At 44.5% G+C, this 143866-nt stretch overlaps 2 protein-coding genes and 1 pseudogene across 4 annotated transcripts; 2 read left to right on the forward strand and 1 right to left on the reverse strand.

Annotated features, from left to right (window-relative positions):
• The first annotated feature begins 2730 nt into the window (after positions 1-2730).
• On the forward strand, positions 2731-14463 carry CD320 (CD320 molecule). Its single transcript, XM_043975834.1, has 5 exons — positions 2731-2927; positions 8031-8150; positions 8655-8978; positions 10816-10914; positions 12316-14463. Exons 1-5 carry the CDS (start codon positions 2816-2818, stop codon positions 12468-12470), a joined length of 810 nt encoding a protein of 269 aa, XP_043831769.1. The 5' UTR covers positions 2731-2815; the 3' UTR covers positions 12471-14463.
• Positions 14464-29220: 14757 nt separating this feature from the next.
• On the reverse strand, positions 29221-88068 carry LOC122734424 (ceramide synthase 4-like). Of its 3 annotated transcripts, XM_043975252.1 has the most exons (12): positions 87298-88068; positions 59187-59320; positions 45491-45664; positions 43222-43339; positions 42031-42149; positions 41753-41810; positions 39945-39995; positions 38352-38444; positions 37664-37792; positions 31092-31198; positions 30571-30727; positions 29221-30092 (listed from the first exon to the last, which is right to left on the reverse strand). In XM_043975252.1, exons 3-12 carry the CDS (start codon positions 45661-45663, stop codon positions 29904-29906), a joined length of 1194 nt encoding a protein of 397 aa, XP_043831187.1. In that variant the 5' UTR covers position 45664; positions 59187-59320; positions 87298-88068; the 3' UTR covers positions 29221-29903. The 3 variants fall into 3 exon arrangements, with proteins under 3 accessions (XP_043831187.1, XP_043831185.1, XP_043831188.1); XM_043975250.1 differs by lacking the exon at positions 59187-59320 and having other exon boundaries at positions 87298-88067; XM_043975253.1 differs by lacking the exons at positions 59187-59320; positions 87298-88068 and adding an exon at positions 47591-47696.
• Positions 88069-115929: 27861 nt separating this feature from the next.
• Positions 115930-123943, forward strand: LOC122744708 (annotated as a pseudogene).
• Positions 123944-143866: the final 19923 nt, after the last annotated feature.

Raw genomic sequence — 143866 nt, forward strand, 5'->3', positions numbered from 1 at the left:
CCAGGTTTTCTGACTCCTAATTTAGAGTTCCTTTCACCACATCCCATTGCCTACTTTTCCTAGGAGGCAGTGGTGGGCTTGTGAGAAAAGCCTCCTTCCCCCTCCCCTCCCTCCTCCTCATAGGGAATGCTTCTCTGGGGCTTGCAAAATGCTTTCCATCACTCACTCTCTCACTTGAGCTTCACCATACTCCAGTTAGATGGGCAGAACTGAGGGTTTTACATGAGAATAGAGATCAGCTCACAATGAGGTTAGGTGACTTGACTGAAAGCCATTATTGTAAGTGGTAAAGCTGGCCATGGGCACCCAGACTTTCCAAATGACTTTTTGATTCTTAGATTATTCCTTAAATCCCTCCTCTCCTAGTGTGTGTGTGTGTGTGTGTGTGTGTGTGTGTGTGTGTGTGTGTGTGTGTGTCTTATAGCATTATCTATGCTTGCAGCATGGGATAGTAGGTAAGGAACCTGCCTGTGGAGTCGGGAAGAACTGGGTATCTGACCATCACTCTGGGCAAATCACTTAACCTCTTTGGGCCCCAGGGAGCTCTGATTGAAGAATATTGGTAAATTTACCTTGGTGGAAGGAGTTCCTCTGCCAGTAACATGACAAATCCAGACTGAAAAGCAGTGCTAAATAAATGTTAAATTGAGTTGTAAGCTGGAACATATTCAGATGATAGCTGTGAAGAGGTTTGTGGGGATTCAAAAAATGTCACACAAAGATCAGCTGAAGATCCTGCACTATTTAACTTAAAGATCAGACTTAGGGGAATGTGCAAACAGGGGTCTCACATCCTGAAGAACTGTCATAGAAGAGAGAGGGCAGATTTACTCCTTGGTCCCAGAGGCAGAACTAGGAAAAGGGGAAAGCAGAATACAGTTCACTCCAGAGAACCATTCCGAAATGAGATGAATTGTCTTATCGAGTGAAGTCACTCCTGCCTCCCTTGCAGGTTTCCAAGTGGAGCCCCCACACCGGCTTAGCCATTTGTTGGAACTGTCCGATGTAGATGGCTGAACTGGGTAAATGGCATTCAAGCATTCTTGAATACGAGGACCCTTTTTTAATGTAAAAGTGTGGAAGACACACATGATATTAACTGCTATGCTATTATTATGTATCGACTAAATGTCTAGTATTTGTATGGCAGTATGACAGGTTCTGGGGCTGCAAAAACAAAAGGAGAATCAGTGCCTGCCTTCAAGGAACTTACTTGTTCTCCTGGGGGCTGGAGGAACAAGGTAACTTTGAGGGGAGGGGGTACAAACATCTGGGGCGATCACAAGGGCTTTTGGAGAAGGTGGCATTTGATTTGGGCTTTGATGGAAGCTTAAGATTCCAAAAAGTGGCTAAGGCCACTATATGAAAGTAGGGAGATAAGAAATAGAATGCTGATGTTTGGGGAATGACTGTCAGGCCAGCTTGGTTTGGGATACACTAACAAAGCCAAAACCAGTACCTGCCTTCGTGGAGTTTACCTGTCCTGGTGGGGGTGGGGGCAGGGAGAAAACAAGATAATTCCTAGTGTATGAAGGTGGCATGGTATAATATGTGCCTGGCACATAGTAGAAGCTTAATGTTTATTGATTGGTTGGTTGATGTGTCAGAAAAAGCAGTCTGAATGCAGATTGGCCAGGGTTTAAACACCAGGATTGGAAGTTGGTATTTTATCCAAAGGCAATAGGGAGCTCCTGAGGAGTTTTGAGTAGGAGAGAGAGACAAGTTTAGACTGGGCTCCACATTCTGGAAAGTTTTCCAGTGTGGCCGGACTTGGCAAACTTCTCCCTCCAGCAGCAGGGCCTTTAGGAATGATATAACTAGCGTTCATATAGCCCTTTAAGGATTGAGAAATGTTTTGGAAATAACTCACTTTGCCCTCCAGACAACCCTGGGAGATAGGGACTGTTACTGTTACTGTTGAAGAAACTGAAGCTTAAATGACTTGCCCAGGGCCACACAGCTAGTGACAGAAGCTGCATTTGAACTGGGGTCTTGACTCCAGGTTCATTTTTCCTCGAGCCACCTAGCATCCCCAACCCCACCTTACTCTGCTGCCTCATGGTAATAATAGCTAACGTTTATGTGACATATTAAGGTAAAGCCTTACATCCATTGTCTTGTTTGCTACTCACGAGGCAGGGACTATCATCCCCATGATGGAGAAACAGGCTGAGATTGAGTGCCCAAGGTCTCCCAGCTATTCAGCGTCCCATCAAGTGCACACTCAAATGCGCATGTGGCGGCCTCAGGGGTCTGTCCGTGGGCGCTTTCCCCCACCAAACCGCTCAGTGGGGTGGAGACTTGGCCTCCTCCTCCTGGCCTAGTTGAGGTTCCGAAGGGAATAGCCCTGGACCCCACTCCCCATCTTGTGCTCTTTCAAGGCTGAGCCCTGGTGTAGCCTGGGTGAGCCGGAGCTGGTGGACGAGGGGCTGTCTTGAATCTCAGCCTGCTAAGCATTATTAGCTTCGGGTCTCGGAATTTTCACAGGTGGAGGGAACATGCCGCCCTTCCCCAGCCGAGGAGGAGTGGGGCGTGGGAGGTTGGGGAGGGCGGTGGGAGGGGAGGGGCGTGCCCTGCTGCTCCGAGCTAGGAATGGCGAGCACGGCTTGGTTTAGTCGGGAGCGCGCTGTGCGCACGCGCACCTTGGATACGGAGCTGGGCACCAGGAGACAAGACTGCTAGGTACCTCGGCAGGCTGCGCACGCGCTCTCCCTTTCGTTCTACACATCGGGCGCGTGCGCGCGCGCGTGTTCTCGGCTGGGGGCGGAGGAAGGAGGACTCGCCGAGGTCGGCCAGTTCAGTCAGGCGCTGGGGAATGGCGCGTGCGCTGCTGCGGCTGTTGCCGCTGCTTCTAGCGGTACTGCAGCGGGCTCCGGCCCTCAGCCTGCCTTCGGCCCCGACGCAGCTTCAGAGCGTAGCCCCCCCAGGTGAGTCCAGCCCTGTCCCTTCATTCCGTTCCCCTCTCCCCTAGTCTCGCTTCTCGTTGTGGGGGGGTGTTCTTTCGATGACCGCCAGGTCCCGCCCCCGCGCCGGCCCCCGCCCCCGCCCCGAAGCTCGCCACCGCGGCCCGCTATTGGGCCTGCTGCCCGTCAGTCAGGGTCACTCCCCCAGCGCCACCACATGGCTTGGGACCTGGTGCAGATCGCCCGCTGGGCGCGGACTGGGAGGAGGCCGGGGGGTCGCAGGCCTGGGCAGCGGAGAGCCTTGTGACCACGGCCCAGCCGGGCCTGAAGCCCCGCTCTGATGAAAAGGGCCGCCCTGAATCACCCCCTGCGACCATCTGGTCCAAATCCTCCTCTGGGGCGCCGAGAGGTGAGGGGGCTGGCCGGGGGTCACCCAGCTGGGCATTAATGACCCTCCCACTTCTGGAGGGTTCGGGCGTCTCCGTGCTCCCAGCCACCAGCAGTCATCTTTCGGCTTCCCCGTCACCCCCGGAGCCCCCCACCCCCTCTTGGGGATAGTCCCGGAGGTTAGGCGTTCCCTCCCTCCTCATTGAGAGCGCCGAGGTGTCTCTGCCACCTCCACCCAGGCCACACTCGCGAAGCCTGGCTGGGGGTGCCCCTGTTTGCGCACGCTTTCCCTATCCCTTTGTTAATTCTGTGTCTTATGTCTCGCCAGCTCGCTGACGTCAGCCCAGCCTTCCTCCTCACATCCCCCCTTTCATCTTAGCAGTCATTAAGTACTTACGTGTGTAAGGCCCCAAACCAGGGGCCCGAGGGCAAAAATGGAACCTGACAGCCCCTGCCCTCAAGGAGCTTATAATGAGCACATACACAGATAAGTAAAGGCTAGATAGGTTGAGAATCATTAGAAGACTCTGGAAAGGCTTCTTTTGGGAGAAGTGACAGCTGGCTTCAGCCTTGAAGGATTCTAAAAAAGAAGGGGGACAGCTAGGTGGCACAGTGGATAAAGCACCGGTCCTGGATTCAGGAGGACCTGAGTTCAAATGCTGTGCTTGATACTTACTAGCTGTGTGACCTTGGGCAAGTCACTTAACCATCATTGCCTGGGGGGGGGGGAGAGAAGAGGTGAGCAGGTTGGGCATTCCAGATTAAACCACTCTTTCCCAGGAAACTCAGGCAGGTTGGAAAGAGAGAGAGATTCCCAAAGGTTGGCTGGTAATCAGGAGATCAAGGGCCCTAGAGCAGGCTGTCACTGACTCCCTCTGTGATCATGGAGAGTACTGACCAGAGCTCCACTGTCCTTTGTAAGATGAGGGAGTTTGGACTGGTGGGTCCCTGAGCTATGCTCTGCTCCTGATGTCTTATGCTCCTAAAAGCCTCCCTGACCCATAGGAGAATACCATTCAATTAAATTCAGTGAGCATTTATTAAGCACCTACTATATGCCAGGCACTGTGCTAAGCTCTGGGGATAGAAAAAGAGGCAAAAGACAGTCCCTACCTTCAAGGAGCTTACAGTCTAATGGAAGAGAACATCCATGAAGGATTGCAGACTCTGGGATATCTGGAATGAAGGGATTATGTCAGAACTGGAGGGGTTTTTAGAGATCATTTAGTCTCCCCCCCCCCTTTTTTTTTTTTTTTTTTGCAGGGCAGTGAGGGTTAAGTGTCTTGCTCAGGGTCACACAGCTAGTAAGTGTCAAGTGTCTGAGGCCAGATTTGAACTCAGGTACTCCTGAATCCAGGGCTGGTGCTCTACCACTGTGCCACCTAGCTGCCCCGAGACTATTTAGTCTAATGCTGCTTTTATGGAGGAGGAGAAGCCTTCCTGCACTTCTGTTGGCACCACTCCCAAAGAACTGGGAGTCTGGCTCCTCAGATGGCTAGTTTGCTTTTTAAGACTGTTCCCCCTCCCCCCATCCACCCTTTTATAAGCCTCAGAAATTGTCTTGTTTGACAACCACCTGTTCAGCTCAAAAGTTGCACCTGTTTTCTCTCCAGAAAATTTGTCGGGCTCCTGCCCCTCCGGGCTATGGTCATTATGGCCTACCTTCATTAAGTTGTTTGACATCTTCTGAGCATAGGAGAGAATGTCTGGGCCCTGCCTTCCGGTCACACGGTTAGAGAAGAGAGACGTGGTACCTGGAGTGCAGTGTCTCAATACAGTAGGAGCTAGAGAAGTCTGGGGTCCAGGTCAGGCTAGAGCTAGACCGCGATGAGGAAATAGCATTTACCTTGGTGGAACTGAAGGTGACTCAGGAAATAAGGAGCAAATACTGAAGAAATGGAAGCAACTGTTTAGATAGCCCATTGGAGATATTTTGTTAATGGAAGGGGCTCGTAGTAGGAAGACAAGACCTATACTCATGAAATGTCTGTGGAAAGAACCCTGCACTGAGAGTCAGAAAGCCTGGGTTTGGGCCCCAGCTCTGTGATTGTCAATGGGTGACCTTGAGCAAACAGAGCCTATTTGCCTTCTCTGTAAAATGAAAGGGTGGAATAGAGGTTCTCTAAAGGCCCTTTCAGTTCTAACTAATGATTCTCACTGTTCTGTGAAGCTTCCTGGCCTCCTTCTTTCTGGGGTATATGATCTCTGTCCCAGCTGTATGATGACAAAGAACATCCTGTGTGTGTGTGTGCGCGCGCGTGTGTGTTCGAACACTCGCACATGTACTTATCAACCCTTTCAGTTTAGTTCATAAAGTTTGGATAGGGAGAACCCAGAGTCCTCTATTGAAGGATCCCAGTGGGAAGGAGTCCCTGTGTGATCCATCCTTTGGCCTCCTTGATGGCTGGGAGGTAAGACTCTGCCAGGGAACAGAGAAGGTAGGGGTGGTGGCAGTGACATTAAACATTTATTGCTTGCAAAGTTCCAGGCCCTCATTTTTGAGGAATTTACTGCTCTCCCTCTGGCACTCTCAGGTGTGTGGCCACTGAGGGCCATGAGGATCTGCACAGTAATGAGATTTCAGGTGGTAAGGAGGCAGGATAGGAAATGAAGAGCCAAGGAGTAGAGGCCTCCACTCCCTGGCTTGTTCTGGTACCAAGAAAAGGGCTTTTGTTTGTGGAGGGGCCCTGGCTAGCACTGTTTAAGCTCCCTCAAGTTGGGTAGGCTCTGAGACCCGCTGGAGGGACCCTTCCCAGGCTCAGTACCAGTATTCTAAGCCTTTGAGCGTTAGCTCAGATGCAGTCAAGTATTGGCACTGAGACTCCCATTTCCCTGAGAGGTGCTGAGCTGGGGCTGGTTCCATTTCAGTGGTCATGGAAGCTCTTGGAGGTCACAACACCTTTTTAGCCATGTCCCCCAAACCAGGTAATGAGAACCCTGTCCATTCAGAAAACAAATGGACTAGTCGCTGTAGCTGGTAGCTTGGCTTAGCTTAGTCCTGCCTGCACTCTGAGTGTTGGCTCCACTAAGTCTGAAACCTTTCTTGATTTACCTTTCCCTTCACTGCACCGGGCTAGAGGATGTATTCAGGAGCCTGTTATCCCAGAAGGGGAGAGGGTTGGGCCTGAGGTAGTCCTATTCACTTAGTTGGGAACAGCACTTGGTTGGGGAGGATAAATGGCCTGGGGTGAGTACCTTCTGCTTCCCCCAAGGAAGTACAGCAGGTTCTCAGAAACTGAAAGAATTTCTGTGAAGAGCTTCTATGAGGCCAACTGAGTTCATGAGTTTATGGGATGGAAAGTGGCCTCTGAGAGCAGAGCTGAGAATAAGGGGTGAACAGCTCCCCTTCTCTGCTTGCCTCACGGAGGTCCCTCAAGCAGTTCAAGGGACAGATGTGTAAACTTGGTGTTCAGGAGGTGGTATGGGGTGGTCATGGAAGCTCTTGGAGTTAAAAGATGTGGGGTTAAGTTCAGTCCTTGAATTTAAGTCAAGAACTCAAGTCACTTCCCTGCTCTAACTCCAAATTCAGTCTGCATTAAAGTGAGTTGGTTTGATCTTCATTTCTCTGCCCTGGGGCTTGTCAGCAGCTTCAATAATAATAACAAAGATGGACGTTTGTAGAGTGCTTTATAGTTTGCAAAACACTACGAACAGTGTTTCATTTTAGATGCACAGCAATTGTGTGAGGTAGGTATTATTATCATCATGATGATCAGCTAGGTGTTTCAGTGGCTAGAACACTGGACCCAGAGTCAGGAAGGCCTGAATTCAAACACTTACTAGCTGACCTCTATCTGCTTCAATTTCCTAACCTGTGAAATGGGGATAATATTAACACCACCGTCCTCCCAGGATCAAATGAGATAATGTTTGTAAAGTGCTTTGCAGATCTAAAAGCACTATCTAAATGTTAGCTCTATTTTATTCCCTTTTTATAGCTGAAGAAACAGAGGCAAAGAGAAGTGACTTGTCTATGGTTGTTCAGCTACTGTTCAAGACAGCATTTGAAGCCAGGTTCCTTGGACCTATTTGTTGTAACCTCCCCACCCCCCTCTCTGTTCTGTGCAGCTCATCTAGTTTTGGCATGGAAAGGTGGCCCTGCAGCTTCCCTCTCCCCAGACCCTTTCACTGCAAATGGCATATAGCCCCAGGGAATCTGTTCCCCCACTTTGGGATGATGTTCAAGCGGCCTCGGCTGATCAAGCTCCCACCAAGGCTCAGTCAGGTCAAGTGGGCCTTTCCGCCCATATGTTTCCATAATAGTTGGGCCACACAGCTTAGAGGGTCCATATTGAAGGGGAAAGCCACTGAAATTTTGAGGAGGAGAAACTTTGTGGGAGCAGAGGTAGAAAAGCTTCCAGGAATAAAAAAGAAACAACAAACCAAGAATCCATCGTTGCTGTCAATATTTCTACATTTGCAACACTCATTTACAATTGATGAAGGTCCAACTTTTCCAGGAGAAAGTAATGAGGCCCAGGACATTATTTGTTGTCTCTTTATCTGTTCCTCCACCAATCCCTTCTGTCCTTCCTCCTTTTCTCCTCTCCTTTCCCTTCCTTTCCCTCGCCTTGCCATTTTAAGAGATGATAATCTAGGAGGAAGAAGGCTTAGAGCTGGTACATAGTGGGACCAGGAGTTCAGGACAAAGGCCTTTGATTCCATGTCAGGCTCTTTCTCACCCTGACCGTGTTGTTGCCTCATCTGTGTCCTAGCTGTGCTGTCACCTCTCTTTCCCAGGCACTGAGGGACCATGCCCACTCTCTCAGTTCCCATGTGGCCTTGGCATCTGTATCCCCTCCGAGTGGCTGTGTGATGGTGACAGGGACTGTTCAGATGGCAGAGATGAAACTTCTTGCCGTAAGTGGACTGCACAGGCCTGGAATGGGGTGGGCTGAACCAAGACTGTGTAGATACCCCTTTACTCCTTCTCATCTACACTCTGTCTGCTTGCTAACTTGGCCTCAGGCTAGTAAAGGATTACTTTCAGGTTATGGAGAAGGGAGTGGGAGTCTGTAAGGATACTGTAGACCAATCCAGGAAGACATGGGTTAATCACCTTGCAGACTCTGGGGAGTGAAGTCTGTCAGGGGCAGAAGAAGTGGGTACCACCAGTTATATCCCTCTAGATTATAGTTGTCTGAGAGAGTCTCCAGTATTAATCTACCCTTATTCCACTTACTAGAGCCACCCCACCTTTCCCTGCACCCCACAATTCTCTCCCTCTCTTCTCCAGTCCCAGCCAGTGACATGCCACGGCTTGGGGAAAGTTTTCAATTTTTAACACTTTAGCCTATAGTCTAATTGCACTATATCTTAACCCCCATTAGGGTGATTATAACCTTTCTTCTCACCTGTGAACAGGGACAGAGTCTTGTGCCCCTGGGGAGGAACGGTGCCCCTCTGAGACATGTTCCCCAATCATTTGTGAGGGACCTGAATGTGCTGCTCTGTGGACTGACACCAGCTGCCCCCCACCTCCCTGCCTGGCTGAATATCGATTTTGCGATGGGGTCAATGATTGTCCCAATGGCACAGATGAACGGCTTGTAGACTGCACCCTGAAGATGTCCTCCCTCCGGTGCGCCAGGCAGGAGTTCCAGTGTGCCCCAGGAGTGTGTATCCCACATGCGTGGGTGTGTGACGGTCACCCAGACTGTGCCAGTGGCAGTGACGAACGTCATTGCGGTGAGTGTTCGTGGGCACCTGCACGTTGTACCCTTGCAGCCAGCTAGAGAGCCAGGGAGAAGGAGAGCTCAGGATCCTTGGGCCTTGGGCGGCCCAGGAAGGAGAGGCTTTCAGAGGTCCCTGACTGGACAGTGGTTTAGAAAAGCTTGAGTGGAATGATGATGGGAGACAGAGGAAATGTGGGTTGTTTTCCAGTCCCAGCCAGCTTCACTGCCATGGCCCATTAAGTGGCAGAGGTACAGTTTAGGGAGGGGATCTCCCAGAATCTAGATCTGGCCGGTGTTGACCTGGGTCCCTCAGGCTGCTGAACTCTGGTGTATCTCTGAGGTTAGAGACATCCTCTGGAACGCTGACCAGGGTAGGTTCCCCCACCCAACTGCTGATTCTTTGGTCTCAGATGCAGCCAGCCATAGTCAATATTGAGTCATGAAACATTTATTGAGCACCTACTATGTGCCAGGCACTTGGGTTAGGCACTCAGGAGACAAATGTGAAGATGTGCCTTTGAGGAATTTATGATTTAATAGAGGGAGCTGAAAGGATGGAGGAGCTTGTGGGTGGGGAGGAGTACCTGATATGGGGGTACAGGGGAATAAGTCAGGCAGGGAAGTCCCACAGTGGTTCAGCCACGTGAGAAAGGAGATGTTCTGAGCTCGGCTCCCTCCTTACTATGGGGTAGATTTGGGAATTCATGGCCCCACCGTCCAGTCGGAGGGGCAGAGGTAGTGATGAGGGCAGTCCCACAGCTGGATGATGAGGGCTTCCCAGCAGTGAGCTCCCTGAGACATGGCGGAGAAGTCAGAGAAGTCCCAAAGTGAAAGCAGCAGATGTCCATAGAAATGGAGGCTCCCTCTTCCCCCAGGGCTGCTGACCTGAGGCCTGAGGCCTGCTGATATAATTGCAGGGATAACAGAAGGATCTGGTAGCACTGTCCCCTCAGGAAATCACAGTGCCAGTGGGCCTCCTTAGGACCACTGGTAAGTGTCCCTGAGTGTGGGCAGCATCTCCACTCTGTTGGCTTTCAGAGTGTTGGCCCCATCACGTGTAGAACCTCCATGGCCTCCTTGTGATGCCTCACCCTGTAGTAGCAGGTCCGGATGCTCTCTGCTGTGGGGAGACTGAGGGCTGGGGTGGCCATCACTGCTTGTGCATCCCCTAGGGGGCCTCCGCTTGGAGAGGTGGGCCACCAGCTGCTGTACTAGATAGTACTTCCTCCTGCCTGGGCCAGGTTCCAGCAGCATCTCTCCCCTACCAGGAAGCACATGGAGTCCTCAGCGTTTGGAACAGTTTCTTTGAGGAGGCCTTGGCACGTCTTTTCTCTGTGGTGGGGTGGGGATAGAGAATGCCCAAGGCACCTCCGCGGGGCTTCCTTCAGGCACTTCCTTAGACGGCCCAGAGAGAGGTGGAGGGGCCAGGCCTTGGGAGGTGAGACAAGGGGATCGTGTGGTGCCAGGACTGTGCAAGTCTTTGATTCTGTTCCTTTCCAACTGTCTTGTTCAGGGCAGAGACAGGACACTGGGTCAGACATAAGTGCTGGTAAAGTGATGATGGAGAACGGAGGCAATGGTGGGAGTGGGGGGAGGCTTCTGCCTCACATTCCAGGCTCCTGCTGATTCTGACCCGTGGGGAGGGGCCTGACAGGGAGCTCCAGTCTGGGGAGGTGTGTGTGACTATAGCTCTGGCCTATACCACTCGGGGGATGTGCTCTGGTGGCATTGTCAGGCCCAGAAATGCAGGGAGCCGTAGATCCCTTTAGCTCTGGATGTAGCTGACCATAGTGAGGCTGAGGCTCTTCCTCCTTTTGGGTGCTGCTCACCTGAGGATGCTTCCATTTCAGGAGTGACACAGACTCCTGGAGACCAGAACACTACCCGGGGTCGTGGAGGCCTCACACCTTCAGAAAGACGAAGTGCGTACGGCCTGGTCATGGCAGCAGGTGAGGCCCCTTGGGCAGCCAGTGTGGCTACTCAGCTCTCTCTGCCTTGTGACTTAGGTCCTGCCAATCACACACAGGTAGAAGGAGCCTTGCAGGCCATTGAACTCGAACCCATTGCACAACCTCCTCAACAAGCAGTCACCCAAGCCTGAGCTTGAAGACCTCCAGGGAGGGGTGACAAATGCCTCTTGAGCAAGCCCATTCTCCCCACTAGGAACACTTGGCTGACATCTAAGCATGGTTTACTCCATCACTTTTGGAGAAAGCAAACAAGTTCAATCCCCGCTCCACGTGCTGGCTGGCCCTTCCAGTCTCCCCCAGGATTTCTCATTTCTAGGCTAAACATTTCTGGTTTCCTCACTGGATCCGCCTGCGATAGTGGATAGAGCACTGGACTGTAAGTAGGGAAACCCTGAGTTTGAATCCTGGCTCAGATGTGTCCTCATGGTATAATTCTGGGCAAGGCACTTAAACCTCAGTTTCCCCAACTGTAAAACGGGGGTAGTAACTGCACCTAGCTCCCAAGGTGGTTGTGAGGATCAGATATCAAAATATATGGCGTGTTTTGCCAACCCTAAAGCAGCTTTGGGTAGCACCACCTACGGTAGCTTGGGTTACGGTCTCCAAGCTCTTCAGTCTCCTGATTTCCCCTTCTTTGGATGCTTCAGTTTATCAGTGTCTTTCCTTCACTGTGGTACCCAGACCTGCCCTCAGGACTCTGGGTTTGGTCTGACACCAAGGCTGGATCTGCCTGGGCTTCAACCTTGGGTGCCCCAAATGTCTTCTGGGATCACCTCAGCACATTGCTGACCCAAGCCACTAAAACTGCAGAATGCAAAGGGAGTTTCTGGAGAAGATGAAGTCAGGAAAGTAGCCGGTGGCAAATATTCTTGGCTTTCCCACCAGCTCCAGCTCATTCTGCCTGTTAGTGCCCAGTGTGCTCTCCCTGTAGGCTAATGCTCCCGTTTGTATTTATCCTCTATTATGTTCTTGAAACCTGAAATAAGACCTTCTTTGCTGCTCTGCTCCATGGGAAGAGCCCCTTCTTCTGCCACTTCCCTGGGAGTCCTGGGAGTTCCCAGCCTTCAGAGCAGGATCTACCCTGGGGATTGCGTGGGGGGGGGGGGGGCGGTAGAGAAGGCATCAGAACAGTGCTGAGTGTAAGGTGCACATGCTCAGTGCTGCTCTGAGAGTGGTCCTTTGGGTGGGGATGGCAGTGAGGCAGAAGACATGGTTTCAAGTCCTGGTCCTGGCACAAACCTGCCATGGGGCACTGGGCAAGTGACACCTTCCTCCATGCCTTATTTCAATTCTCTGTAAAACGAGGGGGTTGGGTTTTCTTGAAGGGCCTTTCCAGTGCTGACTTTTTTCTGAGTTTATACTTTTTTTCTTGATTTTCAGCTGCCCTGAGTGGGGTTCTGGCTGCTGCCTGTCTCCTTGTGTGTTGCCAGACCTGGGCCCAAATCCGGTGGCGCCTTCCCCCCCAACCAAACCTGGTGGAAGCTGTGAAGGAGTCGCTTCTGATGCCTGAGCGGACACCATCTTTCTTAATCTGAAGGCCAGCTTGCCTGGCCTTCAGGACTGCTTTTGATCCTCCCGGACGGCTTGTCCATTTGTGAAACTGGCCTAGGTCTCCCAGGGACTCAGTGCAGAGCCCACCAGCAGGAGGAAAAGCAGAGGGGTGGGGGAGAGAGACTGTTAGCTAGACAGAACTCTCTTCCCCATCGGCCTCCATCACAAGCTACCTCTTTAAGGCAGCAGACAGGGCCTGACCTCATTGCCTTCCTCTACCACCCTGGGAGGCCCTGTATCCGGCACCCCTTGGAAAGGGCCGGATGGGTGTGGATCCTGGTTCCTTCCAACAGAACACATCCTGCCTGCATGTGGGGGGGTGGGGGGGGTGGGGGGAAATTGGCTGTTGACTCCAGAGGTGGTCACACAGCCCGATCACTCACTCATGCAGCTGGTTTCAGGGGCTGTGCTTTTTGTTGAGTAAGGCTGGGTGCCCCTGGTATTGGCCACAGGGTGGGGCTGGTGACCCCAGGCTGAGACACTCCATTCAGTTCCCCGCTGAACTGCAGGTGAGGGGGAGGAGAACCTCAACACCTGTGATGATCTACAGTTCAGCAATTAAAATATTTCTCAAAACTTAAGGCCTTTCCTCCAGTCTGTCTCCTGGGCTCCTTTCTACATTTCCCCACAGAAGAAGACTGACCTAGAGCTCATGGGCACTACAGCTGGATGCAAGTAGACTTACCCCTACCCTAGAGAAATTTACCTCTTCCTTTGGGCTAGTGGAGTATGTACAAGGAGGGGAAGCTGGGTTAGGTGGTCTCTAAGGTTCTAGGAGACTCTGTTAACAGTTCCCCACCCTCTTCCCTTCATTGTAAGTTACAGGTGCAACACAAACTCAAGTCATGCATTTTGAAGCCGCTAGTAACTTTTACTGTAGACAGACAGAAAGGAAGGAAAATAGAAGCATAGACTTTTTTAAGTCAGACTGACCTGGGTTTATAAGAATCACTCCCATTTTGATAGCACTGTAATGTATACTTTCCCCATAGTAATCCATCAGATAAGCAGTACAAGTGTTATTCCCGTTTTTCTGAAAAGGAAAACTGAGGCCCAGAAAGGTTCGATGATTTATTGTTGAGGTCACACAGTGTCAGAGCTGGGATTTGAACCCAGATCTCTCAACTGCCAATGTATATAGTATATTTCTCCCACAGAATTTAAATTCCTTGAAAGAGATCTTTGAAAGCTAGTTCAACTTTCCACTCCAGGTGGTGAGCCCTTTGACTGCATCCCTGCTAGGTAGGAGGCGACAGGGTAGTGTGTAGAAGTCAGAGGGTCTGGGTTTGGGGCTTGCTTGGCTTTGCCATTTAACTCTAGTTGGACCCCAGCCAAGTAAACCCTCTGAATCTGTTTCCTCATCTGTAAAGTGAGGGTTTGGCTTAGATTAAACTCAGCATTTATTAAGCACCTACTATGTACAAGGTAATGTAATAGGCATTGGGGATCCAAAGACCAAATTGAAATAGAAGGAATTTACTAGTGAGGGGAGACAAGAAATACTGAATCACAAGAGTTGGCTGAGACCTTGGGCACCATCTAGTTCTGCCCGTGCCTGAAGAACAGTCTCTTCTACAGCAGTCCCACCAAGCAGTCGTCAGGTCTTTGCTGAAAGATCCCCAGTGAGGGGAGCCCCTAAGACGGCCCCTGCCCTCAAGGAACTTGCAGTCTAATGGAGGAAGCCAGCATGTAGAGAAGTCAATTCTGTAATTTTAGGAGGGAGAAGGCTTTCCTGGGGTCCATCGGAAAAGGCTTCTTGTAGGAAGTGGCCCATGAGCTGATCTTTGAAGGAAGCTAGGGCTTTTTAGGGGTGGGAATGCCTTCCAGGTATGGTTCAGGAAGGAAGGGGCAACTAAGTGGATAGAGCACTGGCCCTAAAGTTGGGAAGATCTGAGTTCAATTATCACCTCAGACACTAGCTGTGTGATCCTGGGCAAGTCACTTAACCTCAGTTGTCTTAAACATCCGGAGCCATCTCTAGTCATCCTGATCTCATGTCTTGCCACTGGACCCAGATGGCTCTGTAGAAGAGAGTGAGGTTGGTGACCTTGCACAGCCCTCCCTCACTTAAATCCCATTCATTGCCAGTCATGACATCACCTCAATGTCATGGTCCTCTTCGAGAATAAAGGACAAACAATGACCACAGGAGGGGAAGAGATATAGAGATCACCTACATACAGACACAGAGATGGGAGATGGCATGTTGCATCTAGGGATCAGTAAGCCAGCTTGCTGGAAAACATGAAGGGAAGTAATAGGAAGTCAGTCTAGAAAGGTACAGGAAACCAGATTGAGGAGGAATTTAGATGCCAGGTTTGTATTTTATCCTAGGGGTAATGGGGAGTCTTGGAGGATTTTTTTTTTTTTTTGGTGGGGTAATGTGATTTGCCCAGAGTCACACAGCTGGTAAGTATCAAGTGTCTGAGGTCAGATTTGAACTCAGGTCCTCCTGAATCCAAGGCCCAGTGCTTTATCCATTGCGCCACCTAGCTGCTCCCTTGGAGGATTTTTAAAGTAGGGGAGTGACAAAGTTAGACCCATGTGTTCGAAATAGTCATTTGGCAGCTGTAGGGAAGATAGATTGGAAAGGGGAGAGAGTGGAAGCAGGAAGATCGATTAGTAAACTGGTAAGCTATTGCAGTAGCCCAGGGGGGAAGCGGTGAAGATCTGAACTGGGATCGTGGCTGTGTGAGAGGAGAGGAGGGATGTATGTGAAGGTGAATCAGGATGATCTGGGAAATGACTGGGTATGTCCGATGAAGGAGAGGGGTGAATCAAGGATGGCTCGAGGGCTTCAAACCTGGGTGGCTGCAGGGATAGTGGGCCCCTCAGCAGAAATAGGAATTTGGGAAAGGGTGGGCTGAGGCTGAGGGGAAGAATGGTGGCCATACTGAGTCTTGAGTAGTCACTGGGGCCCATGGGGTGAGTGACCCACAGGAATTTCAGAAAAATATCCCCATCTCCGGGAACCCTTGTACCCAGATGGGGACTTTGAGCTGGAGAAGTAGCAGGAGTGTTTGGGGGGTGGGGGTGGAGCCATTGCTCAGAGATCCTGTCATTTCACTAACCATGTGACCTTGGGCTACTTTCCCAGCTTCTTCATTGAGAATTCCAGGACCAGGGAAGTGGCAGTCTCACTGTCTTCTGCCCTGGCCAGACCACTTGTATTCAGTTCAGAGAACCCCATTTTGGGGAAGGACATTGATTGATAGCCTGGAGTATCCAGAGGAAGACCATCAGGATGGTGAAGGGGTTTGCAATCATGCTGTATGAAGACTGGTTGAGGGACCTGGAAATGTTTAACCTGTAGAAGAGAAGGCTCAGATTTGTTCTGCTTGGTCTCCGAGGGAAGGACCAGGAGCAACGAGGGGAAGTTGTAGAATTTGTCTAAAGAAAATTGTCCTACTGATGCTGAGTGAAGTGAGCAGAACCAGGAGAACATTGTACATGGTAACAGCAACATTGGGCTATGACCAACTGTGGAAGACTTAGCTCTTCTCAGCAATACAGCGATCCAAGACAATTTCACAGGACTCATGATGGAAAAAAAGAACTGTGGGATGGGAATGCAGATTGAACCATACTGTTTCTACTTTGTTTTTTTCTCTTGAGGTGTTTCCCTTTTCTGATTCTTCTTTGACAATATGACTAATGCAGAAATGTGTTTGTGATTGTACATATATAACCTATATCAGATTGTTTTCTGTATTGGGGAGGGGGAGAGGGAGGGAGGGAGGGGGAAGGGAGGGAGGGGGAGGGAGAAGGAAAGGGAGAAAAACTTGGAACTCAAAAGTCTTATAAAAACAAATGTTGAAAACTATGTGTAACTGGAAAAAAAATAAAATAGCATTAAGATTGAAAAAAAATTGTTCCAAAAGTGAGTTATCCAGAGGTGAAAGGTGTTTGTTTGGGAGAATGTTTTCGTTTCCTGAAGGTCTTGAAGGAAGAGCTGAATGAACACTTGTAGGTTGTGTTCAGGGGTTGCACAAGTTGGCCTCCAAGGTGCATCCCAGCTCTGAGTTCCTCTGATTCTAATGAGTTTTGGTTTACACATGTAAACAGTCAATAAATATTTATTAAACCTTGGCTGTGTGCTGGGCACTGCTAAGTTCTGGGGATACAAAGAAAGAAGACAGTCCTTGCCCTTCAGGCCCTCACAGTCTTAATTAGAGAGACATGCAAACGATTAATATACAAACAAGTTATATATAGGATAAACGGGAATAATCAGTAGAGGAACTGAGAGACTGGGCAAGGCTTCCTGCAGAAGGTGGGATTTCAACTTGGAACTGGAAGGAAGTCAGAAGAAAAGGTTGAAGAGGAAAAGCATCCCAAATACAGGGGATTTTTACCCCCCCTGTAAAAATCTGCGGGGTTCAAGACATGGAGTGTCTTGTGTGAGGGTCAGCACGACCACCTGGAATCTGAAATGCTGCTGGGACATCCCAGCGGTGTGGAATGGACTGGACTTTGGGAGGGAGGCTTAGGACCCTAAATACATGCATCTCAGAGCTATCTTCACAGCAACATGATAATCTTTGGGAGCTGATGAGATCCCCCAGAGAAGGTCCCACTTCTCGGGAGATGATCCTGGAGGCTGAACATTTCTAGCAATAAGAAAACTCATCATCCTCTAAGACACTTTCACAACCTTCTGTGTTGGAAGGGCCTCCGGAAAGCCAACCCATACAGGCCCAAGAATCCCCTTGCTAAGCAACCCTGGCAGGTGCCCCAAGGTCTACCTCCAGAGGCAACCTGTTCACGTTTTTGTGGCTCTAATTATAGCAATCTCCTCGTGTTTGTCATGAAGGTTAGATAAGACAGGGCACACGGAGTGCCTTGAAAACCTTAAAAATCCATTGTTTTACAGAGGCCGGGTGGTAAGGTTTACTTGGCTGGTTTCCTCTGCTGGTCTAAATCAAGGGTTTTTCTGTTTTGCTAGCTGTATTTCAATAGAATGGGTTTCCTTCGTCCTCGTATGTATTTTACACATTTAAAAACATTGTTCTGAAAAGGGGTCCATAGTGAGGTCTAGTTGACCTGTAGGGACCCTTCCAGTGCTCCCATGACTTCCTACCATTGTCTCGGTGGCCACTTCTGCATCTACTCAATTTCTGCCCTACTGGGGCAACAGGGAAATTGACAGCCTCAACATAACGGGACTTACTTCTGGTACATGGAAGAGGGGAGAAAAACCCATTGTCATTAGTGCCAGATGAGCACAAGCTTCCGAAGCTGCCGTGTCCTCTCTGGATACTGGGGGTACTCAAAACCCAGGCTGTTGATGCAGGATGGTATGGTGTCAAAAATACCTGACTTAGAGGTAGGAGAGATTTAGAGTCAAATCCAAGCAAGAGGGTCAGTCAGTCCCTGCCAAATCACTTCTCTCGCCTTATTCGTAGCTTCCTCATCTGAAAAATGGAGATCATGATAACCTGTTATAAACCTAGCCCACAGGGTTGTCATGGAGATGAAATGAGAGAACAGAATGCTTTGCGGGCCTTTGTTGGTTACTAGGTCAATCCAGTTCACTCAGTAGATAAATATTAATATAACTAATATAGCACCTGCCAGGCTGTGTGTTAGGGACACAAGTACAACAAAGGAAATAGGACCCAGGAAAGGATCAGGTCCCTCCTACTGGACTCAGTCCTCTGGGGCTAATAGCCATTTTCACATAGGTCCAGTTGTTAGGAACTTAAATCAAGCTGAAATCCACCCTCTTTGTGACTTTTACCAACAACTGACAAATTACTTTTGTCTTTGGGGGGCTCTCTGTTCCATGACAGATGCCTCTCATCTCCTCCCTACTCCACCAAGATTTGAAAACTGGAATAAAAATCATCTCCTGCTTAAGAAGTAGATATGTCAGGGGCAGCTAGGTGGTACAGTGGATAAAACACCGGCCCTGGATTCAGGGGGACCTGAGTTCAAATTCAGCCTCAGACACTTGACACTAGCTGTGTGACCCTGGGCAAGTCACTTCACCCTCATTGCCCTTAAAAAAAAATAGAAATGTCATTGGACCTGAAGTCAGGAAGATCCAAGTTCAAATTTGGCCTCAGACACTAAGCTGTGTGACCTTGGGCAAGTCACTTTCCCTCTCTTTGCCTCAGTTTCCTCATCTGTAAAGTAGGAAATAGTAATAGCACCCACCTCCCAGGACTGTTTGGAAGATAAAATGAAATGATCATTGTAGAGCACTTTTGCAAACCTTAAAGTATCATTCAAATGATAGCTAGTTATTATTATTATTGTTATCTAATTTTTTCCAAGCTAACCACACCCAGTTTCTTCAACCAAACCTCATATGACATAATTATGTCCAATTATTATTATTATTATTATTGCATTATGATGACCTCTTATTATCCTAGCTTCCTTCCCTGTGGACCTAGAAAGAATGCAACAAAACATTCTAGGTGTGGTCTGACCAGGGCAGAGAACAGTGGGATTATCACCATCCCCTAGAAACAGATTTCAGAATTTGTTGTTGCCATGCTTACTCCTCCCCTCTTCTTGATTTTTCTTTTTCTATTTCCAGAAGGAGGTCAGCCCCTTTCCAGCTAAGATTCTCAGCCCTAAGCTTGTTAACAACAAATCTTTTAAACATTTTTCTCTTGGCTATTTTCCCATTTTTTTTTCCACTCCAGAACATCTCATTCCTGCCATCACCCCCTCTCTAGGAGTGTGTTAGCTTAGCGTTTCCATCTGTCCTAGAGTAAGAAAAGAGATAAGATTTGGGCACTGATGCAGAGTGTGGAGGTGAGAGTCAGTATAGGAGGCTTTTTTAGTATATTGGGCAGAGTGGGGTGGAGTGGGGAGGAGACAGGGAGAGTATTTTTCCAGAAACAGGTGATAGGAAATGGGGGTGGTGGTGTTGAACTAAATGTTCTCTAAGGTCCCTTTTAGCTATGACATTCTGTGATTTTATATACCAAGTGCTAAATGACTCATACAGACATTAAAGACCAAAGGAGTTTAGAAGGAGAGATTACATACAATGAGTACAATCAAGAAAAACTTCACGGAATCACTCCAAAAACCATCCAAATAATGCCAAAGAAAAACTTCACGGATGAAGGGAGATTGAATCTGTGCATTGCAGGATATCTAGGATCCAAAAGGTGAGGCAGCTAGGTGACACAGTGGATAAAGCACTGGTCCTGGAGTCAGGAGGACCTGAATTCAAATCTCATCTTAGACACTTAACTAGCTGTGTGACTCTGGCCAAGTCACTTAACTTCAATTGCCTTACAACATGGGGCCATCTCCAGTCATTCTGATGTTTATCTTGCCACTGGACCCAGATGGCTCTGAAGTCGAGAGTGTGGTTGTAGACCTTCTTCACTTAAATCCAACTGGTACTCATTCGAGAATGAAGGACAAACAACATTAATAATGATATCAAAAGGTGGAGATAATGTTGCTGGGGGCTAAAGGTTGTTGGGTATTTCCAGCAGAGAAAAGTTGTTAGCTAAAACGAGCTCAGGAAAGAAAAAGATATATTCAAGGAATAACCAGTGGAACAATTGATTGGAGGTCAGGGTTTGAAGAATAGGAGATTTGAGTGAAAGAAAAGGTAAAAGGACAGGGGAAGAACCTTGAATACCAGGCTAGAGTTTGGCTTTTATTTGGAAGTCAATGGAGAACTATTGAAGATTTTGAAGTAATGGAATGAGAAATATGCAATAAGAAAACTGGGTGATAGGCAGCTAGATGGAGCAGTGGTTAAAGCACCAGCCCTGGATTCAGGAGTACCTGAGTTCAAATCTGGCCTCAGACACTTGACACTTACTAGCTGTGTGACCCTGGGCAAGTCATTTAACCCCCATTGCCTTAAAAAAAAAAAGAAAGAAAGAAAACTGGGTGAGAGGATCTATCACAGTCCCTGTCACTTCCCTGGCCACCACTCCCCTATAACCCAATTAGAATGTCAGCTCCTTCATAACAGGGACTGTCTTGCTTTCTGTATTTACAAACTCCTGGATACTTGCTCTTCCCTGGTTTCCACAATATTGTTCTCTCCTGGTTTTCCTCATATTCATTTGACAGACTACTTCTTTTCTGTCTGTCTCCTTTATTGGATCTTCAACCATGCCACACCTTTTAGCCATGGATGCCCCTCAAGGTTCTATCCTGGACCATCTTTTCTTCTTCCTCTGTATTATCTTGCTGGCTATCTCATTGGCTCCCATAGTTTCGATGATCATCTTTAGGCAGATGATTGCAGGATTTATACATCCAGCCCTAGTCTCTCTTCTGCACTCCGGTCCTATCTTACCAATTGCCTTTTGGACATCTCAACCTAGATGTCTCATAGGCACCTCAAACTCAACTTGTCTAAGACAACTCATCTTTTCTCCCAAATCCTTCCAGTTTCCTTACTTTTCTTATTCCTGTTGAGGGTATCACCCTCCTCCTGAGTCATCCAGGTTTGCAAACCTCCTGAGATTCTTTTATGTATCTATTTATTTCCATGTTGTCTCTCCCATTCCAATGTGAACTTCTTGAAGACAAGGGATAGAGGTTTTGCCTTTATTTCTCCAGTGCCCAGTCCCATGCCTGGCACATAGTATGCCCTTAATAAATGCAGGTTGACTGGCTTTCTGGCACACAGTGAGTGCTTTTTCATTCATTATTTATCCATTCATTCCTCTATATAAGGCACAAAAAATGGAATCTGATGACCTGGGTTAAAACCATAGCATTGGGGGCGGCTAGATAGCACAGTGGATAGAGCACCGGCCCTGGATTCAGGAGTACCTGGGTTCAAATCCGGCCTCAGACACTTAACACTTACTAGCTGTGTGACCTTGGGCAAGTCACTTAACCCCAATTGCCTCAAAAAAAAAAAAAAAAAGGAAAACCATAGCATTGTCACTTGTTATTTGCCCTCTTCCTTCTTCTCTGATCCTGAATGTTCTCATCCTAAAATGAGGAAGTTTAGGTAATTTCTAAAAATCTTCTGAGTGCTACATGATGTTAGCCCTGACATGTTTTTGTTATTGTTATTTTTATTTTTTTTTAATTTATTTTTTTTTTTTGCGGGGCAATGGGGGTTAAGTGACTTGCCCAGGGTCACACAGCTAGCAAGTGCCAAGTGTCTGAGGCTGGATTTGAACTCAGGAACTCCTGAATCCAGGGCCGGTGCTTTATCCACTTCGCCACCTAGCTGCCCCCTATTTTTAATTTTTTAAAAAGGCAATCAGGGTTAAGTGACTTGCCCAGGGTCACACAGCTAGTTAGTGTCTAGAGCCGAACTTGAACTCATGTCGTCCTGGTTCTAGGGCTGGTGGAATCAGGGCACCACCTAGCTGCCCCCCCAGATAGAGGTTTTAAAGAAAAAATGACCATTATTCCTTTGGGTAAGAGCTGACATGTGCCATTTTATTAATTTGTCCCTTGAGAATGTGAAGGTTTCATTCTTTTACCACCTTAACTGCTGGACCATAGATATGATATACTCAGACCTAGATTAGAAGGGCTTGGAAATGTGTCACCCACCCCAGCTCTGCCTTGAGTCAATAGACATTTTAGGTGTCCACTATATACCAGGCCCAAATCTCTGTTCTCAAGGATTTCTCAGCCATGCAAACAACTGTGTACAAACAAGCTTTATGCAGAGTAAATTGGGTAGAATCAACAGAGAGAAGGCACTAGCATTAAGGAAGTTAGAGGCTTTGTTCATATCATTAGATTCTGAGCTTCTTGAGTGCAGGGACTATGTTTTGACTCTTTTTGTATCCCTAGCACTTAACATAGTGCCTGGCACATAGTAGGTGATAAAAAACATTGATTAACTGACTTGCTGATATCCTGGCCAGGCTGTGGGAAGGTGCAGATCAGAGCAGACCAAAGGTCTAGTGCCAGTGGGTGATTGGGTGACCGGTCTTCTCTATTCTAGTTGGCCTATTAGGAATAAAAGGTGGATACTGTGCCTTGTCCCGGATATTTCCTTCCTTAATTCAGCCTTCTCTGTAGGAGAAAACTGTGGTGGACTCTTGAGACCTGAGTTGGAGTCTCTCTCCTGTTGCTTAGTTAGGGGAATCTGGAAGAGTTTTTTCATCTATAAAACTCAATTCAAGAGGGCAGCTAGGTGGCGCAGTGGATAAAGCACAGGCCCTGGATTCAGGAGGACCTGAATTCAAATGTGACCTCAGACACTTGACACTTGCTAGCTGTGTGACCCTGGGCAAGTCACTTAACCCTCATTGCCCTGCAAAAACAAAACAAAACAAAAAACCCTCAGTTCAACAAGGGGCAGCTAAGTGGTGCCGTGGATAGAGCAACAGTCCTAGAGTCAGAAGAACCCGAGTTCAAATCCAGCCTTAGACACTTAGCTGTGTGTCCCTTGGCAAATCACTTAACCTGGCTTGCCTCCCAAAAAACCCAAACCCTCCATTCATCAAACATTACTGTACCCCTTAGATACTAGGCTTACAAAGGTATTAGTGGCGGTTGATGGGAGGAGATTAGGAAGTAAATGTGCCATGCACTGTGCTTACATAAATTATCTCATTTGATCCTCACAAGAACCTTGCAAGGTAGGTGCCGTTATTACCCCTATTTTACAGTTGAGGAAACTGAGGCATATAGAATGTGAAGTGACTTGCTCAGGGTCACACAACTAGTAAATGTCTGAGGCTGGGTTTCCCAACTCCAGGTCCAGAGCTCCAACCACTTTGCAGTGCCAGCAGCTGCCTCTAAGAGATGAGCCAAAACTGAAACATGATAAATTGAATATAAGGTCATTGGAGGAGAGAGGACACCAACAGTGGTGGTGGTGGTGGTGGTGGAAGAGGGGGAGGGGTTGGAAAAGCTTCCTATAGGAAGGAGGGGCTGAGCCGGTTCTGAACCTTGAAGAAAGAGAAGTCTTCTGAGAATTCTGGGCAGGGGAACAGTCTGTGCCAGAGTGCAGAGGCAGAGGATGGAACGTGAAGTTCGGGAGACAGTTAAGTGGCTCAGGCTTCCTGGAACAAAGACTACCCGAGGGGCAGTGGTACTAAATGAGGCTGAAGTCAGATGGAGACCAGATGAGACAGGGATAAGCGTTGGCTCACCACTGCCCTCGTGGGGCCATTGGGAGGAAAGCACACGATGCATCTTTAGGTGCCAGAGAAATAGATTGATTTCTCAAAGGAGGGCTGCTGGGGTGGATCTGATCCCGGTCTCCCCAGGAACAAAGACCAGGCCAAACGTTAGGGGGAGAAAATGGGGAATCTAGACAGAGTCAGGGCTGTAAGTGGTCGCTCATAGACCCTGAGACGATGCTGGGGGGTGGGGATCAGACTTGCCTGGAGGGTCTAGGGGATACTTGGAAGGGGGAAGCTCTGGGCCTCCTCCATTGGGTCCCTGCACTTATGGTGCAGGCAAGCCCTGAGGAGGTCCTTAAAGTCCTGGAACTGACTTTGTTTTTTGTTTTTTTTGTTTTTGTTTTTTGGCAGGGCAATGGGGATTAAGTGACTTGCCCAAGGTCACACAGCTAGTGTTAAGTGCCTGAGGCTGGCTTTGAACTCAGGTCTTTCTGAATCCAGGGCCAGTGCTTTACCCACTGTTCCACCTAGCTGCCCCCCGCCCCCAACTGACTTTGGGACAGAGAGAGGCAGAGGAGCTGGGGCTGACCTCAGAGCAGCAACAACTAGGCTGTGGGTTTCTTCCCGTGGGAAAGATCAGGTGAGGGCCAATAGGGTGCAAGAGGCACCAACACCTGGGCCTGACTGAACTTTGGAGTGGAAGTTAGGACTCCTAGCTCATCTTCTGATCTCTGCTTCCCTAGATTGGCTGCATGGGTATAGCCAAGTCCCTATCCCCTCTCTGGACCTGGTTGTGTATCAAATGAGGTGCTCGCACTACGCGGGTCCCTTCCAGCTCTTCCATCCCGTGTCCTATATACCAAAGTCCCTTTCAGTGTACAGAAAGGCCCTATCCCTGGAGGGCACTGGCCATTCATCTCCTCAGCTTGACACCGGCTACTTTTTGAGGACTCCCAGGGAGTAACCTTTGAATCAGGGACTCCCAGAAGACAATACTCTGGGGGCAGAGGGTTCTAAATACCTCTGAGAAGCAACCTTTATAGGATCAAAGAATCTCCAAGCCCAAAGGAACCCCAGAGGTCATTTAGGGCAACCCGCTCCTGAAGAATCCCTTCAGCCTCCAAATTGTCATGGAGCTGGAGAGGACCACGGAGATTCTCATTTTATAGATAAGGAAATAGGACCAGAGTGGCCAGGATCACTGTTGGTAGGAGTGCCAGGATCCAAACATGGGCCACTTGACTCCAAATCCTGTGCTCTCCCCATTTCGTGAAATCTCCTGTGGGAGGGCCTGGCCCGAAGTCAGCATCACCATCATCATTGTGAAGGAGATGGGGCAGCTAGATGGCGCAGTGGATACAGCACCGGCCCTGGGGTCAGGAGTACCTGAGTTCAAATCCAGCCTCAGACACTTAACACTTACTAGCTGTGTGACCCTGGGCAAGTCACTTAACCCCAACTGCCTCACCAAAAAAAAAAAAAAAAAAGATCTATGATTGTGAAGGAGGAGAATGAATATCAATTATGAGTTGGAGGGTAAACATCTCCCCAGATAAAGAAAGCTCCAGGGACAAGGAAATAGAGCCATGGGGTTGTAGCAACGAGAGCCTCAGACTCTGTTTTATTCTTTACTTTACCAGCAACAACATGGATGAGCCAGACCGATTCTACCTTGAAGGAGGTATTGTCCTCTATCTTAGAGATTATGAACTGACTCTATGGTGGGTGAGCTTCTTTCCAGGTTCTCATGGAACCCAAGCTGGGGAACTCCCACACCATCACCACCATACATTTATTAAGTGCTTACTGTGTGTCAGGGACTGTGCTAAGTACTGGAGATACAAAGAAAGGCAAAGAAAGAATCCCTGCCCTAGGAGGTCACATTTTAATGAGGGAGATGAGATGCAAACAGCTATGTTACATACAAGACAGATAGAGGAGAAATGGGAGGTTATCTTAGAGGGAAAGGGCTAGGGAAGACATGTTAGGAGGAAGACTATTGTAGGCATAGGGGACAGACACTGAAAAGGAGATGGAGCATTCAGTGTGCGAGTAAGAAGGCCAATGTGGCTGGAGAGAACAGAAGAGTAGAAAGGAGCCAAAGTATGAAGGGTTTTAAAAGCCAAACAGAGGATTTTAGATTTGATTCTGGAGGTAATAGGGAGCCACAGGAGTTTCTTGAGTAGGGCAGTGACATGGCCAGCCCTTTAGGAAGATGGCTTTGACAGCTGAGGGGAAGATGGACTGGAGTAGGGGCAATGGGGGAAACTGAGGGAGACCAACCAGCAAGCGTTTGCCAGAGTAACTTGTCTCCCTTGGCTCTAGATTTGGGCTTCTGCTTTGGGGGTAGGGAACACATTTGCAGGGACTCTTCTAGGTAGCTCCATGCTAGTGTGGAAAGAGAACCCGATTTGGATTCAGAGGACCTAGGTTTAAATCTAAGAGACCAGATTCTTTTACCCCTCTCTGGGCCTCAGTTTCCTCCTCTATAAAATAAGGGCGCTGGACTGGGTGAACCTTCAAATCCTTCCCAGCTTTAAATCCCAAGGCCTGTAACCTATCCCCCTTCTTGACCAATCCATCATCTCCTCTCCTCCTCCCCGCAGAAGTCCTCTCTGATGATCCATTTTAGACTCCACACGTAGGCCTGGATAGAGCACTGGGCTTGGTGTCAGGAAAATGGGGTTTCAGATTCTACCTAAGACACTGTTCCTTATACACAGGGCGGGGGGGTGGGGTGGGTAGGGGGTGGTGGTGGTGCTTTCTCCCCTCTATGACTTTTCTTTCTTTTTTTTTTTTGGTGAGGCAATTGGGGTTATGTGACTTGCCCAGGGTCACACAGCTAGTGTTAAGTGTCTGAGGCTGGATTTGAACTCGGGTCCTCCTGACTCCAGGGCCGGTGCTCTACACACTGTGCCACCTAGTTGCCCCTCTAGCTCTTTGATGTTCAGTCAATCAGCAAATATTTATTAAGTGAACACTGTGCCAGGCACTACCAAAGCTGTGAAAGAAAAGAAAGGCAAGGAGCTCACATTCTAATGGGAGAGACAATGTATGTGGATATGGACAAAATAGAGTAGATGGAAGGGGACAGGCCGGGAGGGCATATCTCAGGGCCCACTACTTGTTTTGAGACTCTGCCTTGCTGTGGGGCGCTATCTTTGGGATGGAGTGGATAGAACCGGGGGAGGGATCACCAGGGTAGAGATGTGCCCAGGGTCAGTTAAGCTGATGGTGAAGAAAAGAGGGCCAACAGTTCATCCCTCCACGTGTGCAGCTTGGTGAGAACACCTTCTTCCATGGACGTCCCTCCAGATAGGACCTGGAACCTCATCCTTTCTCCGTCTGTTTCTTAGCTTGCCCAAGGCTTGTGGAGGACTGAGTCTGTGGGTTCAAATGCTTCTTTTGCGTGTCAAGAACCTCTATCAGGCTTCCACCCTTTTTGTTTTTTGTTTTGGTGGGGCAATGAAGGTTAAGTGTCTTGCCCAGGGTCACACGGCTAGTAAGTATCAAGTGTGCCACCTAGCTGCCCTCAGGGCTTCCACTTTTCCATGCCATTCACAAATATACAAAGGAGGAAGCTTCAGTCCCTGGTAGTCTTATATAGGGAGGATGAGAGGAAGGGAGGAAGGGATCTGTCAGCTCTGGCAGGGGAGGAAAGAGTAGCTTGTGGGGAGCAAGCTGCCCGAAGAGGTAGAGGCAGGTAGGAGGCAGGTGGGGTGGAAGAAGGACCAATTTAAGATCAGATCTGGGGGCAGCTAGGTGGCACAGTGGATAGAGCACCAGCCCTGGGGTCAGGAGGACCTGAGTTCAAATCTGGCCTCAGACACTTAACACTTACTAGCCATGTGACCCTGGTCAAGTCACTTAACCCCAATTGCCTCGCCAAAACAAACCAAAAAAACCCCAAATAAACAAAAAAAGGTCAGATTTGAGGGCCAGGATGGTCCCCAGCCCCTCTCTGGGACTCTTAGCTTTATGCTGTTACCCTGACCTGTTTGTTTGGGAGACAGTCCTGGAAAGAGGGCTCCCCTCGCCCTGGGAGGACTAGGTTGGGGCTTCTAGCTGGCTAAGCTGGTACCTCACTATTCAAATCTGGGTCTTCTGACTCCTCTTTTTCAGGGGCAGGTACAATTAGGGAGGTGAGGCAGGTCATGTCTCCCTTTCTGGATTCCCATGCTTCATTCCATTCCCTCTGCTCCCTCCATTGGGAGACCCTCCCAACCCACTCTTGGTCTGGCTGCTCACAACTGCCCAAAGCCAGCCTGCTTGATCTCAAACCTAGCTGGACCTGGGTTCGTTCCTTTGCACAAACACGAACCACTAGCACATCCAGGACAGAGCCTCTCCCCATTGGTTCTTGAGTGAAAGATGTGGGGGTTGGGAGCCAAACTCTTTCCCTTCTCTATCTTTTGTCAAAAATGAGCAGAAGGGCAGCTAGGTGGCACAGTGGATAAAGCACTGGCCCTGGATTCAGAAGGTCCTGAGTTCAAATCCAGCCTAAGACACTTGACACTTACTAGCTGTATGGCCCTGGGCCAAGTCACTTAACCCTCATTGTCCTGCAAAAAAAAAAAAAGGGGGCAGAGACCACCTGGGAAGCCCTTCCTTCCTTCCTTCCTGTTCAGCAGGGACCAGGTAGGAGAGGAAATGAGTGGGGGCAGCCAGTAGTCTCAATTGCTGAGATAGATGAGGGAGGAGACTGGGAGCGTGTTGTATTATTTTTTTTTTTTTTTAGTGAGGCAATTGGAGTTAAGTGACTTGCCCAGGGTCACACAGCTAGTAAGTGTTAAGTGTCTGAGGCAGGATTTGAACTCAGGTACTCCTGAATCCAGGGCTGGTGCTTTATCCACTGCGCCACCTAGCCGCCCTGAGCGTGGTGTATTATCAAGTACACTGCCTATGGAGCTAGAAGATCCAGACAAATACTGGCATGGCTGTTTACCAGTGTGTGATGTGGGATGAGCCTCCTCCCTCCCTGCCTCATTTTCCCCCATCTGTAAAATGAAGGGGTTGGACTAGATGAAATCAAAGGTCCCTTTTCCAAATGCTTGTGGCCCTACGAAGTGTTGCTGTGGGGCTTAGACTACCAGGGGGATGTCTCTCCAGGTCCTTAGCCCCAGCCTGGAGTTCCTTTCCTACTCCCCATTCATAATCCCATGTTAGAGACTCACCTCCTCCCCACCAGTGCTTCTACTGCAGGCCAGAATGCTGAGAGCTAAGGGAATCATTGATCTCCACATGTATTCAGTTTTCAATTTTGGATGTCTGGATTGTGGAGGTAAAGGAAAGGGTGGGGGGGGCCTCTGCTGCAAACAAGGAGTCCTAGATATCATTGCCTGGTTTGGCTTGGGGTCAAATTGTCCCAAACTGAAGTCCACGAAAAAGCTTCTCCGACTCCATTGCTATCCATGGGGGTGGGGGAGATATGGACTTGGAGGGAAGAGCGTTTAAATTCTTAGCAATAACAGCTGCTCTACAAAAAGAATGAGCTGTCCCCATAGACAGTGAGCTCCCCATCATGGCAGGTATCCAAACAAAAGTTGAATGATCCTACGCTGATGGGGATGTTGCTGCTGAAGCAGGACTTCCAATAGAAGCCCTCCAGTTCTGTCATTTTAGGACTCTGACTAGACCATCATAGAGGAAGAGTCTGGAAGAGTGAGCAATGAATGAAAGAGGCTGGAATCTCAGAGACAGTGAAAACTACTCCATTCAAGTTTTATTGTTCCCTCTCTGGGTCTGGGAAAACCCAGAATGCACCCCACCATCCCTATCCTGAATGGGCTTCCCTGTTCTCTCGAGGTTGTGGAGGTGAGGCTTCAGGCTGGGATAGGGAGAGAGGGCTGAGGATGGTCAGCCCAATCCAGACCCAGGCCTAGAAGCCCAGGTCCCTCTCATTGGCTCAGGAAGAAGCCTGCTCCTTCTGAGCCTCCCTGGGGATGTAGGGCGGCCCTGAGGGGGTGGTGGAAGGGTCCTCGAAGGGGTCCCTCAGCTTTCTCCTCAGGGGTACCTGCACAGCAGAAAAAGAGCCTTCCCCTCGTACCCCCCATCACCCTGGCTTTCTAAAGCCTTAACAGCCAGTCCAGGGGCACTGGCTCAGGGTAAAGGCTCTTCAGGAGAAAGATCATTAAGCCCACCCCCAATTCTTCTGCCGAGATTCTCTCTTTCTTCTTCCTCCCTCAAGTCCAGCAGAGGTGGGGACAGAGATGAGATGGAGAAACAAGTAAAGGGTCCTAGTCCGGGCCTATAGAGTCCGTGCTCCCTCACATTCTAGGAGATCCCCCATGACAACCGAGTCCTCAGACAGTCTGCAGATTAGTCATTCAGGTGTCATCCCTGAGTCAGACCATCTGATGGCCCCCGAGCCGAGCCGGGCTATGTCGCAGGGGTGTGCCCATTGGCCAGCTGGCTGGGCTCAGCCCCCCGAGCAACCCTAGCCCGGGGAAGGTTACAAGTGTCTGTTTTGTCAATGGGCTGGAGCCTCCCGTTCTTCTGTCGGGGTGCCTCGGGCTGCTCATCACTTGTGTTCTGTTCTTCCAAGTCACTCCTGATGTCATTCTGCATCTGAAAACCAGAGGCCAAGAAGGGAGGCACCAAGAGGAATGAGAGAGGGGAGAGAGAGGGGGAAAGGATGAGGAGGAACAGAGATGGGGAGAGAAGAACAGATCACAAAAGAAGGGGGGAGTGGAGACAAAGGGAACAAAAGAGACACAAGCATGAGGAAAGACAGAGATGGAGAAAAGAATCAGGAGAGACAAGCAGAGAAATGGGGAAAGATGAGAAGAGAGATAGAGAACAGGGAAGGGAGAACGTCAAGGACTTGGGAGGAGACTCCTTGCCTGGACCACCTGGGTGCCTGCGGGCCCGAGACTCTGCTTTGCCCACCACCCAGACACCCCTGAGCTCATGGTTCCCAGGGACCAGGTTCCTTGTTCACTTGCCCCTGCTCTGTCTGAAATGGGCCTACACAGGAGGTTCACTAGACTCTAGAGCATCAGGGACAAAGGCCAGGGACAGAGCCCGGCTCCAGACCCGTACATACCCTGCCAGCTAAAAGAAACTTGTAGACCATCCGGAGGATGAGGCCAGACCAGAAGACATGCAGGACCTGGAGAACCATGAGGAGGGCATTGAAGAAATAGTATCCAAAGAAGGGCTGAAATTTGATCATGGAATCATAGTAGGTGGTGTAGAGAATTCTGCAGGAGAGAGAGGAACTTGGGTCATGGTGGGGCTAGGGCTCCAGGAGACCCCTCCGACTCTCTCGGTCGGGGCTCGGGCACTAGATAAGTCTTGGTTGTCGGAGTCTTCATTCCTCCCAGAAATGGGAGGGGATGGAACAGAAAGCCCAAGATACTGGGTAATAGCATCCTGAAGACCCTTCTGGTCCGACCAGGGCCCTGCTCTGCACCACCCCTCTCCCCCACGAGCAGCTCTCATCAGGCAAGAGCCACACCTTCTCTTTGGGGGCAGCAGAAGATCCTGAAGAAGGGTTTGGGACCCCAGGTCTCACACTAAGTCCCCCTACGCCCACCTCACCCCATCTCTCGAGACCAGGCTCACTTGGTTGGGAAGAGAATGAGCCGGCTGACGATGAACACCAGGGCAAAGATGACGAAGAGTGTGTCACAGATAAGCCTCCGTTGTGCATAATTAAACATTTTACAGGCCTGGGAGGGGAGGGGAGAGAGAGAGAAAGAGAGAGAATTTTAGAATCATCTCATCTCAAGATTTGGGAGGGGCCGCAGAGGGCGTCTGGTCCAGCCCATACTGGACCAGGAATCCCCTTTAGAACTTGACGATGACTTGATTTTCCAAGTTCCACTCGAACACCTCAGAAGATGAAAACTTCCTGCTTCCCTGGGGACAGCCCATTTCTAATTTCAGAGAGCTCTGATCCTCAGGCCGAAGTCTGCTCGGAAACTTTCCCTCATCGTTCTGAGGTCTCGTTTCTTAAGCCACCCTGAACAAGCGACCACTTTTTATCAAGTCTTCTAACTCCTTCATTTGATTCGTGTTTGCCATGATCCATTTGACATCCCAGCCATCCTTGGCCAGGAACTCTACGATTCGTTAGTTCCGGAGATGCGTTTGCTCCCTTCTACAAATGTCTCTTCCCAACACTGTACATACCACGCTCAAGATGTGGTCTGGCCAAGGGAAAAAGCCCAGAGGAACTGTTACCTCTCCCATTCTGGAAACTGGGCTTTTCCATATCACATTACCCTCTCTGGGGCTTCTGTATCCCGCTACTGATTCATACTGAGCCTGCCTTCCACCAAAATCCCCTGGGTATTTTCAGAGCCTAGCCACACCTCCCCCACAGTGTAAAGTCGAGAGCATTATTGCACACCTCTTTAGGGACCCTGACCTCTGCTGAATTTGTCTTCTGCAGATTTACTAAGCTACCTTGCCTACTTTTATAGAGCTTCTCTGCAGGTTTCCTGAGTTAACACCTACCCTGCTCCATTCCCTCCAGTCTTACCTTCTGTTCAATTAATCATTAAGCATTTAGTAAGTGCTTGCTATATGTCAAGCATTGTTCTGGGGATACAAAGGGAAAAAAACCCAGTTTCTGTTCTCAAGGAGCTTAGGGGACATAATTGGTACACATACAGGTATGTAGAAATTATAGTTAAACAGCAGTTGGGAGGAATTAAAAAAGACCTCATGTAGAAGGTGGCCTTTGAGCTAAATATTTAAGGAAACTCAATATTTGAAGAGGTAGAAATAAGAGGGAAAGCATTCTAGGCATGGGAGATGTAAAAGTAAGGAGATGAGAGGGGGATCGATCACCACCATGCATGAGAAGCACTGCAAAGGCCTGTTTGGCTGGACTGGAGAGTATGTGAAAGGGAGGAATGTGTGATCAAGCTGGAGAAGTATGCCTAAGCTAGGCTGTGAAGAAAGGGCTTTAAATGCTAAACAGAGAAGCTCTGATGAACATGAAGAATCTTTGATCCCAGGGTTAATAGGAAGCTACTGAATCTTCTCAAGTAGGTAGGTTAAATGGTTAGACCTGTGTTTCAGAAATATTACAATGTGGAGAATGGATTGGAGTGGGGAAAGATCTGAAGACAAGGAGACCTTAAACAAGTACTTGGCCTGGAGTCAGGAAGATTCATCTTCCTGAGTTCAAATCTGACCTTGGACACCTACTAGCTGTGTGACCCTGGGCAAGTCACCTAACCTTGTTTGCCTCAGTTTCCTCATCTGTAAAATGAGCTGGAGAAGGAAATATATGTCTGCCAAGAAAACCCCAAATGGGGTCATGAAGAGTTGGACACAACTGAAACAAATGAACAACAACCGTCACAATGACCAATCAGGAGGTACTGTGATAGTCCATAGTCCAGGCTGGAGGCAATGAGGACCTGAATTAGATCAGTAGCCATATGAGTGGGAAAAGAATGTTTATTAAGCACCAACTATGTGCCAGGCACATCACTAAGCACTTTACAAATATTATCTCATTTGAGCCTCACAATAACCCCAGGAGGTAGGTGCTGTTATTAACCCCATTTTACAGATGACTAAACTGAGGAAAGTAGAGGTGAGGTGACTTGTTCAGGGTCACACAGCAAGTAAGTGAGGCTGGATTTGAACTCTGATCTTTTTTGACCTCAGGTCCATCATGCTGTGTCACCTAACTGCCTTGGAAACAGATATGAGAGAACTGACAAAACCTGGTCCAAAGGTAGGAGGCTAGAGACAGGATCAAAGGCCCAGGTGTACAGATTTATATGCCTTGATGCTGCCTCTACTACCCACCTGATAAAGATTCACTACATATCGAAGGATCATGGAATATTACAACTAGAAGGGCTCTTAAAAGTATTGAAATTGGCCACACCAATATAATAAAAATGACAATAGGGAAACAAGCACTTATTAAATGTCTACTGTGTACCAAGCACCATGCTAAGCACTTTACAAATATTTCGTTTGGTACTAAATTAATTGACAGATTTAGTGCTATATTAATTTACTACTTTATGAAACTAAGCACAATTCTTCTGTTCTCAGAAGAAATGGAAACTATTAACAACTATATGAAATGAATTTATTTTGGAAAAACAAAAAGTCCAGAATCTCAAGGAAAATAATGGGTAAAAGTGGGAATGAAGGGGGTAAAACATTTCCAGACTTCAAATTATACCATAAAGCAGTGATCATGAAAGCTACTTTTACTGCTTAAAAAACTGAAAAAAGATCAGTGAAACAGACTAGCTGAGAATCAGAAGCAATCAAATGCAATCAATCACCTAGTGGCTGGATAAAGCCAAGAAGATAAATTACTTATGGAAGAATTCTGACTTGGCAATAACTGCTCAGAAATCTGGAAAGCAGTATGAGCCAACATCTTATACCATTTCCCACAATATACTCAACATGCATATGTAAAAACAAAACAACGGACAGAAGTAATCATAAAAGATAACAGATTTGTGCAAAGCGTTTACACTAAAAGAATCAATGCAAGTAGGATAAGGAGGGAAATTTTTGATTGGAAAAAAACATCTTTGCATCAAGTATCTCTAATATGTAGGATGTATGGGGAATTAATACAAATATTTAAGATAAGAAGCTATTTCCTAATGAATAAGTGGCAAATGACTATGAACAAACTGTTCTCAGAAGAACTGCAAACTGCTAATAACTAGATGAAAGATTATCCCAAATCACTAACAAGAAAAATTCAATAGCCACTGTGGTAAGTGGGATAGTAAGTCAATAAAGGAGGTACAGTAGGATTGCCTAGCAGCAATGAGGACCTAGTTGAGTTGTGTAACAAATTTTATTTAGCAGAACAGGGACTGCTGCTAATGTTTTCCCTCCCAAATTATCCTGCATTAATTTTGTGCATACACACACACACACACACACACACACACACACACACACCACACACCCCACACCACACACACCCCACACACACCACACCCCACACACCACACCCCACACACCCCACACACCACACCCCACACACACCACACCCCACACACACACACACACACACACACACACCACACCCCACACACACCACACCACACACCACACCACACCCCACACACACCACACCACACACACACCACACACCACACACACACCACACACCACACCACACCACACCACACGCCACACCACACGCCACACCACACACACGCCACACCACACACACGCCACACCACACACACGCCACACCACACACACGCCACACCACACACACACCACACCACACACACACCACACACCCCAGATAAACCTCTTCCTCTAAAAAAAGAGAAATTCAAATGAAAACTTAAAAAGTTTTACCTTATACCCATCAAATTGTCATAGATGACAAAAAATAGTAACAGTAAGTGTTGGAAGGGCTACCGGAAAACAGGCACACTGAGTGGAACTCTGAACTGATTCAACTATTTTGGAAAGCAATTTAAACTTATTCTAAAAAAATACTCGCTCAGAGGTAGGTAGGTGGCGCAGTGAATAAAGTGCCGGCCCTGGATTCAGGAGGACCTGAGTTCAAATGCAGCCTCAGACACTTGACACTTACTAGCTGTGTGACCCTGAGCAAGTCACTTAACCCTCACTGCCCTGCGCCACCCCCAAATAAAAAGTACTCGCTGACACAGACAACCAGTATGGAATGGGGGGGAAAAGCAAGGGCTTTGGAGTCAGATGACCCAGGTTCAAATATTTACTTTGCCTTTTTGTTCTTTCTCCCTACTGCTTATATAATTTGGGGCAGATTACCTCTCTGGAACCTTAGTTTTCTCATTTCTAAAATAAAGGTGTTTGAATAGGTGACCCCTGAGGTTCCTTTCAGATTGAAATCCACGTTCCCACTGCTATGATCTCATTTGCTAGGCAAATACCTCAGAAGGGATAGAGAGAAAAGTCTCATATATACCAAAATATTTACAATAATACTTTTTGTGGGAGCAAAGGAGAGGAAACAAAATATTTTCTTGTCGACTGGGGGATGGCTAAACAAATAGCAGTACATGACTGTAAAGGGACTATTACTGTGACATAATAAATGATGAATATGAAAAATCCAGAGAAACACAGGCATACTTATATAAACAGATACAAAGAGCCAGGAAAAAACCACACACTATGACTACAATAATATTAATGGAAAGAACAAAAAACCCAAACTGAACACTGTGTAATTAACAGCTAAGAGGAGAGATGAGAAAACGGACGTCCCTCCCTTCTGGGCAGTGATGTGGGACCAGGAGTATGGAACACGGCGTATACTGTATTGTCAAGTATGGTTGATGTTTTAAATAAATTAATTAAAATTGAATATCAATTAAAAATTTTTTTTTTAAAGTGAGGCAATATGGGTTAAGTGACTTGCCCAGGGTCACACAGCTAGTAAGTGTTAAGTGTCTGAAGCTGGATTTGAACTCAGGTCCTCCTGAATCCAAGGCAAGTGCTCTATCCACTGTGCCACCTAGCTGCCCCAATTAAAATTTAATTAAATTAATTTTTAAAAATTAATTCTGCTGAACTGCTTTTTAAATATTTCTTTGTTGCAAGGGGTGGCTCTCTGGACAGGGGAAGGGGAAGGATACATTCACTACTGAATGAGACATAACAAGATATCAACACAAAATTTTTTTGTATTGATAAATACAAAAGAAAAAAATAGAAAGGTAGGCCACAACTATAGGAGGGCTGAGCAGGAAGCCTAATTAATGGATTGCCATCAAGGTGAGAGATTTTGGGGAAATTCCATGGCCTTCTCTGGGGCCATAATTCTGCTTCCCCAAGCACAAAACTTCCTTGGGCTCAGGCTGACCTTAGGAACACTCCACTGGGACCTCCACACTCCTCCATTAATACATTCCCATTTAGCTCTACAATTATCCAGTGCTTTAAAGGTTTGCAAAGTGTTTTATATCCATTATCTCATTTGATCTTCACCTCCTCTTCCCCACCCTGGGACTAAAGCCCAGGTTTTCTGACTCCATATGCTGTGATCTTTTTACAGTAAATTATTTGAGAGAATCAGAGTCTTAGAATCTGACAGGACCTCAGTGGCCATTGAGCCTAACCTATAGCTTACCAAGAATCCCTAGGACATCCCCAACTAGGAGTTTTTGCTTGAAGACCACCGATGAGGGAGAAACTCTTCACTTCCCAATACATCCATCCATTATACTGTTGGACAGCTCTTATTGTTAGGAAGTTTTTCCTGGCCTCAAACCTAAATCTATGTCTTTACAATTTTCTTCTCAATGTTCTCAGTTCTGCCCTCTGGGGCTGAGAACAAGTCTATTCTTTCTTCCACACGATGGCTTTTCAGACTCTTGAAGGTAACTATCAAGTCCCCCCCTAAGCCTTCTCTTCTCCAGATTAAAGATTCCCAATTCCTTCAATCAATACTCAAAAATCATGATCTAGAGTCCATTTATTATCCTGCAAATGAATGATCTATGTTTTGCCAGTGTTCTCCTTACAGTGGTACGTGAACAACCAAATATAAGCTCTAGATGTGTTCTGACTAGGGCAGAGTACAGTGGGGGCTAACATCTCCCTGGTACTAGAATTCCCAATGAAGAAAATGAATGAAGGGAGTTGGGTCAGTTGGCCAAGGTCACACAGTTGACAAAATGGTAGAGGCAGGATCTCTGAGGCCAGTACTCCCTGAACATTCCTGCTGTTTTTTAGACTGGAGGCTCCAACTGTCTCTGAGCCTGTGGGGTTGGGGGTGGGAAGAGATCTCATTTCCCTGCAGCTGGGGGTGTGCTGGTAAATGTGTGTTGGTTTTTTTTTCCCCTCCCCTCCCCTCCCTGGTAAAGGTTTAATAACCAGCTTGGGTGAGGGGGTAGTACATACAACATAATTAAGTTTAATCTACATTATTAAAATTTTCTCTATCACTTTCTCAGGTCTGGACAATCAACAGACAATAAATCAAGCCCTGTTCTAGACTGTTTGCCAGTTTCTGAGATGTAAATGCTCACCCTGAAAATTTAGCTCAGGAGCTGGTTTGAGCTGGTTCTAACACAGCCTTGCCCACAGCCCTTTCTGTAAGTCATGCACCTCTATCTGTTAACACAGACACTTGGTGTAGGGCCTGGAAGGTCAGACAAGAGATCCATGCCTTGTTTACTCACCTCCATGAGAATGTCAGATATGTCATGTAGCAGTAACACCAAGGTACCAATGCGCAGGAGATTGGCGGAATAAGAGAATCCGATCAAGATGACAGTGACAAAGTGATGGATGACCTGCTCCTTTAAGTCCTGGGAAGAGGAAGGCAGCTGTCACAATAGGACTTTAGAGACTTCTCAGGGGCTACAGCCGGCCAAGTCTGTGCCTAGGGTCAGACCCTCCCTTCTAAGCACCCAATGTGAAGAGGCCCAGGTCTGCCATGGGTCATCAGATAGACTTCAGGTGACCCAAAGAGGACAGGAAGAATACATGAAAAGAAGAGAGCAAGAAGAAAAGAGAAAACAACATGGTAGGAATTGGGAAAGAGTTGGAGAGGGGATGGTGAAGATTCAGTGAGAGGTTGGCAGGCTAGGTTTCCCTGAGTTCTGGAAGGAAGGTACTAAAATTGGCACATGAGGCCCTGGAATCCCTTGCCCAGGCTCTGGCAGAACATGCTGAGCTTTGGCTGACCGGGTCTGCCCTATCTGCTCCCATGGGCCAAGTCCCTGTGCATGGTCTCCAGCAATGGCCTTCAAACCCTAAGCCAAACTTGATACTTTCCCTTGGAAGCCAGGTATAAAAAGTTAGGCCTCTCCATCAAACTAAAGGAATGGGACCTTTCCCCTCTGCCTGGGCTTCCCCCAAACTCACCTTCCTCTTAACATCAAAGGGTATAGTCAGCAGCAAGGAGAGATAAAAGCCAAGTTCAAGGAGGTACCACCAGTACATGGCAGGCTGCAGAGGCTGAGGGTCAAAGAAATGATATGGTTAGATGACATGGGCTGGATACAGAGCTAAAGAAGACAGAACTATTTCATGGGGCTAAGGATGCTACCTTGTACCTGCTTTGCAGAAGGCACAGAGGACTCCAGAGATCTGTCCCCATCTAAGTCAAATCATGACACAGTAACCTCATTTCCTTTAATGAAAGGGTTACAAGACTGGAAAATTGGGGAATGCCTCTGATAGGGTATACCCAGATTCTAGGCAAGCATTTAGAAAAAAAAAAATCCATCATTTCACGCTTGTGGAAAAAGACAAAATGGATTCATGACTGGTTAAATAATTCAGTCCAAAGATTAATCATTACTAGTTCAATATCGACTTGTATGGAAGTCTTCAATGGGATACCCCAAAGACCTGTGCTTTGCTGTACACCGCTGAAATTTTATTTAAAAAAAAAAAATCACTCATTTTGACAAATCCATAGATTGCAGGCTCATAAACGTGCAGATGGTAGGAAGAAGGGAAGGGAGGAATAGCTAACACACTGAATGATGGTCAGGATTTAAAAAGTTTCGGACAGGTTAGAATATTTGGCCAAATTTAATAGCAATAATGTAAAGTCTGACAGAGGTTTAAATTAGCTTCACAGGTAAAGAGGGGATGGGGTGGCTAGATAGCAAATCATCTGAAGGAGATCTAGGCTGTTTACTGGGTACAAGATGAATTAACAGCCCAGAAAGTTAATGATATATTAGGGTGCACAGAGATTAGTTTTGGGGGACTAGTGAGGTGATAGGTCACTGTACTCAGCCCAGGGCCCCAGTTAGAATATCATATTCAGTTTTGGGTACCACATTTTCAGGAGAACATTGATAAACTAAAAGGACTCCTGGAGGGTGATCAAGATTATGTTGAAATCATGTCATATAAGGATCTGTTGACTGGAGATGCTTAGTAAGGAGAAGAGATGGGGGATGTCAGTGGAACATAATAACAGTAGTTAGGTATTTGAAGGGCATATGCACAAAGCATTACAGTTGTCCCCCTTGACCCCCAGAGGGAAGAAGTTAGAAAAGCAATGGTTTGAAGTTGTAGGATTTAGGGCAGACTTAGGCTTGCTGCTGGGAAAGACCTCCTAATAATCAGAGATGTCTTTTTTGTTTGTTTTTGTTTTGTTTTGTTTTTTGTGAGGCAATTGGGGTTAAGTGACTTGCCCAGGGTCACACAGCTAGCAATTGCCAAGTGTCTGAGGCCAGACCTGAACTCATGTCCTCCTGACTCCAGGGCTGGTGCTCTATCCACTGTGCCACCTAGCTGCCCCAGAGATGTCTTAAAGTAAAATGGGAGGCCACAGGAGGTAATGGATTCCTCCTGTATAGAGGGGGAATTCTGGTTTAGGATTGGATTCAACTAAATGGCCTTCAAGATCCCATCCAACTTTTCTGAGATTCTGCTTTAGCTCCAAGACCCGTTTTACTGGGCATCTCTGCCACCCAACCTTGTTCTTGGGCTGCTCACCTGGAAGGGGTATCTGTCCCAGCATGTCTTGGGCTCCCACAACCATGTTTCCTGGAAGATAAACACGGAACAAGTTTCAGGAAACTACTCTCAGCATTTCCAAGCCCTACAGGAAATAGCTTTGGCCTGTAACTTTGGGGCTGCCCCCAGGGAACTCCAAGCACTCAACAGAAATGATCTCCCCACTTAACAGATAGAATGTTCTGCCACCATCTTGGCCTCCCCATTCTTCATTCTCCCAGGTTGTGACAAGGTCAGTCAAACCTGTTGGGAAAAATCTGATCTGAGAGGAGGTCTGATGCCTGCCTCCTGCTCTCATCCCCCCCCTCCCTCCTAAAGCAAAGTTCTAACCATGCGTTTGACCTACTTGATAAACTCCAATGGCTCCCTATTACCTCTAGGATCAAATATAAAATCCTCTGTTTGACTTCCAAAGCCTTTCAAAACCTGACCCCTTTCTACCTTTCCAGTCCTTCCTTTTCTTGCCTCCAAACACTCTATGATCCAGTGACGCCAGCTTCCTTGCTGTTCTTTGAACAAGATGCTCCGTCTCCCAGGGCATCTTCACTGGCTCTCCCCCATGGCTTCCTTCAAACCTCAGCTACAATCCCAGTGCCTTCTCTCTGAGATGCCTCCAGCTGACCCTGTGTATGTCTTGCTTATATACAGCTGTTTGCATGAAGTCTCCTTCATTAGAATGGGAACTCCTTAAAAGCTTTTGCCTTTCTTTGTATCTTCAGCTCTTAGTACAGTGCTAGGTACATAGTAAACACTTAACAAATGCTTGTTTGACTGACTCTGGCAACAGATGGTGACTGGGGAATGTTTATTCTCCTCCTGGCTATGATTCTGACTCTCTGGACTTCAACAACTCCCTCCTTTCCGACTTCCAACCTTCATTCCCAACCAACTTTTTAGTTCCCTCTTGTATGTCTTCTCTCATTAGACTATAAGCTCCTTGAGGGTAAGAACTGTCTTTTGGCTTGTATTTGTATCTCCAGTTCTTAGCACAATGAATGGTCCCATAAATTGACCCCCTGACAACATCATGCCTGGTTCTCTACCTCTTTCCATTACAGGAATGACCTCGATCCCCATTGTCCTTGCCTCTGTCTTTTGTATGGGTCCCTATCTGACATGCTGGCCGGTTAAGCTACAGGGCCCCTAGAGAAGCTGTGACCAGGCTGGCATCCCCCTGACTCTCAAAGACTTGGAGGGAGAATGGTGAACAATGAGGGGGGAAGGAGCAACAATGTAATGGTCAAGGAGGACAGAGGGAGATGGATAAAAAGGGAAGAGGGGGATAGAATGGAGTGGAATGGAGGGTCAGGGAGAAGGATGAAGATGAGAATTGAGATGACAAGAAAGTATAAGAGAATGGGAGGAGACGGATGAAGTGTACAGGTCATAAAGGGATTGAAAGATTGGGGAGAGACAGAAAGGATGGGAATGGAGGGGATGAGAGAGGAAGGAATGGGAAGAAAAATAAAGGGAAATGAAGAATATGTGGATGGAGAGGGTGGTGGAACAGAAAGAATGGGGCTGAGTAGAAAGGAGAGGGATGAAGAATATGTGAGGAGGAGGGAACAAAGAAGGAAGGGATGGATGGAGAAGATAAGAGGTCAAAGGGGGAGAGATGGAAGACAGAGGAGGAAGAGAATGAAGGGGAGGGATAAAAAGGATGGGGATGAAGAAGATAATGGAAGAGATGAGGTCCAGAAGAGGAAAGGAAGAGGAGGTGGAAGAAGGGATGAGAAAAAGAGGGGGACAGAGGAATCTGTGGTGAGGATGGGAGAGGACATACTCACATTGTAGAGCACGAGGAAGCCTCCAAAGAAAGAAGAGAAGTAAAATAAAAATCTCCAACTGAAAATACAGAATAGAATACGGACTAAGTTTGGGGAGCCCCAGTCCAGGGGTGGGAGAGATGAAGGAGGGGATGGAGAGAAAGGGCTATTGCCAGGGGGAGGTCAGACAGGCTAAAAAAATAGGGCCCCTGGTTTCCTGATGAGGCACGCCCCCCACCCCAGACCTCAGCCTGGCTCCCTTTCATGGACAACACACCCCTAGGCCCTCCTGAGCTTACCAGGCTTCACAGAATTTCTTGCTTAGTAACGGTCGCTCCTGGTTTCTCCGACGTCGGAACCAGCGCTGGGCCTGCCTCACAGAGAGGCCGCACTGATTGGCCAGGTGACTTAGCTGAGCCTGGGGACAGAAGAAAGGGGAGAAAAGGGAAGACCTAAGCCCCCAGTGATAGTGAGGAAAATAGCCTCTCCCTCAGGTTCACTCAGGACACTACCCTCCTCCTTCTTGAGTTGTCACTCTGCCCCCCCCGCCAAGGAAACCTGGAACCTCAGAGATCCTGGTGAGGACTACACCAGAGAGCTTGAGGGACAGGGGACTGGTCTTTGGGATCAGGATTAATGGAGCTGCCTCCTCCCTTACCAGGGAGGGCAAGTCCCCAAAATAAAGCATCGCCCAAGTCACACCCAAGAAGGAGGGAAATGGAGGTTGGAGCAGCCACACATGCAGGGGAAATCTCCCTTCAAGGAATCCCCTTGAGAAGAATTTTCAGGTCAAACCCTTTTCTCCCTGCTAGTTTTACAAATGAAAAAACAGGCCCAGAGAGTTGAATCGACTTGTTTCAAGTCATCCAGGCAATTGGTGGAAGACTGGAATTAGTACAAGTCTCTTGGACTCCTAGTTCTCTCTGATGTTAGAGACTGGGAGATCTTGGTACTTAGATCCACCTGAGGCTTGTAACGACTGGAATGACGCCACCTGCTGGAGACTTACTGTAGAAGAGTTCCACCCATGAAGCGAAGGTTTTTGAGGGCAAGACCAGGAGTCTTTTCTTTGGCGTCAGGAAGTGACGCGGGCTAGTGGGAGGAGGAAGGAAGAGACTGGCGCTCGGTCTCAGGCTCTTCCCTTTGGACTCTGGTGGAGAGCGGAGTTAGAAATGTGCTCTCCCTTTAATAGACAGGAATCTAGGCCTTTTTCTCTCTCTTTACCAAATTCTTATTCTCCTTAATAAATGCTTAAAAGTCTAACTCTTGCTAAAGCTTATAATTTATTGGCGACCACTCATTAGATATTTTAGACAGTTTAGCTAGAATTTTAGCCCTTAACAGGCTGAGTCCATACCGGGCACTTAACCCTTCTAATGAACCAATGAAGGGCAGGGATTTCCCACAGGGCAACGGCAACTCCCAAAGGGGATTGGAAGAATTAGGCGTCCAGGGATCCTCAATGGCATCCAATCCTGCGATCTGCTCACCTCTTTTGGATCCTTATTGTGGGTCCGGAAAAAGGCCTCCAGGATGGGGTTGGGGGCAGCCTTGACCCTGAGTCGATCACGCACGCCCAAAGCCCTGCTCAGGGGCATTGCGATGACCCTAAGAGAAGAGACAGGAGGATGCGAGTACCCCAAAACCCTTCTTCCCCATCTCTGATCCTTTGGGAGCTGTTTTTGTCAACTCCTGCCCATCAACTGGCCCACCCCAGCTAACTCATACAGCCTGCAGGAGATGGAGTGTGGGGGGAACGTGAAGAGGCTATATGAGGCACAGGGAAGGAGGAGCAGGGGGAAATGCAGGGTGATAAATCTGAGCAGAACTGTGGGATGTTGGGAAGGATAAAGGAGCATCCCTGCAAATGGGTTCTTAATCAGAAGAGCCCCCTGAGATGCTGGACCACAGGCAAAGAGCAAAATTTTCCTCTTCTCAATTTCAGCAAGCATTTATTAAGTGCCTATTGTATGTAAGGCCTGATGCTCAGTGCTGGGGATAGACATACATACTTTAGAGCCCCAGTCTAGAAGAGGGATAAGATATCAACATCCATCTCTCTCTCTTGAATTCTCCTAAGTTGCAAAAGATTTCAGAGGTCATTTAAGTCCATCCCATCCTCTCAAATAAATATAAGAGCAATATGAATGACAGCAATAACAATAATGATGATAGCTGGCATTTATACAGGGCTTTAAAGTTTACAATATGATTTACAGGTTGATTCACTTGATTTTCACAACCCCCCTGTGAGGTAGGTGCAGTTACCACCCCCATTTTATAGCAGCTGAGTTTAAGTGACTTGTTTTAGAGTCACACCAGTTGGTAATTATCTGAAGGATGAATTGGGTCTAACTCCAAATCCCGCCCTATCCACTGAGGCACCCAGCAATTGCCCAAATGATTCTTTCAGAATCTCTCTCTGACTTAGTTTTCTGTAATAATTCAACTCAATAAATGTTTGATTGGATCAGGGAAGGTGTTATCCCAATGACTGACAGACAGTGGGGACTTGTGTAAGGATCAGGTTTGTTTTGAATAGGTTGCCAAAGACCTGAAAGACAAATCCATCCCCTGAGGGCTAACTCTTTGATGATGAACCTCTCTGACCTTCTTATGGCCTAGTCTTTGGACAGCATCTCAACCTGTGCCCAAAGACCTTTTCTAGCTCAGGGGGCAAGCCAAAGCTTGCCCTACGTCGGCACAGCCTATAAAAACCAAGGGCCTCCTACTACACTACAATGAATTACCAGAGAAGGACCTGAATACAACACAGAGCCCTTGTGGACAATTATTAACATTTTCTTGGAAAGTATTCATTCTTATATCAGTTGTAAATTTACGGGCCTCTGTTTACACGGTAAACCCTTCTCTGTTTTTATAATGGAAGTCAATGAGAAAATAGGACCTGTTTTATGAAAGTTTGCTTTGCAGTCCCCATGCTGGATTTGATTCCTTTGCAGTGAATGGCATGGATATACCAGGCTGGCTGGCTGGCTGGCTGTCCTGGGGAGGTGGGGATAGGGGCACTGTTAGCTCAGGTGAGAACCTGGAAAACTGACAAACTGCCCCTCTGGAGCTTAAAGATGATCGTCTTGGTCCTATTAAAAACACCCTCTTTTGGCCCAGTCTGCGATGAGGACAGGAAGATATAAGACAAGATATAGAAAGGGGGGCAGCTAGGTGGCACAGTGAATAGAGCACCGGCCCTGGAGTCAGGAGGACCTGAGTTCAAATCCAGCCTCAGACACTTAACACTTACTAGCTGTGTGACCCTAATTGCAAGTCACTTAACCCTAATTACCTCACTAAAAAAAAAAAAGATATAGAAAGGATGACAACTCTCCCTTCAGTACTCCTTTCTCCATGACAGCCCAATAAGGTCAGCACAGCATGTAAGAATAATGCATTTGGGGGCAGCTGGGTGGCACAGTGGATAGAGCACCGGCCCTGGGTTCAGGAGGACCTGAGCTCAAATCTGGCCTCAGATACTTAACAATTACTAGCTGTGTGACCCTGGGCAAGTCACATAACCCCAACTGCCTCACCAAAACAAAAAGAAAAAGAACAATCCATTTGGGAGATGAGAAACTAAGGCTCCAGAGGTTAAGTGACTAGCCCAAGAAGAGACAGGATTTATAAACAGGTTGGCTCTAGTTGGTTGGTATGCCATGAGGGTTGTTGGCAGATATGAAGGTCTTGGGGTTTTTTTTTGCCCGTAGGTGCCCAGATAGGGAAGAAAGCCCACAGCTGACTTACCTCTCAAAGCCAAATCTGATGACCGTTAAGACCAATGCTATGGGAATGGATGCCAGCAGGTCCCTGGGGTGCGGGTAGGTGACCCCATCTGAATCCTCCGTGTCGGCCCATGAGTACCCAGGAGGGAACCAGTACTCATCTTTCCAAAACCACTCATACAGGTCGCTCAGCATCCTGGGGGCAAAAGGCCAAGGATTTTTACTGGAAACATCCCAAGAGGGAGAGGACACAGTATTGGCAAGGGAGAGCATGTGTTGGTTAATCAAAAACTCTGGTTAACTGAGAATCAATGTACACGGATCATTGATTTTGGAAAAGGAGAATGCCATAGATACCAGGGACCTTGAGGGAAGTCTGACCCCCTTATTTTACAAATGGCAAAACTGAGACTACAGCACAGCAGATATAGTAGAACTCTTAGAAGACAGAATGTCAGAAACAGAGAAGAGACCTTACAACCTAGGATAACAGAGGGATATTGCAACTGAGAATGTCAGACCTAAGAAGGAATTTAGAAGGTAGATGGGGTGTTGGCCTAAGGGTGCCCAAGATCATACATTGGTGGCAGAGTACAATTACATTGAGAGCCATAGCTCCAGGTTGGCTCCTGGGGATTGGTTGGTCCAGGGGGCCAGTGCCACCATTGGCTTTCTCCCTTACAAATCTGGTAGGAGGCCCAATTTCTGCCAGGCAGAGGGTCCTTGGAGAAGACAAAAGGTGGGCCTCAGAACAGGCTGATCCCTCCACAGCTTTCCCTTCAAGTTTTCCAGATGGGGGATAATCCTCTTGGTGGCCTAGAGGCTAAAATTAGCTCAGCTGTCTAGGAGAAGGGGCTTAGGGCTTGAGTGATGCTCCCTAGGCTAGGCCAAGTATGAGCAAAGGCCCCAGATCAAGGAGGGGATGGGGAGTGGGAGCAGGGGAGCAATAGCCTCAGACACACCAGGCTCTGCCCAGCTAGGGGCTTCCTGGCCTTCCCTGGAGGAAGCCAGAGAAAGTGCTGAGGATGGGGTTGTTCTGAAAAGTCAACCAGAGATGGAGATGAAAAATACCAGGTGAAGTCTTCCCACTAACAAGCTTCCCCCTTGCCTTCACTGCTCTGTAGTTTTCTCTCCTCTACAGTCCAGAGAGGGTTCCTTGATCTAAGCACGCTGGGCCTCCTGGACTCAGTCTGTTACACCTGGAAGGGCTTTTAATGTCTATCAAGCTCAGCTGGGCCCAAGCTTTGGAGTTGGATGACCTGGATTTGAATTTCACCTCTTACTACCTGTGTGATGTTGTACAAGTCACTTAACCTCCCCGTGCCTCAGTTTCCTCGTCTGTAAAATGAATGGGTTGGACTAGACAACCTCTGAGTTCCTTTCCACATCTAAATCTCTCTACCTGTTTCTAAACAAACAGAGGCCCAGAGAAGGGACACACACACACACACACACACACACACACACACACACACACACACACACACACAGAACAAGCCGGGGGCCTGGGTCCAGGGTTGTCCTCAGCCTCCCTTCTCCCCACATTTAGTCAGGAACCAAGTCCTGTCTGTCGAACCTCCTATCTAATCCATCCCCTAACCTCTTCTTATTACAGCCCCCTAGGTAACCCCTGTGCTTTTAAACCCTTCTCACACAGGTATCAGTCACTTTAGGAGAGCCTAGCTCAGACAAATCCTTGCTTAGTTAGCTAAGCCACTCTCCATAGCTCTTCCAGGGCCCTCAAGGAGAAATGCAATTTCCTAAGCCTGGCATTCAAGACCTTTCACTGGCCCTAACTTACTTCTCCATCCTGAATGCATCTCGGTGCTCCCTCATGCCACCCCTGCCTCAGCCAAACCAGGTCTCCCTCCCTTATAGAGGCCCACTCAAAGGCTTCTGAGCCTCCTTGGAATGAATGCCCTCCTCCTGAATTCCTCCATACCCTCCCAACAAGGCCTAGCTCAGGTGCTGCCTCTTTTAGGAAGTCTTCCTGGATTCTCCTTCCTCAGCTCTGTAATGCCCTTATCATGGAGTAATATGAATGCTAAGCTAATGCTGCCCTTCCATGCATAGTAGGCCCACAATTAAGTGTCTGCCTAGGGGAATGGAAAGGAAGAATCACCTGGTTCCAGTTGAGATGTCGTGGAAGGGAGAAGTCGCCCTTAGCCCTCACCGTTAGGAGAGAGCAGGTCAGCAAGCCTCACCCCGAGATCCTTCCTCTATCTAATGAGGCTCAGAGGCAGGGCCGGGCTCTAGAAAAGCCACAAACCTCCCTCCCCTCTCAGCCCGCCCTGGCCCCACCCCTTGCCCCACCTAGTCCCATCCCCTAGCTAAGCCCTGCCAACCCCTGGCCCTGCCCTAGACCTCAACCATAGGCTGATGCTACCGGAATTCAGCAAAGTCAAGTCCCCAGGTCCTAGCTTATTAAGGTCCCACTGCTGCCAAGCTGCTGTGACCAGGGGCAATTCAGTTTTTTCCTGAGCGAAGTCAGGGTGGGGGTGGGACTCTAAAGTCTTTACACAGCTAGATCCATTCACAGACCATTAAATTGGGAGGGGCTTTGTGGTCTGTTCACACCCTCCAATTTTCTTAGGCTCCTCCCACCTACCTCTTCTCCCTTCATGCTGGAGAGTCTGAGATGGGGAGAAGGCAAGAGAAGAAATCTAAACTCCTTGACAAATCTCTCTGTAGTCTAGCCTCAAACCTCATCATTCTACTAAAACTGCTTTCTCTAAACTTCTTGAGATAGCTAATATTTTATTTTTTCTAATGACATGTAAAAACAATTTTTAACATCCATGAAAAAAAAAATTTGAGTTCCAAATTCTCTCCCTCCCTCCCCCCCTCCTTGAGAAGGCAAGCAATTTGGTTATACATGTGTAGTCATGCAAAACATATTTTCATATTAGTCATATTGTGAAAGAAAAAGCAAGCCAAAAAAAAAAAACCCACAAGAAAAATAAAGTTAAAAAATAGTCTGCTTCAATCTGCATTCGGACTATCAGTTCTTTCTCTGGAGCTGGATAGCAGTTTTCACCCTGAGTCTTTTGGGATTGTCTTGGATCACTGTACTGCTCAGAATAGCTACGTCATTTACAGATGATCACTGTACAATGTTGCTGTTACTGTGTACACCGTTCTCCTGGTTCTGCTCACTTCTCTGTATGAGTTCATCTAAGCTTTTCCAGGTTTTTCTGAGAGCATCCCGCTTATCAGTTTTTATAGCAAAATAGTATTCCAGCAAAGTCATATACCATGATTTGTCCGGCCATTTCTCAACTGATGTGTGGGTCCCTTCAATTTCCAAAAAGATAGATAGATGGATGGAGATATTTATTTACATATAGGTCCTTTTCCTTTTTGTTTTTATCTCTTTGGGATACAGACCTAGTAGCGGTATTGGTGGGTCAAAGGGTATGCAAAGTTTTATAGCCCTTTGAGCATAGTTACATGTAGCTCTTTAGAATGGTTGAATCAGTTTACAACTTCACCAACAGTGCATTAATGTTTTAATCTTCCCATATTCCCTCTAACATTTGCATTTCTATTTTCTGTCATATTAATCAATCTGATAGGTGTGGTTTGGTACCTCAGAGTTGTTTGAATTTGCATTTCTCTAATCAATAATGACTCATAGCATTTTTTCATATGACTATAGATAGCTTTAACTTCTTCATCTAAAAGCTTCTTGTTCATATCCTTTTCTTTTTTTTTTTTTTTCCTTTTAGCGAGGCAATTGGGGTTAAGTGACTTGCCCAGGGTCACACAGCTAGTAAGTGTCAAGTGTCTCAGGCCAGACTTGAACTCAGGTACCCCTGACTCCAGGGCCGGTGCTCTATCCACTGTGCCACCTAGCTGCCCCTTGTTCATATTCTTTTGACTTGTATTCTTATATATTTGACTCAGTTCTCTATATATTTGAGAAATGAGGCCTTTATCAGAGAAACTTGGTATAAATTTTTTCAGTTATGATTACTATTTCCTTCCATCCTATTTCTCCCTGTCCATCCTACTCTCTCTCCTTCCATCCTGTCCATCCTCACAAGTGCTTTGCTTCTGACTACCACCTCCCTCAATCTACCCTCCCTTCTATCAGCCCCTCCCCTTCTCTTATCCCCTTCCCCTTCTATTTTCCTGCAGGATAAAATTTCTACACCCATCTGAGTGTGTATATTATTCCCTCTTTGAGCCAATTTTTGATTAAAGATTCAAGTGCTGGGGCAGCTAGGTGGCACAGTGGATAAAGCACTGGCTTTGGATTCAGGAGGACCTGAGTTCAAATCTGACCTCAGACATTTGACACTGACTAGCTGTGTGACCCTGGGCAAGTCACTTAACCCTAATTGCCTCACTTAAAAAAAAAATAGAATATTGCCCAGGTCTCCATCCCTTTTCTGCCTCTTTACCTCTCTGTCCATGAACCTTGACACCCTTCCCTGCATGCTCTCTTTGCAGCCACACTGGCTCCCTTGGCTCTTCTTCATAGAAGACACTTCCATCTCCTGACTCCATCCAGGCACTGGCTGTCACCCAGGCCTGGAGTGCTCTCCTTTGCTCCACCCCTTAGCTTTCATGGCTGCCTTCAAGACTCAGCTTTAAGCCCACTTTCTGAAGGAGCCTTTTCCCTGTTCCCTCCACTGTTAATCAATCCTCCTTCCCCCCCCAAAAGTTAATCTTTCTTCCCCTTACACTGTGTCTATATCTTGAAAGGTGCACAGTTATGTACATTTTGTCTTTCCCTCTGGAATAGGGACATTCTTGAGGGCAAGGACAGTTATTACCTTTTTTTGGGGGGGGGGTATCCCTGGCACAGTGATGGAGAGTATTAGCATAACGCCTGGCACACTGTAAGCTATTAGCACAGAGTGGGTGCTTAATCCATGCTTGTTGATTGATTCCTGACTCTAAGCATGGTGTCCTGAAGCAGGATGACCTGGCTTCAAATCCAGCCTCAAACACTTACTAGCTGTGTGACTCTGGACAAGTCGCTTTACTGATCTCTGCCTCAAGTGTAATATTGGGATAATGATAGAGCACCTACTTTCCAGGCTGGTTGTGAAGATCAGATGAGAAAGTATTTGCAGGCAGCTAGGTGGTACAGTGGATAGAGCACTGGCCCTGGATTCAGGAAGACCTGAGTTCAAATCTGGCCTCAGACACTTAAAACTTACTAGAAGTCACTTAACCCCAATTGTCTCACAAAAAAAAAAAAAAAAGAATGAGAAAGTATTTGCAAGGCCCTCAGCATAGTGCCTTGTACGTAGTAGGTGCCTAACAAATGCTTGTTTCCTTTCTTCATACTGCCATCATACTTCCTTCCCTATCCTCTGTCCCAGTGCAAGATACTGCAAATATAATAAAGGTTGAATGACTATTGCAACAGCTTCTTTCCTAATCTTCCTGCCTCAAATCTCTGCTCTCCCATCCAAGCTCTGGAGATTGCCAAAATGTTATTGTCTTACTCCTCTGCTTAAGAAACTCCAGTGGCAGTCAGTGGTCTTTAGGATTAGACAGAAACTCATGGTGCTGAAAGCCCCCTTCACAACCTGACTCCAACCTACCTACTTTTTCCAATCTTATTGCATATCTCTTTTTGTTGTTTAGTAATTTTTCAGTCATGTCAGATTCTTCGTGACCCCATTTGGGGTTTTCTTGGCACAGCCAGTAAGTTTCAAGTGTCTGAGGCTGGATTTGAACTCAGGAACTCCTGAATCCAGGGCCAGTGCTTTATCCACTGTGCCACCTAGCTGCCCCCAAGAAACTGTAATTTTAACAAGGTAGTAACAAAGTGGCTCTCCTTGTATCCTCTTCCAAAATTTTTTCTTATTACCTTTAATAAAAATAGGTTATTATGTATTATAGGTAAGGAAACTGAGGCACAGAAGTAAAGTAACTTGCTTAATTGTCACAGAATAAGGGTCATAGGCTGAGGTACCACCTCACACCTATCAGATTGGCTCATATGACAAAAAAGGAAAAAAAAATGTTGGAGAAGCTGTGGAAAAAATTGGAACACTAATGCATTGTTGGTGGAGCTGTGAACTGATGCAACCATTCTGGAGAGCAATTTGGAACTATGCCCAAAGGGCTATGAGACTGTACATACCCTCTGACCCAGTAATATCACTACGAGGTCTGTATCTCAAAGAGATCACAGAAGAGGGAAAAGAATCCACATGTACAAAAATATTTATAGCTGCTCTTTTTGTGGTGGCAAGGAATTGGAAATTGAGGGGATGTCCATCAATTGGGGAATGGCTGAACAAGTTGTGGTATATGAATGTAATGGAATTCTATTGTGCTGTAAGAAACGATGAGCATGGGGAGGCTAGGTGGCACAGTGGATAGAGCACCGGCCCTGGATTCATGAGGACCTGAGTTCAAATCCAGCCTCCGACACTTAACGCACTTACTAGCTGTGTGACCCTGGGCAAGTCACTTAATCTCAACTGCCTCACCAAAATTAAAAACGATGAGCAGGAGGAATTCAGAGAAACCTGGAAGGACTTGCATGAACTGATGATGAGTGAGATGAGCAGAACCAGAAGAACATTATACATAGTATCATCAGCATTGTGTGTTGATCAACTGTGATGGACTAGATTCTTCTCACCAATCCAATGCTACAGGGCGGTTCCAGGGGACTCATGGTGGAAAGGGCTCTCCAAATCCAGAAAAAAGGAAAAAAAGGAAATGTGGAATATGGATGCCAAATGGACCATACTGTTTATTTTGGTTTTGGTGCTGTTGGTTTTCTGTTTTGAAGTTTTTCCTTTTTGCTCAGATTCTTCTCTCGTAACATGACTACTGCAGAAATATTTTTAATGTTATTGTGTATATATAACCTATATCAGATTACCTGCTGTCTAGGAGAGGTGGGGAGGGAGGGGAGGGAAGGAGAAAAGTTTTTGGTTCCAGATTTTTCTCCCACCCTCCCTTCCCTCCCTCCTCCCCCAAAGACAGAAAGCAATCTGATATAGGTTATATATGTACAATCACATTAAACATATTTCTGCATTAGTTATGCTGTGAAAAAGAATCCATTTAAAGTAATTTAAATAATAAAGTAGAAAGAAAATTTTCCTGAGAATAAAGACCTGGGTTTTCTGGAAAAAAAAAATGTTGGAGAAGCTGTGGAAAAAATGGAACACTAATGCATTATTGGTGGAGCTGTGAACTAATCCAACCATTCTGGAGAGCAATTTGGAACTATGCCCAAAGGGCTATGAGACTGTACATACCCTTTGACCCAGTAATATCACTACTAGATCTGTATCTCAAAGAGATCACAGAAGAGGGAAAAGGACCCACATGTACAAAAATATTTATAGCTGCTCTCTTTGTGGTGGCAAAGAATTAGAAATTGAGGGAATGCCCATCAATTGGGGAATGGCTAAACAAGTTGTGGTATATGAATGTAATGGAATACTATTGTGCTGTAAGAAACGATGAGGAGGAAGATTTCAGAGAAACCTGGGAGGACATACATGAACTGATGCTGAGTGAGATGAGCAGAACCAGGAGAACACTGTACACAGAAACAGCAACACTGTGTAATGATCAACTGTGATAGACTTGGCTCTTCTCAGCAGTGCAATGATCCAAAACAATTTCAAAGAACTCATGATAGAAAATGTTCTCAACATCCAGAAAAAAGAACTGTGGGTTCTGAATGCAGATTGAACCATACTGTTTCTACTTTTGGACTGTTTTCCCCCTTCTTTTTTGAGTTTTTTCCCTTTTGTTCTGATTCTTTTTCACAGCATAACTAATGCAGAAATAGGTTTAATGTGATTGTACATATATAACCTATATCAGATTGCTTTCTGTCTTGGGGGAGGAGGGAGGGAAGGGAGGGTGGGAGAAAAATCTGGAACCAAAAATTCTATGAAAACAAATGTTGAAAACTATCTTTACATGTAACTGGAAAATAATAAAATACTTTTATGATTGAAAAAATAAGGGTCATAGGGAACATGCTCCCCCTCTCTCTCATCTTGAGGTCAGGGACTGTTTCATTTTTGTTGTCACCACCCAGCACCTCGCATGTGGTTGGTTCTTAATGAATGCTTGATGGGATCAATGAGGGGAGCAAGGTAGAAGACAAGGTACAAGCACAAAGGAGCGGACTGTTAAGAAGGGAGAGGGGTGGAGTAGCTAGATGGCGCAGTGGATAGAGCATTGGCCCTGGAGTCAGGAAGACCTGGGTTCAGGTCCGGCCTCAGACACTTGACACTTGCTGGCTGTGTGACCCTGGGCAAGTTGCTTGACCCCAATTGCCTCACCAAAAAAAAAAAAAGAAAAAGAAAAGAAAAGAAAAAAAAACCCTAAAAAAAAAGAAGGGAGAGGGGAGCTTGAGGCAAGGGGATGGTGATGACAGAGTCAGCCTTTTTTTCTTCTCATTCTTATAGTAATTCTAGCATGAAGACTGGGGGTAAAGAGCTGGTCTCAGCAGGGTGGGTTAGAGGGCAGGGAAGGGAGAACCTGGTCCTAGCTTAGTGCTATGTGATCTTGGATAAGTCCCTTTAACAATCTTGGCCTCAGTTTCTCCATCTGTAAAACGAGACCAGTCTTGATAGTCTCTAAGGGCCTTACTGGCTTACATGGTTTGTGACTTGATAAACTAGAGTAAAACATGTAAAACACATAGCCCCTCCTCTCACTTCCACAGTAGCTTCACTTCCTCTATCCTTGGTCCTGTCTGCTGCCAACCACCAAGAGGAAGTACAGAAATGGTGCACCCTTCCTCTGACACTCAAGTCCTTTGCCTCTGATAGCAACTGATAAACAAAACTGGTGCTGGGTGGGGGGAAGGGAGGGAGGGAGGGAAAGGCTGGGAGAAATGCTTGTCCACAGTCTAGAGACTTTTGTGGCTCCCCAGGTTAGACAAATCAGATGGAATGTTTGAGGGATAAATGTCAAGAATAAAGTAAATGGGGCAGCTAGGTGGCACAGTGGATAAAGCACTGGCCCTGGATTCGGGACGACCTGAATTCAAATCCAGCCTTAGACACTTGATACTTACTAGCAGTATGACCCTGGGCAAGTCACTTAACCTTCATTGCCCCACCAAAAAAAAAAAAAAGAAAAGAATAAAGTAAATGATAGGCAATATAGTGTAGTAGATAGAGAGCTGGCCTTGGAACTAGGAAGACCTGGGTTTAAATCCTGCCTCTGACTTGTACTAGCTGTGTGACCCTAGGCAATTCACCTATCCTTTCTAGGCTCAAGACAACTCCCCCCCCCAAAAGAAATACACACACACACACACACACACACACACACATACATATACACAATACATACATACATATATATATAAATTTTTTTTTTTTGCGGGGCAATGGGGGTTAAGTGACTTGTCCAAGGTCACACAGCTAGTAAGTGTCAAGTGTCTGAGGCCAGATTTGAACTCAGGAACTCCTGAATCCAGGGCCGGTGCTTTATCCACTGCGCCACCTAGCCACCCCCAACTGCCCAAATTTGAGATGGATAGAAGGTGAACTGGTAGAGGAAGCCCACCTAGGAACACCCTATAGCAAGGAAATCACAGGTGCAGTCCCTATCTTGAAATGTAAAGGCTTATACCTTGACTTAAAAAAACAAAACCAAGTATAAGTTGGGGGAGATTGTGGTTACAAAAATCCTCGGCCAAGTCATTTTACCTCCATGGGCCTTGGTTTCCTCATATGAGAGGATTGGACTGAATGGCCTCTGGGGGTCTCTTTCCAGCCCTAGATCTGTGCCCCTAATGGGATAAATGTCAAGAATAAAGTAAATGGGGCAGCTAGGTGGCGCAGTGGATAGAGCACTGGCCCTGGATTCAGAAGTACCTGAGTTCAAATCCAGCCTAAGACACTTAACACTTACTAGCTGTGTGACCCTGGGCAAGTCACTTAACCCCCAATGCCCCGCCAAAAAAAAAAAAGAGAGGCCTACAGGAAGGAGGCGGTGGTCATCTTCATATATTTTCAATCCAGTCAAATCACACCTAGAGTATTATGTTCATTCCCTGAAGGCCACATTTTGGGCACAACATGGCTGGAGAGAGTCCATACCATCCGAGACTTCATTGAAAAAATTGGGGATGAAAAATGGCTGAAGAAAAGACTTGGGGGCAGGGAGGAGCGGGCCAGGCTTCCTCCCTTCCAGCCAGTCGAGTGTCACGTAGAAGAGGGACAAGGGGCGAACATCACAGAGGGACAGATTTGGGCTTGACAGGCAGCCCCAGCCCACAGAGGGAAAGGATTTCATTGAAGGTCTTTGAGCACAGGCTCCATGATGGCTTAGAGGGTATGTTCAGAAGGGGATTCCTGGTCAGCTCCAGGTTGTACCAGAAGAGCCTCTGAGGGGCTTTCACTCTCTGACACTCTGTGATTGGGGAGGGGGCAGGGGAAAGGAGGGAAGAGTGGGAGGAGAGGAGAGAAGAGAAACCCATTCTACGAGGAGGATCCCAGGGGAATTCACTGATAGCTTTGGGCTCTCCCAGGGAAGGCCCACTCCGTGGGAATTCACAGGATTTAAAACTGGAAAAGAACTTAGAGGTGTCCTCATCATCTGACAGATGAGGAAACTGAGGCCCAGATTGTTAACTGACTTAGCCAAAACATCATAATTACTAAGTAAGAAGAGGCAGGATTCGAATCCAAGTTCTTTGACGCTAAATCCCATGCTCTTTCTACCTGAAACTGACATGGGGAGGGTCACTAGTTAGGAGGCCTTGGAAGCCATCTAGGGCTTCTACCCCACTTAACAGATGAAGAAACAGAGCCCACAGAGTGGGCTTGCTTAAAAGAGCAAAAACTGGGGCAGCTAGCTGGCACAGTGGATAGAGCACCGGCCCTGGAGTCAGGAGAACCTGAGTTCAAAACTTAACACTTACTAGCTGTGTGACCCTGGGAAAGTCACTTAACCCCAATTGCCTCACTTAAAAAAAAAGATCAAAAACTAGTAAGTAGAAGAAGAAGCAGGGATTGAACCCAAATCCACTGACTCCTAAGCTTTTTGCATTCCTCCAATACTACCTCTTTGTCCCAGGAAGGTCTTGTGCTACTCAGTATCTTCTTCAGAGGCACTTACAAGTCCCTCACTAGCCAGAACACCTTTAATGCTTGCTCCCTTCCCTCTCCAGCTCCAATAGATTCAAGTATCAATTTTCCCCTACCTCCTTTTCCCCATCTACTCAGTGCCTAGTAAAACCATGCCAACTATTAAACTATGCCTCTCATGCAAATGACTTGGAGAGCTTAGCCCCTCCTTTAGAAATGTTGGTAGCAGGGGTGGCTAGGTGGTGCAGTGGATAAAGCACTGGCCTTGGATTCAGGAGAACCTGAGTTCAAATCCAGCCTTAGACACTTGACACTTACTAGCTGTGTGACCTTGGGCAAGCCACTTAACCCTCACTGCCCTACAAAAACAAACAAAAAAAACAAAACAAAAGAAATGTTGGTAGCACCCCTTGGGCTAGGGTTCCTTTGTATAGATAACCCCTGGGTGTTGCCACTTGGGTTCTTCCAAATAAAGTTGATGGACTGAAGACACAACTAGTGGCACCAACCAAAACAAGCAGAAAAGACACCCTCAATTCAATTTCTGAGACAAATTTGTTTGGGAGGAGAAAAAGAGAAATACATTTTAGATCTTAAGACCTTATGGTGAGGTTGACACAACCTGGGAGTGTTACCATCAGGGGAGGTCAGGTGAAGGAAGAACTCATGGGGGTAGAGGAAAGGAGACTCACACTACTTGGGCTCACCAAGTGCCAGACTCAATTGTTTCCAGCTGCTGAAGGAATTATTTATCAAAACACTAAATTCTGGTGCCCAACAAAGTCCTGTTCACCACACCCTAGTTAGGGCCGGATTAAGTGACCACTGAAGAAGGCACAAAGGAAAGAACATTAGATGTGGAGTCTGAAGACCCATGTTCCAGCAATGCTTCTTACTAGATGTGTGACCTTGGACATCTTATCTCATGTCTCTGGGATTCGACAAATAGATGGTTTATACTCAATGGTTTTTAACCTTCAAGGTACCTTTTGGCATTTGGTGATTTTATGGCTTAAAATGTCTGGGGAGAGAAAAGCCCACATTGGGTATGAGCTTCAAGTTTGCTATGGGTGCAAAATCAACGTGGATATGTAAGGTCAATGAGCATCCTTGGAAGAGGTTTACTGGATGAGTGGAAGGGAAGGGCAAGAAGAAAATGGAACCAGGGTCCATCAGGGAGGAAGCCTTGGGAAGCTTTTCCCAATATATAGTATAAGCTCCTTGAGGGGGAGAACTGGTCTTTTATCATCAGCACCTGGCACAGAGTGGGTACACAGTGAGTGCTTGTTGAGTTGAATTAGATTGGAGTTGAGTTGGCTGACTCCATTCCCCATTTGGCCCCCTCGTCTCCTCCCCTTAGACCAGGCACTTCCTACAGCCTGGGGAGTCATCACCTCCTCATCACTGATAGTCTCCTGGACTCATACCCTCACCCCACTGGTGTCCCAGCCCCAGAGGCCCTTGGGACCTTTGGGTCACTCACCCTGTTAGCTTCAGGTTCATCATGAGGACAGCACTTAGAGAGACTCTGGCAAGTATGAGAGGAAGGATGGGAAGGATAGAATGAGCCTTCGGCCCCAGATACAGGGTTGGGCCTGGAACTACGGAGGAGGGGTCAGGCTGGGAGACTGAGTTCTTACTTGGGCAGTAGCACCAAAAACAGGGAACCACAGCAGCCTACTACTGACTGCCAGCTGGCAAGTAGCCCTTTTTCTTATGGGGGGTTAGTGACTACCAAGACTGATTGGCCTGAACATGTGATGCAGGTAGTGATGGGGTATAGAGGGTCTAGAGGAGGAAGAAAGATAAGGCAGGAGAGAAAAGGTGAAAGCAGAAATGAAGGAGTGTGTGCCCACAGAGGAAATGGAGAGGATCAAGGCTGTCTGGAACAATTCTTGACCCGAGGCCAAGGGTCTCAATCCTTTGGTTACTATGAGGACAAAAAGCCAGCCTCCAGGGCACAGGGCCCTGTGTCTTACTCCTCTCATGGAATGGGGGGTTACAGCCTTGGATGTGACCTCTTCCAGGATAACACCCATCTCCAAGGTGAGGAAGAGAAGGCCCAGCTCTTGCTAGAGGTAAACTCATAAGGCAAGAGGAGTGGGTGGTTTACTAGTGAAACAATCTTTTTTTTTTGGTGGGGCAATGAGGGTTAAGTGACTTGCCCAGGGTCACACAGCTATTAAGTGTCAAGTGTCTGAGGCTGGATTTGAACTCAGGTCCTCCTGAATCCAGGGCTGGTGCTTTATCCACTGAGCAACCTAGCTGCCCTTGGAACAATCTTACAGGCCAGAGAAGCATCTCACCTCTAGCCGTGTGGGGCCCAAAATGCCACCATTAGAAAACATAAAGTGACTGACCCTCTTTAGGATACAAAAAATGGTTATGCACAGATGAGTACTCACTCTGCATCTCAGTCATGGAGAACTGAAAAGCCAAATGACTTGCTTAGAGTCACACAGCCAGTGTGTGGCTGAGGCAAGACTGACTCTTGAGGTCAGGCTGCTGCCTTGGTAGAGTTTTCTATCTGGGAATTTCCCAGGCCAACAGTCACTACGGCTGGTTCTGGCCCCTTCTCCCTCCCTTCAAATAATTGACATTTATCAGCCAACATTATCTCGAGGGATTCTCAGCATGACCATGCAAGGCAAGTGCTACAGCTATTATTACCTCCTTTTTACAGATGAGGCTCCAAAGGATTAAATGGTTTGTCCACTGTTGTAGAACTAGTAAGTGCCAGAGACAGGATTTGAATCTCAGACCCCACTTGACTGTGGTGCCAGGGTTCTTTCCACTAGAATCTCCTGGAGAGGAATAAGGCTTTGGATTATTATTAATTACAGGTCCTAGGAATGTCAGAGCTGGGAGGGCTCTTAGAACCCAGAAGGTTAGAGCTGGGAGGGCTCTTAGAACACAGGATGGCAGAGCTGGGAGGGTTCCTAGAACCCAGAAGGTCAGAGCTGATGGAAACATTAGCATTTAGGGAAGGGCATCAGATGAATGTCAAAGACGGGCAGGGCCTTACAACACCCTAAGTGTCTCCACCACTTCATTTAATTGAAAGGGAGGGGAGGCACAGACTTGCTCAAGAAGTCACTTGGCACTGTGGAATATGGATGCAGATTGAATCATACTATTTCTTCTGGTTTTGATGCTGTTGTTTTTCTTTTTTGCTCCGATTCTTCTCTTATAATATGACTAATGTAGAGATAGGTTTAATGTTATTGTACATATATAACCTATATCAGATTTCTTGCTGTCTTGGGGAGGAGGGAAGGGAGGGAGAAAAACTTGAAACTAGAAATCTTATAAAAGCTAATGTTGAAAACTATCTCTACATGTAACTGGAAAATAATAAAATACTTTTATAATAAAAAAAAAGAAGAAAGAAAAAGAAGTCACTTGGCTAGGGGAAGCTAGGTGGTATAGTGGATAGAGCACTAACCCTGGAGTCAAGAGGAACTGAGTTCAAATCCGGCCTCAGAAACTTGACACTTACTAGCTGTGTGACCCTGGGCAAGTCAATTGCCTCACCAAAAAAAAAAAAAAAAAAAAGAAGTCACTTGGCTAGTGAAGCCAGAGAGCCAGCACTCAAGCCTTGTTTCCTTGACTTCCATTACACCAGCAAACTAATCATTAACCCCTCTGTGTAACTGAGTTGCAGATCTTCCCTGAGTATAGGGGCATTCCAAACTGGGAAGAAGATAAATTGATTTCTTCCTTCAAGTAGCAAATAACTCTTGCCATCTTCCTTAGCTGCAGCTAGGTGGCGCAGTAGATAAAGAACCTGATGATCAGGAAGACCTGAGGTCAAATGGATTTAGCTAGTAAGCTGTGTAACTTTAGGCAAGTCACTCAACCTCTCTGTCAGCCTCAGTTTCTTCAACTGTAAAATGGGAATAATAGCACCTACCAGAGGGCAGCTAGGTAGTGTGCAGTGGATAAAGCACCGGCCCTGGATTCAGGACCTGAGTTCAAATCCAGCCTCAGACACTTGACACTAGCTGTGTGACCCTGGGCAAGTCACTTAACCCTCACTGCCCTGGAAAAAAAAATAGCACCTACCTCCAAGGGTTGTTGTGAATATCAAATAAGATATTTGTAAAAAACACTTAGCACACAGTGGCTGGCACACAGCAGGCACTATACACAGGCTTATTTCCTTCCCTTCCCCCTTCATGTCCAAAGGAAGACCAGGGATGGGTGGGACAGAAAGAGAGATGGGGCCCTTGCCCTCTCAGAACTCATAGCTTACTCTGGGGAAATACGACAGAGAAATACTTAAGTGGGGAATGGGCCAAAAAAGATAAAAGATGCTGGGCATGGAGCTCAGCTTGGAGCAAGGTCACTGTGGGTTGGGGAATAGAGGGATTGGGAGAGAATGGAAGTCAATATTAAGGTTGGTGCAACAGTCTGGTGGAGAAATGATAAGGCCTCAGAGGCTGGGGGTCTGTGGGAGTGGAGGAAAGGGGTACATTGGAGAAAACTGGCAGAGGTAGCTTGGCTAGGATTTGGTGACTGATTGGAGGAGAGACAAATGGAGATCTAAGAGTCATGAATGATTTAAAAGTGGTAGAGCCTGGAGGGGATGATGAATAATGGGGACCAACAACAGAAACAGGAGGCTTTGTTGAGGGTATTAGTAGATGATGAATCTGGATTTAGACATTTTGAGTTTGAGGGTACCATGCAAGGGCCTTCAGATTTAAGAGGCATTATCATAGAGGGAAGAAGTGAAGCTGTGGGAGGGGATGAGATCACCATGGGTCATAAGATCATAGATCAAGGGCTAGAAAGGACTTCAGAGGTCCTCTGGTTTCCCCTCATTTTATTTATTTTGGAGGCAATCAGGATTAAATGACTTGCCCACGTAGCTAGTTAGTCACATAGCTAGTTAATATCTAAGATCCAGGGCTGGTGCGCTATCCACTTTGCCACCTAGCTGCCCCAGTCCTTTCATTTTACAGATTGGGAAACTGAGGCCGAGTGGTGAGGCAACATAGGTAATAGCCACCAGCAGTGGGATTCAAACTTAGGTCCTCTGATTCCAGAGCCAGTCAGGATTACCTCCTACAAGAACATGGAAAGGGGGGAAAAAGAGCAGAGGAGGCTGAGAACAACAGAGCCCCCAGAAATACCTAAATCATGGGATCAATAGGTGGGAGACTGGGAACAAAAAAGAGGAGAGGATAGAAGATAGACAAAGAGGCACCAGAGAGGGAGGAGAAGTTGAGGGAATGGTGGGGTCAAGGAAGTTAGTAGATCTGGGTTCCAGTCCTCACTCAACTGACAACTGACTTTTTGGCCTTTGGGAAGTCCCTTCCCCACTGACCCTGGGTTGATTCTTCTATAAAACAAGGGAGCTGGATCTGATGAGTTCTCTCGACTCTCCCAGTTTTAATGCTTTGAGTCAATTTGAAAAATGTGATGGATTAGTAATAATAAGACAGCCAATGAACACTCTGTAATTCCTTCATATCCAATCCAGCAGTCTTTGGTTATCAAAGTCTGTCTGTACCCTGACGTCCTGACAATGCTCTCCAGGCCTTTGACAATTTTCAAAGAGCCCTTCTCTCCTCTGATACTGCCACTGGTATACTAATATAGGCTCTCATCACCTCATGCCTGGACTATTGCAACAGTCTGCTGGTGGGTCTGCCTGTCTCAAGTCTCTCCCTATTCTAGTCTGTCCTCCCCCACTCAGCAGTCAGTGATTTTTCTAAAGCACTAGTCTGTGTCACCCCCATATTAACTTCAGTGGCTCCCCATTGCCTCCAGGATCAAATACAGAACCTCTGTTGATCAAAGCCCTTTGTAACCTAGCCCCTCCTCCCTTAACAGTTTTCTTATGGGGCAGCTAGATGATGCAGTGGATAGATCACTGGCTCTGAAGTTGGGAGGAACTGAGTTCAAATCTCACTTCAGGGGCAGCTAGGTGGCGCAATGGATAGAGCACCGGCCCTGGAGTCAGGAGGACCTGAGTTCAAATCCGGCCTCAGACACTTACTAGCTGTGTGACCCTGAGCAAGTCACTTAACCCCAATTGCCTCACCAAAAAAACAAAACAAAAAAAAATACAAATCTCACTTCAGCCACTTACTAGCTGTGGGACCCTGGGCGAGTCATCTCACCCCAGTTGCCCTAAATATACAGGGCGATCTCCAGTCATCCTGATGTCTATCTTGGCACTGCACCCAGATGGCTCTGGAAGACAGAGTGAGGTTGGTGACCTTGCACAGCCCTCCCACACTTAAATCCAATTCAGTGCAAGTCATATCACCCTGATGTCATGGGTCATGGTCCCATGCAGGAACAAAAGACAAACAAATGAAAAAAAAAACAGGTTTTTTTGTACCTTACATTCATTTTCTTCTCCCCCACCCCAGCCCCATATACTCTTCAAACCACTGACACTGGCCTCCTGGCTGTTTCTCATAGGAGACACTCCTCTCTCGCCTCCAGGGATTTTCAAGGCTCTCCCCATACCTGGAATGCTCTTCCTCCTCACATCTTCCTTATGACTTCCTTTAAGTTCCAGCTAAAATTTCACTTTCTAGAAAGAAGCCTTCCCCAATCCCTCATAATTCTAGTGCTTTCCCTTCCTTATTTCCTATTCATCCTGTCTATAGCTTGTTTGTATATATGTTTGCTGTCTCCTTCATTAGACTGTAAGCTCCTTGAGGGCAAGAACTGTCTTTTGCCTTTCTTTGTGTCCTGAGAACTTAGCCCAGTGCCAGGCACACTGTAGGTACTTATGTTGAGAAAAAGAAAATATTTTATCCTATGAACTGGATTCAAATCCTGGCTCTGCCCTTGACTACCTGTGTGATCTTGAACAAGTTACTTAACCATAAGTTCCCTTATTCATCTGGAGTGATTTTAGGGTAGGAGTTAAGGGTTAGGCACCAGCCCTGGATTCAGGAAAACCTGAGTTCAAATCCAGCCTCAGACACTTGACACTTACTAGCTGTGTGACCCTGGGCAAGTCACTTAACCCTCACTGCCCTGCCCCCCCCCCCAAAAAAAAAGGTATAGGGGAAGCTTAGCTGGTTGTGCATTTATCAGCTGGTTCCCAGGGGGTTATCACTGTCCTTTTAAAGACAGGTCATGTTTAGGAAGTCCTTCATCCCCCCTTCTCTATTTACCCTCTTTCCCCATTTCCTCCCTCCACCAATCTGCAATTCCCTTCTGTCCGTCCCTTCACTCTTCTATCTACAGATCATTTGCAGTCAAAGGATAGAGAAAATCTGGGAAGTCTGACAGCCTAGTCTAGAAATCAATAGCTTCCTTCAGGGTTTTTTGCTTCCCAAGTTCCTCCCCCGTGCCTAATAGAACTTGTCTGCCCTGCCCTGCCTCCCAGACTGGCAGGGAAAAGGACGAAGGACCTGGGTTCTATATCCCCATCCAACATGTCAAGGCCAGCTCCACTCTTCTCCTGGCTTGTTCCAGGATCCAGGCAATGTTGTTTTAATTCTAGTCTGCTACCTCTAGAGTTCCAGAGGAACCTGTCTTTCTTGGGAATCCACTAGCCTGGCTAGCAGTAGAACTGGGACTTGAACCAATATCCCTGACTTAGCTTGTTTTAGGTGGCACCAGGGGAACCCAGGATCCATCTCCCAGCCATTCCACAGCAGCAGACTCAGTATGTCTTCCGTGAACCACCACTAATCTTCCTTTATGGTAGCCACCCTCCATATCTAGCTTGGCATATAGACATACCTTATCATTTCCTCCTTCCCTTTTTCAATTAAAAACCCCTTTGATTAGATTTGCAAAGCTCCAGGCAGATAGATATTCTTCTTACCAGTTCTCATTAGGTATGTTTCATGCCTAGTCAGGAGCCCATCAGTTTTAAATTTTAAGCCATGATGATGGATGTAGAGTTGAAAGGGCTCTAAGAGGTCACTAAATCTAACTCCTTCATTTCACAGATGAGGAAACCAAGACAAGCGCCATCCTCAAAAACCACATTCTTCCCCAGCCACAAACACGCACTTCAATCCATCATTGCCTAAGACCCAGAAATCTGCAACTTCTTGCTCAAGACTTCTTCACTGGCAACGATTCTTGGTTCTTTCTGGTAAGATCATTTCTGCCCACACAGATCACCTGAAATAAGCAGTAGTCATCCTGCTTGCTAAGTCTGGAGAGGTCTCCTGTCACGCCTTAGATACATTCCCCAGGAAAGGCAGTAGCCAAACAGCTGCCTCTGTATCTTTCAACAGGGAGTTACCAACCACCATCACTCATCTCCTCTCTCTCACCTGTATACTGGATGATCTCTGCCCCTAGTTCTTTGGAATCTAAGCAGCTACTTCCTCCTCAGGGAGAATCTCATTTTTGTTTCTAAGCTCCAACCAACTATGTTCAGTTGAACACCTTCCCTCTCTCTCACCTGTGTGACCTTCTTCTATGCTCCAACCTTCTGACTGAGGCCAGGATTCCTCTCTGCCTTCTCAGATTCATTTTCACACCGAATCTCCTTTCCCATATTTTAAAATAAAAGGAACATTCCCTTTCTTGATGGCCTAGAAAATGGGAAGGCATTCTTCTAGCCCCTCTACCTTGTAGGATTGTGGATTTAGAACTGTAAGGGACTTCAGAGACCATTTAGCGCAACTCTTATCATTTGACAGATTAAGATGCTGAGACCCAGGGGGGTGGTCAGCTTATTTACTTAAGTGTGTCAGGCACCGTACCAAGTGCTGGGAATACAGATGGAAGTATAAGGAAAAGATTGTTCCAGTCCACAAGAGACATATTCTAAAAGGGGAAAACTACACATAAAAGGGAGCTGTAAAAAAAAAAAAAAAAATATATATATATATATATATATATATATATATATATATATATATATATATATATATACACACATAGGGGGGAGTGAGGGAGGAGACAAAGTGGCAAAGTCCAGAGAGCCTGGAGGGGAATGGATCTTCCAGCAGGAACCAAACTCATCAGTGGGAGGAGACTAGTGGGTGAGATCCAGGGAAATTAAGTGACAATCAACATCTCACAAATCAGAGGTAATCAAGTCCTTGTCCTGAGCCAAGCCTTTTCAATTAAATCACACTGATTCCTTCTTTTCTAGGAGGGAGATTAATTTCTATCTTGAACATAGATAGTAGTCATTTGGCTGTGGCAGAAACATAAGCAACATGGAATCATTGTAGATTGCTGCAAAATTTGACCTGCTTTTTATACTTAGGGGAAGTAAGTTCCTCAGTTATTGTCTTTCTGGGAGCTACCATGGACAGCTCATCAAAAAGGTATTCAAGGGCAACCCCTTCCACCTTCCAGTCTGGCAACAACTTCTCTTTCTATCTTTATCACTCATTATTTTTGCTCTGTGTGGATAGTTTCAGCCAGTAGGACTCAGCTTTTCCCACCTCTGTGCCTCTGCCTTAAACTCTCCTCTATATTTGGAATGTCTTCTCTACCATTTCTGTCTGCTGAAATCCCTGAGGTGCAAGATAACCTACCAGGTTATCAACATCATCCACCATGCTAACCCCCTTTAAAGCAGTAGCAAGTACACTGGATTTTCTATTGCTGTCTGACATGTTGGACTACCACATGGAGGCGAAAAACTTAGCCCTGCTTTCTTGCCTGTCTTGCTAGGCCTTGGGTGGAGCATCTGTTTACTGCATGACTTATGGGTGGGGTTGTGGGGAAACATAGGGTCCCTGACCTGCAACCCCTTGCCCTAGATAGGGGTTTCAAGGCTGAGAAGTAGCAAGAATGTTCAGGGGGATATTAGCTCAGAAATCCTGCTTCCTCACCTTGCTAATTGTGTGACCTGGGTAAGTCATTTAACATCTCCCATTCAGTTTATTATTTCAAGAAGAGGGAAGTGGCAGTTTCCCAGTAGTCTATGTTAGTTAGACTACACCTGGAACCATGGGTTCCAATAATTTTAAGGATGTTGATGAGCCACTGCATCAATAGGATGATGAAAGACCTCCAACTTATGCCATGCCACAGGAAATAAGTTGCAAGAATGGCTTGGAGAAGACTTGGTGTAAATGAGTCATAATAGCTTTCTTCAGGTAACTGTCATGGAAAAGACATTTCCTAGCCACGTGACCCTGGGCAAGTCACTTAACCTTGTTTGCCTGAGCTTCCTCAACTGTAAAATGAGATGGAGAAGGAAATGGCAAGCTACTCCAGTATCTTTGCCAAGAAAATTCCAAATAGGGTCACAAAGAGACTGTAAATGATTAAACAACCCAGAAAAGAAGGATGAGACGTATTCTGCTTGGCTCTAGAATGTAGAATTAAGAGCAATGGAGAAATGGGTAGAAGTTGCCCAGAGGGAGACTTTGGCTTGGTATTAGGAGAAAAATCCTAGCAATGAGAGCTGTCCAGCAGTAGAAAGGGCTGCCTCTGATTCTTCCTGATTGGAGGTCTTTAAACAAAAGTTGCTTGACCTCTCTTATCAGTCAGATACTTTTTAGCTGGGTAACCCAAGGAGGGTCATTTAACAATTCTGCTGTAGAAGGAATTCTCTTTAAGGTATGGATTTGATTAGATGGCCTCTGTGATCCTGGGAGTCTATCCTTCAAGGCCCAACTCTAATTGAACCTCTTCCAGGAAGCCTTCCATAGTCACAAAGCTGAAGAGAATTTTTCCCTTCTATGCTCACTTTGTCATGTGAGCTGTCTGTCCACGGAGCCATGCTGTGACTATAGCTATATATGCCCATATCTTATCCCTCCTCCTATGGGCTCTTTGGTGGCATTTGGAGCTTGGAAAGGGCGGGCCTTAGAGATCATTTACTTCCACCCCTTCATTTTATAGGTAAGGAAAACAAGCCCAGAGCAAGGAAGGGACTTATCCAAGGTCATACGGTTGCAAAGCTGGGATTTTAACACAGGTCCTATAATCCAAATCCACAGTTCTTTTTCCTCAGCCTTCTTTCCTTGATTGTATGAAACAATCAATCAACAAGCAGTGTCCTAGGCCTGGAGATACAAAGAATGAAGCAATCTTTGCTCTAAAGGAGCTTACATTCTCTCTGACTATAACCTCCCACTCTAGCCTTCTGAGTGCTTCCATGTAAGGGAAGTACTTCTGGGGTTATATAGCCCAGGGCCATAACTAGAATTGTGGCACTTGGAGGTAAGCAAAAAGAAAGGTACCCTTCTATCAATTTTTAAAGATATATTCAGTTGTAGGTAGGAGAGACCTTGAGAAACCAGCCTTAAATCAATTTTTGTTTTGGTTTGGGTTTTTTGCAGGGCAATGGGGGTTAAGTGACTTGCCCAGGGTCACACAGCTAGTAAGTGTCAAGTGTATGAGGCTGGATTTGAACTCAGGTACTCCTGAATCCAGGGCTGGTGCTTTATCCACTGAGCCACCTAGCTGCCCCCTTAAATCAATTTTTAAAGATATATTCGGTTACAGGTGGGAGAAACCTTGAAATACCAGCCTTCACCATACTGTGCTTGGTCTTATTGATTGGAGTGGGGAGAATGGTGTGGATACCAGAGGGAGAGGTTCATTTGTGGCAGGGCTATAGAGGGTTTGGGAAGACCATAATAGTTCCCCATTTTAATTATTTTTGTTAACTAAGCAGCAGACTTAATTGTTTCTACCCACTTACTACCTGTGAGACCTTGAGCAAGTCACATAATCTCTGCGGGCTTCAGTCCCATTTCTGCAAATTGAGAGAACTGAACTTCTGAGGTTCCTTACAACTTTAAATCCATGATCGTATAGTACAAATGCTGTCAACGCCCCCTAAATTTCAGCACCTTGGGACAAGGTCCAATCACTCCTCCCATCTATAGTATAATAATGAAGATGATAAATAATAATAATAATGGGGGCAGCTAGGTGTTGAGGTGGATAAAGTACCACCCCAGATTCAGGAGGACCTGAGTTCAAATCTGGTCCCAGACATTTGACACTTACTAGCTGTGTGGCCTTGGGTAAGTCACTTAAGCCTCATAATAATAACAACTAGCATTTACATACCACTTTAAGGTTTGCAAAATTTAACAGATGTTATCTCATCTGATCTTCACAGCAACCTTCTATTGGGCCATGTTCTAGCCCAGTGCTAATTTTACAGATGAAGCACCTGAGGCCCAGAGAAGTTAACCAACTTGCCAAAGGTTGCAGAGGTAGGAAATATTAGAACCAGGATGTGAAACCACTCTCTCTGACTCTGAACCCAGTCTTTTTTTCCTCTATCACTCTTCCCTAGTTCCTGGCCCCTAGCCTTTGCTCATTCTATTCCCTTAGTTAGACTGTGTACCCCTCCATCTTCTTCAAGGTCCAGTTTACTTGTCATCTCTGCTGGGAACATTTCCAACATCCACTCAAGATGGACCTCACACCTCCTCCCTTCAACACTTGGTCTGTGCCTCTTGTAGGCATGATTGCAGCTTGTGGTTCCAGAGTGCTTTTAAGGTCAATAAGGCATCTTTTCCACAACAACCCTATGAGGTAGGGTTAGAATGATGATTTCCGTTTTACAGATGGTAAAACTGAGGCTTGGAGATAAGTGATTTGCCTAGGGCCAAATATCTAGCTAGTGTCAAAGCTGGGATTTGAACCCAAGTTTCTTAACCCTTGTTACTGTGCTCTGATAACTCCTCCCCTAATAGGTGCTCTCAGTCAATATCTGATAACTAATAGCATCCTCTCCTAGGCTGTCATGAAGGAATGAGAGAAACCATTCACTTAATGAGATTCAGCCACCTGATTAGCTTTGCCTACCATGGGATAGGCCAAAATAATGACAATGATATTCTTAACTCCTGTATCTATAGCACACTCAGGTTTACTCACATCAACCTTGGCGGAGGGAGGGCTTTCCCCATTTTACAGGTGGGGAAATTGAGGCTCAGAGTAAAGTAAACCTATTCAAAGTCATAAAGCTACTTAGTGTGAGAGCTGGGATTCAAACCCAGTTCTCCTGACTTCAAGTACCATGTTTGTTCTACTCTACTATCTTATCATATCCTACTTTGTATTGGTGCTTCCTTCCCTCCCCCTCATTTTACTATAAACTATGTGGGGGGAGGGACCAAGTCTTATTCACCTCTGTGTCTCCCTACTATCTCAGGAGGGCAGCTAAGAGGTGCAGGAGGTAGAGGCCCTGGAGTCAGGAAGACTCATCTCCCTGAGTTCCAATATGGCCTCAGACAAGTCGCTTTACCCTCTTTGCCTCAGTTTCCTCATCTGTAAAATGAATTGGGGAAGGAAATGGTAAACTGCTCTAATATCTCTGCCAAGAAACCTCTAAGTGGGGTCACAAATCATCTGAAAACAATTGCACAAAACTATCGCAGGAAGGTTGTTACCATATTGGCTCAAAGGATCACAGGGTCAAAAGATCTAGGTCTGGAAGGGGCCTTAGAACACAACCTTAGAAACTGGTCTGATTATTTCATGCTCCTGCTGTGAAACTCTCCATGGCTTCCTATGCCTCAACCAAAGGTATAATCGGCCCGACATTGAAGTCTACATCTAATCTGACTCTGGCTTGCCTTTCCACCTGTATATCACATCATACTTCTTCCTGTACTCCAAATTCCAGTCGAACTGGACTATGAACTATTGCTATTCCCCGAAGTCAGCACTGACCATCTCTATACAATTGACTCTTTACATCCAGAATGCACTCGCTCATTATCTCTTCCTTTCAGGAACTTTTTCTTCCAGGAAGGCTCAGGTATCATATACTCTTGCGAAGTCTTCCCTGATTTCTCCAGTCCTAAATGATCTCTCCCTTCCTCAAATTATCTTGTGTGTGTGTATGTGTGCTTTTAACTTATCTGTAGATCTATTGTTAACTCCTTCCCTGTACCATCCAGTAGATTATTAGCTCCCTGAAGATGTTTTTTTATGTATCTTGATGTCTCCAGTACCTAGCCCAGGACCTCATTCATCTACAGTGGGTATTAAATACAGGCTTATAACATTAATTAACCATGTTGGAGTAGGTACCATTTGTTAGAATGTTTTCCCTTAGCTAAAGTGGGCCCCCTCATCTTGAGTGGCTGTTTGGGAACTGACATACTTAACCAGAGAGCCCAATGGGGAGACAACTCCCAAGTTCTCTCTATTCAGAGAGAAAGAATTCTGGCCTGGAAAGAACACAGGCCTGTGTTGGTGGCATAGTGGATAGAGTACTGAACCAGAAGTGAGGAAGACCTGAGTTCAAATACTTCTTCATGGGGCAGCTAGGTGGCTCAGTGGATAGAGCACCAGCCCTGTAGTCAGGAGGACCTGAGTTCAAATCCAGCCAAAGACACTTAACACTTACTAGCTGTGTGACCCTGGGCAAGTCACTTAACCCCAATTGCCTCACAAAAACAAAAACAAAAACAATAAGATTTGGGGCAGCTAGGTGGCGCAGTGGATAGAGCACTGGCCCTGGATTCAGGAGGACCTGAGTTCAAATTCGGCCTCAGACATTTAACACTTACTAGCTGTGTGACCCTGGGCAAGTCACTTAACCCCAATTGCCTCACAAAAACCAAACCAAACAAAAAACAAAACAAAACAACCCACAAATACTTCTTCCTGACACTTACTAACTCTGTGACCCATGGCAAGTCATTTCACCTCCTCTTTGTCTTAATCCACTGGAGAAGGAAATGGCAAACTATTGCAGTGTCTTTGCCATGAAAACTCCATGGACAGCATGATCCATGAGGTCAGGAAGATTTGGACATGACTGAAGAAAACAAAACAATTTATAGGTTGGAAGAAGTGCCTCAGTTCTTACATTGTATGATCTCACTATGCAAAGATTTTCCCCATCTATGATAGGACATAATTCTCCCACTGGATTTGATAGGTTGGCTCATTCCACTCTGTATCTGTGGTTCTGCCTAGGGAACAAGATCTCTGACCCAGTCCTCCACCCCGACCCCCACCAGCTCATCATTGTTGTTGTTTAATCGATTAGCATGTCCAACTCTTTGTGACCTCATTTGTGGTTTTCTTGGCAAAGATACTGAGACAGTTTGCCATTTCCTTCTCCAGTTACTTTTTTTTTCCTGGGGGGCACAGGAGGGGCAAGTGGAACTTGCTCAGGATCATACAACTGCCTGAGGCCAGATTTGAACCCCCTGATTCCAAGCCCAGCACTTTATCCACTATACCATTGTACAAATTATGGGATGGTAAGATTGTTGTTGTTCAGTCACTTCAGCTGTATTCAACTCTTCATGACCTCATTTGGAGTTTTCTTGGCAATGATACTGGAGTGTTTTGCAGTTTCCTTCTACAGCTCATTTTACAGATGAAGAAACTGAGGCAAACAGGGTGAAGTAACTTCCCCAGGATCACACACTTACTGTTTATGTGTTCATAGGCAAGTCACAACTCCTCTGGGCCTCAGTCTTCTCAGCTGTAATGGGGCTATTCATCCCTATATCACCTTCCTAGTAAGTGTCTGAGACCAGATTTGACCTCAGAAAGATGAGTCTTCCTGACTCCAGGCTCGGCACTCTATCTGATGTGCCACCCACTTAGCCCCAAAGCTCATTTTCATTCTTCCAGCTCAGGATTGACCAACACCACCTATTTCAGCCTCCTCTCTCCTCTGCCTGGAGGATTAAGTACCAAACTCCTCCCAATGCCTTCCTTTATAGAGGGCAGAAACTAGAATTTTTGGTTCACTCCACTCTGTATCTGCTGCTCTGCCTGGTTTCAGTGCCATGGAATAAGATATTCTCCATGCAAGGTACCCTTTGGCACCTCATTTTCAACCCGATTTCCTGCCTCCTTTTATGAGTTTGGCTCTTCCCATTAGATTGTAAAGTTTTTGATGGTAGGGCTATGTTTTTATTAATTATGTCTCCAGGGCTTAGCATGGTGCAGGCATGGAGTAGGTGCCTACTAAATTTTTTTTTTTTTGGTGAGGCAATTGGGGTTAAGTGACTTGCCTAGGGTCACACGGCTAGTAAGTGTTAAGTATCTGAAGCCAGATTTGAACTCAGGTCCTCCTGACTCCAGGGCCGGTGCTCTATCCACTATGCCACCTAGCTGCCCTCATGCCTATTAAATTTTGATAGGATTGGATTGGTTGAAAGGACTGAGATTAACACGTCCCTTTTTATGAATTGAAAAATTGAGTCTGAGGTTGCATTCTCCCTAAATTGAAACACTTCAGGAACATTCCAGGTTCTGATAGATTAGAAACTTTAGATCCTTACAGGATTTTTTAGGTAGCTATATGGTGCAGTGGATAGAGTGCCAGGCCTGGAGTCAGGAACAGGAGTTCAAATCTGGCCTCAGACACTTACTAACTCTATGACCCTGGACAAGTCACTTAACCCCGTTTGCCTCAGTTTCCTCATCTGTCAAATGAGCTGGAGAAGGAAATGGCAAACTACTCCACTATCTCTGCCAAGAAAACCCCAAATGGGGTCACAAAGAGTAGGACATGATTGAACAATGAAAGGATCTTTTAGCCTAGTTCCATCCTAATGACCTCAGATCCTTTACATCTCCCCTGAGGGACACAGACAGACCTGGCTAGTGTCTGTCTGGCTCAGATATGGACAGACACCTGGGAATGACTTGAACGAGGTGGGGAGATGATTCTGAGGACAATGAGAGCATGTCCTACGGGTACTCAGGTCTTTGCTGGACAAGTTGGAGGTTAAGGAAGAACATTCCCTGCCTGCAAGGACTTCATGTTCTGGCTGGGAGAGACAAGACCCTGGAGAAAAAGAAGGCATCTACTATATAAATGTAGTTTACTATTAACAACAACAACAAAAAGACAAGCAGGATGCTATCAGAAAAACCTGGAAAGACTTACATAAGCTGATACAAAGTGAAATGTACTGTATACAAAATAACAATATTGTAAGATGATTTGCTGTGAATTATTTAGTTATTTTTAGCAATATAAGGATCCAAGACAACTCTGAAAGACTTATGAAAGTGCAATTCATTTGCAGAGAAAGAACTGATGGACTCTGAATACAGATTGAAGCATAATTTTTTTGGTTAGTTCCTCTTTCTAAAGTTTTTTTTGTCTGTTTTCATTCATTACCTGACTAATGTGGAAATGTTTTGCATGACTATATATGTGTAACATACTGAATTGCTTGAGTTCTTTTTTTGTTTTTGTTTTTGTTTTTGTTTTTGTTTTTTTGCGGGGCAATGGGGGTTAAGTGACTTGCCCAGGGTCACACAGCTAGTAAGCATCAAGTGTCTGAGGCCGGATTTGAACTCAGGTACTCCTGAATCCAGGGCCAGTGCTTTATCCACTGCGCCACCTAGCTGCTCCCCCCCCTTTCTTTTTGTGGGGCAATGGGGGTTAAGTGACTTGCCCAGGGTCACACAGCTAGTAACTGTCAAGTGTCTGAGGCCAAATTCGAACTCAGGTCCTCCTGAATCCAGGGCCGGTGCTTTATCCACTGAGCCACCTAGCCGCCCCTATTGCTTGAGTTCTTAAGAGGAGTTGGGGTAGGAAGGGAGGAAGAGAATTTGGAACACAAAGTTTTAAAAATCGATGTTAAAATTTGTTTTTTCATGTAATTTGGAAAATAAATTCTAAATAAAGAAAAAAAAGAAAAAGAAGGCATCATACAAAGGAGGATCACAGTGTAGGTGACACTGAATGTTGGGGGAGCTTTCAGAAGGCAGGGGTTAAACACCCAGGCAGTCAAGGAAAAGTTTCATGAAGGTGGGCTTGGAGATGTCCTCCAAAGGATAGGGAGACTGAATAGCCAGGAGAAACAGAAGAGAAAAGGTGGTGAGGCAGGAATGAACCTGGACGGTGCCACACTGGACGCAGAGTGGGAAGAATGTTAGATTAAGAGTTCAAAAGTGGGGGCAGCTAGGTGGCGCAGTGGATAAAGCACCAACCCTGGATTCAGGAGGACCTAAATTCAAATCTGACCACAGACACTTACTAGCTGTGTAACCCGGAGCAAGTCACTTAACCCTCATTGCCCTACCCAAAAAAAAAAAAAAAGAGAGTTCAAAAGATCTGGCTTTGAATTCTGCTTCTGACACTGTTTCTATTTTCAAAGGCAAGTCTCAATTTCTCTGGGTCTCAGTCTGCTCAGCTGTAGAATGTGGATATTCATCCCTCTAGGACCTTCCTGCAAGGTATGTGGCCCAGATGAGATAGGATGTATTAAAAACTTTGTAGGGGCAGCTAGATGGCTCAGTGGATAGAGCACCGGCCCTGGAGTCAGGAGTATCTGAGTTCAAATCTGGCTTCAGACACTTAACACTTACTAGCTGTGTGACCCTGGGCAAGTCACTTAACCCCAATTGCCTCACTCAAAAACAAAAAAAACAAACAAAAAACTTTGTAAACTTTAAAGCCCTACATATGTCACTTTTTGGGGAGAGGGTTTAGATTTGGGCTTGGCTCTAGAGGTCAAAAGGTAGAAGTTAGAGATAGATTAAAGCTCAATATAAGGAAAAACTTCCTATCGTGGAATGGGCTGCCCCTTCCTTGGAGACCTTCCAGAAGGAAGCTGGAGGCAGCTAGGTGGTGCAAACCTTGAGTGAGGAGGACCTGAGTTCAAATTTGGCCCAGATACTAGTGGTGTGATCCTTGGCAAGTCACTTAACCCTGATTGCCTTCCTTCTCCCCCTCCCTCCACCCCCCCCCAAAAAAAAGCAAAGCAAGCTGGATGATCTCTCCTTGGGGATGTTGCAGAAGAGAGGCCTATACATGAATGACATGAACTCTCAAGTCTCATCTAGCTTTGATAGTCTGGGTCTTAGTGGAATAAGAGTGAGTCATGGGGGCAGCTAGGTGGCGCAGTGGATAAAGCATGGGCCCTGGATTCAGGAGGACCTGAGTTCAAATATGACCTCAGACACTTGATACTTACTAGCTGTGTGACCCTGGGCAAGTCACTTAACCCTCATTGCCCCACCAAAAAAAAAAGTCCATTTAGTAAGAGTGAGCCACATGAGTTGCAGAAGATGAGATCAGAGCAATGGGCTGGGAATCGGTCTTGAATACCAGGTTAAATTTGGCCTTGCTGCAAGGATACAGAGAACCAGTAAAGATATAGATTCAGATTTGGACTTTAGGAAGAACCTAGCAGATTGTGCAGAATAGCCAGGAGGAAGGAGAGGAGGCAGAGGAGCCAGATGAGAGTAGAAACAGTCTAGGAAAGGGAAAGGGGATAAAACCTGGACTGGAATATGGGGTATAGGATTGAGAAACATCAACAATTCCTTTCTGGTGACACTGGACAGTGTCTCTAGACCTCTAATGGCTCAGGGAAAAAGACACAAATAATATTTTTAGGTGGAAAGGTCCCAAGAACCAGCTTGCAAGCAATCCCCAGAGGCCTAGGGTCCCAGAGGAGGTAGGTCCATCAGGGGAGTTGCCATCTCTAGCTGCAGCACCTATAGAGGTTTGAGAATTAATGGGAGGAAGCTGAGGTAGCTCCTCCAACATGGATAGGCAGCTGAGTAAAGAAGCCATGAGCGGGGGCAGCTAGGTGGCACAGTGGATAATACACCAACCCTGGATTCAGGAGGACCTGAGTTCAAATCTGACCTCAGACACTTGACACTAGCTGTGTGACCCTAGGTAAGTCACTTAACTCTCATCGCCCCAGGGCGGGAAGCCATGCCCTTGTGGGATTTGATAGCTGAGCAGGGGAATACTGGTCCTTTCCTAAGGCAGGAGTCGGCAACCTGGGACCAGTGGGCTGTATTGATTGACTGGTGAGCTGAGAATGATTTTGATATTTTCAAATACAATAAAACTTGAAGATGGAATGAGTAAACTGGCCCCAGCTCAGGGAGAAAAAGCCATTGGGAGTGGGAGGTTGTAGCCTCACCCAAGCCACACCTTTATAATCAGTATGCTATCTGTCCCATTATAATGGAAGCCTGGGATGATTTCCCTCTTCTTTGTCTTTCTAACCCCAGAGGCTTGCCCAGAGTTGGGACTTAATAAAGGCTTGTCTGCTTGATTGAATTGTGTTAGGAATGAGTTCAGGCTTGTAACAAATGCTCAGGAGGACAAAAAGGTCTCTTTTGGAAGCTGAGTAGGGAGTCAGAGCAAAGTCAGGCCTAGCCCACGGTTTGGGGGGACAGAATGAAAATAAGAGATGAAAATTTCTGACTATAGGGAGAAACAAGTGAAGTAGTGTGTTCAGATCTGGGCACCCCATTATAGGAAACACATTTATAAGCTGGAAAGTGACAAAAGGAAGACAACCAGGAGGGTGCAGAGTCTTGAATCCAAGCCACATGACAAGGAGCTGAAGAAAATGGAGATGCTTAGCTTGGAGAGAATAGAGTGGGGCCGACAGATGGCTATGGCTTGTCTCCCAAGGGCAGGTCTAGGCTTAATGGGTGGACGTGACGGAGAAGCAAAGTTGGGCTTGATGTCGGGAAAAACTCTCCTAATAATTAGAGTGATGGAAAAGTGGAAAGGATTGCCTTGGGAAGTAGAGGGTGTTTTCAATTCAGGCAAAGACTGGATGAGCTCTTGAGAAGTATGTCGGAGGATTGTTCTTCATGTATAGGTTGGCCTAGATGGGTTTTCTTGTGTGCGTGTGTGTGTGTGTGTGTGTGTGTGTGCGTGTGTGTGTGTGTGTGTGAATTTTTTATTCATATAAAACTTAAAATATAAAATGAGAAAAGAAAAGCAAAATCTCCACGTACACAGCAGAACATGAAAGGATTCAGTATAAAACTATAAATTTCCATTTTAAGAAAACCTGTAGGGGCAACTAGGTGATGCAGTGGATAGAGCACCGGCCCTGGAGTCAGGAGGACCTGAGTTCGAATCCGACCTCAGACACTTAACACTTACTAGCTGTGTGACCCTGGGCAAGTCACCTAATCCCAATTGCCTCACCAAAAATAAAAGAAAAAAAGAAAACCTGTGTAATACCAGATGGGTTTTCAAGTCCAAACTCTGAAATTCTATGAAAATGGAACTTTTCAACTATTTCTTTTCTTTTTTGGGTGGGGGGTGGGGGAGTGGGGGGGACAGGGCAATGAGGGTTAAGTGACTTACCCAGGTTCACAAAGCTAGTGTCAAGTGTCTGAGGCCAGATTTGAACTTGGATCCTCCTGAATCCAAGGCCATGCTTTATCCACTATGCCACCGAGCTGCCCCTAAGCTATAAAGCACGGCCTTGGATTCAGGAGGATCCAAGTTCAAATCCGGCCTCAGACACTTGACACTTACTGTGTGACCCTGGGCAAATCACTTAACCCTCACTGCCCCCTCCTTGGACCTCTCTTCTCTATCAGAATCCATTTTTTGATATTGTTACAGGGGAGGGATGGTGGTTCTTAGGTATTCTTCAATAAAGAATTATAATCTCACACACAGTCCAATGAGAATTAAATTGGTCTTTTATTTGTCACTAGAGACCTAGGTCACTAGTGACCTAGCAGGAAGTCAAAGACTTCACTACTGGGGAGGAGGGCTTAGAAATATTCTCCTCTTTGAACAGAGGGAAGGCAAAAGTTTTTATAGAGGATAGATGGGGTGTCCACTTGAAAATTGGAAAGTTCCTTTTTGGGGTGGAGTGAAGAAAACTTGGATACTTGTCATATTCCTGAGAGTTGAGGGAGATTTAAAAAAAAATTATTGTCCTGACCTCTGGGGGTTATTTCTGTATCCTAGCTCAAGTCAGGTAGTAGCCATGCCTAAACTGACTTTCCAGCAATAGAATTTTATCTCCTCTTACTTCTTAAGTATGTTGGTCCTGATGATCTGGTTGATCAATCTAAGCTTTAATAGTCCCTTGATTGCTAAACACTGTCGGTCCGGTTATCCGGTTGTCTTTGGTTTTGCTTCTCACAGGAGAAGCTTCTGATTTATCCTAAGCTCCATGTCATCATGAATGCTAATAGTGTTCACACTACCTGCCCTACAACACCGCTTAAATCCTATATCAAAGCTCTTACAGAATATCTAGATTTCTTGAAAGGAATTTGACAAACTTCATAGCTTGCAGACAAGTTAGAGACATGTAGGTTAGAAAACCATACTATTGGTTGGATTTGGAACTGCTTGAATGACCAGACCCAAGACTGGTGAATGAATTGCTGTCAGCCTGGAGGGAGGTAGATCTCAAGATCTCCAGAGATCTATCCTTATCTCTGAATGAATCAACATTCTTCTGTAAAAAGTTTTATGTTCCTTTATTGGATAGAGATTCCTGTTCATCACCAAGTGATGATGGGTCAACACTCTTATCAATAACTTAGATGAAGGGATATTTCTAGATAGTGGGAAGTCTTGAATGAATTGATGCAGACCAAAGCAACCAGAACCAGGAAAGCCAAAGATAATTTGGAAGACAGCTCAGTTGATGAGGGGGGCCTGGGGATTGAGTCATACAAAGGTCAGTTAGAAGAACTTGGGGTGTTTAACCTAGAGAAGAGAAGGCTCAGAAGGGATATGATGCTGCCTTTAAATGTCTGATGGACTATTGTAGGTCAAAGGAAGTCAGGTCTGCTCTTACACTTCCTTGGTCAGTCTTGGAAGTTGGGCAAAAAGCTCAAGTCAGGTACCAGGAGCTATGGGAAGGCAGAGGCCCCTGGTTATTTGTGCTCTCTCCCTCCTCAAATTATCTCAGATGACTTATGTGCTGTATACCCAATAACATGTCATTTCCCTCAGAACCAGACGTCTTTTCAATTTTGGTTTCCCAGTTTCTAGCATGTTCTTGTACATAGCAGCTTGTTGACATCTCTTGTTCCTGTCTCCCCAAGTGGACTGTGAGCTCCTGTCTGCTCCCATCTCCCCCATCAACAGTGGGCACAGGGCAGGTGTTTGCTAAGGGATGGGACAAGGAAGGAGAGGTGGAATCCGATTGGGGTGGGGAGGGGGAGAGAGGCTTCTGGAAAATCAGGGCCCTTGAGCTGTTATCCTCCAGGGAACTGAGGAAGACCTGGAATCGGAAGACCATCTATCTCAACACCCCCTGTGACCTGCTTCCCCCCTTCCTGCCTGGGCCTAGCTTGGGGGCTTAGAAACTATAGTGTTCTGATCTGGAGCTCAGGATATCAAGCTGGAGTCTGGAAGCAGGCCTGTGGGGCCCACGGAAGAAAAGGAGGGAGGGCTGGCTGCCTAGCATTTCTGCCTGTCCTCACTCTTCAGGGGAAGTCCAGAGTCACCCCTTATCTCCTCCCAGCCACTCCTCCCCCCCCAATCCCTTACCTCACTGTATAGCTCAAAATGTCTCTGGGCCTTTCTTGCTAGGCACAACTTAACAATAAAAACAACAGCTCAAATTTCCGGTGGTATAGAGCTCGTGCAAGGATTAACACAGTATTACAGGATTTAGGGTTGGAAAGCACTTTAGGGTTCACTGAGTTCAGCCCCTCCCCATTTATAAATGGGGGAAATGGAGGCTCAAACACAGGGGGGTTGGGGTTTAAGTGGATCTTCCAGTTTCACAAGGCTTCTTAATCAAGTGCTCCTTCTCCTAAACCCTGGCTGTCCCAATTTCTCTCTCCATTTTTACAGGTGAAAAAAAAAAAGGTTCTAAGGAAAGAGATGCCTTTATATAGCTAGTATTTACATAGCACTTTAAGGTTTACAAAGTACTTTATGAATATCTCACTTGATCCTCACAACCACAACCCTGGGAGGGAGGGAGTGCTATCAATATCCCCATTTCACAGGTGAGGAAACTGAGGCAGGCAGCAGTGAAGTGACTTGCCCAGGATCACACAACTAGGAAGTATCTGAGGTCGGATTTGAACTCATCTGCCTGACTCCAGACCCAGCACATCTAACGGCATCTAACGAGTCCACTGCCTTGACTTCCCCAAGCACAAAGCTAGCAAATGGTGGGAAAGGAATTAGACCCCAGGCTCCAGATTTCATTTCCAGTCCCATTTTTACCACACCGTACCGCTTCTCAGAAGCAACCTGGAAACCATGTCCCTCCCAGTGCCTACTCAGCTTCAACTCAAGACTTTGCATCCTCCAACCTCCTACACCTCCTTGTTTTCTCCATGCTAGTATGGAAAGAGAACCCGATTTGGATTCAGAGGACCTAGATTTAAATCTAACAGACCAGATACTTTTACCCCTCTCTGGGCCTCAGTTTCCTCTCTATAAAATAAGGGCGCTGGACTGGGTGAACCTTCAAATCCTTCCCAGCTTTAAATCCCAAGGCCTGTGACCTATCCCCCTTTTTGACCAATCCATCATCTCCTCTCCTCCTCCCCACATTAGTCCCCTCTGATGATCCATTTCAGACTCCACACATAGGCCTGGATAGAGCACTGGGCTTGGTGTCAGGAAGATGGGGTTTCAGATTCTACCTAAGACACTGTTCCTTATACACGGGGGGGGGGGGGGGGGGAGATGGGGGGGTGCTTTCTCCCCTCTATGACTTTTCTTTCTTTTTTTTTTTTTGTGAGGCAATTGGGGTCAAGTGACTTGCCCAGGGTCACACAGCTAGTAAGTGTCAAGTGTCTGAGGCAGGATTTCAACTCAGGTACTCCTGACTCCAGGGCTGGTGCTCTATCCACTGTGCTACCTAGCTGCCCCTCCCTCTATGACTTTTCATTGGTTGTCCCCCATGCCTGAAATGTACCCTTTTCTCCACACCTATGCCTTAGACTTCCCAGCTTCCTTAAAGGTTGGCTTAAATGTTTGCTTCTACAGGAAGCCATTCCTGATTCTCCCAGAGGGACAATGTGTCTATTTTGTATAAAGCTCTACACACACACACACACACACACACACACACACACACACGTATACACACATATATGTATATATATATGTATGTGTGTGTGTATGCATTGTTTCTCCCAGTAAAATATAAGATACTTAAGGACAGGAATTATTTCATTTTTGTCTCTGTATCCCCAAGGACTAGCACAGTGCTTTTTAAATCGGTGCTTTATACCTTCTATCACCCACAGTTTCTTCTCTATAAAATGGGGAAGAATAACTATAGCAATTGTCTCTCAGGGTAGTTATCAAAGGAGATCACAGTGGGGAAAGCAATTTGCAAATCTAAAAAAAAAGCCTCAGTTATAATTACTGTTATTTATGGCCTCCGTTTATACTAGGCTGCTCCTTTTTGTCAGGTCATTTTTATAGGCGGGGCTGTGTGGGGATAAAGGCACTAATTCAAGAGGATAGCATTCACAGGGGGTCTAGGCCCTGTTATATCCAGTTCTAGTCACCTGGCTGGGGCTAGTCTCCTCCCTTCCTTAAGGATCCAACTTCTTGGCTGAGGAGGGATGCCTCCAACTAACCTCAAAGAATCCCGGAATTTTGGAGTTGGAAGGAACCTTAGAGGACAGGTAGTCCGATGCTCACTACAAGTGACCATCCAGGATGTGCCAATGTGGGAAAAAACCTACCACTGCTTGAATCCATTCCACTTAAGAGAAGATCTCATGGTTAGTCAAGTTTTCCTGATATCAAACCTAAATATATCACTGTTATTCCTAGTTCTGTCCCCCTGGGACGAAGTAGAACAAGGTGAATCCCTCTCCTACATGAAAGTCTCGAACACCTAGCACGTCTCTCCTTGAGCCTTCTTTTTGGTCTAAATATTCCCAATCCCTTCAATCCATCAACATATGACATGGACTCAAGGCTCTTCACCATCCTGGTTACCCTCCTCTGAAAGTTAGCTAGTCCTTCCCTAACTCTGGCCCCCAAAACCAAACCCTATATTCTAGTTGAGTTCTGATTGGAGGAGAAAGACCAGAACATCCCGATTCTTGGAACTTATGCCTATCTTAATGAAGTCTGAGATCATAGAATAATCAGAGCTAATAGCTAACAATTATATAGTGCTTACTGTGCACCAGGCTCAATTCTAAATGCTTTACAAATATGCTATCTCATTTGATTCTCACAGCTGGGGGATTGGGGGGGGGGGGAAGGGAGTGACTATTATTATCTCCATTTTACAGTTGAAGAAACTGAAGCAGATAGAGGTTAAGTGACTTGACCAGGGTTATTCTGCTAGTAATTATCTGACCAGATTTGAACTCAGGTCTTCCTGACCCGAAGACCAGTGCTCTACTTGCCACCTCACACAGTCTTTACATATTGAATTTGTGATTCACTAAGACTCCCAGATATTTCCCATGAAAGCTGCTGTCTAAACAGCCATGCCTTCCTCATCTTGTACTTGTAAAGTTCCTTTTTTGATATCATGAGTAAAATTTTGTGATTATCCATCTTTAATGTCATTTTTTTTTCTTAGTGAGGCAATTGGGGTTAAGTGATTTGCCCATGGTCACACAGCTAGTAAGTGTTAAGTGTCTGAGGCTGGATTTGAACTCAGGTACTACTGACTCCAGGGCCAGTGCTCCATCCACTGCACCATCTAGTTGCCCCTAATGTCATTTTATTAATTAAATATAGCTCAATAATCTCACTTCTCACAATCTTTATGAATCCTAAAACTGTAATCCAGTGTTAGCTATCCCTCCCTGGTTTTGGGCTTTCCGAAGATTTGATGAGCATGCCATATTTCCTTTTATCCAAGTTAATAATAAATTAATAAAAATGGCCAACAGTATAGATCTCTGGTACAGAAGTGCTGGTGCAGATCTTTCTCCACTCCTAGACCCCTATGCTAAGTCAAATCTGACAATTAGTCTGTAACTAACCATCTTGGAGAGTTGTCTGGGCACCTAGAGGTTAAGTCATTTAGGATGATAGGATTACTGAAAAGAGAGAAAGTGACTTGCCCAGGGTGACACAGCTAGTGTGTATCAGAAGCAGGACTAGAAGGCAGGCCTTTCTGGCTCTAAGTTTGTCTCTCAAGCATGACTTATTCTAGATAAAGGTGCATCAGTCCTTTGTAATCACAGCTTCCTTTCTTAGATGTTTACTAACCATCTCTTTAATGATCCATTCTAGAATTTTCCCAGGAATGGAAGTCCAGCTCAGTGGCATATAATTTGCAGACTCTCTTTTTCTTCTTCTTTTTTTTGAAAATCAGGTCATTTGCCTTTTTTTCCAGCCTGGTGGGTGGCACTGTTCCCATTCTCCTCTTTCAAATACCAGTTGGCTGTGGCTTGGCAACCACACCATCTAGTTCTTTTAGTGCCTCAAGAACACAGAAGTTTCCTGCTTTTATCCTCTATCTCTTCCCAGGAAGGGTGATTTATCTTTCACCCCATCCTCCCTGGGGAAGCCACGAGGAATTGGAGAGCTGACCCAGCATAACTCCTACCAGGGAACTCTGGGGACCTTCCTTGGCTCCAGGGGTGAGAGAAATGTCAGGAGGGGCAGGACTCTGATTTTAAGGGCGGATGAAGAATCTCCAATCAAACATGACTGTGGGGAATTGTTTCCATCCCCAAGAGGGTAAAAAGTCCTGGGTTCCAGTTCTGACTCTGGGTCTGATAAACTTGATAACCATTCTTGCTTTCCTTCTCTGGGTCCCAGTTCCCTCAATCTATAAACTGGGCATAATCACATTAGTGCTCTCTATCTCACAGGATTAGTTTTTGAAATGTAGAAACAAAATAGAAATGGAAGCTATCATTATTATTTCCCACCAGTCTTCATTCATTCATTCAACATTAAGTACTTAATTATTCATTAAGTGCCAGTTAGGAATATAAAGCAATTTTTTTTTTTAAATCATAGTTCCTGCCTTCAAGGAGCTCATATTCCATGGGAAGGCTGGTGATAGGGGTGGGGAGTATAATACTCCCAGGGGAATGACTCATCCATAGATGAATAGAATTTAAAGAATTCAGAAAGGAGAGGATGATGATGAAATCTGGACTAGAACTGAAGTCATCTGACATTAGACAATAGTCCAGAAAGGGCATCATATGCACCAGCAAGGAATGTTGGAAAGACTTTCATATAGAAGAAGGATCAGCTCTGTTCTATTTGGCCCAGTCTAACATCAGAGCTGTCCAAAAGTGGAGTGGGCTGTCTTGGGTGAGAGGGGGTCACCCCGCCCCCAGGTCTTTAATAATAATGTTGAATAAAAACAAAAACAACAATGACAATGATGATAATATATAATATAATAGCAAAAGCTCACATTTATATAATGCCTTAAGGTTTGCAGTTTATATGTTACTTCAAATGTTCCCCACGACAACCATGTGAGATAGGTACCTGATGATTATCCCCATTTCACAGTGGGGGAAACTAAGGCAGAGAGGGGTTAAGTGACTTGGCCAGGGTCACACAGTACATACTTGAGGCAGGGTTCCAATTCGGAACTTCCTGAATTCAAGTCCAGCCTTCTAGCTTCCCAGCTGCCTCAATGCTCTCCATTCAAGCAAAAGCTAGATGATTTGTAGTTTGTAGGGGCAATTCCTACTTGAGTACCCATTTGTCTAAATGACAGCTGAGGTCTTTTCCAACTCAGACGTTTTATGATTCTGCAATGGAAAAAGTTCTGAATGTGGAGTCCAAAAGACCTCATAGCCCAGTCCTGGCTAAGCCTCTCAGTGAGGCTGAGTTATATGAACTATGAAATCAGAGGCTTGGCCCCCAATATCTTTCCAGCCAGGATAAGAAAGTAGCCCAAAGAGGTAGCCTGGGAGCAACAAGTCATTCAGAAGTTAAATGAGGGGGAAGAGACTTTCAAATTTCATTCTAGCAGAATAGAAACTCCCAGAGGACAGGGACTGTGTGGTTTCAGTTTGGACTTTGTCTCCCCCACAAAGCCCTTCTGAGTGTGGTAAACTGATTGCCACAAATTTAAGCACTAATCTTCACTGGTTTGAGCTGTATTTGGAGAAAAGAATTGAAGCTAACAGCTTCCAGGTCACTTGCCTAGCCAGTTTTTCTGATTCCTACCACCAGACATGTTGGCTTTTTTCTCTCAGTCAGCAACTTCTTCTGAGAATGGTGAGCTGACTTTCAAGCTTAGGACTTCAGTGATGGGTGAATCTCACCTCCCCAGAAAAAAACAAATAAAAAAACCAACTGGATGAATTATGTGCCGAGTTAGAAAAAGCTCCAACAGGGGATACCTGAGCTATTCTTGAAGGGTGGGATCATCTTTGGTTTTGTGTTTTGGTGGACCACAGGCTCCCAGACCCTTTTTGCAGGGCATTTATTCTTGCTTTAATGTGAAGGGAATACTATTTGACTCTTTCCTAAGGGATAGCTCTCCTTAACTGCGCTTTAAACCAATCTTTGTTGTATAGCTATCTCTAGGTTTGCTAGCCTTCCTTAGTCAACAGAATCCACAACATTCTCAAAGATACAGTTTGGAATCTTGTGACTTCAGTACAGTGGGGAAAGTATTGGCTTTACTGTCAGAGGGTCTGGGTTCAAATCCTGGTTCTATAGATTTGCTACCTGTGTGACTTTGGGCAAGCTGATTGACTTCTCTGACCTCAGTTTCTTCACTGTCAAATGAAGATGACACCTAAAGTTCCTTCCAGCCGTAAAGCTATGATTCTACAAAGTTAGAGCATGATGGGAATGAGGAAGAGATACTGAAAGAAAATTTGAAGAAGGAGGGTGCTACTTAAAGGTCAAGGAAGAGGTAGGCATTCAAGATGGGAGACTCCTGCTGCTGTACCTCTATTTTAGGTATGGTAGTGGACAGCTCATAGGAACTATAGGAGACCTGTGTTAAAATTCTGACTCTGACATTCACTTAATAGATAACACAAACCAGAAAAAGAGCCCTTCAGAGCCTTGGTTACATCATCTATAAAATGGGAGTACTTTCATGGCCTATCTCTTAGGGTTGTTGGGAGGAAAGTGCTTTGTAATCCTTAGAGAAATCAGTCTGGTTATAATTATCATGTGAAGGGATGGGAGGACCCAGGGAAGTCCTGCCCTGAGTCACTGGGGATAGGTTGAGGTGGGAGGAAGAATTCCGAATGGACTTGAAGGCATCAACTGACTGGACTGTCTTCTATGGGCCTGAGTGAGATGTAAGATGAGTCACGGGCCAGGGCTGCCTTAAATTTCTCCTGCCAGGAACTGAAGCTCAGGCCTGGTGCAGGGAGAGCTGAGTGTAAACAGGGCTTTAGCAACCCTAAGTTCAGGGCCCCCTTTTAATTCTCACAGAGGGTACAAGAGACTTGCCCAGCCTGGGCTCTTTTCCCAGGCCTCCTCAAACCCCTCCCCCCACAAAGCAACGGCAGCTCAGACATGCCTGGCATACGCTGGCCCTGGTATACACTGTGCCCAATTTCCCCTCCAAATGAACACTCTCCTGCCTCAGAACCCAACCTAGGTGGGGAGCGGAATCCCATGGCCCTCCCGTATTCCTTCCACAAGTGGGAAATTTTCCAGGAATTTTGCCAGCTTCAGGTTAGGTTTGTGAAGTTAAATTGTTCCTAGGAGTGTGTGTGCTTGAGAAGCAGAGTGGTGGGTGACGTGGGGAGTGTGTGTGTGTGTGTGTGACCCGAGGGTACTAAAGCTCTATGGGATGGATATCGGACATGCGTGCACAAGGGTGAGAGGTGTGTGTGTAAAATTCACACGGGGGTGGAATGATATGGGCGCTGCGATACAAGAGTGTGTGTGGATAGGGACTCTTAGAGGGGGTGTGCATGAGGCAAAGATGAGGGGCTATATGATGGGAATGAGGGTCAGCTGGGAGCCACGATCAACCAGCGAAAAGGGTGTGCGTGTCTGCGTGCGTGCGTGTTTGTGAGCGCGCCACTGGGAGGAGAGGCCTTTGAGGGCCCTTGAGGACCCCCCACCCCCCACCCCCGTGGCAGCAGGGGCAGTGTAGGCGCTAGGCGCCGGGGCTCCAGAGAGAAAGGGCCGACTGCGTGGGTGTGAGTCGGAACAGCCCCTTAAGCATGGGGGTTGATTCTCCCGGCTGGCGGAGGTTAGAGGGAGTGGGGGAGCTGTGCTTACCTGCAGCGGCGGCACAGACAGACAGACAGACAGGCAGACAGCTGTTAGGGCAGACGCTCTCCGCGGGCAGTCGGCCTTAGCTGGTGGAGGTTTCCGAGTCCCCACTGGCGAGGCAGACGTGGCTACCCTGGATGCTCCCTTGCCGAGGCAGCGACGGGACGGGTCATCGGACACGCGCCTCCCCTCCCCTCCCACCCCCGGCAGTCAGGACTCTGTTCCGAGAGAGGGGAGGAGGGGCTAGGGCGGGACCTGGGCTGGGGAGGGGGGGAGCCTGGAGAAAAGGGGTGGGGGGGGGGAGTGGGAAAGAATCGGTGTTACTGGAAGGCAGGGGGGAAGGGCTGGGAAATGGCGCTGGGGGCTCAGGGCAACCAAGCCTTGGACCCAGGGAGCGATGAGGGGGACTCTGGAAGCCGCAGGGCCCTGGATGACAGAGGAGTCTCCGGAGTTGGGGCGGGGGGAGCAGTCTGGAAGGCGGGGGCGTCGGGATTGGGTAGGATGCTAGGGAGCGGGCTGGGAGTGGAGGGTCTGGAGAGACTAATGGGGGGTTAGGGTGAGGAAGAACCTAGCGGGGGTTCAGGGTTTGATGGAGCCTGGAATGGGGGGGGAGCTAAGGGGTATAGGGGATAGCTTCTCGGAGAGCCCCAGCTGGGCTCGGGCGGGGCTGGGAGCGGGTGAGGCACGAGAAGCAGAGGCGGCCGGAGCAGGTGCAGGAGGAGGAAAGGGGGGAGGGGGGAAAAGGGAGGGGGAGTCGGCTCGGGGTCCGTAGGAGGAGGCGCTCGAGCCTCCGGGAGCTGGGGGCTGTAGCTTAGCTGCCGACTAGTCTCGGCCCCGCCCCGTCCCGCCCAGTCCCTCCCCGTCCGGCCCGGCCCCAGGGCCGCCTCCACTCTCTTCGCTGGGCGGGACGCTGGCGGAGAGCCCTGCCCCAAGGCCCCCCATTCCTTGCCCGCCCTCTCCAGCTTCCAGGGCTCCTCCTGCAGCTTCCGGGAGCCTGGAGTCTGCTTCACCCCTCCTCCACCAACCCGGCCTCCCCGAAGCCACCTCAGTCCCCCCACCCTCCGCGCTGAATCCCCTCTCCTCCATCCCCCCACACAGCAGAACCATGCGGGCACACTGCCAACCTCTCCTGCACTTGAGTCTCGTTTTAGAGACACAGACACCGGTCTTACCCCAAGCTCCCGAGCCCCCATCGGCAGACAAAGCGCCCTATGCCACATCGGCCTCCCACCTGTGCAGAGCCTTTTCAGGCCGGCTCCCGGCCGCTCACAATCTTCCCCGTTTCCGCACACACGTACACAATTAGATGCATACACGCGCACGCCCTCATATTGACAGCCTGTTTGGCCCAGGCCCGATCTCTCCTATCTTTTCCTTTCTTATCGTTCTTTGAACTTTGGAGTGAGTGTCTGAAGCCAGCAAACCGCTGTCTGCCCCCGTTGTTTACAAACCAGGCGCAAAAAACGCGGTCTGGTCCGTGTATCCATCCCTCTCCCCACTCCCACCCCATCCCATTTCTGGCAGGAACATGATCCTGAAATTTGGCTTCTGTCTGCCCCAACCCCAGATCTTTTCAGACCTCGGTGTCCAATAATACAATGCACGCAGTAGCAGGTGGAAAATAAAGGTTTTGTTAAATTGAGTTGAAAAGAACCGGCCCCATCTCTGGCCGGACGATCGCTGTTGAGCCCTACTGTGTGCTAGGCTTCCAGATACAGAGGGAGATCGAAGGATGACGGAAGGATACCTGTCCCTGATTTGTTGTAGGTCCTCACTGAAAAGCGAAAGGGCCAACAGGTGGAGAAAAAAGGATCATTTTAAGATAATTTCCTCTGTCCTATGATCCTCCCATGACACTATGAAAGGATGGACTCTGAGATTTTTTCCAGTAATGCCACCTGACTTTGGATAAATCCGAGTTTGGCACGGTACAGAGAAAAGTGCTTACAGGCTATGCAGATTGAAGAGAAGGGAGGAGTGTCCAAAGCCTGGGGCTCCCAGGAAGACTGGGACTTGGCAAACTGAGAGGTGGAGCCTGGACCAGAGGGAACATGCCCCGGGCACAAATCCACGTGGCCTGTACACCTCCAGGGCAGGGTCGAGGTCTGTTCTGGGAATTGGGAGAGAGCAGATTAGAGAGATGATAGGATCAGACTGGAGAAGCTCTGGAGGTTCCAATCTCCGGGCTGAGTGAGGAGTTTGGGTCTTTATGCAGTGGGGTCAGTTCCCGAGAGGAGGGTGAGCAACCGTTAGGCAATCTATAGTTGGAAAAAAAAAGTATCTGAATTAAAATAAGATCCGGGTTTGAGTTTTAACTCTGTGATTTATTGGGCATGGTACTTCCCACCCATCTCTGGGCTTCAGTGGAGGTGACAACATAGTATAGTGGAAAGAGGAGGGGATCGCCAGTTAGAAGAACTGAGTTTAAGTCCTCCTGTCATTTACTCTCTGTTTGACCTTGGCCAAGTCACCTCCCTTCTCCCGTCCTCAGTTTTCCTCATAAATAAAATCAAAGAGTTGATGAGATGGTGCCTAAGGTCCCGTCCAGTTCTAAATCCTAGTAATCCTTAGAGTTAGGGGATAGGACAGTGAGCCAAGGTCAGCGTTTCTGTGGGGGGAAGGGAATGCCAACCTCTATTCTCTGTCTCTGTCCCATTTCCCGCCCCCCCCCCCTTTTCCTTCTCTCCCGCCTTACCATATCCAGGGAGATCCTATGTTTTGTCAGGGCAAAGGTACAAGTGTCTGGCACTTTAGACTGTCTCCTCTTATGTATGAAGGCCAGAGGCCAGAGATCAGAGAGAGGAGGTGTCTGTTTTGATCAGTCAGTGGCTGTTGTCCCCAGAGACCAGAGAGGGCACTGCCACTGGCTTAGTAATCTGTTTCTGACCTTATGATTGTTTATTTAACTCAGTCAATCAGAGATAGTGGTAGTAGAAGGGAGAGTGAGTCCTAAACCAGGAGGCAGGAGGTTCTAACTTGCCTTGGCCCACTGAGGCAGTGTGGTCTGTGGGGAGAGGCATTTCTTTTCCAAGTTAAAATTTCTGCCTTAGGACAGGCTGGACCAGAGAGGTGTGATAAGGATCTACTGGTCTATTCAAATGACATTTCTAGAGCTTGGAATGTGGAGCTGGGAGGGCACTTTAAGGGCAGCCCCTGGGAGTGTGGTGGGCCAAATTAAGGACTGTTTGACATCTTTGCCTTAGAGCATAGAATGTCAGAGCTGGGGTGCGTGTGTGTGTGTGTGTGTGTGTGGGGGGGGGTGCCTCCAACAATGATAACATAATGTAAGCTCACTATGGGGAGGGAATGTGACATTTCTATCTTTGCACATTTTTCAGGGCTGCTCATCTACATTTGATGTCCACCTTCACCCAACTCTCCTCTGTGACCCCAGGAAGCTGTAGCATTCACAGTGGCCGCATCCTTGTAAAACCTTCTTGGCAGAGGGTAACCAGTAGGCCTTAAACCCATTGGTGAGTTAGCAGGATGTCTACCCCAAGCATATGAAGACTTCCCCTGGTAGAATGGGTAGATGAGAACAGTTTGTTCCACATGAAGGTGGCTGAAGAAGGGGCTGTGAGAATTGGAATACCACCCCTGCTGGAGAGATACTGTGGGGAAGCCCAGCCATAAGGAAAAGCCTAGTGAGGACAAGTCAGGGGGACTTTGGCATCTGGAACTTGTCTTTGTGGAGCTGCCTGTTAGTTCTGTCAATCAGGGCTGCCAGCCAATTAGCTTGGGGCTGTGTGTGTGTGTGGATGGCCCTGTTTCCTGTGGGTGAGGGGGCTTTTGGGAGAAAGCTGGGAAGGAGAGGGCTCACTTTGGTTTGAGGGAAAGAGGGAGCAAGAGGCTGGTGTGGCAGACCTTTGGTCTGGACTGAGAATGCTGTGCAGCTGGTTCTCTTTGGAACTGCTGATTCCGGGTGGTAGTGAGTTTGTGGGTTGCATTTTTTCCTTCCCCTATTCCCTTTTTCATTGTCCCTAGCTTTATTAACCTCACTTGTGTTTTAAATTTGTTCCCATTAATAAACCCTGTTTTGTTTATTGAAAAGAGGCTGTTGGGGCAGCTAGATGGCGCAGTGGATAGAGCACTGGCCCTGGAGTCAGGAGTGCCTGAGTTCAAATCCGGCCTCAGACACTTAACACTTACTAGCTGTATGACCCTGGGCAAGTCACTTAACCCCAATTACCTCACTAAAAAAAAAAAGCAAGAAAGAAAAGAGGCTGTTAATCTCCTTTCTTACCCCAATATTATGGCGAGCCACCCAATTAACTCTCCCCATACTAAATTTGGCCCTTACAGGGCTATGAAGGTGGTTGGACATTGAAGATGCCAAGGTAATCCATTGCATCCCCAGCCATTGGCAGTCATCTTGACTTTTGTCCTGTCACTGGACTTTGATGATTGGAAGAGAGAGTGAGGTAGCTCTGCTTACTTAGATGCAATTCATGGTGAGTCAAGACATCACCCTGTGTAGCAGAGAATTGGAAATTGAAAGGATGCCCATCAATTGCAGAATGGCTGAAGGAGTTGTGGTATATGAATGTAATGGAATACTATTGTGCTTTAAGAAATGATGAGCAGGCAGATTTCCGAAGAACCTGAAAACACTTAAGTGGACTGATGCTAAGTGAAGTGAGCAGAATCAGAACATTGTACACAGTAACAGCAACATTGTGTGATGATCAACTGTGATGGATTTAGCTGTTCTCAGCAATACAATGATCCAATACAAATGACATTTCCAAAGGATTCATGATGGAAAATGTTCTCACGTCCAGAAAAAGAACTGTGGAATCTGAATGCAGATTGAACCATACTGTTTCTACTTTTTTGTTTTTACTCCTTTCTTGAGGGTTTTCCCCTTTTGTTCTGATTCTTCTGTCACAACATGACAATGTAAAATATGTTTAACATGATTGTACTGTATAACCTCTATCAAACTGCTTGCTGTCTTGTGGAGAGGGGAGGGAGAAAAATTTGGAACTGAAAGTCTTACAAAAATGAATGCTAGGGGCAGCTAGGTGGTGCAGTGGATAAAGCACCAGCCCTGGATTCAGGAGGACCTGAGTTCAAATATGGCCTCAGACACTTGACACTTACTAGCTGTGTGACCCTGGGCACATTGCCCTAAAAAAAAAAAAAGAATGAAGGACAGACAAACCTTGTACATAGTAAGGACTTAATCAATGTTTGTGAAATTGACTCTCTTCTTTGCCCCATCCTTCTCTGTCCCTTGTGCTACAGTTACCCATATTATCTTTGTAATCGCCTAGAAGAATATAAGCTACTTAAAGAAGCTAAAGGATGCATTGGATAGGCAGCTAGATCTGTAGTCAGAAAAATCAGAGTTCAAATCTAGCTTCAGATATTTGGTACCTGGATGATCTTGGGCCAATCATTTAAATCTCTCTGAGCCTCAGTTTGCCCATCTGTAAAATGAGGCTAATAGTAGCATCTACCTCCCAGGGTTGTGAGGATTGAATGAGATAATTTATGTAAAGCATTTTGCAAACCTTTAAAAAGCCACATAAATGCCAGCTATTGTTATTAAGAGCACATATGTATGTTTTTTCATTTCTGTATATTCCTAGGGCTAAGAGGTGGTGCAGTGAATTGAGTGCCAGGCAGGAAGACTCATCTTCTTAAGTTCAAATCCAGCCTCAGCCACTTACTAGTTGTGTGATGCTGGAACAGTCACTTTAACCCTGTTGGCCTCAGTTTTCTCATCTGTCAAATGAGCTGGAGAAGAAAATGACAAATTACTCCAGTATCTTTGCCAAGAAAACCCCAAACGGGGTCACAAAGAGTTGGATACAACGAACATTTCTTGCACAAAATGGGTGCCTAATAAATGTTTTTCTAAATTGTGCTTCCAGCCCCTAAAGAGTAAACATAGTATCTTCTTTAGGTGGTCACATTGTCTGTTTCTGACCTTGCTTGACACTTTTGGGAAGGGCTTTCTGGGAGGGTTGTAGCAATTAAGGGGACTACACCCCAGCAAGAATAGAGTTTAGGTAAAGCAGAGCTTTAAAGGGGAGGATGCTCAAGAAATAAGGCCAACTGTTTTTGACATATCTATTCTGATCCTTCCCTCTCCATGCCCTTCCCTGGGGCAGCTAGCTAAAAGTATACAAAATGTCTGGAGCAACCAGTTCCATGTTTTACAATGCAGTCTTTTTGAAATAGGAGTTCTTCCTTTTGTCTGGCATTCATTCCCTCTCTTTTTCACTCCCCGCCCCCCTTCCCCTGCTCTCCCTGTGCTCTCCCCTGTCTCCTTCCTTCCCATCAGGCCTTCCAGAGTCAGATTTGTCCCATTTGCCAGCACTCTGTCCTCAGAACCCACTCTCTCCATTTAATAGGCTCTGGTGATTACTCGCTGGTGAGAAGGGTGGGATGGGGTGGAACCTAGTTGTAAAATTGCAGATGAAACTTCTGGCTCAAATTCCCACCCCACCCCACCCCATCTTGACTCCAGGAAAGTGCCCTGCACAAAGTACTCAATAAATATTTGTGGAATTTAATTGAATTTTTGTTCTTAAATCTTTTCAATAGTTTGAGACTCTGAGTAGGGCTTGCTATTCCATTTTCCAGTTGGGGAGACTGATGCCCACAAAGAGAGAATGACTTGCCCAAGGTCACACAACCAGTTGGTACTCTGACTTGTACAAGGTAGTCTACAAATATTTGTTAAATTGTAGAATTGAAGTAGTGAGTGGAGGATGTAAAACTGGATTTGAGTACAGGGTGGGCTCCGAGGGCTTGGAGGCTGTTGAGAATGGCTATAGTGTCTCAGAGGGTCCTTAGGTCTGAGTCAGCTCTCTTGATTTCTGAGCCTTAGGCTGGGAGAGAGCCCTCTCTGATCCTGGTGAAGAAGCCCAGGGATTGTTCATGTGGGAAAAGGGAGTTTTGCTGTTCAGTTCCTGTCTGATTCTTTGTGATCCCATATGGGGTTTTCTTGGCAAAAATTCTGGAGTGGTTTGCCATTTCCTTCTCATTTTACAGGTGAGGAGACTGAGGCAAATAGGGTGAAGTGACTAGCCCAGGATCACACAGCTAGTAAGAGTCCAAGGTCAGATTTGAATTCAGGAAGATAAGTCTTCCTGATTCCATACCCTGCACTCTATTCACTGCCACCTTAGAAATAGAAATAGAAATAGAAAGACTGGAACACAGCTGACCTGGTCTCTATGCCCAGATTTCCTACTGACTTTTTGGGTTCCAACTATAAAATAAAGGAATTGGAGTACATGATCTCCAATATTCCTTTGTAGTTCTGATGGACTATGATTCTAGGTAGTAGGGGTTAGCTCCATAGGGTACAGCTGATTTTTTTTTTTGGCAGGGCAATGAGGATTAAGTGACTTTCCCAGGGTCACACAGCTAGTAAGTATCAAGTGTCTGAGGTTGGATTTGAACTCAGGTCTTCTGCTCCACCTAGCTGCCCCCCCTGATTCTTTTCTTTCTTTCTTTTCTTTCTTTTGGCGGGGCAATGAGGGTTAAGTGACTTGCCCAGGGTCACACAGCTAGTGTCAAATGTCTGAGACCAATTTTGAACTCAGGTCCTCCTGAATCCAGGGCTGGTGCTTTATCCACTGTGCCACCTAGCTCCCCCCCCCCATTCTTTTTTCTTTTCTTTTCTTTTGGGGGGAGGCCATTGGGGTTAAGTGACTTGCCTAGGGTCATACAGCTTAGTAAGTATCAAGTGTCTAAGGCCAGATTTGAACTCAGGTCTTCCTGACTCCAGGGCTGGTGCTCTATCCACTACGCCACCTAGCTGCCCCCCAGCTGCCCCCCACCCCCATTCTTTTCAACCAATATTTACCATATGGCATCAGTTGCTTTTGTTCAATCTGTACTTAGTTTATGCTTTGGATTAACTGAGTGATTCAGTACATGCATCTAGGAATTGTTTATCCTGGTATGCTTTTGATTGATTTATTGATGAACTCAAAGAAGTATTCTTACCTAATAAAATTATCAGGGCGAGAGCATCCTGTTTTTACATGGTGTGGGACATGCCTCTTACACCTGCTTATGAGTCTTTTATGCCATAAGCATTTCTTCTGTAGTGGATTAAGTAAATAGCTGTCTTATATATGAATCTATTACTTGGTAGATTGAAAAACTTTTCTATAACAGAGCCTGTTTTATGAAGAAAAAAAAAGACAAGACTAGTATATTTTGTTTTTCTATCACTTAGATTTCTCTCTTTATTCATTCCTTCCCACTGTTTGAGAGCCATGATGGTGTTTAGAAAGAAAAAGAGGAAGAGAAAATGATATAGCAAAACCAATCAACACTTTGAAAAAAAAAATCTGACATATATCTGTGAAGTAGTAGACTGAAAAGAAAAGAGGGCCCAGTATAGTGTCTTAAGGGATGTCTATGATGAAAGGATTCGACTTAGATGAAGACTGTGACTAAGGAGGACTAAAGGAGACTGAGAAGGATCAGTAAGACAGCTTGGAAGAGCCCCAGGACTGGTCACCAAATCCTAGAGAAAGGGGTATCTAGAAGGAGAAAGTGACTGAATAGGGTCAAATTGCAGCAGTGAGTTCAAGGAGGGTCAGGATTGGGAAAAGGTGGGTAGATAGGGTAATTAAGAGATAATTGGGGGGGCAGCTAGATGGCGCAGTGGTTAAAGCACCGGCCCTGGATTCAGGAGTACCTGAGTTCAAATCCAGCCTCAGACACTTGACACTTACTAGCTGTGTGACCCTGGGCAAGTCACTTAACCCCAATTGCCTCACTAAAAAAAAAAAAAAAAGAGAGAGATAATTGGGAGGGGGGAGGGACAGCTAGGTGGCACAGTGTTTTATCCAGAGGTCCTGGATTCAGGAGGAACTGAGTTCAAATTTGGCTTCAAACACTTGACACTTAACTAGCTGTGTGACCCTGGGCACTTAACCCTCATTGCCCCGCAAAAAACAACAACAAGAGATAATTGGTAACTTCAGAAATGGCATTTTCAGTTGAATGATGAGGTCAGAATCCTTTTGGGGAGACCCTAGACATGAGTCATATTTCGGCTTTCTGCTCCCCCCTCCCCAGCATTCTGGTCGGGACACAATGAGCCAGAGAATATGTGTGTAGGGAGGAAAGCTTGATCCCCTGTCACTGGGGTCAGGCTTCCTCAGGATGGTCTCAGTTTTGCTTGAGATCAAAGCCAGGTCTTTGTAGGAGAGAGTGTTCTCCTACTCTCAATTTCTCTCAACCCAAGGGTGGGTGATAATGGAGCCATTCAGCTCCCTCTTTCACCTATAATAACACTTTCAATTTCATTCCCACATTTGACTCTCTCCACAAACCTCTGAGACAAGGGCAGGGGTTATAATCCTCCCTTTTACAGGTGAGAGAGCAGGTTCAGAAAGTTTAAGTGATTTCCTGAGGTTAGTTTTTTAGTGGCAATGCCTGTGAAAGAATCTAGGTTTCCAGGCTCCCAGGTCAGTGTCCTTTTGTTCTTGGCTTATGATTTAGGAACCAGGCCCAGCAGTAACTGGCCAGGTCAGGGAAGGGTCATTTTCACCTTCAAAATGGGGTTAAATATTCTCTCTCAGGGCAGCTAGGTGGCGCAGTGGATAGAGCACAGGCCCTGGAGTCAGGAGTACCTGAGTTCAAATTCGGCCTCAGACACTTAACACTTACTAGCTGTGTGACCCTGGGCAAGTCACTTAATCCCAATTGCCTCACTAAAAAAAAAATAAATCTCTCTCTCTTTCTCTGTCTCTCTCTTCCCCTCTTCCTATGTATCACTGGAGACCAGTACTACAATCTGGTTTAGGGCCTCTCCTTGTAGGGTATCTCCTTGAGGTGGGGAAGGGCATCAGTGAGAACTGCACTATTTTCCCCTATAGTTAACTCTTCCCTCCCTTACTTATTTATTTTATTTTAAATTTATGGAATAATACAAGCATTTCTATAACATACTATAATAAAAAAAGATGGTTGGATATGAAACTGTAAATTTATTATGTAAAACTTGATATTCCTTTTAAATAAATAATAAAGTCACATAAATTTGTTTTTTTCTTCTCCCCCCCATCCTAGAGATGGCTACCATTGTGTTGATACGATCCTGTGAATACTTTGCATTTTTAATTTTTTAGATTTTTAAAAAATTTATTTTTTGGGGGAGTGGGTGGGGCAATGGGGTTAAGTGACTTGCCCAGGGTCACACAGCTAGCAAGTGTTAAGTGTCTGAGGCTGGATTTGAACTCAGGTCCTCCTGAATTCAGGGCCAGTGCTTCACCTGATGTGCCACCTAGCTGCCCTATCTCTTACATTTTTAGTGGGGTGAAGTAAGACCTCCCTATATCTAATACATCTATTACTTTGAGTGCTTATTATGGGATTTGGGGAGTGGACAATATTTGGGAGCTTTTGTTGTACAATTGTGTCCAACTCTTCGATATCCTCTTTGGGGTTTTCTTGGCCATGTGGTTTGCCATTTGTTTCTCCAGCTCACTTTAGAGATGAGGAAATTAAGGCCAACAGGATTAAGGGCCAGTAAGCATGTGAGGTAAGATTTGAACTCAGAAAAATAAGTCTTCCTGACTCCAGGCCTGGCATCTATCTACTGTGCCACCCAGCTGCCCTTGGGAAAATGATGCAAACTATTTCTAAGCAATACAATTTGGAGATTGCCCTGTAGTAAACTCTGGTTTGGGGCATGATGAGGTAAAGAGAGAAAATGATTTTTTCGGGGGGAGTGGGGGTTAGTCCCCAGGATCAGAAAAGGAATGTGTGAGCTCACAGTACTTTGAGAGGCTCTCTGCCATAGGTTTTACATAAATGACAGTGAATGTCCTAGAGATTTATAGATTTTAGAAAGGATGTCATCTAACCCATTTATTGGAGAGATGAGGAAAGTGAGTCCTAGGTGACTTAACTCACCCATATTACACAGCTAGTTAGGTCACTGGACCTGGACTAAGTCCTGGATGTACCACTTTTTTTTTTTTTTTTGCGGGGCAATGGGGGTTAAGTGACTTGCCCAGGGTCACACAGCTAGTAAGTGTCAAGTGTCTGAGGCCGGATTTGAACTCAGGAACTCCTGAATTCAGGGCCGGTGCTTTATCCACTGCGCCACCTAGCTGCCCGGATGTACCACTTTTAATGATCTTTATGATATCCCAAAGTTGCAGACTTGGCCCCGAACCAATGTCTTTTTGAGGCACCCTTGCCTTGGTCTCTGGTTGTTTTTTTGCCTGTCATCTTCCCTAATGAATTTAAGCAGGAGCAGGCCTTGGCACACAGTAAATGCTCAATAAAGATTTGTCTGATGAATGGAAATGGATGGATGATCAGATATCATATACACATAAAGGGACTTCTTATAGTGTATGTAAAGAGGTTCAGTTAAGGAATTACATCCCATTCCTACCAGGAGGGAAATAAAGCTGGCAGAGAAGTGAGTAGTAGAAATAATTACCCTTTGTGATGGGGGATGGAACTGGTCACCTGCTACTGTGTCCCTGGTTCAGACCATCAGAAGATGGGTCTCAGAGGGTCATAGATTTATTTTGAGCTAGAAGGGGCCTTAGAGGAAAAGTTTGGCTCCCTTAATATACAGATGAGGAAAGTGAGGCAGACAGTAAGTGACTTGCCCAAGGTCTCCCAGCTAGTGTCTGAGTTAGGATTCAAACTCAGATCTCTTTGACTCCTGTCCTATTCACTACAACACATTGATACTTTGCCTCTCATCAAGTGGAAGGTAACATTCTTCTTCAGCTTTAGAGTTGATCAGTTTCTTTTACTTTAGCTCTTTTATTTTCAATATTTCAACATGCTTAAAACTGTTCATAGTGAAAATACTGGTCTAGCCTAGGGAGTGGTGGTGGTGGTGGCGGCGGCGGTGAAACAAACATTTATTAAGGGCAGATTTTATCTCATTTGATCTTCCCAATAACTCTGGGAGGGCAGTTGCTATCATCATCCCCATTTTTCAGTTGAGAAAACTGAGGCTGAGAGTTTAAGTGACTTGCTTAGGGTCAGACAGCTACTAAATCTTAGAGGCTGGATTTAAACTCAGGTCTTCTTCACTCCAGGTCCCTTGCTCTATTCAAGTACCACCCTGGATTCAAATCTTTCAGATACTTAACTTGTATGACCTTGGACAAATCAATTCCCCTCAGTTTCCTCATCTGTAAATATCCTCCAAGTTCCTTTCCATCTTCTAAATCTGTGAGCCTATAATCTACAATCCTAGGACTTGTGAATGGAAAAATTGTATTTATGTCAATGAGATTGTTAAGGGCTAAAATTTTAGCTAGTCTGTCTAAAATATCCAATGAGTGGTCGCCAATAAATTATAATCTTTAGCAAGAGTTAGACTTTTAAGCGTTTATTAAAGAGAATAAGAATTTGGTAAAGAGAGAGAGAAAGGCCTAGATTCTTATCTATTAAAGGGAGAGCACACTTCTAGCTCCGCTCTCCACCAGAGTCCAAAGGGAAGAGCGTGAGAGCAAGTGCCAGTCTCTTCCTCCTCCCACTAGCCCGCGTCACTTCCTGATGCCAAAGAAAAGACTCCTGGTCTTGCCCTCAAAGACCTTCACTTCATGGGTGGAACTCTTCTACAGTAAGTCTCCAGCAGGGGGCGCCATTCCAATCGTTACAAGATGGTGAAGGACTAATTAGAATGAATATTTATATCAATATGTTAGGGCATTGTGATTGTGTTGATGAGGACCTTCCCTCCCTGGACACTGATGACTACAATTTACTAGATAGTTTTTGAGAGTTCTCCTGATCAAGGCATCATACTTTGTCCAACCTGGTGATGAGTGCATCTCTGAAGACTTAGCCAGGCTGGTCCCAGGACCAAAGGTAACTAACTGGGCTGCTAGTACATTGTCTTACTCTGATGCCTTAGTGTCTGTAGAGATGCCACTGGGCTCTCAAAGGCTTTACCAGAGGAGCACAATTTCTGAAAAGTTTGACCAAACAGAAAATGTTTCAAGTATGGGCCTGGTAGTAATTTGAAGTATTATCTGATTAAAGATTGGAGAAACCTTGAGGTGTATTGGACCTCTAGAATTCATTCAGTCTATCTTCTTGCCTTTAAAGCAGGACTCACTGTAAATGTAATTTGTCCCAATATCAAGAATATTGATTTTTTAAAAAATGGACCTTTGAGGGGCAGCTAGGTGGTGCAGTGGATAGTGCACTGGCCCTGGATTCAGGAGAACCTGAGTTCAAATCTGGCCTCAGACACTTAACACTTACTAGCTGTGTGACCCTGGGCAAGTCACTTAACCCCAATTGCCTCACTAAAAAAAAAAAAAGAAAAAAAAGAAAAAAAATGGACCTTTGTTTCAGGGAAAAGTTCGGGATCATAAAAAGCACTGTGCAATTTCCTATATGATAATGAATAATAACATAATTATACAATACTATCTATAATACAATAACATTATGTTATACGTAATAATAATAATGATTATTATCCATTATGAGATTCAATCCAATCCATTCCAGCAAATATTTATTGAAAATTGTTGGACTTGGAATCAATCCATCAATCAGTATTTATTAAGCATCTGCTCTGTGTGAGCACTGTGCTAAGTAAGCACTAGTGATACAAAGAAAGGCAAAAGACAGTCTTTGTTTTCAATGACTTTATGGTCCAGTGGGGAGATAACATGCAAACAATTAGGTGCAAACAAGCCTATACATGGGATAAATAGGAAATAAGAAAGGGAAAGCACCAGAATTTAGAGGAATTGGGAAGACTCCCTGAACAAGGTGGGAGGGGCAGCTAGGTGGCGCAGTGGATAGAGCACCAGCCCTGGATTCAGGAGGACCTGAGTTCAAATTTGGTCTTAGACACTTGACACTTAACTAGCTGTGTGACCTTGGGCAAGTCACTTAACCCCAATTGCCTCACCAAAAAACCCCCAAAAACAAGGCGGGAACTGGCTAGAGTCAGAAAGACCTGAGTTCTAATCTTGCCCCAGACACTTTCCAGCTGTGTGATCCTAAGCATTACATTTAACTTCAGTTAAATGAGCTTCAGTTTCCTCTATGTGTAAAATGGAGCTCATTATAGCATCTATTTCCCAGGACTCTTGTGAGAATAAAATGAAGTAATTTATGTAAAGCACTTTGTAAACCTTAAAGTGATATATAAATGTTAGCCATTGTTTTTGTTTGTTTTTGGGGCAGGGTGATGAGAATTGTGACTTGTCCAAGGTCACACAGCTAGTAAGTGTCAAGTGTCTGAGGTTGAATTTGAACTCAGGTCCTCCTGAATCCAGGGCTGGTTCTTTATCCACTGTGCCACCTAGCTGCCCCACACCATTCATTTCTTTTTTCTTTTTTTAATCTATTTTTTATCAAAAAAGTATTTTATTGTTTTCTAATTACATGTAGAGATAGTTTTCAACATTTGCTTTTATAAGATTTCTAGTTCCCAATTTTCTCCCTCCCTCTCCTCCTTTCCTCCTCCCCAAGACAGCAAGCAATCTAATATAGGTTATATATACAAAATTTATTTCTTATAAGATTCTGAGTTCCAAATGTTTTCCGTTCCCTCCTTTCCCTTCCCCAGCCACGAGACAGCAATCTGATATAAGTTTTATATGTACAATCACATTAAACATATTTCCACATTAGTTATGTTGTGAAAGAAGAATCAGAACAAAAGAGAAAAAGCTCAAGAAAGAAAAAATAACAACAAAAAAAGTAAAAATAGTATGGTTCAATCTGCATTCAGATTCTATAGTTCTTTTTCTTGATGTGGAGAACATTTTCCATCATGAGTCCTTTGTAATTATCTTAGATCATTGCATTGCTAAGAGCTAAGTCTATCACAGCTGATCATCACACAATGTTACTGTTATTATGTATAATGTTCTACTGGTTCTGCTCACTTCATTCAGCATCAGTCCACCTAAGTCTTTCCAGATTTTTCTGAAATGTGCTTGCTCATCATTTCTTATAGTTCAATAGTATTCCATTATATTCATATGCTACAACCTATTTAGCCATTCCCTATGTGATGGGCATCCCCTTGATTTCTAATTCTTTGCTACCTCAAAGAAAGCTACTATAAATATTTTTGTGTATGTGGGTCCTTTTCCCTTTTTTATGATCTCTTTGGTATATAGACCTAGTCGTGATATTACTGGGTCAAAGGGTCTACACAGCCCCATAGCCCTTTGGGCATAGTTCCAAATTGCTATCCAGAATAGTTGGGTCAGCTCACAACTCCATCAACAATGCATTAGTATTCCAAGTTTTCCACATCTCCAACATTTATTATTTTCCTTTTTTTTGTCATATTAACCAATCTTATATGTGTGAGGTATTACCTTAGAGTTGTTTTAATGTGCATTTCTCCAATCAATAGTGATTTAAAACATTTTTTCATATGGCAACAGCTTTGATTTCTTCATCTGAAAAACATAGCCTTTGACCATTTCTCAATTGGGGAGTAGTAGTTTATTCTTTTTTTTTTTTGGCGGGGGGTGAGGCAATTGGGGTTAAGTGACTTGCCCAGGGCCACATAGTAAGTGTCAAGTGTCTGAGGCCGGATTTGAACTTGGGTCCTCCTGACTCCAGGGCTGGTGTTCTATCCACTGTACCACCTAGCTGCCCCCCACCCCCAGTAGTTTATTCTTAAGTCAGTGGGAAGTCATTGGAGATTTTTAGAGAAGGTGGGGGAGGGTGATATGGTCAGATCTGTGTTTTAGCAACTTGACAATGTCAATGGGAAAAGAAGAAAAACTGGAAGTGAGAATATCAAGTCAGGAGTTATTGCAAATAGTTCAGGACAGAGGTGATGAAGACATGAAGTAGGGGAAAGGTTGTGGGAATAGAGAAAAGAGATGTGGGAAAGATTTTGTACAGGCAGAATAAATAATAATTGGAAACTGATTGGATAGATAGGAGCTGGGGAGGTGGCAGGAAGAGCAAAGGAAAAAGGATGATTCCAAGGTTTCAAACTTATGTGACTGGAAGGATGCCCTCAACAGAAATAGGGATGTTTGGAGGATAGGGGTTTTTGGGTTTTTTTTTTTTTTTTTGAGGGAGACAGGGGAGGGGGATGTTATGAATTTTTTGTTGGACATATTTATTGAGTTTTTTATGGATATTGAGATTCTAATGGATTATTCAGGTAGATATGGACAATAGGCAATTGACAATAGATTTTAGAAAGAGATTAGAGTTTGGTGAATAAATCTGGGAGTCATTTGCATGGCAATGATAATTGAGAGATTAATGAGAGAGGATAAAATCACCAAGAGAGAAAACATAGAGAGACTATACATGACACAGGACAGAGCCTGGAAGGATTCCCGTGCTCACTAGGAAGGAGGAATTAACAAAAAGACAGGCAAGAAGAGAACCAAGAAAGAACAACGTCACAGAAATGAAAAGAATGAGAATGTCCAAGAGGAGAGTAGTGGTCTAATGATGTAGAGCTGGCAAGTGGAATAAGACCCCTGAAAAAGCCATTGAATGTAGTAACTAAGGGATCATTGGTAACTTTGGAGAGATCAGTTTCAATGGAGTAGTGGGGGTCAAAGATTGCAAAGTATTGAGGAGGGGAAAATAAGAAAAGGAGGCAACAATTAGAGAACATTTTCTAGGAGTTTGTGAAAGGAAAAAGTGATATAGAATGATTGCTTTTGGGGATGGATGGTAGGGTCAAGTGAATGTTTCTTTTAAGGACGACATGGACCATGTTTGTAAGCAAGAGAGAAGGAGAGACTAAAGATAAGAAAAAGAAGAGAGCAGCCTCTTAAGAGGAGACAAGAGGGCATGGATAGAAACCCCACATGGAGTGGTTAGTCTTGACAAGAAGGGCCACCTCTTTTTTAGAGACTAGAGCAAATAAAAACATAGACTGAGGGATGATGAGAGGTTCTGAGGAGTAAAGTGGGTTGGGGGAAGAAGGAGCTTGCATAGGTGGCTTCTGTTTTGTCAGGAAAGTAGGAGGTAATAATTCTCTGTTGAGAGAACCATTATGTAGGCTCACTTTGCCTTCTTATTGATTTGAATGGGACAAATGTTTCATTCCATGTGGTACTCAGTCCATTAACAGACATTTACTAAGCACTTACTATGGGCCAGGCACTGTGCCAAATTCTGGGGATGCAATGAAAAGTAAAACTATGGTTCCTGCCCTCGAGAAACCCACATTCTAGTGAGGGAGAAAACATGTAAATAATTATGTATATACATGTGTACATGTAAATGGATAGTAATCACTGAGGGAAGGAAATAGTCATGGGGTTGGTGAGCTGAGGGGGACTTGAAAAGCCTTTTGCTGTGGTTGGGATATGAGCCTTTTCTTCAAGGACTCTAGGGAAGGCAAGAGGTAGAAATGAGGTGGAAGAACATTCTGCGTATAGGGAACAGCTCATGTGGGAGGCATAAAGTACAGTGCAAAGGCATGGAGTTGGGAGATGGAGTGTTGTGTTTGAGGGAAAGCAGGAGACCATGATTACTATATCCTGGAGTATATGGAGGGGAGTAGGGTTTATGAAGACTGGAAAGGTAAGAAGATTATCAAAAGCTTTAGATACCAAATAGAGCATCTCACATTTGTTTTTGGACATAATAGAATTATGGGAGTTTGTTTAGTAAAGAGGAGGGTGAAGTAGTCAGACCTGTATTTTAGGAAAATCACTTTGGCAATTGAGTGTAGTGTGGATTGGAGTTGGGAGAGACTAGAGATATGGAGATTAAGCAGGAGGCTATTGCAATGGTCCAATGAGGTGATGGGAATCTGTGCCAGGGTGGTGGTAGTGTTAAAGAAGAGAAAGGGACACATATTAGAGATGTAGAGAAGGTAGAATTGACAGGTCTTGTCAGTTAGGTTAGGTAAGTAGGGTGAGTTCAAAGGCAGAGTTGATGATGACACCAAAACTATGAGTCTGGGTGGTTGGGCGAATGGTGATACCATTTGTGATGCTATGGTGACACTAAAGTGTGGAGGAGGGGAGAGTTTTAGAGGAAAGATAATGAGTTGTTTTGTACATGATGAGTTTGAGGTGTCTATGGGACATCCAGTTTGAGATGTCCAAGAGTCAGTTGGTGATTTGGGACTGGTGCTTGGGAGAGACTAGACTTGGATACACACACATATACACATGCATACATATACAAACACATATATTCACATGTTATATGTATATGCACATATATCTGGGACTCATTTGCACAGAGGTGAAAATTAAACCAATGGGAGTTGATGAGATCACTAAGCAAGATAGAGAAGTGGGAGAAGAGAGGAGGACCAAGGACAGAACTTGGGAAATGCTCATTGTTAGTGAGAATACTCTGGATAAAGATCTAGCAACAGAGACTGAGGAAGAGTTGCCAGACAAGCAGGATAAGAACCAGGAAAAAGCAATGCCATGAAAACCTAGGGAGGAGAGAGTATTCAGGAGGTGGGAATGATTGACAGTGTCAGTTTTCAGAGAAGTCAAGCAGGATGAAGGTTGAGAAAAGACCTTTAAGTCTGATAATTAAGAGTTCAGTAGTGACTTTGGAGAAGGCACTTTCAAATGATGATAAAATCAGAAGCCAGGTTGCAGAGGGTTTAGAAGCAAGTCAAAGAAGTGGAAGGAGTTACTATAGTCAGCTCTCTCAGCATAATTAGCCAAGAAGGGGAATATATGTAGAGCCAAAATTGGCTCTTGTAATTCCTTCATTAATCCCATATGACATTGTGTCAATGTATTAATTTACCCAGCAAGAGAGTGCAACATTTAAATTCCTTTGTAAGAGGTTTTGAGCTTAAGTCAGCAACTGGAAAACACATCATCTTCTCTCTGGCATCTGTAACCCCCTAAATGTCTGAAATGCTCTTTCTGGTCACTAGAGTGACCTCCTCTAGGAGACAATTAAACAGCTACTCCTACCACTGAACCTTTGCTTCTACACTGGTGGTAAGTAGTTCAAATTCCAGTTGGTTAGACTTGGAATTACTTAGGCGGTGAAATGAAATATTGTTCATGATATGTTTTAAAAATTAGAAAATCTAGAGTCCCTATTGGATATCTCTTCTCTCTGGTTACAACCTTCCTCCCCTAAACCACCTCCTGGTTGTCCACAGATCTTGTCCACAGGTATTGAACCCATACCCTCAGCTGATGGAAAAGTAGCAAACAAACAAACAAAATATTTATAGCAGCTCTCTTTGTGGTGGCAAAGAACTTGAAATTGTGGGGATGCCCATCAACTGGGGAATGGCTAAACAAATTGTGGTATGTGTTCATGATGGAATGTTACTCTGCTTTAAGAAATTATAAGATCAATGATTTTAGAAAAACAGGGAAAGACATGAATGAAATAATGAAGAGCAAAATGAGCAGTATTAGCAATATTGTTTCAAGAACAAGTTTCAGTGACCAAGCCATTTTGACTATTAAAAAGGTCCTATGGGGGCAGCTAGGTGGCGCAGTGGATAGAGCACCGGCCCTGGATTCAGGAGTACCTGAGTTCAAATCCGGCCTCAGATACTTCAAACTTACTAGCTGTGTGACCCTGGGCAAGTCACTTAACCCCAACTGCCTCACCAAAAAAAGTCCTATGAAGGAAGTTGCTATTTACATCCAGAGAAAGAACTGATATATATATGTGTTTCCCAATCTCTCTCTCTCTCTCTCTCTCTCTCTCTCTCTCTCTCTTCTCTCTCTTCTCTCTTCTCTCTCTTTCTTCTCTCTTTCTCTTTCTCTCTCTCAAAACTACACAAGCAGATTTGTGTCTTAATGGTAGCCATCTTGAGGGAGGGAAAAAAAGTTACATGGTAACTTTGTTGTGTACTTAAAAGGAATAGTGGGGCAGCTAGATGGCGCAGTGGTTAAAGCACTGGCCCTGGATTCAGGAGTACCTGAGTTCAAATCCCGCCTCAGACACTTGACACTTACTAGCTGTGTGACCCTGGGCAAGTCACTTAACCCCCATTGCCTAAAAAAAAAAAAAAAGGAATAGCAAATTATACATAATAGATCTGCAGTTTCAGATGCATCCTCTGTTTTCCTAGTCCACTTTGTTGTGGAAATGCTTGTTTTATTTCTTAAGTTCAGAATAATTTTAAAAAGCACTATAAAAAAAAAGAAATAATAAGGTGAGGCCCATGTGTCTGGGATCTCAGGAAAGGAAAGACGGAAGAACAATGGGAAAAATCAGCCTTTCCTTCCTTGTTTACCATTAGATGAAGTTCTCAATAGCTGCCAGGCTTGGGACTTGGAATCTTCTCTCCTCACATTCAGGCCTCCATCTTTGCTCCTAGCATCTGGATGGCCTCACAGGTAGTCTTATTCACTGCCTACTTGTGTCTTGGGATGAAGCAGCAGTGGTAATGGCCTTAACCACAGTCCCAGCTGTTCCTTTGGCAGTCGCTGATTGTGACTGTTGCCTCAGGGGAGGTGGTCAGATATCTGAAGCCAAGAAATCATTTAAGCATACATGTCTCCTAATCTTCTGTCCTACTGTGTGGCTTCCTGCCCATTGACTATGTGCTCTCTGAGACTCCTGGTAGAGCTGGGGACGAGGGCAATGAAAGTCTCCTGTATATTGGGATCATCAGAAATCCCTCTGCCAGATTCTCTCTCCTTGAATCATCGACAACCTGGGGCCAAAGGAAGATAATAATGCAGATGATTGAGGATGAGGCATGATTATGCATTTCATAGAATGATAATTATGGAAACAGGATTATAATTAGTATGACAGTTCTAATGGACACATTTATTTGGTACAACTGTTATGATTAATCAGGACAATATAGATTGTCATTCTCTGCCCCCACATCAATGGGCAAATCCTGTTGATGTTATACCCCTCCCCCCAAAGTCTCTCCCAGCTGGCCACTTTTCTCCCCTTCCCTCAGTCCTCCCCCCCAGCATCCAGGATGTTATCTTCTCCAGGTAAGTTTCCTCCTACAGTTGCAATTGTCTTCCTATAATTTCAATGATCTCCAAGGTCTATGCTGACTACTTTGCTGAGTCTGGAAATCCAAGATCTGGTACCCTTTGCTCAAACCCACGCTTCCTGTGAGGGATTGCTGCTGGTGGCCCAGAGAGGGCAGTGAGGGAAAGGAGCCTGTGAAAAATGGTGATGAGTTTAAGGAAGCCAGCTGTAAGTGGGAAGAAAGCTGGGGTGACTACCTTTCCCCTAGAAGCCTAAAAGGAAGTATAGGATAGAATGAGTAGTGAACTGTGTAGCATGGGTGAGGAAGTAGGAAGAGAGAGATGGTCGTCTCGAGGGTATAGTTGGGTAAATGTGATCCCCTTTAATAAATACCCACAGAGCATATTAATCCAAAGGAATGACATTTAATGAAGTGGTATAGTGAAAAAATAGTGACACATGATAGTTGCATCTAAATATTTGAAGGTATCTCATGTGGAAGAGAGATAGCACTTGTTCTTCTTGGCCTCAGAGGGCAGAGCTGGGAATGATGGGTAGCAATATCAAGGAGGAAAATTTAAAATTGATATAAAGAAAAAAAACCCCCAACCCTTCCTAACAATGAGCATCAAGCAAAAGAGGAACGGCTGCTTTGGGAAGTGGTAGGTTTGTCTTCTTCAAGCAAATCCTGGATGAAATCTTATCAGGTTTGTTGGGAAAGGGATTCCTTTTTAGGAATGGGTTGTATTCAATGGCTCCTGAAGTAATTTCCAATCCTGAGATTCTGTTAATAGGAGGTCTCTATACTGAGGTCCCATACCAGGGGATCCCATCCCTGAATTCCTCTCCTTAGCACTGATACCTGCCAATTTTTAGGGCTGGAGGAAAGGAGACATATAATGGAAAGAATACTTGAGTTGAGTGATCTGGTTTGATGCTCGCTCTGTTACTTATTATTCATATGACTTTGGGCAAATCTTTCCCTTTCTGGGCTTGTTTCTTCACTTCTAAAATGATATATTTGAACTAGATCATTTAAAAATTAATTCTTTTTTTTTTTTTTGGTGAGGCAGTTGGGGTTAAGTGACTTGCCCAGAGTCACACAGCTAGTAAGTGTCAAGGGTCTGAGGCCGAATTTGAACTCAGGTCCTCCTCAATCCAGGGCTGGTGCTTTATCCACTGTGCCACCCAGCTACCCCTGAACTAGATCATTTAAGATCTCTTCTACCTCTAAAACCAGTGACTAGGGTATAACAGGGGCTCAGAATACTAGTGGTTGTAGGGTTTAGTTGAACCTTCCTTCCCTAGGTCCAGGGCCAGGGTAGAGTACAGCTTTCTAGACCAACTTGCTTGTCCTGAGAAGTTTGAGCAGTGTTGGGAGAGAGTAGGGCCTGGATTAGAAAGTACTGAAAGGGCCAAGAGGCCAGCAATCACTAAAGCCCTGAGTCAGTCACCATAGGCTGTTGTAGCTTAAAGGGTTAAAGAAGAAGTAAGGAAGACCATGTTAAGGGCTAAAATTCTAGCTAGTCTGTCTAAAATATCTAATGAGTGGTCGCCAATAAATTATAAGCTTTAGCAAGAGTTAGACCTTTAAGCGTTTATTAAGGAAAACAAGAATTTGGTAAAGAGAGAGAGAAAGGCCTAGATTCCTATCTATTAAAGGGAGAGCACATTTCTAGCTCCGCTCTCCACCAGAGTCCAAAGGAAAGAGAGTGAGACTGAGCGCCAGTCTCTTCCTTCCTCCTCCCACTAGCCCGCGTCAGGAAGTGACGCCAAAGAAAAGACTCCTGGTCTTGCCCTCAAAGACCTTCGCTTCATGGGCAGAACTCTTCTACAGTTAGTATCCAGCAGGTGGCGTTATTCCAATCGTTACAGTCCCCCCTGTTGTTCCTCAAGAAACAAAATGTTTCCTTGACGGAACAGTAAAAAGAATATAATAACTATTGCTAACTAATAATATGTGAACAACAATATAGAAAAGGAAGAGAGGAAAGTTTTGTCCAGAGGGGCGATTTTTTTTGTCCTCATGAACCGACGCTTTGACATTAGTCTTGCAAAGGGAGGGCCTCTGCAGAGAATACATGTTACAGATGGTGTATATTATAACAGAAAGAGAAAAAAACAACAAAAACAACAAATCAAAACTGTTCATTTAAAGTCTCTGAAAATCTTTTCTCAGATGTCCTCTAGGTGTAGTCGTGGAATGGAAGTCTTTTCAGGGGTTGATGTGTGGATGCTGGTAATCAGCCAGGAAATTTCCTACAAAATTGAGCTTAACACAACTTTAAAATAGCTTTGTCAGTAATCAAATCAAACAATGAAAGTTCTCAGAAACATATATAAGGGAATTCAGAATCTTGGTTGTTACACATGAAACATATAATAAAACAAAAATTGAAACATTCTTTAAAATTATAATATTACTATAGTCCCCCCTTATGGAGGGTAATTGAGAAGACAATTGCTGCAATATTAATTAATAAAAATAATTTTTATCTTTGTTTCATCACTTTTTGCATCATCTGCCTAATTATCCTCATGCCATTATGAGAAATTAGAAAATCTAATATAATTGGTAACAGGTGTCAAGGCCAAATTCAACACTGTTATTTATCATGACACCTGAGATAATTATGGGGGTTACCATAAAAGAACAGAGAAATGATGGGATATGAGCATTCCCACACTTGAGCAATATGTACTGTCCATGCAGTATGCCAGGCTTAAAATAGGTGGATGGAATATATGTCCATGCCACCGAACATATTGGAGGAAACTGAGTCAGACTTAATCGGATGCATGGAATTGAGATGTCCATGGCATCAGGCATATAGGAGGGAGCATAGAAGCCAGGTGTAGAAGTGAGATGGGTGGGATCAATACTTCCAGCCATCTGTACAATATTGTGGGGAAAAATAAAATAAAATATTAAACCAAGAGAATCCAACCTCAACATTAGTCAAAAGCCGTTCCCTCGGCCATACCTTGACTTCATGCATGTCTCCCCTCATGTGACAGTTCAGTGTCTGCTCTTGCAGAATTCTAACAGCCTGGCATTCCTATCTTTCCTCAAATCTCCTGTGAAGTCCTCTGCCGCCACCACCATCAAGTCCGGAAGCCAAAAAGGGCCTGCGCTCCCTGCGCAGGCTCCCTTTCCTCCTTCCTGTCTCCTCCCAGACCATAGGAGGCTCCTCCAGTTGATTGGCTGGTAGACTTGATAGACAGCACCCATGAGCAAGCGTCATTTCCTGACGCCAAGGAAAAGCCACAATGCCTCTGAGGCATTTTCCTCATGGTGGAGCTCTCCACAGCAAGTCTCCAGTAGGTGGCGTCATTCCAATCATTACAACCAGAGGGGATCTTGGGAAGAAAATGAGTCAGATAAGAGGAAGGACTTTCTGACTGTACTGGGGTGAGTCAAGGGGAAGAAGGATTTTCATATCCAGCTGTTCTTTTTATTTGAGTTTGACTTTCTATTCATATATATCACCTTCTGTGGACTCTGGATGAAGACAGAGAAAAAGAATTCACAAATCATAGGATCGTGGGTTACCATCTTAGAGTCATGTAGTATTCTTTTTTTTTTTTTTTTTTGCAGGGTAATGCAGGTTAAGTGACTTGCCCAGGGTCACACAGCTAGTGTCAAGTGTCTGAAGCTGTATTTGAACCCAGCTCCTCCTAAATCCAGGGACAGCGTCTTATCTACTGCGCCACCTAGCTGCCCCCTTAACTAAAAGAAAGAGATTTTGGAGGTTGTTGGAGGTAGATGTCTCCATATTGAACTACTTGGTCTCTTCCCATTATACTTTATATTATGCAAAAAAGCCTATGTTATTATAGCATATAGATTCTTTGAATGCAGTGAATGTAGAGTTATAAAGTGAGAGAGGGGAGTCTGGAAAGGGGCAGAGATTGGTGAGTTACATGTTGTTCAGTTGTTGCAGTTGTGTCTGATTCTTCATGAGCCCATTTGGGTTTTCTTGGCAAAGATCTGTAGTGGTTTGCCACTTCCTTCTCCAGCTCATTTTACAGATGAGGAAACTAAGGCAAACAGGGTGAAGTGATTTTCCCAGGGTCACGCAGCTAGTAAGTGTCTGAGGCCAGATTTGAACTCAGGAAGATGAGTCTTCCTGACTCCAAGTCCAGTGCTCCATCTACAGTGTCACCCAGCTTTTATATCTTAACATTTTAAGTAATAATCCATTTCATTCTCTTGCTTTATTTCAGGCCTAGCCACTGGGTCTGAAATCCAAATAAGCCCTTGCTGCTGAAACAAGTTTGGGTGTGGTGATAATTGTCATGGTAGTATTGGAGTGTGGGCAGCTAGGTGGCACAGGGTATAGAGAGCTGGGCCTGGAGTCAGGAAGACTCATCTTCCTGTGTTCAAATCTGGTCTCAGACACTTACTAGTTGTATGACCCCGGGCAAGTCATTTCACCCTGTTTGTCTCACTTTCCTCATCTGTAAAATGAGCCCAAGAAGGAAAAGGCAAATCACTCCAGTATCTCTGTCAAGAAAACCTCACATGGGGTCACAAAGAGTTGGATATGACTGAAAACAACTAAATATAACAACAACAACAAAAATTCTTAAAGAAGGCATCACTCTTTTTTTTTTTTTTTTTTTTGGTATGGCAATTGGGGTTAAGTGACTTGCCCAGGGTCACACAGCTAGTAAGTGTTAAGTGTCTGAGGCTGGATTTGAACTCAGGTACTCTTGAATCCAAGGCCAGTGCTCTATCCACTGCGCCATCTAGCTGCCCTGAAGGCATCACTCTTACCACATAACTGAGGTTCTCAGGATCACCACCCTTATGATGCCTTATCTCTATAAGATGTGATATTTAATGATCATAACTTACATTTACATATCATGCTAAAGTTTATAAAAACATTGATTTGACAAACAATTATTAAGCACCTACTGTGTTCCAGGTATTCTGCTAGGTGCTAGAGATACAAAGACAAAAATGAAAAACAGTCCTTATTCTTAGGGAACTTATAGGGTAGTATGGACATATAATAGATCAGAAGTGAAAGGGACCTTGGACGCCATTTAGCCTAAATTTCTTATTCCGCAGATGAAGAAACTGAGGCTCAGATTATGGTATTGACTTTCCCAAGACCACTTAAGATGAAAATGGTGAAGCTAGGGTCTGGGCCTAGTTCTCTCTTTTTTTTGAGGCGGGGTAGGGCAATGAGGGTTAAGTGACTTGCCCAGGGTCACACAGCTAGTAAGTGCCAAGTGTCTGAGGCTGGATTTGAACTTAGGTCCTTCTGAATCCAGGGCCAGTGCTCTAGCCACTGCACCACCTAGCTGCCCCCTGAATCCCGTTCTTGCCTCCAAACCCAGTGCTCCTTTCAGTGATGCACACTGCCTCCAGTCTCCTTTAATCATTATTGCCAATCATATTGATTTGAGGCTTTCCAGCCTTTCATGGAGGTTACCTGTTGCTCCGCCCTCTTTCTTCCTGTCCAATGGGATTGGAACTCGTGTCTCTCTGAGGCTGCTTGTTTAGGCCATTTTTTTTGACTTTCTCCTCTTTCCTGCATCCTTCCCATTTTAATGTTGTCCGCTGGCTCCATCGTGTGGTGTATTTTAGAATCACAGCATCCCAGAATCCCAGATTGACAAGAAAGCTCAATGCAATCTTAGTCCTTCCTACCTGTGTCTGAACATGAATCTGTTCTGCAATACCCTGACAAGTGATGGTCCTCCAGTCTTTTCTTGAAGGCCTACACTGAGTAGGTTCTCTCCTGAGAAAACCCATTCTTCTGTCAGACATAGTAAGTGCCTGTCAATGACTTCATAGCACCAGTTATTAATAAGCAGCATCATTTACTAATATCTGAATATTAAACGGAATTCTTCCTCTTTGCAGTTTATACCCATTGTTACCAGTTATTCCCTCTGGGACCATGCAGAACAAAGCTAACCTATGAAAGAGATGTTTGGAGAACGTTTGGAAAGGAACCCAAAGAGCCAATATGACTACATTAAGAACAAACTAAGTCAAAGCAATCTTATTTTATTTTTTGACAGGGTGACAAAATGCTGCAAATATAATTTTTACCTAGATTTTTAGGAAAACACATTATAAAGTATCTAGTACAATTATTGGTTGAAAGATGAAGAGCTATAGACTAAATGATAATATGATTAGATGCATTTGGAACTGGTTGCATGGCAGATAGTATTTTTAAAAATACATTTTATTTATTTTAACATTCATTTAAAATTTTAAAGTTATAAATTCCTTCTCTCCCTTTATCCCTTCCCCTATTGGGAAAGTAAGCAATACGATATTAATTATACATGTGAAGTCATACAAAACTTATTTCCCTATGAGCCATGTTGCAAAAGAAAAGTGAGAAAAATAAGGTAAGTTTAAAAAAGTAGGCTTTGATCTGCATTCAGAATTCATCAGTTCTCTCTCTGGAGGTAGATAGTATTTTTCCTTGTGAGTGCTTTGGAATCGTCTTATATCATTATATTGATCAGAGTAGTTGTCTTTCAGTTGATCATCATTACAATATTGCTATTCTTCTGTTCAGTGTTCTCCTGGTTCTGCTCATTTTGTTTTACAAGTCTTCTGAGGTTTTTCTGAAACCATCCCACAATAAGTATTCCAACCCAATCACATACCACAGCTTGTTCAGTCATTCCCCAGTTAATGGGCATTCCTTCAATTTTCAATTCTTTGCCACCACAAAAAAAATAGTTACAAAAATTTGGGTACATATGGGTCCTTCCCCTTTCTTTTTCTTTTCTTTTCTTTTCTTTTCTTTTCTTTTCTTTTCTTTTCTTTTCTTTTGGTGAGGCAATTGGGGTTAAGTGACTTGCCCAGGGTCACACAGCTAGTAAATGTCAAGTGTCTGAGACCTGGTTTGAACTCAGGTCCTCTTGAATCCAGGGCCAGCACTTTAACCACTGTGCCACCTAGCTGCCCCCTTCCCCTTTCTTTTTGATCTCTTTTGGAGGCAGACAATATTGATATTGCTGGGCCAAAGGGTATGCAGAGTTTTATAGCCCTTTGGACACAGTTCAAACTGTTCCCTAGAATGGTTGGAGCAGTTTACAACTCCACCAACAGTGCATTAGTATCCCAATTTTTCCACATCTGCTCTGGCATTTGTCATTTCCCTTTCCTGACATGTTAGCCAATTTGATGGTGTGAGAAGTTTTAACTTGTGGTTAGGGAGTTGTTATGGGCTAAATGTCATTGTGGTAGGAGGTCAATAGTAGAGTGTCTGAGGGATTTGGGACTTTTAAAATCTTTAACATTTTTTTTTCTGGTAACTTTTCCTTCCTATGATACATTTCCCTAATAATACCCATAATCTTAGTCTTCTTAGAATTCCTCATTTGTTATATATTTCAGGTCTCTCATGCCTACCATGTACTTCTCCATTGCTGTCTGTGTGATATTCATTTTTCAATTCTTTGGATGCTCATGTCTGATTTCTTGCTATCTTTTAACAACACCAATTGAATATTGGTAACAGCCTTCTGTTCCTCTTCCTCCTCTCTTCTCACTGTCTTATAAGCCTTTTGCAGCCTGACTTCCCACCTTATCATTCGACTGAAACTGTTCTTTCCTAAGCTGAGGAGAAAAGTTATACCCAAAGAGGAACTTGCCCAAAGGGGAACTTCCTTTACTCCATAAAGGGGAGAAAAGACAGAGGTATATGCCTTGTAGTGGTACCACTGGGTTAGTGGATAAGTAGAGTTTTGTGACATCTTGGGGACACTTCTGAATTGTTTTACGGAATGGTCGAACCAGTTCATACTTCTACTGACAGCGCATTAGTGTACATAGAAGAGAAGGGGGAAAAAACAAATCAGCAAAACAAATCAATGCATTGAAAAAAAATCGTGGTACATAATATGCAGTGTTTTTCATGCCTGTAAATCTTCATTTCTACAAAGAAGTAGGGGAAGTGTCTCCTCATATCTCTTCTCTGGGGTTAAGCTCAGTCATTAGAATTTTGCAACATCCAGTTGTGATTGTTTTGTGATTGTTTTCTATTTATCTTGTGGCTATTGTGCAAACTCTGATTACTTCATTTGTATAAGTTCATATGAGTCTTTCAGTGGATGGGAAGACTTGAGTTCAAATCAGGCCGCATACACTGTTAGCTATGGGACCTAGGTAAGTCATAAACTCTATTTCATTTTCCTCCTCTATAAAATGGGAATAGAAGTAGTACTTACTTTTATATGAAACATTCCCTTGATATCTCTACTTTTCTTGAAGAGATCTCTGGAGAAGGAAGTGGCAAATCACTCCAGTAGCTTTGCCAAGAAAATCCCATGGACAATATTAAAGTGATAAAAGAAATGACATCAGAAGATAAGCGACTCAGGTTGGAAGGTGTCCAAAATGCTACTGGGAAGAGCAGAGGATAACTAATAGTAGCTCCAGTATTAATGAAGTGGCTGGGTCAAAGCTAAAAGGAAGTTTAACTGTGGATGTGTCTTGTGATGAAAGGAAAATCTGATGTTGTAAAGGACACTATTGCACAGGAACCTGGGATGTAAGATCTATGAACCAAGGTAAGCCGGATGTGGTCTAACAGCAGATGGAAAGATTAAACATTGACATCTTGCGAGTCAGTGAACTTAAATTGATGGGAATGGGTGAATTTAATTCAGGTTATCACTACATATACTACTGTGATCAAGAATTCCTTAGAAGAAATGGGGTAGCCCTCATAGTCAATAAAAGGATAAGAGAAACAGTACTGGGGTATAACTTCAAAAATGACAGAATGATATATCTGTGCAAATCCAAGGCAAACTGTTCAACCTCACAGTCATACAAATCTATGCTCCAACCACTGATGCCAAAGAGGCCAAAGTTGATCAATTCTATGAGGAACTGCAACATCTTTTAGAAATAACATCAGGGGATCAGTTCACAGCTCCACCAACAATGCATTAGTGTTCCAAATTTTCCACAGCTTCTCCAACATTTATTATTTTCCTTTTTTGTCATATTAGCTAATCTGATAGGTGTCAGGTGGTACCTCAGAGTTGTTTTATTTTGCATTTCTCTAATCAGTAGTGATTTAGAGCATTTTTTTCATATGGCAATAGATAGCTTTGATTTCTTCATCAGAAAACTGGCTGTTCATATCCTTTGACCATTTCTCAATTGGGGAATGACTTGGTTCTTATAAATTTGATTTAGGGGCAATCAGTGGATAGAGCACCGGCCCTGGAGCCAGGAGGACCTGAGTTCAAATCCAGCCTCAGACACTTGACACTTACTACCTGTGTGATCTTGGGCAAGTCACTTAACCCCAATTGCCTCACCAAAAACCAAACCAAACCAAACCAAACCAAAACAAAAAAAGAAATGAGGTCTTTATCAGAAGTACTGGCTATAAAAATTGCTTTCCAGCTTTCTGCCTCCCTTCTAGTTTTGGATGCATTGATTTTGTTTGTACAAAACCTTTTTAATTTAATGTAATCAAAATCATCCATTTTGCATTTCATAATATTCTCTGTCTCTTGTTTGGTCATAAACTGTTCTCCTTTCCAACGATCTGAAAGGTAAACTGTTCCTTCCTCTCCTAATTTACCTATGGTATCACCTTTTATGCCTAAATCATGTACCCATTTTGACCTTATTTTAGTATAAGGTGTAAGATGTTGGTCTATCTGTGAACTGATCCAACCATTCTGGAGAGCAATTTGGAATTATGCCCAAAGGGCTATAAAGCTGTGCATCTACCCTTTGACCCAGCAATACCACTATTGGGTCTTTTTACCAAAGAGATCATAAAAAAGGGAAAAGGATCCATATGTACAAAAATATTTATAGCTCTTCTTTTTGTGGTGGCAAGGAATTGGAAATTGAGGGGCTGCCCATCAATTGGTGAATGGCCAAACAAGTCGTGGTATATGAATGTAATGGAATGCTACTGTGCTGTAAGAAACGATGAGCAGGCAGATTCCAGAGAAACCTGGAAGGACTTGCATGAACTAATGACGAGTAAGATGAGCAGAACCAGGAGAACATTATACACAGTATCATCAACATTATGTGTTGATCAACTGTGATAGACTTGATTCTTCTCAGCAATACAATGGTCCAAGATAGTTCCAAAGGACTCATGATGGAAAATGCTCTCCAAATCCAGAAAAAAACACCAAAACTGTGGAATATGGATGCAGATTGGACCATACTATTTCTTTTGTTTTTGGTGCTGTTGTTTTTCTTTTTTGAGGCTTTCCCTTTTTGCTCTGATTCTTCTTTTATAACATGACTAATGCAGACATATTTTTAATGTTATTGTACATATGTAACCTATAGCAGATTACTTGTTGTCTTGGGGAGGGGGAAAGGGAGGGGAGCAAGGGAGAAAAATTTGAAACTAGAAATCTTATAAAAAATGTTGAAAACTATCTCTACATGTAACTGGAAAATAATAAAGTACTTTTATTTTTTATTTAAATTTTTTTTTTTTGTGGGGCAATGAGGGTTAAGTGACTTGCCGAGGGTCACACAGCTAGTAAGTGTCAAGTGTCTGAGGCCAGATTTGAACTTGGGTCCTCCTGAATCCAGGGCTGGTGCTCTATCCACTGTGCCACCTAGCTGGCCCCTAATGTTATTTCTATTTTTTTAATTATAAAAGTACTTTATTGGGGGCAAGCCATTAATGAGCTCTTTAAGAAAAAACCTGCAGAACCAGATGGATTTACAAGTGAATTCTACCAAACATATAAGGAACAATTAATCTCAATACTATATAAATTACTTGAAAAAAATAGGTAAAGCATGGGGACAGGTAGGTGGCTCAGTGGATAAAGCACAGGCCCTGGATTTGGGAGGACCTGAGTTCAAATCTGGCCTCAGACACTTGACACTTACTAGCTGTGTGACCCTCGGCAAGTCACTTAACCCTCATTGCCCTGCAAAGGAAAAAAAAAAACAAAATAAAACACCTATTTCTATTAAAAACACTAGAAAGCATAGGAGTCAATGGAGGATTTTTCAAAATGATAAGTGGTATTTATCTAAAATCAAGAGCAAGCATCATCCGTGATGAGGATAAACTTGAAGCCTTCCCAGTAAGATCAAACGTGAAGCAAGGATATCCATTATCACCACTATTATTCAATATTGTACTAGAAATGCTAGAAATAGCAATAAGATAAGAAAAAGAAATTGTAGCAGTAAAACTAGGCAATGAGGAAACAAAATTATCCCTTTTTGCAGATGATATGATGGTATGCTTAGAGAACCCTAAGAATCAACTAAAAAACTAGTTGAAACAATTAATAACTTCAGCAAAGCGACAGGGTATAAAAATAAACACACCCAAATCATCAGCGTTTCTATATACTACCAACAAAACCCAGCAACAAGAGTTAGAAAGAGAAATTCCATTTAAAATGACTGCATATGGGGGCAGCTAGGTGGCATAGTGGATAAAGCACCGGCCCTGGATTCAGGACGACCCGAGTTCAAATCTGACCTCAGACACTTGACACTTACTAGCTGTGTGATCCTGGGCTAGTCACTTAACCCTCATTTCCCGGAAAAAAATCCCACCTCAAACCCCTCCCAAAACAAAATAAAATGACTGCATATGATATAAAATGCTTGGGAGTCGACATGCCAAGAAAACCCAGGGATTATATGAACACAATTACAAAACACTTCACACAAATAAAGACAGATCTAAACAATTAGGAAAATAAGAATTGTTCCCCTGGGTAGGCCAAGCCAGTGTAAATAAAAATGACAATTCTACCTAAATTAATTTACTTACTCAGTGTCATACCAATCAAACTACCAAAAATTATTTTATATAGCTAGAAAAAAATAGTAACAAAATTAATCTGGAAGAACAAAAAGGTCAATAATATCATGGGAATGCTTCCTATTAACAATCAGCTGTTTTCTTTAATTAGCAAAGATATTTACTATGGTGGTAAACTAAGAACAGCTGGTACAAAACTTTTTCCCTAAAAGATTGAGAACCACTCTCCCAAAACATATTCAGGTCAATGGGCAGAGTGGGCACAAACTTAGAGTAAAGTGGGTGTGGTGCTCCTGCAGGATACACATGTGCCAAAGAGCTAACTCAAAGCTCTTAATAACTGGAAATCTTTCTTTCTTTCTTTCTTTCTTTCTTTCTTTCTTTCTTTCTTTCTTTCTTCTTTCTTTCTTTCTTTCTTTCTTTCTTCTTTCTTTCTTTCTTTCTTTCTTTCTTTCTTTCTTTCTTCTTTCTTTCTTTCTTTCTTTCTTCTTCTTCCTTCCTTCCTTCCTTCCTTCCTTCCTTCCTTCCTTCCTTCCTTCCTTCCTTCCTTCCTTCCTTCCTTCCTTCCTTCCTTCCTTCCTCTCTCTCTCTCTCTCTCTTCCTTCCTTCCTTCCTTCCTTTCTTTTTTTTTTTTTTTGGGTGAGGCAATTGGGGTTAAGTGACTTGCCCAGGGTCACACAGCTAGTAAGTGTCAAGTGTCCGAGGCCGGATTTGAACTCAGGTCCTCCTGACTCCAGGGCCAGTGCTCTATCCACTGCGCCACCTAGCTGCCCCTGGTGATTATTTTTTACAATAAGTACTGCTATAAATATTTTGGTGTATTATAAGGAACTTTCTCTTTATCAATAACTGCCTCGGGTTTTATGCCTAGAAGTGGGATGTCTGTTCAAAGGGTATGGACATTTTAGACATTTTATTTGTGTGATTCCAAATTGTTTCCCATAATGGTTGTACTAATTCAGAGCTTAACAAACAATGCATCAGTGTACCTATCTTTACATAATTCTCCCACCCTCGAATATTTCTGTCTTTTATCATTTAGAATTTGTTGGGTGTGAGATGGAACCTCAGGGTTATTTTTTTTATTTGTATTTCTATTATTATTAATGGTTTGAAGGATTCTTCGGTTGTGTAGTGAGAATGCCCTGGCTTTTTCCTCTTCTCTAGGACCCCACGTCTCTCCCCTTAGGGTTTCAGGGCAGCCTGAATAGTCCGAAGGTGCCTCTTTCTCCACTGCTATTGAATTAAGTGCCCTGTCCGCCCTCCCCCCCCCTCTCCTGCCCCACAAGCTGTATTCTCACTTTAAGGGGCTAGTTACTAACACTTCAGTTCGATTTTTTTGTGTAAATAGTTTAAAAATTGCTTGTTTTTGCTTTGCAAAATTTCTCCCAGTATCCCTTTACCTTTTAGAAAGTTATTCTATATAATAAAGAATTTTTTAAAAAGGAAGAAAAATCAGTAAAACTGAGCAATACATTGAAAAAATATGAAAATATCTTCCACACCTATAGATTTCCACTTGCATACAGAAGTTGATAGTGGTGGTGGTGGTGGTAAGACATATTCTTATTTCTTTTCCTTAGGACCATACTTGTTCTTTGCAATTTTACAGTGTTCTCTTTTGGTTATTTTGTGGTTGCTGTTTTTTCCATTTGCATTATTGTAGTCATCCTGTTATATTGCTTTCTTGATTCTCTTCGGCCTGCATCAGTCCATGTAAGTCTTTCCATGCTTCCCTGTATTCATCATTTTTTTTATAGTAGAGTAGTATATATATTTACATACCACAATTTATTTGGTCATTTCCTAATCAATGGGCATCTACTTTGTTTCCAGTTTTTTGTTGCCACAAAAAAAGCTGGTTATGCACATTTTTTGTATCTATAGGGACTTTATTCTTATCAGTGGCCTCCTTGGGATATGTGCCTAGAAGGGGGACCTCTGGGTCAAAAGGTATGGACATCCTAGTCACTTTATTTCCATAATTCCAAATTACTTTCCAAAATGATTGTATTCATTTACAGCTCCACCAATTATGCACTAGTGTGGCTATCTTCCCACAACCCCTCCAACATTTACTTTTTTTTTCATCTTTTAAACACTTATTATTGATTAGCTTTTACAAAGTTATGTTTACTTTGAAGATATAGCAAAAATAAAGTATAACATTTCCCCTAATATGTCAGGAGCATACTCTCCCCAGTACTATCTTCTCTCTGGGGTGGAATTTTCTCAACTTAGCTCAGTTCTCATATAGCTTTGGTTTGACTAAGTTCACATTTAAAAACAGCATTGCTGTTGGAAAAATTCCTGTCTTTGCAGTTGCTAGTCTGGGTCATCCCAAAGGTTGCTTCTTGCTTTTTTGTTGTTGTTGTTGTTGTTGTTTTGTTTTTAGTGAGGCAATTGGGGATAAGTGACTTGCCCAGGGTCACACAGCTAGTAAGTGTTAAGTGTCTGAGGCTGGATTTGAACTTAGGTCCTCCTGACTCCAGGGCCAGTGCTCTATCTACTGCGCCACCTAACTGTCCCCGCTTCTTGCTTTTTGTGACAGTCATGCTGATCTGGTTGCAAAACCTGGCCTGGATCATTGGGATACCTTCTTAACCTTTAGAGTCCTCCTTGAGTAACTTCTTGATCTTTAGAAACTCAGAATTCTGGAGGTTACAATCCTCTCACTTAACACAGGAAAAAACAAAACAAAACAAATGCAGAGATCAAGAATTGGGGTCCATTTCTTGGGGCAGCATGACCTCAAAGGGGAGAAATCCCCAAAGCCTCTTCTCTTACATCATGGTCTCTTACCAGGCACCTAGAGGAAAAGATTCATGCCAGCAGGAATAGAGAAGCCTAAAGGAGTAAGACAAGAGAGACTATGCCTCTGGAACCAATCAAAATGTCTCCCATTCACCTTAAGGTTAGAAGACCAGAATCAGCTACAATAAGTGCCTTTTAAGACATCTCCTCCTTACACGTCAATGTGATTCTTCCAGAAACAAGCTCCCCAGCCTTTCCATGTCAAGAGATGCTATCTAAGACCCTCTGCATAGATGTAAAATCCCCATCGCACTCTCCGCACTTGAAAAGTTTGCCCCTGGACATTTTGAGTCATGATCATGATTATGGTGGCTGAGATGTGAATATTGAGGGAGATCCAGGGGCGGTGGTTCCTCCTCTACCCAGAGGTGATGAAAACACAACATCTGGTTTACAGCAAGATCACTACTTGATTTGATCACTACTTAAAGAACTGATAATGGCCTCATTCCTTAGACTCTGGATAGAGTGCTGAGAACAGGGCTCTCATCAAGAAAATGTTCTTCAAAGAATATTATATGTTTAACAAATCACTTCCAGACAAATTCTGACTTGATCAAAAGGAAAGTAACAAAAAGTATATGAAAAGTTCACAAAAATCAGGAAAACTCACGATTACAGTAATTTATAAAGTTGGCTAGTAACTCAGTCAAGTGGGTGCAGAGGGAAAAAGAGCTATTTGAACAAGGCCTGGACAAATTTGTCTGGAGGTGGACAAAAATCGCAAAACTAATAGGCAGCTGCACTATTTGACAAGAGTTACACCAGACTGCTTTAACAAGACAACATTGGGTCGCCTGGAAAAAGGCCTGCCCAAGCGGAAGAGCAGAAGTCATCTTTAGGCCCCAGATGAGCTTTCAGGGAAGAAGTCCTAATCCTCATTAGGCTTCTGAGGGTGTGCTGGCCCTAACCTGAATGCTGTAAAAATCTGAGACATCTGATGATGAAGAAGTGAACATTGCTGATGAATCAGATGAATTTCTTCACACCTCCCCCTAAGGACTCCCAGTGATGTGCTTTTATTTGATTCTCCCAGTAATACAGACCATAAAACATATCTTGAGGGCTCACTCCTCCCAAGGGACAAGACGGTGCCATTTCTGCAACTCCCAGGAGGTACCTTCCTAGCTCTTCACAAGGTTGGAGGGAAGCACTCATTGCTTCCTGGTTGCAAAAGTTCAGCAGTGGCTGTGTGACCCTGGGCAAGTCACTTAACCCTCATTTCCCTGAAAAAAAAAAAAGAGTTCAGCAGCAATGATGAGAGATTTGATCAGTCACTCAATCAGACATCTAATCGCGGTATAGAAGGAAGCTCCAAGCAGGATGGAAGAGGAATGTTGAAGGACACTGAGCAGTTAGCTGCTCTGGAGTTTGGCAGAGGGTAAAAAAGACTTGATAATGAGATGCTTTTCCATCCTTCCTGCCAAGGGGAGGAAAGAAAGCCAGGAGGAAAGAGAGGAGATCAAATGGCTTGAACAGGAGGTGGAAGTAAACAGAAACACCATTCAGAAGGAAGAGAAACAAGCCATCACCATGTTTTTTTTGAGGGCTGCCAGGGATATTTGAAAATTAGGAATTACATTTTGAATCAATGAGAAAGATGCAAACTGAAATATTTGAATAGGACCTCAGTTCATCCAAGCCTGAAGAACTGTGGTGACATTAACTGTATTGGATGGATACACACATACCTGGAGTTAATAGGGATGATCAGTTTTGGATGTGAGCAGGCCATACATAACAGCTAGCTAATAAGACATATCAGGGAAAGGAGAGATGCACAAGTGTATGAGCCCATAGATGCCAGTTGACAAATAGAAAATATGCAGGAACTGGTGTGATACAAGGGACTTAGAAGGACAGACATTTGAGCATCTCAGCTGAGGAGTCAGCCAAAAGTAAGGAAGATGGAAAAATACAAACCCATGAAATCTCCCAAAGTGCTCAGGCAACCCAAAAGCTCCTTTGACCCCTTCCAGCTGATTTCTTTTTTTTTTTTTAGTATAATTCTTTTTTAAAAAATTTATTAATTTTTTTAATTTAGTGAGGCAATTGGGGTTAAGTGACTTGCCCAGGGTCACACAGCTAGTAAGTGTTAAGTGTCTGAGGCTGGATTTGAACTCAGGTCCTCCTGACTCCAGGGCCAGTGCTCTATCCACTGCACCACGTAGCTGCCCCCCAGCTGATTTCTTAAAGTCTCTTCAGTGAAGCAAATTTCAGAAGCACTTTCAATAATAGATTTGCATGCTCATATTTCCATGGCAGAAATGATTATTCTTTTAGGAGGAAGATACTCTGAAGTTGATAAGATAGTTGATATCTGTGCAGCTGAACTTTGTCATAGTCTAAATATAGGACTACAGTTTGAGATGGACCCAAACTCAAGTTGTAGAAATTCTGGCTACCAGAGGTTACAGTGTGATTGGATGGTACCACTCGTATCTTGCCTTTGATATTTTGTTTTGTTTTGCAGGGCAATGAACATTAAATGACTTGCCCAGGGTCATACAGCTAGTAAGTGTCAAGTGTCTGAAGCTGGATTTTAATTCAGGCCCTCCTGAATCCAGGGCTGGTACTTTAACTGCTGTGCCACCTAGCTGCCCCCTTGCCTTTGATCTTAATTCTTCACTTTGGGATATAGACACCCAAGCCAAATATCAGAATCATTTTCCCAGAGATATAGCGATGTTCACTGGGATGATCATTAGCCCATACAAACAAAACAACCCTTTACTACATTCCCAAATTACCTGCCTGGTTATACGTGATAAAGTTAGTTCAGGTAGTTCCTACGCTGTACATTACAAATTTGAAGTACAACAGAAGTTGAGATAACCTTGATGGAAATTAGTTTTAGAAAAAATAAAATAGATGATGGAAAATATTCCTAGAAGTATCTCCCTGGATAAAATATTTCACCAGGATCAGAAACCTGACTTGTTTGCAGAAACTCGAAATGTCTGAGGAAGACTGGGTGAAATGACCAACTGCCACATTGCTGAGGGATTCTTGACTCAAGTAGAGAATTTGTTCCTTTCTCATTACAGAAGCAAACCAGAGGAGGGTACAGTTGGAAGGGACTGCCTCATGTGTCCACCACAGCCATTGCTATAAAACACATAGTTTTATAACTGGATATTTTCTTTTTCTTTCTTTCTTTTTTTTTTGCGGGGCAATGAGGGTTAAGTGACTAGCCCAGGATCACACAGATAGTAAGTGTCAAGTGTCTGAGGCTGGACTTGAACTCAGGTCCTCCTGAATCCAGGGCTGGTGCTTTATCCACTGCGCCACCTAGCTGCTCCCCAATTTCTTTCTTTCTTTCTTTCTTTCTTTCTTTCTTTCTTTCTTTCTTTCTTTCTTTCTTTCTTTCTTTCTTTCTTTCTTTCTTTCTTTCTTTCTTTCTTTCTTTCTTTCTTTCTTTCTTTCTTTCTTCCTTTTGTAGTGGGGCAATGAGGGTTAAGTGACTTGCCCAGGGTCACACAGCTAGTAAATGTCAAGTGTCTGAGGCCGGATTTTAACTCAGGTCCTCCTGAATCCAGGGCTGGTGCTTTATCCACTGAACCACCTAGCTGCCCCCTCCATTCGATTTCTCTGAGATTTTTTTTTTTTTTTTTTAGTGAGGCAATTGGGGTTAAGTGACTTGCCCAGGGTCACACAGCTAGTGAGTGTTAAGTGTCTGAGGCCGGATTTGAACTCAGGTACTCCTGACTCCAGGGCTGGTGCTCTATCCATTGTGCCACCTAGCTGACCCCCCCCCCTCCATTCCATTTCATGAAGTTTTTTTGACCTTGTTTCTAGTAGAGAAGTGGGGCAGGTTGGTGGTCGGATGGAAGATAGATGGGCAATAGATTAAAGCCTTTCTACATGACATATATACAAGAGCTGTACATGTGTATGTGTATATGTGTGTATATGCAGATATATGCATATGTACATGGACATGTATATGGAGGTTAGGCATTTTGCCTTATAAAATGGCTCATTTTGGTACTGAAAATAATTGAGAGCCAAAGTTAGAATTTGTAGCAACTTGCTATTAAGAAAAAGCAAAAACTAAGGGGCATTGAGTCAAGTTGGTTGTTGGCTACAGAAGAGTCTCATTTCAGACTCTTCAAAGTCAAGATTTCTCCTCTGTTACTTTGGGACCATAAAAACTTGCTGTAGGGGAAACTAGGTGGTACAGTGGATAGAGCACTGGCCCTGGAATCAGGAAGATCTGAGTTCAAATCCAGCCTCAGACACTTGACACTTACTAGCTGTGTGACCCTGGGCAAGTCACTTGTCCCTTATTGCCCCCCCCCCCCAAAAAAAAAACTTGCTGTAGGTACATTTTGTAACAAAGATCATTCTCTTCCCATAAACTCTTCATGTTGCTTTTCTCCTTGTTGCTTCTAAGTGAGACAGATGACAAAAGAGGGTACCAAGGTAAGAGTTTTCTGTATGTATACATGTATACACGCATATACATATTGCATACACACACAGACACACAAGCAATACAATATATGCACGTGTGCATGAATATATTCACACAACAATTTGTACACACAGTACATATATGCATAACACACACACACACACATATATATATATATATATACATATATATATAAACTTGTGTATGTGTGGAAGGCTGTAGTTTATTTCCTCCCTTTCCTATGCTGTGGACAGTAGGATTTTCCAGCACGACTTTGGCAGGCCAGACTAGCTATTTTATTGTAATAGCTGCATGGCTGTGTGATTGTGTGCTTAAGTCCTGATATCTGTTGCATGGCTGGGTACACTGTGATAAGAAGTTAAGTTAAAATTAGCAGCATGTTTGTGCTGTTGGTGTGAAATGATGGACTTAGATGCCTTTGGGGGAATCATCTAATGAGGTAGGTTGAATATACAAAAGAACAAGGATATTGAATGTGCTCTTTAAGATGCTATGGAAAATTTGGGGAAGAAGGTAGGTGCTTGTCAGAACATACAAGGGTCCAGACAAAGAACTGTTTGTAATTTGTAAATCGTTTGAAACAATGGTGCTTTCTAGGATCTCTGCATAGTTACTCACTACTTTGGTAATACAGTGCATGGAAGTCCTTTCTCTCCTGTGGAGTCCTTTACAAAGCACCTACCCCCCCCCCCCCTGCCCAGCTACAGCATCTCTAATAGGTGGGTTGCTCAGCTGGTCTTTCTTTCTTTCTTTCTTTCTTTCTTTCTTTCTTTCTTTCTTTCTTTCTTTCTTTCTTTCTTTCTTTCTTTCTTTCTTTCTTTCTTTCTTTCTTTCTTTCTTTCTTTCTTTCTTCCTTCCTTCCTTCCTTCCTTCCTTCCTTCCTTCCTTCCTTCCTTCCTTCCTTCCTTCCTTCCTTCCTTCCTTTCTTTTTTTTTGGTGAGGCAATTGGGGTTAAGTGACTTGCCCAGGGTCACACAGCTAGTAAGTGTTAAGTGTCTGAGGCCGGATTTGAACTCAGGTACTTCTGAATCCAGGGCTGGTGCTTTATCCACTGTGCCACCCAGCTGCCCCTCAGCTGTGTTTCTAATGTCTAATATCTAATGGTCCTCACTGGGCACAGTAACTCTCTAGTTCATAGCTGGCTAGTTGTCTTTTCTCTGACCAAGGATTATGCTCTATGGAGCTGCTTCTGGCTTCTGGTGACTGTCTCTCTGTATCCATGTCTGTCTGGGCAGTGTGTCCTACTCAGTTGTTCCTCGGAATCTAATTTCCTGAAGGGATATCTCTTTCTGTGGCTAGATACTATCACACCTGGTGCTCAAGAGACAAGGAGCTGTTAGGGTCCAAGTCTAGTGGTTCTACTATCTTTGATAGAGAAGTTTGTTTAAATGACTTCTGCAAATCTTTTCTTCACTCTGTTATCTTCCTTCCATTTTCCTGCTTAAATGCCCTTGGGATGACTTTGTTGAACTAGACATCTTGCTAATCTTTGTTTAAGCCTCTTTTTGGACCTCTGCCACTCCTCTGTTTTATGAGATGACACTATTCATAATTACCCATCTGCTGTCTTTGCAAAAATTTTCAGACAAGTTCATAATTGTTTTTTATTTTTCAAGTAATGAGTATTTCATATTAATTTATCCTTTCCATTAACTAGCCCCCCTTCCATTGAGCAAATAAAAAAAAAATCCTTCATTGCATATTTATGTGCTCTGGCAAAACAAATTCCTACATTAGCTGTATCCGAAAAGGTATATCTCATTCTATATTTTAAGTTCATTACCATTTATCAGGAGGTAAGTGGCATGTTTCATCTTCATTTTTTTTAAACTTGTGGTTTATCATGTTATTAATCAGAATTCTAAAGTCTTTCAAAGTTAATTTTCTCTGTAATATCATTGTATAAATTATTCTATTTCTGTTCAATTTGCTTTCCATCAGTTCATAAAAAGTCTTACCAGTTTCCTATGAAATTGTCCATTTTAGGGACAGCTAGATGGTGTAGTAGATAAAGCACTGGCTCTGGATTCAGGAGGACCTGAGTTCAAATCCAGCCTCAGACACTTGACACCAGCTGTGTGACCCTGGGCAAGTCACTTAACCCTCATTGTCCCCCCCCCCCCGCCCCAAGAAGAGAAATTGTCCATTTCAGTATTTCTTATGGTACAATAATATTTCATTGTATCCATATGCCACAATTTGTTTAGTCATTCTCCAAAAGGAGAATGGCCCCTTGGTTTCCAATTTTTGGGCACCATGAAGAGAGCTGCTATAAATATTTTTGTACTTATAGATCCTTTCCCACTTTCTTTGATTTCTTTGGGCTGTACGCCTGGTACTGGAATATTTGGGTCAAAGGCTATGTGCAATTTAATAACTTTTTGGGCATAGTTCCAAATTGCTTTCCATAATGGCTGTACCAATTCATGGCACCATCAACAGTGTACTAGTGTACCTGTTTTCCCATTGCCTCTTGAACATTTGTCATTTTTTTTCTCTTTTGTTACATTTATTTGCCAGACTGATAGTGGTGAAGTGGAGCCTCAAAATTGCTTTAGTTTGCATTTCCATAAGTATTAATGATTTACATTACTTGGATTTCTTCCTTTGAAAACTGCTGGTTCATATTCTTTAACCATTTATCTATCACACAATAGCTCTTATTCTTAAAAATTTGGATTAGTTTCCTATACAGGGTATTCCAAAAGTCTTAGTGCAGTTAAATAAGAATTATTGATAAATGATCAAAGGATATGAATAGGCAGTTTTCACAGGAAGAAATACAAGTTATCAATAGTGATATGAACAAATTCTCTAAATCACTAGTATTTAGAAAAATGCAGATTAAAACAATTTTGATGGGGCAGCTAGGTGGCACAGTGGATACAGCATTGGCCCTGGAGTCAGGAGTACCTGAGTTCAAATCTGGCCTCAGACACTTAACACTTACTAGCTGTGTGACCCTGGGCAAGTCACTTAACCCCAATTGCCTCACTAAAACAAACAAACAAACAAAAAACAATTTTGATGTACCACCTCACACACTCATCAGATTGGCTCAAATACTAAAGAAAATGGCAGATGCTGAAGGGGGTGTGGGAAAATAAGTAGACTAATGTACAGTTGTTAGAGCTGTGAACTGGTTCAGTTATTCTGGAGAACAATTTGGAACTAACCTCCCCCCCCCCAAACTATTAAACTGTGCGTACCCTTTGACCCAGAGATAGTGCCATAAAGTCTATATTTCTACATAGACTCTTTTTTTTTTTTTTTTTTTGGCGGGACAATGAGGGTTAAGTGACTTGTCCAGGGTCACACAGCTGGTAAGTGTCAAGTGTCTGAGGCGGGATTTGAACTCAGGTTCTCCTGACTCCAGGGCCAGTGCTCTATCCACTGTACCACCTAGCAGCCCTCCATAAAGTCTATATCTCAAGGGGATCAAAGAAAAAAGAAAATGACCCATAGGTACAAAAATATTTATAGCACTTCTTATTATGGTGGCAAAGAATTGAGGTAATGCCCATCGATTGGAAATGGTTGTTCAAGTTGTGATGGACTGTGATGAAATACAAGAAAAACCTGGGAAGACACCTATGAACTGTCACAAAGTGAAGAGAGCAGAAAAAAGAGAACAATTTATATAGTAATAAAAATGTTATAATCAACTTTAAAAGGTGTAGTAACTCTGACCAAAATAATATCCCACCACAATTCTTAAGGACTGATAAGGAAACATGCTATCTACCTCTAAACAGAGAGCTGATGAACCCAGAGTGAAGTATATTTTCTCCTCTTCCTTTTTCTTTCTTTCTTTTTTTGAACATGACTAATGTGGATATTTGTTTTTCATGACTCTATATATTTGGCTTTATGTTTCTTGCCTTCTCAGTGAGTAGGGGAGGAGGAGTGTTGAGGGAGAGAATTTGAAACTGAAATTAAAATAAATTGTAAAAAAAAATTAAAGGAGACTTTATCAGAGAAACTTGTTGCATGTAGCTTTTCCTCACCTGTCTCCCTTCAAATTTTTGTTACATTAGGTTTGTTTGTGCAAAAACTCCACATAAATATTGTCCATTTTATCTTTTTATTTATTTTTTTCTGTTTAGAATTTTATTTTCCAAATTACATGTAAAAACAAATTTTGACATCAATTTTTAAAAACTTTGTGTTCCAACTTCTCTTCCTCTCTCCCTTCCCACCCCACCCCAAGAACTCAAGCAATTTAATATAAGTAGTCATGGAAAACATCTCCACATTAGCTAGGTTGGTGAGAGAAAACAGATAAAAACAAAACTTCAGATTAAGGAACTGTCAAAAAATGTGTTTCAATCTGTTTTCAGATACCATCAGTTCTTTCTCTATAGATGGATTGCAATTTTCATAAGTTCTTCAGAGTTATATTGGATCATTGCCTTGTTGAGAATAACCATGTGCTTCCCAGCAGATCATCTCATTCCACAATGCTTTCAGTTCATGTAGGTCTTTCTAGGTTTTTCTGATAGTATCCCGTTCATCATAACTTTTATATAGTACCTTAAACTTGACAAAGAATTTTCTTCACAATAGCCTAGCAGAGTAGGTACCATACATTTTGCCATTTTAGTCAATCATCATAACTATTTCCCTCCATTCTATTCCCTTCCCATGATATTTACTCTATTTTCTATCTTCTTTTACCCTATTCCTCCTCAAAAGTGTTTTACTTCTGACTGCCCCCTCCCCCGCTCTGTCCTCCCTTCTTTTACCCTTCCCTCTTTATCCTCTTCCCTTCCTACTTTCCTTTAGAGTCAAATAGATTACTACTCCCAATTGGGTGTGTATGTTATTCCCTCCTTGAGCCCACTCTGATGAGGTTAAGGTCTTTGAGCTAATTCTGTGTTCTGAATTTTTCTTCCTTTCTCCCTCCTCAATCCTTCCTATGATATCAAGCAATTCCATATGTCATACATGTGCAGTTATGCAGATCATTTTCACCTTCCTCAAAAGTGTTTTGCTTTTTACTGCTCCCTCCCTCAACCTGCTTTTCCCTCCTTCCCCTCTTCTCCCCCCCTACCCCCATTATCTCCTTCCCCTCCCACTTTCCCTCAGGGCAAAAATATATTACTATACCCACTTGAATATATATATATGTTATATATGCTAACATATATATGTTATTCCCTCTTTGAGCCAATTCTGATGATAGTAAAGTTCACTCCCTCCCTCACTCTTTCCCCCCTTCCCCTCCCCTCCATAAACTTTTTTATTTCCTTCATGTGAGCTACCTCTCCCCAGTCTTCCTCTCCCCTTCCCTCTCCCCCAGTTCATTCCTCCTACCCTCAACCCTATTTTAAAGATGTCATCATGGGTTAGCTAGGTGGCACAGTGGACAAAGCACCAGCCCTGGACCTACGAGGCTCCAAGCCCAAATCTGGCCTCAGACATGACACACCACCCTGTGTGCCCCGCAAAGAACAAGGATAAACAAAAAATAAATGCTTTACAGATATCATCCATCCATATTCAGTTCAGACCTGTGTCCTCTGCGTATTCCTAACTGAAAAAGTTCTTACAAGTTAGAAGTATTATCTTCCCATGTTGGCATGTAAACAGTTTAATCTTTTAATATCCCTCATGATTTATTTTTCCTGTTTACATTTTTATGCTTCTCTAGGGTCTTGTATTTGAAAGTCCAATTTTCTATTCAGTTCAGATCTTTTCATCACAAATGCCTGAAAATCCTCTTTTTCATTGAAGTCCCATTTTTTCCTCTGAAAGATTATACAAGTTTTTCTGGGTATATGATTCTTGGCTTTAGTCCCAGTTCCTTTGCCCTCTGGAATATCATATTCCATGCCCTCTGGTCTTTAATGTAGATGCTGCTAGATTTTGTTTTGTCCTTATTGTAGCTGCACAGTATTTGAATTACTTTTTTCTAGCAGCTTGCAATATTTTCTTCTTGACCTGGGAGCTCTGGAATTTGGCTATAAAATTCCTGGAGGTTTTCCTTTTGGGATCTCTTTCAGGAGGTGATTGGTGGATTCTTTCAATTTCTATTTTACCTTCTGCTACTAGAATATTAGGACAATTTTCCCTGAAAATCTCTTGGAAGATGCTGTCTAAACTCTTATTTTGGTCATGGTTTTCAGATAGTCCAATGCTTTTCAAATTATCTCTCCTGGATCTATTTTCCAGGTCAGCTGTTTTTCCAAGGAGATATTTCATATTGCCCTCTATTTTTTTTTTAATTCATTTGGATTTGCTTTACTGTGTCTTGGTTTCTCATAAAGTCATTAGCTTCCATTTGTTCAGTCCTAATTCTTAGGCAATAATTTTCTTCAGAGAGCTTTTGTATCTTTTTTTCCATTTGGCTTTTCAAGCTGTTGACTTTTTTCTCATGATTCTCCTGCATCACTCTTATTTCTCTTTCCATTCTTTCCTCCACCTCTCTAAATCTTCCTTCTATCTCTCCTACTTTATCTTCAAAGTCCCTTTTGAGAGCTTCCATGGCCTGAGACCAATTCATATTTTTTTTGGAAGCTTTGGATGTAGGGGCCCTGAGGTTGTTATCCTCTTCTGAGGGAGCACCTGGATCTTCCTTGTCACTAAAGAAACTTTCAATGGTTCTCAACTTTCTTTGCTTGCTCATCTTGCTGTCTTTACTTGACTCCCTCTTACAGTGGGGCCCTACTTCCAAGCTGCACTGTCCTAAGCTTCAGAGGGTGCCAGGTATTTGGGTTTGAGGGAGGGCAGGTTTTTATCTCACCTGGCCTGTTCTCTGGTCTGAAGATAACCTCAAGCTAACTTGCTAATTAACCAACCAGAAGAATGCTGTGGTGGTTCTTACCTCCTATGATCCTGCACCCCTCCCCTACCTGGGCCTCCCACTGCTCATGATTTCTTCCTGGTTCCCCACTGGAGTGGGATAGCCGAATTCCTCCTTATATCCTGCAGACACCCCTGTATTTTAATCACCCCCCCCCCCGGCCAGCCGTTCAGCCCTCTCACCCAAACATAAGTTTAGTTCCAGAAGACACTGGTGTTGCAGCTGATTTGGGAATCAGGGGCAAGTTCCTCTGGCTCAGCATGCCTGGGGTCTGTGTCAGTGTGATCGCGAGGTTGGACTCTTCTTACAGCCTAGCACAGACCCCTTTAATCTGTCTTTGGCTGGAAAATAATCTCAGCCCATCTTTTTGTGGGTTTTGCTGCTCCAGGGGTTCTTTTATTGCTGTTTTTGGGGTAGTTGTGTTAGGAGATCTGTATGTTTAATGACTTTCCTCCACCATCTTGGCTCTGCCCCCGGAAGTCTATTTTATCTTGTATAACCCTATCACTTACTTCATCACAAACTCTTGTTCTATCCATAGATTTGAAAGGCTTCTTCCTTGCTCTCTAATTGTTTATGATACAACTTTGCACCATGTATCAATTTGAAAGGTATCCTTATATATGATGTGGTATTGATCAAACCCTAATTTTTGTCAGATTGTTCTCAAGTTTTCCCAGAAGTTTTTGATGAATAGTGAGGACTTTCCTTTGTAACTTAGGTCTTTTGGTCTATCAAACACTATTGTGTTTGCTCTGTATGATGTCTACCTTGGTAGAATACTTTCTTGGGATGTACACATAGGTGATGAGGTTGACATATGCTTTGCCAGAGATAGCTCAGTGTTTGGGAAGCTCCAAAGGAAAATGAGGGAGAGAAGAGGTATTAGATTGCCTACCAAACTGAAGGTCTACAGAGCTCTTGTGCTGATCTCATTGTTGCATAATTATGAAATCTGGACAGTATACCAGTTCCATGCCATGAAAGGGAATTACTTCCATTTGAATTGTCTTAGGAAGATTCTGAAGATCACCTGGCGAGATAAGGTACTAGACACATAGGTCCATCCTTTCTTTCTTTCTTTCTTTCTTTCTTTCTTTCTTTCTTTCTTTCTTTCTTTCTTTCTTTCTTTCTTTCTTTCTTTCTTTCTTTCTTTCTTTCTTTCTTTCTTTCTTTCTTTCTTTTTTTCTTTTTTTAAAGGCAATTAGGGTTAAGTGACTTGCCCAGGGCCATACAGCTAGTAATTGTTAAGTGTCTGAGGCTGGATTTGAACTCAGGTCCTCCTGACTCCAGGGCCAGTGCTCAATTCATTGGGCCACCTAGCTGCCCCGCATAGGTCCTTTCTTGAGCTAACCTGCCAAGCATTCAAACTCTACTACAGAGAGCACAATTCTGATGGGTTGGCCAAACATAAATTTGGCTTAAAAGACTATTTTATCGAGAACTCACACAAGGCAAGTGCTCACATGGAGGTCAGAAGAAAAAATACAAGACACTCTCAGGGTCTCTCTGAAGAACTTTGGAATCAATTCTGTGACACAGGAGACACTGGCAAAGTACTGCCCAGCATGGCCTGCCCAAATCCAAAAAGGCAGTGTGCTCTATGAGTGAAGCAGAATTGCAGTAGCTCAAAAAGAAATGTGAGATAAACAAATATACAGATATCTCCATTCCAAATGTTCATGTGTGATAGGGTCTTCCTAACTTGTATTGGTCTGATTGGCCACAGTTGGATACACTGTACCTTGACTCCAACATAGTGATGTCATTTTGGTCCTCTTTGAGAATGAAGGACAATAACCAACCAACTAACCAACCAACCAGTGTGTACTAATCTATTCTACTGATCAACTTCTTTAAACCAACATCATATCCTTTTTGATGATTACTGTTTTCAAGTACAGTTTGAGATCTGGTATTGAAGTCCTCTCCCTTCATTTCTTTCTCACTTTTTTTCATTATTACCATTGAGATTCTTGACCTTTTGCTCCTCTATATGAATTTTTTTTTTTTTAGTGAGGCAGTTGGGGTTAAGTGACTTGCCCAGGGTCACACAGCTAGTAAGTGTTAAGTGTCTGAGGCCGGATTTGAATTGAGGTACTCCTGACTCCAGGGCCGGTGCTCTATCCACTGTGCCACCTAGCTGCCCCTATATGAATTTTGTTATCATTTTTTATAGTTCCATAAAGTATTCTTTTGGGAATTTCATTGGCACAGCACTGTCTAAGTAAATTAATTTAGGTGTTATTATCATTTTGTGATATTGTCTTTTTTTTGTTGTTGTTTGTTTTTTTAGTGAGGCAATTGGGGTTAAGTGACTTGCCCAAGGTCACACAGCTAGTAAGTGTCAAGTGTCTGAGGCAGGATTTGAACTCAGGTCTTCCTGAATCCAGGACTGGTGCTTTATCCACTGTGCCACCTAGCTGCCCTGGCCTTAGTTCTTATGCATCTGTCTTTCCTCCTCTAATGTCCATGTAGGGGGAAGATGAATTGAAGAGATATAGAGGAAAACTTCCTGTATCTTGTACGTGATGGGTACCTGGGGGTGTGCTAGAACCAGCTAGTACAGGATTTGAATCAATTGCTATATTTACACAGAGACCATTCATACCTTGGCAAACACTATAAATAAGGGCTGGATTTATTGTTTTGTTGACCAGAGGCATCAAACACAAATAGAAATGGTGGTCATTAAACCTAAGGATCCCTGGTAGCCCCACATTGACTTAGAAAACTACATATCAACCTTATTATTCTATTGTATTTTAATTTATTTGGTTAAATATTTCCTAATTACATTTTAATTTGCTTCAGGCTGCAATCAGAAGTGCTGCAGTCTGTGATCCCATGTTTGACACCATTAGTCTAGTCTTAAGAAATTAATTGAGAAAATATTAATAATGCAGATTAAGCTTAAAAGTATGTCATGTATACTCCCCACCTCTCCATCCCTGAACCATTTGTTAAACATTCACCAGCGTACCTTTGAGGTTACCTAGGCTCCTACACAACAGTAAAAATAAACAATAAAGTAACAAATAAAAAATTAAAAAGTAATAAAATAGTGTGTTTGGTGGAGGGTTTTGATCAAAGGAACTTTCATGAATTGAATCCCCTCAATCTACTTGATGAAACGACAGCATATAAAGGGCAGGTAACAGAGACAGTGAAATATAAGGAGATGGCCCTTTCAGACTCAAAGTGGTTGAGTTTGTGGATTGTACATGTGTGTCCTTTGTTAGACCTTGAGTGAATTATTTGCGTATGAAACTGTCAGGATAGTGAGCTGAGATGTGAGAGATCATGGGTTTACCATGGGCAAATCACAGAGACTAAGAATTTAAAATCAATAGAGCTGACTGCTAGAACTAAGTTATGGAGTCAGTCAAGTCAGGAATTGAGTTGTTTCTTCACCTTTTCCCTTGTACCTCTTGGAGACGAAAGCAAGGCACGAGGAAGAGGATTTCTGTCCACCCCCTCCTCCCCTTGCTGGCAATGGTGGCTTGTAGCAGAAGCACATGGCACTGTTGAGCAGAGCAAGGAGTCCAACTATGGAGTTGAGTGGAATGGTGAGAAGAGTTGAGAGTCTGGTGCCTGACACTGGGATTCTGCTAAGGAAACTTCAAATCCCAGAGCTGAGCCTCCTACTCATCTTGGGATATGGTCTCTGGCTCCTTCTGAAGATGCACAGTGGTCCCCTAGGCCAGGTTCTCAGCTAAGCCCAAAGCTGGAGGTGACAGGGATTACAATAGCCAACAATGAAACAGCATCCAGCACAATGCCATGGAGAAGCCTCTATGGGAGGATGAGACCAATGGCAATGGGAGTGGAGCAAGAACAGTAATGACTCAGTACTTCAGCAGCAGAGGAAGAATGAGTTGCCCCTTCTTTCACACCCATTGGCCATATACATATGCTCCCTATGAGCACCTCTCCACAGATGGGCTGAAGATATCTTCTGTAGTGCTATCGCTAATGAGCCCTCACCAGTGCGATTCTTCTTTATGATTACCAGTTGGTATCAATTAGTCAGTAAGAACCAGTTAGCTTTCAGAAAGGAATATGTATTTTGTATTTGTCAGTAGGTGGAACAGAGGATAGAAGTCAGGAAAACCCGAGTTCAAGTTCAGCCTCAGATACTTACTAGTTAGTTGAGTGGCCCTGAGCATGTCACAACCTCTCTTCTGCAAAAGAGAAATAATAATGGCACTTGCCTCCCAGAGTTGTGAAGATAAAGTGAAATAATGTTTGCAGAGTACTTTGGAAACCTAAAAGAAGTGCTAGCTATTATTGTTACCAGTTGTTTGTATTATACTACCTTAGTACATATGCTCTAGCAATATGGGTTTCCCTGCTCATGTTTTTCCTAGTGGGTTTCTTTAATTGTGTACCCACATTCCTCTATGGACACTTTGTTCATTTGGTGGGAGAGTATGAGCTAGGGTTATGGGTGGATTGCTATAGTTTAATTTTTCCTGTTTTTACCTTCTATAGAATAAAAGTTGTGGTTATTTCTGCTTTTGTCTTTTATTGACTAAATATTATGATTTTTCTAGATCTTTCCTTATTGTTTAGCAAATCTTTTATGTTTAAGAATCAATGATTGGGCAGCTAGGTGGCGCAGTGGATAGAGCACCGGCCCTGGAGTCAGGAGTACCTGAGTTTGAATCCGGCCTCAGACACTTAACACTTACTAGCTGTGTGACCCTGGGCAAGTCACTTAACCCCAATAGTCTCACTAAAAAAAAAAAAAAAAGAATCAATGATTTAATTGTGATTGATATCGTGCAAATGGGAAGCACACTAGTGGGTCACTGGGAGCTACCATAGCAGTAAATAGGAGTGTATTCCCCTTACATCAGGCTTACCTCTAGAATCCTGACAGAGTTGCAATGATAGCCACAGTCATGGCTATAATCAACCTCTTGTAACATCTCCCCTTAACTCTGGGAAAAATTACCAGACTTGCCAATGTGAAGATAGGCTGATATGAATGACTCAACCCCATCCCAAGGAGAAAGTCTTAGAAGAATTGGGGGTGTGTGGCACGTCTGGGTTAAACTTATATTCTAAGTCCCTACTATAGTTGGTAGGCACTAAATAAATATTTATTTATGGATTAATTGATCATCTCTCCCTTCTGCTCATCATATAAGGAAACTGAATTTCAAAGAGATGTAACCTGTCTCATGTCATTGAGATGCAAGGGCAGAGACAGGCTTGAACCTCCTGATTCTTGGATATGACCCTTTCTACTGTAATGCCAGCTGCTACCTTTGACCGACTGAATTAAATAAATAGCAATCAATTCAGAGAAAGAAGTACTAAGCCAGGGACAGTGTCTTCTGCTTACTGGGGGACACTGTCTGCTGACATGCTTTGGAACAGAGTTCCTCTCTCCTCTCTCTGATCTTTTGCCTTCACATATAGTGGTCTCTTCTAAAGTGCTAGATCTTGTTACTTTTGTCCTACTTTACCAATGCGTCTACACAAGTATGATACAGAAGGAAAGAAGAAGTGCCTTGTACTTAATAAATGTTTATTGACTGATATAGCCTAGCTCTGCCAAGACCCAGGAAGATTCAGGAGGACCTTGACTTTAGAAGACAAATGGTCATAGAGATTTGGGCTGGATTGTGTGTGAGTACACATTTCCCCAGAGTCCTCAGTTCCTAGTTCCGTTGGCCTTAAAGTAGCTTCTATCCAGGGCTTTTGGTGTGAATGATGAAATGGAAAATGGGTGTTACTCTGGGGCTCTCAATGATTGTCCTATCATGTGTCAAGGAGCAAGAATAACATCTACTATCTCCTTGGATGTGAGCATGTGAAAGTGGAGGTGAGGATCCTTAAAGAGATACTCTCTATCTCTCCATAGCAGCTCTTCCAAATCTTTTTATCCTTCCTTAAACCTTCCATGGCTTCGTAAAAAATTGAAGGTCATTTGCCAAGAGCACCCTTTTCTCCCCTCCTCATTTCATATCACTTAGATGCCTTTTGCCACTATCTGCTTCATCCCTGTCTCACATAAAGAGGTGGCCCTACCTTTTCCAAGGTATACCCCTGTACCCATATAAGTGAACCCATTCCACACTGTCTCCTCCAACAGATTGTCCCATTGGTCACCCCCATTTTATCATTTATCTTCAATCTCTTCCTGTTTACTGGTTGCTTTCCTACTACCTACAAACATACCCATGTCTCCTTCATCCTCAAAAGACTTGATCCTTCCTTTCCCATCAACTGTCTTTTAACTTCTGCTCTTTGTAGCTAAATTCTAGAGATGTCATCTATAATAGGCACTTCCACTTTCTCTCCTCTTACTCTCCCTCCCCCTTTTTTGTGGGTCAATGAGGGTTAAGTGACTTGCCCAGGGTCACACAGCTAGTAAGTGACAAGTGTCTGAGGTTGGATTTGAACTCAGGTACTCCTGAATCCAGGGCTGGTGCTTTGTTCACCGCACCACCTAGCTGCCCCTTACTTTCCTCTTTTTTTTTTTGCAGGGCAATGGGGGTTAAGTGACTTGCCCAGCGTCACACAGTTAGTAAGTGTCAAGTGTCTGAGGCCGGATTTGAACTCAGGTACTCCTGAATCCAGGGCCGGTGCTTTATCCACTGCGCCACCTAGCCGCCCCCCCCTTACTTTCCTCTTAACATCCAGGCTTCTGAGCCCATCATTCAATTGAAAGTGCTTTCTCCAAAGTTAACAGTGATTTCCTAATTGACAAATCTGATGGCCTTTTCTCAATCTTCATTCTCCTTTGTCACTGTGTGACTCTTTCCTCCTTGATATTGTCTCCTCTCTAGGTTTTCAGGACACTGTACTCTCCTGGTTCACCTCCTATGCATCTGACTGCTTCTTCTCTGTCTCCTTGGCTGGATCCTCATCTAGGTCATACCCTCTAACCTTGGATGTCCCCCGGGGTTCTGCCCTGTGCTCTCTTCTCTTTCCCCTTGTAATGATTGGAATGACGCCACCTGCTGGAGACTTACTGTAGAAAAGCTGCGCCATGAGGGGAACGTCTCTGAGGGCAAGACCATGGGTCTTTTCTTTGGCGTCAGGAAGTGATGTTTGCTGGTGGGAGGAAGAAGGGGGAGCCGGGCGCTCTGACTCGCACTTTTTCCTGGGGACTCTGGTGGAGAGCAGAGCTAGAAACATGCTCTCCCTTTAATAGATAGATGAATGTAGGCCTTTCTCTCTTTACCAAATTCGTATTCTCCTTAATAAATGCTTAAAAGTCTAACTCTTGCTAAAGCTTATAATTTATTGGCAACCACTCTTTAGATATTTTAGACAGACTAGCTAGAATTCTAGCCCTTAACACCCTCTATACTATTTCACTAGGTGATCTCATCAGCTCCCATGCATCTAATTATCATTTCTATGTTTATAACTCGGAATTAAATAAAATAAGTACTTAGCACAGGACTTGTTAGTTAGAATTCCTCTTCCTCCTTCTCCCCCTCCTCTCAAATTTACTTATCCAGCCCTAACCTCTCTGCAGACCTCTGGTCTTGTATCTCCAACTGCTTTTCAGACATACCAAACTGGATGTCCAGTAGATATCTTTTTGTTTTTGTTTTTGTTTTTGTTTTTGTTTTTGTTTTTGTTTTTTGTGGGACAATGAGGGTTAAGTGACTTGCCCAGGGTCACACAGCTAGTAAGTGTCAAGTGTCTGAGGCCAGATTTGAACCTGGGTCCTCCTGAATCCAGGGCCGGTGCTTTATCCACTGCGCCACCTAGTGCCCCCTCCAGGAGATATCTTAAATCCAACATGTCCAAAAGTAAACTTATTTTTTTTCTCTAAACTCTCTCCCATTCCAAATTTCCCTATTACTATCAAGGATTCTGTCATCCTTCCTAGCCCCCCAGACCTGTAATCTAGGTGTCATGCTTGACTCCTACCTTACTCTCACCCCTCCCATCTCCATATCCAATCTATCGCCAAGGCCTGTTGATTTCACATCTCTCAAATATGCCCCCTTCTCTCCTCTGATAGTGCCACCGCCCTTGTATAGTCTCTCATTATTCCACATTTGTATTACTGCAATGGTATGCTGCTTGGTCTGCCTGTCATAAGTGTTTCCTGATTCCAGTCCATCTTTGGTCATAGGAATTTTCATAGTCCTTACTAGCTGCTGCCCAAATAAGCCAGCAGAGGATACAGACATAGGTAAACTGCAGTTTATTTATTTACTACAGTGTTACTCATACTATCGTAAGTGATGGACATTCAGATTTTACTCTCTGTCTCTCTCTGTCTTTCCCTCTGTTTCTGTCTCTCTCTTTGTCTCTCTCTGTCTCTGTCTCTCTCTTACTATATTCCAGGCTTTATAAACATTATCTTATCCTGTCCTCACAACAGTCCTGTGAGACAGGTGCTATTATTATCCCAATTTTACAGTTGAATAAACTGAGGTAGGCAGAGGTTAAGTCACTTCCCTAGGATCATACACTAATAATTGTTTGTAGGCTAGATTTGAACTCAGTCTTCCTGACATCAGGCCTACCCCTCTTTATCTACTGTGCCACTTAGCTTCCTCTAAGGAAGATGGCAGAAGATATTTACTACCTGATAGAAGAAATAAATGAGTCCACCCCCCAAGCCAACTCAGATCTTAGAGGTTGAATTGGTATTGATTCTAATCAGGATTACAAGTCACAAAAAGCCAGACTTGATTATGGGTGGAATATGCCCACATACTTAGCACTCAGGGTGAAGGGATTTCCCTTGGGAAAGCCATTGATGGAACTATGTATTGCCAGGGTGGTGGGAACCTACAGTGGTGTCATGTTGTTTCGAGTCATGCTGTTGGGAGGTTTGGATATTTGCTCAGGGGTCAGAGCACCCTTGCTTGCAGCTGGTCTTAGGGAACTAGCTGATATTTTGAGTCGGTGAGATCCCAAATCCACCACATAATGGCTATCTCATTTTTGATTTTTCATGGTACCCCAATTTCAACTCCAACCACCATAACTTCATGGGAGACAAGGGTAAATTCTCCCAAATGTGCCCACAGGCTTGCCCCTCTTCACTTCTTTTCCTTTATTTACTATAAAAATCAGATTATTTCCTTCCCTTGCTTTCTTAAATACTGTAAAGAAAACAGAAGCAATGCATCCAAAATTAGAAGGGAGGCAGAAAGCTGGGAAACAATTTTTATGGCCAGTACTTCTGATAAAGGCCTCATCTCTAAAATATATAGGGAACTAAATCAAATTTATAAGAATCCAAGTCATTCCCCCATTTGAGAAATGGTCAAAGGATACGAACAGACAGTTTTCTGATGAAGAAATCAAAGCTATCTATTCCCATATGAAAAAATGCTCTAAATCTCTAATGATTAGAGAGATGCAAATTAAAACAACTCTGAGGTACCACCTGACATCTATTAGATTGGCTAAAATGACAAAAAAGGAAAATAATAAATGTTGGAGAAGCTGCGGAAAAATTGGAACACTAATGCATTATTGGTGGAGCTGTGAACTGATCCAACCATTCTGGAGAGCAATTTGGAATTATGCCCAAAGGGCTATAAAGCTGTGCATACCCTTTGACCCAGCAATACCACTTTTGGGTCTTTTCCCCAAAGAGATCTTGGAAAGGGGAGAGGGACCCACATGTACAAAAATATTTATAGCTTCTCTTTACGTGGTGGCAAGGAATTGGAAGTTGAGGGGATGCCCATCAATTGGGAAATGGCTGGACAAGTTGTGGCATATGAATGTAATGGAATACTATTGTGTTGTAAGAAACGATGAGCAGGAGGAGTTCAGAGAAACCTGGAGGGTCTTGCTTGGGCTGATGATGAGTGAGATGAGCAGAACCAGAAGAACATTGTACACAGTATAATCAACATTGTGTGTTGATCTACTATG

The sequence above is a fragment of the Dromiciops gliroides genome, chromosome 1, assembly GCF_019393635.1.
Source record: "Dromiciops gliroides isolate mDroGli1 chromosome 1, mDroGli1.pri, whole genome shotgun sequence".
Classification (NCBI taxonomy): Eukaryota; Metazoa; Chordata; class Mammalia; order Microbiotheria; family Microbiotheriidae; genus Dromiciops; species Dromiciops gliroides.

Coding starts and splice junctions, on each gene's coding strand:
- CD320 (XM_043975834.1), top strand. CDS start 2,816: ATGGCGCGTGCGCTGCTGCGGCTGTTGCCGCTGCTTCTAGCGGTACTG. Junction 8,979..10,815: donor CAGTGACGAACGTCATTGCG/GTGAGTGTTCGT, acceptor CTTCCATTTCAG/GAGTGACACAGACTCCTGGA. Junction 10,915..12,315: donor CGGCCTGGTCATGGCAGCAG/GTGAGGCCCCTT, acceptor CTTGATTTTCAG/CTGCCCTGAGTGGGGTTCTG.
- LOC122734424 (XM_043975252.1), bottom strand. CDS start 45,663: ATGCTGAGCGACCTGTATGAGTGGTTTTGGAAAGATGAGTACTGGTTC. Junction 42,150..43,221: donor ACAATAAGGATCCAAAAGAG/GTGAGCAGATCG, acceptor TTCTGTCCCCAG/GCTCAGCTAAGTCACCTGGC. Junction 31,199..37,663: donor TATCTGACATTCTCATGGAG/GTGAGTAAACAA, acceptor CTCCCCTCCCAG/GCCTGTAAAATGTTTAATTA.